At 30.7% G+C, this 144,179-nt stretch overlaps 2 protein-coding genes across 6 annotated transcripts in view; one reads left to right on the top strand and one right to left on the bottom strand.

Moving 5' to 3' along the window:
• The window catches only part of LOC143920192 (calmodulin-binding transcription activator 2-like), a 328,881-nt gene extending 314,550 nt beyond the window's left edge, over positions 1–14,331 (top strand). For 3 of the 4 annotated variants that reach the window (XM_077442928.1, XM_077442927.1, XM_077442929.1), the window contains exon 25: positions 13,110–14,331. Coding sequence is in view for 1 of the 4 variants with exons in the window: in XM_077442930.1 (XP_077299056.1) it covers positions 13,110–13,167 (58 nt within the window). In the remaining 3 variants the exon portion in view is untranslated. The remainder of the gene's footprint in view (positions 1–13,109) is intronic. The other variant, XM_077442930.1, reaches the window with a different exon arrangement.
• Positions 14,332–32,456: 18,125 nt separating this feature from the next.
• Positions 32,457–140,859, bottom strand: tn (tripartite motif containing protein thin). 2 transcript variants are annotated; one of them, XM_077442926.1, is made up of 13 exons: positions 140,613–140,859; positions 137,745–137,826; positions 128,652–128,749; positions 89,202–89,307; positions 46,432–46,594; positions 41,501–42,997; positions 41,046–41,241; positions 39,940–40,974; positions 39,801–39,865; positions 39,477–39,725; positions 37,415–37,555; positions 35,449–35,666; positions 32,457–33,474 (listed from the first exon to the last, which is right to left on the bottom strand). In XM_077442926.1, the coding sequence occupies exons 5-13, from the start codon at positions 46,564–46,566 to the stop codon at positions 33,261–33,263; spliced, it is 3,750 nt and encodes a 1,249-aa protein (XP_077299052.1). In that variant the 5' UTR covers positions 46,567–46,594; positions 89,202–89,307; positions 128,652–128,749; positions 137,745–137,826; positions 140,613–140,859; the 3' UTR covers positions 32,457–33,260. The 2 variants fall into 2 exon arrangements, with proteins under 2 accessions (XP_077299052.1, XP_077299051.1); XM_077442925.1 differs by lacking the exons at positions 89,202–89,307; positions 128,652–128,749; positions 137,745–137,826; positions 140,613–140,859 and adding an exon at positions 62,761–63,137.
• Between the last annotated feature and the right edge of the window lie 3,320 nt (positions 140,860–144,179).

Raw genomic sequence — 144,179 nt, 5'->3', positions numbered from 1 at the left:
TTAACACATTATAAATATAATACAACTAGTGTTGTGCCCGTTGATTTCAACGGGTGGCTTCGGAAAGGAATTGATATATATAAATATAGTATAATATAATTTATAGGCGCACGCGTGTATTTGAACGCTCCCCGTTCGCTCACGTCGAAATGAGTAATTAATGTGTGTTTCTTCGTGGACGTGGACGTGTAAGCATCTGACGCTGACGCCACCCGTTCCAAGTCGGGTGCGCTCAATATCAGGAGCACATGTCCACACCCCCCCCACCACCCAATTACCCCGTTTTCCCTCGACACGATCGGTCGTCATGCCATATCTCTACGCATAACGTATACCCCTGGTATTCTAAAATTTGTTTTCTAATACCACAAACATACGTCGTGTCTATTTTCATATATGTACTAATGTTCTGCCCGTTTATTGATTCAACGGGGGGTTTCGGAAACGAATTGATACACATTGTTACAATTAATATAAAGTTATAATATAAATATTCAGTAAGGTAATTTATAGGCATGCGGGCGCACGTAATATTCCGTGCCCACCGATTCAACCCGTTAGAAATGATGAAAGAAGTGTATTTGTGTATGTGTCACCCATCGCTTGGCCCAACGTCTCACATGCCTGTCCTCAAATGACGCTCCACAACCCCCTTTCCCCGCTACCACGCTTCCCCACGTCCCGAATACTTCTCTCTGATTGGCTGTATGTCCAGGCTCTGCCACAAACATACCCACATACATACATATACACATCTCGTCCGTTTTATAACAAGCCAGCAGCATAGCTCGATCATTACGCTTCTGCTTAGCGTCGTGAGGTGCCGGGTTCGATCCCATGAGTTGACCTCGAGTGAAAATGATTTTTTCAGAGTATGCTGCTGGTTAGACCTGGATTTGTGCTCCAGGTTGATCGTTTCCTATTAGAGTTTGCCAATTTTCTCTGATTTCATTGTTGAACCACCCGGTAAATATCGGCTTAAAAATCCTCCCTATATATAATATGTCATATCAATATTTTTGTTTGATTAATGTGCAATAAATAAGTTTGTGTATAATTTCATAGATGTCTCATTGATTTGCGAGTTTTTCAGTGACTTATATAATGAATAAAAAATGCTGCAATATTTGTAATTGGTCAAGAAGGTGCATTGGGGTTGCTTGTAAGGCCTTCATGGTATGTGCGTAGAAAAAAAAATATTATTCTACATTATCATTAGCCAGCAGTATGGCTCAATGGTAGCGTGTATGTTTAGCACCATGTGATCACTGTGTTTGATCCGCTATACTGCTGGTTAGATTTGGGGGTATTTGTGGACTCAAAATCGATCGTTTCTTATCAGAGTTGTCCAATTTTATCTGATCGTTGTTGAAACGGTTCCTCAAAATTGAATCAAAAAATCATCTTTCCTGTTGTCACAAATCTTCTGTTTTTTTTTGTATATTCAATTTGTAAAAATAATGTAGAAATCTAAAATCCATAGATGTCTCAATGGATTAATTATTTAATTAATTAATTAATTAATTTTTATTTCGGATTCTTCAGCTTCTGGAAATACAGTGATTAATGTTATAATAAAATGCTGCATTGTTTGTAATTAATTGTCCAAGAAGGTCCAAGGTGCATTGGGGTCTGCCTGTAAGGCCTTCCTGGTATAAAATAAAAATAAAATATTATTATCCTTTGCTCGAAACAGAAGAATTCACCTAAATTACATATTTTTACTTACAAGCGTGATCGGACTGTTGCAAAAACGCATCATAACTCTATGTATATGGATGTATTTGTATACCACGTAAATTACCTTGAAAGGAAAAACCTGAATTATTCTAGCATCTTCAAACTTAAAATTCGGCATAAATTTAAAAATGGACATACAATATCTGTGTACTGAGGTATCGAAATGTATGTATGTTTGTTGCACGTTGTGTTGTCTGTGTCAAGCTTAAGATCTATCCGGCGTATGCGGTTGTTTTTCCGCTTCCGGGACCGGCTTTTCCGAAACGTCGACGCTTCGATTAATTGAAATGAAAAAACTTTCGGCTTTGTTCCGCGAGAGAGCGAAGGCTACGGCTCGAATAGGTGTGAGAGAGTGAGAAGGGGAAGTGAGTGAGGACCAGTTTTTCACGAGACCCGCTTTTCCGACCGGCCGGAAACTAAGTTTTTTCATTTCGATTAATTGATACGGATCGTCGTACGATCATCGAGCGAGTAGTTTTTCCCCGTCGCGCCTTCGTTTCAATTACGCGCACCTTGTGAAATTATAATGTGTAATTTTCTGGCGAAAAATTTTCCGCTGCGGCGAAATTTTAATGAAACGGCCGCCCCCGAAAGAGAGTCGAGCGTAATAATAAGCAGAGGCGGCAGTTTGTTTGCGCCGCACTTTTAATAGAAATATTCACGAAACGTTCGCGCGCCGCCCCTGCTTTTTTTGCGCGTCCCCGTCCCTGCACCTTCCCTCTCACTTCTTATTATTACCGACGGGAGAAACTTTGAATAAGAAATATAATAACGGGTCGAGGCCCCCGGATGCCTCGCCTAACGAGGCGAGGGACGCCCCTGAATAAGAATGCAGCCGTTATTTATTATTAAATCGTATTATTTGCATTCGACACCAGTGACGTCCACTTGCCACATCAATTGCACATATACACTAATGATAAGCTCATCAAATATCATCGGGGTCATTATTAAAATTTTATTTTTTAATAATATATAGAAACTACATAGTGTTGTACCCGATGACATCTCCTCTAATGTTTATGAAGTAAATGATCAAGTCAAGATATGGAAATAAAAATTGTGGAAAAAGTATAACAATATAAGGTAAAAGTAATACAATTTTTAATGCAAGAGATAAAATTCAATTTTGCTTGATACGTCACGGTGACATGTACTGCTGTATAGTATGAATAGATTTTGTCGGCTACTTTTACTTGTTGTTACGTCTCCGTCACGTTACATATAAATGTGTCCATATAAAATGTACCAAAGAATACTTTTTGTACTGTTGGTTACGTGCAACTGCCAGTACGCGCTATTATATATAAATATAAATATATATATATATATATATATATATATATATATATATATATATATATATATATATATATATATATATATATATATATATAGCTCGGACGTTAAGCTTCTGCTTACCGTCAAGAAGGTGCCGGGTTCTATCCCTGAATGAAAATAAATTTTTCAGAGTATGCTGTTGGTCAGACCTGGATTTGTGACTCCAGGTTGATCATTTCCTATCAGAGTTTGCCAATTTTCTCTGATTTCATTGTTGAAACGGTTCCCGGAAAAAAAATTGGCTAAAAATCCTTCCTACCTACTATGTCACCACTATTTGAAATTTGATGGATGTACAATAAAAAATTTATGTACAATTCATAGATGTCTCGTTAATTTGCGAGTTTTTTCAGTGTCTCGCAATTCAACGACTTATAATAAAAAAAATGCTGTATTTGTATTTGTAATTAGCCAGGAAGGCGCATTGGGATTTACCTGTAAGGCCTTCCTGGTATATATGTAAAATAAAAATAAAATAAAATAAAATATATATATTTATAAATCGTGATACAAAATAAGAATAGAATAAATCGTGATGTAAAATAAGCCTTCAGTATAAATGTGGACATGCGGTAGGACGAAAACTCTACATTATATTATTATTTTCGTTTATATTAGAAGCGTGTCCAGTCTGATTTCATTTTGTAGAGATCTTTTACTATGTGTATTTTTTTCCTTTTCTTGGAAGCACGTGATATATGTATGTATGTAAATATAGTTAATGGGTTTCAAATAACCGCAAATACGATTGATCAAATTAAATATTATTTTACGAGTGAGGAAATCGACCGTAAAATCAAGTAATGGAGTTCTCGACAATATAATGTATACATACGTATAGTAATATACCCTTCAGATCGGTTTAATCGAGTGGGCAAGGGGAGGGGGATGTTTTCGGAAAAGCGTCAACCCCCAGAGCGATTTGAAACGGAAACGAGATCGTTTGTAGTAATTCGATTCGACGTTATTTCTATGTATGAGAAGTTTTCAGATGTGTTACTCGGATGTAGATTCGTCGCCCGCTTTTCCGACAAATTCCGCTTTTCACCGGTCCGTTTTTACCGGTTTTCAACCGGATGTCCTCTCCCCACTCTCGTTCCTACATTTCGCTCCCCCTCGCCCTCTTTCCAATGCCGGATTTCGAAACAGTACAAGAAAAAGTCTAATTGAATTCGCAATGGAATGGAGTGGGAGAGCGGTCGAAAAAAAATTGCTTTGATTTCGTTCGGCTTCGGTGTCACTTTAACTTTTCAATTTCATCGGCCGTAAGTTTTTATTTTATTTCACTTCTGAAATAAAAAAAATATATATACATACATACATATAGTAGAATTATTGGAAACGCTCCATTTAAAGATTCCTGTGTGTTTGCAGACAAATGATGTAAAATTGGAATGCATAATAAATAAATACCGCTCGAATAAAACAAAAACGGCTATTTGACGTTTAAAATTCGCTAGATAATTAATTTTAAGTATTTCAAAGCAATAAAAAATCGCAACCAATAAAAAAATATTTGACTATTGTTTACAATACTCACTTTTGGCACAGAAATACTAGATTTTGAATTATTAGCCGAAAATCTGTGTGAGCCGCATTTTTTAACGCTCATATTTCTTTAACGAGAGCAAGCCAAAAAAAAAATCATTGTGATATTCGAATTCAGTGAGGCAAATTTAGTGAAGATTGATTTCCTTCCGGTCCGGTAATTTCTTTTTGTTCCTCAGTGTAATTATTTAGTACAATTGCTTTCATATATAATACCCCGACAAAACCGCGCGGGACAAATTCTCGAGACAAAACCATGCGGCGACAAAATTGCGCAATGTTTATATAAAAAAATATAAGCAAAAAAATAAATAGGTCTAATAAAAGTCTAAAAAATAAAGGTATAAACAGGTCTAATATATAAGAAAAATCCGATAGAACACAGTAATGATAAAACAAAAATCGTTTATTGATTTTAAAAGTGTACTTTTGAATTTGTCATGATCCTTCGATATTATTTTAAATTTTGGAAATCTGTATGTCTATTATTGTTATTCAAGTTTCAATAAAGTGTGAATAAATTAAAAAGTACACTTTCAAAATAAATAATCGATTCCTATTTTATCATTAATGTGTTATATCGATTTTTTCTTTTATATAAGACATTTTAATTTTATAACTATATATAAGACAATTTAATTTATATTACTTGTTTGTATATTTATTTTCTTGCTTATATTTGCGTTGCGTGATTGTGTCGCTGCGTGGTTTCGTCCGAGCGATTTTATCCCCGCGACTTTGTCCCGCGCGGTTTTGTCGGGACACCATAATTGTACATACATTAATTTCGATGCTAATTTTGTCGCGTTTTTCAGTAAAATTTTATTGTAATCGAACGATTACACAACAAACAGTTGTAATTATATCATTTTTAATCATCTTTTTCACAGTTTCTTGGCTAGATGTGTAATTTACGAACAGAGCATAGACTAATTACAAAAATGTATTTAACGTCGATCCTGTCTTGTTAGTCAATTTCAATATTATTATTATATAAGACTGGATTTTGTTCGTAATATATACATTGATGCAATTTTTTTTATATATATACATACATACATATATAGGTATACATATGTATTGCGAGCTAATCACATAACAATTACGCTACCTGTTTAACAGTATATTTACATATGTTGTGCATATGATCATGATTTGATTAATGTATTCTACGACCTAATTACATATTGCAATTACGCTTTCTTATTAAACAACATGTAATATGCATTTAATGCTTTGATTAATAGCATACATATGTAAATAAATTGTTTATGACAAATTGTAGTTATATTGAATTAAAAGGCCACAATTAGTTTCATTTAATTCAAATAAAAATGCATCGATAGGATATTTTTATTCGAATTATTACATCTCGTGCAGTTTTTACATCGGCATGAAACTTCGATATGTCCCGTCCGGGAGTATTAAGTATGACTTTCGAGGATAATCCGCTTCGGCACATATAAACCCTTTTAGTTTGAAATGCGATACGAAACCGACCGTTAAAAGTATTCCCTCTCATTCCGAAGATCCCCACAAAGCTTCCCAAATGTTAAAAGTCGCGTTTTAACCTTTTGATGTGGCTCTTATGTTCAATATTCCCAAGAATGCGTACTGTCATTGTGCGCCAGGTACAGTTTTTCATGAAAGGTCAAACATTTCACTTATTCGAAAGACAAGCACATTGTGCTATAGTTATACAATAGCGTCAGGGGAAAATCTCGGAAAATTCTCGAATATTCAAAACATTATTTAGCCAGCAGCATGACTCGGTCGTTGCGTTGATACTAAGTACCGAGAGTTCGCTGATCTCGATTGAAATTAATTTATTCCGAGTATAATTCTCAATGCTGTTGGTCGGAATTGGATATCTGTGACTCCAACTCGATCGTTTCCTATCACAGTTTTCTAATTTATCTGATTTCATTGTTGAAGCTGTTCCTCTATCAAATTTGTATAAACCACCTTACCCACTATGTCACCTATGCAAACCAATTCATCTGAAACCAGCAGCACTACAGACTACAATACAACAAGTCTGACCAGCAGCCCTACAGAAATACTTCCCAATAAATTATTTTCAATCGAGGTCAACCTAGGACATAAACCCGGGAACTTCTCGGTGGTCAGCATTAACGCAACAACCGAGCTAAGCTGCTGGCTTGATAATGTACTACCTTTATTATAAGGTTTTCTTAGTTTCATTTGTACATTGATAAGTGTTCCGTTCCTAAAACTCTTCCAATCGCTTTGGAACTTTGCCATTTTGCGACGTTTGGCCCCCGATAGAGATTTCAATTGTACCCACTTAGTCGATAATGAAATGTAATCTACACTGATGATGAAATATAATCGGTGTTTAAAAATTGGAAAATTTTGGAGACGGTGACAGCTCTAGACTACGTTCGAGTTTGCTTTTGCTTTTTAAATGCTTTTTATTATTACGAAATTATGTTCACAATACATCTTATATCTATTTTAATAGCTACTGATCTACTGATCATTTTCTATTTCACAATTTAATTTAATTTGGTTAGTAATCATAGTATTATATTATTCTAATGTTAATCTACAGCATAATAGGAAAAAGAGCTCAAAAACCTATTTATAATCCTTATAAATGTTCATAATACATCTAATACATAATATTAATTAAAGACTCTCTTAAGTCGATGACCTAAAGCAGATTGTGTTTAGGTAATCTGTGTGTTATACCTGAAGGGTATAGACATTTTGTTGTAATCACCGAGACTCTTCACAAGTGTGTTAGTATGGTTATTAGTGATTCTGTCATAGAATCTACTGGTTAATTTGTTAGTAATTTCTGTAACAAACGGATTATTATATATGGCATGCAGTTTTTTCAAGTTAGTGTATGTATATATGGGTGTATTATAAATAATTTTTAGGGATTAATTTTGTATTACTTGGAGCTTGGAAAGATTAGTATTCGAGGCGTTATTCCATACAGGTGAAGCATAGGTTAATAATGGTAATATGAGCGCGCGATAAAGAACTATGGCGATTAAATATTGGATATATTGAGGATATACCCCGCATCGCCTTGCATTTTGCTGCCTTAATGTGTGGTACCCATCTCATTCTTTTATCAAACGTTACTCCTAAATATTTTATTACTGACTGCCATTTCACATTATGCCATTTCACTTATGCTTTCTAACACTTAAGAATATGGCGTCTGTTTTGGTTTGATTAATTTGAATTTTCCACTTAGTGAAGTGTTCAGTCATTGTTTTATTTGCAAATTCAAGATTTTTAAGAATAGTGTCTGGTTTTTTGCTACTTGTGAAGCAAGCGGTATCATCTGCATATAGGGCTATGTGACAGTTTTTTGGAATAGGTATGTCATTTATATATATGGAGAACAAGAGTGGGCCAAGCACCCGAGCGAGTGATTGCCCATGCATGTTTGACTTTCCGCCCCCCACTAGTTTTGTCAGATTTTAATTGCTTTATAGGATCAAATTAAAATTGGAATTATAGGATCTCATTATCTCTCATGTATATTTTCACTTCATTAATAAATTATATTATGAATGATAAAAAAGTTTATATAAAATAAAATGGCCAATACCAATCCATCCTACGGCCAATGCGTTCGCCGCGCTAATTTTTGATCACGGAAGGATGATATGATATAAAGGCGACCCAAGGTTTTATGTAAAATATTTAATTACATATTATATCTTTATATGAAGTGAATATTATATAAGATTTTCATCATTATTAAATTTGATTCATATGAAGATATTCCTCTTAAATTGTTATTTAAACCGGCACTTTAATTTTTATATTGTAGTACTTCTTATATATTATATTTAATATTTTATTATTATATTTGTTACACCGAATCCGTGAAATTGTCTATTACACGCATTCGGCAAGAGAATTGCCGAATGCGTGAAAAATGCAAACATGTTGCCCAGTTCACGGATTTGGCAAATTTTTTGGCGAATGCGTGTATTCGGCAAGAATTTGCCGAATTTGAGTCTGCTCAAAGCATGGAGTCGGCAAATAGACAGCAGCGCTCCGGTGTTGTTTTTTAGAACTGGACAGCGTGGACAAGTGTCAAAGTGACAGCTGAATGAGGATGTTTAATTTAATTTAATTTACATATTATAATGTATAATATGACTACATACATATGTTTCGATCATCTCATATGACTTATACATAAATGAATGCCATTTTTATACATTTTGATCAATATTTTAACAGTGAAACGTATGTATGTAGTCATATTATACATAATAATATGTAAATTAAACTAAATTAAACATCCTTATTCAGCTGTCACTTTGACACTTGGTTATAATATAACACGCTGTCCAGTTCACGCATTCGGCAAAGAATTTACGGAATCCGTGAACTGGGCAACGTGCTTGCATTTTTCACGCATTCGGCAATTCTCTTGCCGAATGCTTGTAATAGACAATTTCATGGATTCGGTGTAACATATATATATATATATATATATATATATATATATATATATATATATATATATATATATATATATATATATATATATATATATATATATATATATATATATATATATATATATATATATATATATATATATATATATATATATATATATATATATATATATATATATATATATATATATATATATATATATATATATATATATATATATATATATATATATATATATATATATATATATATATATATATATATATATATATATATATATATATATATATATATATATATATATATATATATATATATATATATATAAATAAATAAAATATATATATATATATATATGTACATACATATATATAATTTTTTTTGTATATTGTTATATTTATAGAATGTTATTTTTTCACTTCATTTATATACGCAATCTGCTATTTTATATAATCTTTTTTTTAAATCAGAAGAATAGATGCTCCTTTTTATGTAAAGAACATATGTAATATTCGAAATTTTCGCGACCGGTTTTATCCGATCACCGCTTTTCACATATATTTTCCACCATTTTGACCATGACAGTTATCCTTGTTATCGTTTCATTTATTCGCGGCGCTATTATCCTGCGGATTTTCCATTTCAATTTCGGAGACAGCTTTTCCGCTTCAATTTCAACCTCCCCCGCCCACCTTATTTTTCCACCACTCAATTTCGAGCGTCGTTTGCTCCATCGTCTGGCGTCGGAAGTGGAAATTTAGAAAGCCACACACTTTTCACTCCCCTACCCCCCCCCCCCCCACCCCCTCTCCCTCCTTCCACCTTTTGTATTATTATTTGCCAGTGGCGACATCTGCGCTCGAATATTGTACTCATTGATGATGGACATTTCGCCGCAAAATGCATTTCGGCCACTACCTTCGATAGCGCCGCATTGGAAAAGTGCATCCGGAGACTTTCCTTTATTGCATTCCCATCCCGAATGCACCGTATGGATAAATTCAATGATATTCGGTCGGGCGAGGCTCTGTTGGATTTTAAAATGAACTAAATAAACCAAGGAAAACTTTATATTTTTATTATTATTTGATTTTCTCGATGACCAAATATATCACGACCTGATGGCAACTATCGACATACATACATACATACATAGAAAATACATTTTATTTTACTATTTTTTACGCGCAGTAGTATTATTCGGCATTTTCTAGCATATTTTTATAGTAGTTTCTAAATAGTTAGATATGCGACGGTTGATGCTCGAATATTTCACCTTTCTTCACTCTACATATTTTCCTCCGTACATATTCAAACATAATCATCTACATATATGTATGCACCCTTTGTATATTAACCAGCAGCATAGCTCAGTCGTTAAGCTTCTGCTTAATACGGAGAGGCGCCGGGTTCCATCCCATGAGCTGACCTCGATTGAAAATAATTTTTCAGAGTATATCTGTAGTACTGCTGGTCAAACTTGGATATTTGTGACTCCAGGTCGATCGTTTCCCATCAGAGTTTACCAATTTTCTCTGATATCATTGTTGAAACGGTTCCCGGTTGAAATTGGCTAAAAACCTTCCTACCTTTTATGTCACCACTATTTGAGGATGATTAATGTACAATAAAATTTTATGTACAATTCATAGATGTCTCGTTAACTTGCGAGTTTTTAGTGTCTTGTAATTCAGCGACTTGTGTTATAAAAAATTATGTATTGTTTGTAATTAGCCAGAAAGGCGCATTGGGTTTACCTGGTATATATGTAAAAATAAATAAAGTGTATTGAGACATATACATGCGGCAAAGAGCTTAAGTTCGTTGTAAATATAACCAATTTTGCAAAATGGAACCAGTTCATTTGTTTCATATTATTGTATATTGCTTAAGTGTATTATATAGAAACAACGATGTTGATAGTATTACTGAAAGTATGTATGTAGACTGGATCGTTTTTGCAAAACAACAAGTCTAGTTAAATATTATCTGCTCGACGATGCCCGTTATGTGTTTGTTGTTGTTTTTTTTTTTGTAAACATGTTATTATTTGGTGCGCACGAACGAGTCCGGATACATTACCGGATATTGTTTCCGGTTTGACCCGACTTTTCGTCCGACTTCTCTCGCACACGAATCAAACTAATTTTCTCGTGCTCTCCCGAAAGTTTTCCCGGAACTTTTCACCGAGAGATAGTCGAAAGGTGAACGCGATAATTGGGTTGTATATCTAGGTAACCCTTTTCCAAATGATTCGGAGTTCTTTATTTTTACAAGCTTTTTATTTGGTATTCATTCGCTCGATCTCAACCTGTCTTCATTACGCACATGTGTAGCATACAAAACCAGCAGCCTGGACTAATGGTTAGCATATTATTTTTCCATCAGTCTCGGGTTCGAGTCCCATTCGAGTCCCGCTGTTGGCCAGACCTCGGTTTGTGATTCCAGGTCGATCGTTTCCTTTCAGGGTTTGCCAATTTTTATGATTTTCATTAAAACGGTTCCTGTAAACTGGCATTTACTTTCCAATCTCTCTTGCAAATCTCAAGTTATTCATCGTCTTGAGGTTTGCCAATTTCTATAATAAAATGCTGCAAAAATGTATCCATAGATGTCACTGTGGATTATTATTGTATTGTATCTGTATTAGTACACTCGTTGCTTTGGAGCGATCTGTAAATGGTGAGTGCACATTTTAGATTGATAAAGAAATAAAAATACAGTATATACTAAGAAATAAGAATGTATACGTATGTAGGTGTATATAAATTTTAAATTCATGCTCGTTTTGTCTCGGCAATTTTTTAACATAATGCTTGGAGCACAAAATTGGAGTACTCTCATAGAAAAACGACCAAGCAATGCCACAGTCACTTTTACTATTAAAACAATATCTTCATTATAAATATGTACGTATTTTTTGAATAATTGACATTGAAATGTGGAGTACACATGCATAATTATTTTTCGGTTTTATATAAATATAAAATTTACATGGAATATTTATATATATGTATGTATATGTAAATAATATATTATTTATTTTTCGCAACTTCCAAGTGGATCAAGTAAAATGTCTTTTGATATGTAATTACGCAAACTCGAGTTGAAATTTCATCGCAAATGTGAATTTGCTCTGTGAAAAAAGTACGATTTTCTCTTTGCGAAAACTTTTTATTTAACCTTCAAAAGATTAGGTAAGAGTTTTATCCGCTTTATTTACTCCCGGGAGATTTTTCCCGAATTTTTTCCCGCATGCCAAAAAGAAGCCTCCATCATAAAATACCATGTTTTCTTCTCAGTATTGTCTAGTATTATTCTCTTCTTAGTATTATATTGTAATAAGACAGAGCTTTGCTCTGTGAATATGTAGGTAATTAAGGAAAATATGATTTATTTGTAACATACACAATATATATGTATAATGTTTGGATCAGACCACTAAAGTGGATTTTCATGGTCTTGGGATCAACAAGGCTGTTGTACTAGCATGGGCTTGGCTTGTATCTTGTTTTTCTAAGGTCAACACCCATATACATAATTGGAATTACAAACCTCCTTTACGTTTCACTTACGATTACAATTCAGGAAAAAATTTTCCTCTTATCCGATCGTTTTCATACTTTGCCATATTGCTCATTTTGGTCATCAATATAAGTAAATAAATCCTCCGCCATTACGATAGGGATAAAATATTGTTTAAGAGGCGTTTCAAGTTTGCAAATTTGAAACCTGGGTGACGTCTATGTAGTCTTTAGTTTTATACATAGATGGCGGTAGTAAAATAAAATTATTGGTATTTTTATTCAAAATAATAATTTATATATTTTAATATTATGTATATACAAAACTTAAAAAGGAGGTTTGTTTTTAAAAAACTTTTTTTTTATATATGTATATATTTTTTTTAGACTCCAATTAGGTGAAATAAAAAGTTTCTGCAAATTTTTGACAAATTGAAAATTGATGTTATTTATTTTTGTTAATCAAATATAATATTATTTTTTTTGTTTCAGGGACGAACGGGACTTCGCACAGGAGGCGACTGAATTCGAAGATCTATCCCGGCTCTAAGGATCAAAATCACACATAAATAAAAATTAATCGCTTATTAAAATAAAAATAAAGATAAAAACTGTTTATTGAATCGATCGACGCTACTGCCTAGTGACGATCTTTACATAAAAATATAAATAAATAAAAATATATATGATCTCTCACAGCGTTGTGCTACATTTAAATTAAATTATACATATAGGTATATACATATATATACAATACATTTAAGTGATCTTTTGTACTTAAAAAAATCAGGGCCAAACTGTAAAGTGTATTGTCCCCCCCATACCCCCCCGCCCCCCGATTAATAAAATCAACAAACAAAAGGCAAATTAAAAAATACTGTCGATGGTATTTGATGCGTGATTGTTTTTAAAAAGTATTTTTGGTATTTATACATACATTTGTGGTGGGTGTGAAACTCTTTAATTTCGATTTTGGTGTCATTTGCGTTCTTTGGATGTTTTTTCGATCTTCAATTCCCATTTTATGGAGACACTGTGTAGTACAAAAATAATAAATAAAACCTCTCCGGTTGTTAGCCAGTATTCGTAGACTTCGATCCAAGGCACAGCGAACTTCGGATTGCTGAATCAACTTACATACATATGTATGTATGTAGAATGTAATTTATTTAATTTTAATAATTGTTCTGGAACGGTGCTTCTCAAACTTTTTGTGTTTGTTGCTTATTTTTCTTCTATAGAATAGAATAGAATGGAAAGTAATACATATGTACATATATAGATAGAGTGCCATCACTAAATCACTTTTTTTTTATTTTTTGTTAAATTTATTCGACAGTGGATTTTTGTTGTATTTTCAAAGGGTATTGAAACAAAAAGAAAATGTTTTTTTTTTTTTAATTAATGAAATAGTAGTTATTTCAAAATATAATACATACATACTAAATTTTGACCCAAATTAGACATTGAACATTTAAATACATATTTTAATTAAAAAAAAAAAATGAAATAACCTTTATTTTTAATCAAAATTTTGGCTGAATTTGAAAAAAGTTAAATATTTGATTAATTATTTTTACAATGCATTGTGCATTTTACATTTTAAAAGCAATTACAATGCATTAATTATTTTTGTTTTATTTTTTATTATCATATGTATTAACAGGAGTGACAAAAAAATAATTAAAAAACAAACACAGATACATATTCAATCATAATAAAATAAAATAATAAAAACAAACAATGGAAATACAAAAAGTCAAGAAAAAAAGGTTATAAATTAATTTTTCAATTTTAAAAAAGGATAAAGACGTAAATTTGAGTTGCCAAAACGTTGAGAAATTAAAGTCAATACAATACAAAATTAATTTTATTAATAAAATAATACTGTTGATAGGTTTTGTAAAGGGAATAGAATGCAATTTTAATCATTTTTTTAAATCTACATATTAATTACATGCATAATTATGTTCTTTCATTAAAGAAAACAGCATACAATAATATCATAGATCGATACCAATCAAAATTTCGAAATCAATATCAATAATTCGTATATATGTGTAACATATATTATGTATTTGCAAATAGCTTTTTTTTTAAATGGGTCAAAAAGATAGTAGTAGTTGTTTTATCATTAAATTTAAAACAAAATTTAAATTCTAATAATTATTTTCACTGTCCGAATTCAACAAGCAGTTTTTTTCCAACTGAATATTTACCAAGCGGTAATGATTATTGTATAAAATATAATATTTATTTCAAAACACACACATACATTTGTACATTGCATACGTATTTTTGCGTCCTAAGTTTAACAATCACTGCCATGTACATATAATATGAAAAAATAAGTAAGTTTTGAGAGGCACTGATCCGGATAATCCAAACGTATCGTTTCAATGCTCGGTCCCTTTGACTGGCATACAAAGGCATTTATCAATTACGGATTGTAAATACATACATTTATTATGTAGTGTTTTTTTTTAAATACGATTCTGTAAATGCTTTTGTAATGATACGTCTCGTTAAAAAAATGTTATATACATATATTGTAGATAATATGATAACAATACTCATTTTACTTTTGCGACAGATGTGTTCGAATAGCAATCGTTCCTGAATGCAAAATGATTATGTACCGTTTCTAAGAACACGTTTAATTCGCATTTGACTCAAATGCGATTTAATTCGCATTTGAGTCCTCATCGTTTGCGTTTAATTCGCGCAGATTTGAATGTGAAAAAAGCGAAGAATGTATTACATATACATATGTATATACAAAGAAAATAAAAGAAACGGTAGGCGGGAAGGATTTCCTTTTTGGAAATGAAAAAAGGAACGGACATTTTAGAGGAAGGAAAGAGTAGGTCTTTTTTTTTAAGACCACCAGTGGAAATCTTGTGGCCCATCTCATACATATTTATGTCCTTGCCGCACATCCTGTTTTAAAAGCAAAGAAACAAACGTTCATTTCGCGTGAATTCCTAGTTTTGTGAAATATTCCTGTTTTGTTTTGTTTTTTTTTTTGTTGTTGTTGTTGTTGATGAATTTATGCGGTGCAAAATGTTATATTTGAATAAAGTTGTGATTTTCTTTTGGAAACGATTGAACAATTTCAACGAAATCGCTTTAGAACAGTATAATATATACATACATGTAGATATATGTATATTACGCTTGCTAATACGTGCCGTCAAACGCGAAGGCTTCGATTAATCCGTGAGCTTCGAAGCTTCGAAGTTGAGTCGAAAGTGCTAAAGTTTGTCTGGACATACGTGTGTAAGTCTAATGTTTCCATTTTATAATAATATAAACTAACGAAAGTGTCAAACTTTAGATTAGTATAAATGTATAATATGATATAACAACGAATTCATACGGACAAATATTTAAATAAATTAAAATTGCAACGAAAGGATTGAGCGGACTTTTCGCCCATTTTCAGATCAGATTTTATGGAAAATTTCTATTTGATTACTTCAATATATTCATTATTACTTCATTCTTGCATTTTTTATATTAAATTTTAGTTCAATGATAAATGTTTCTTTTAAAACTGCCACCAGTTATGATTTTTTTGTCGCCTTTACGTTTGACGGCATATTATTTAATGCGTTGTTTTTTTGTCTTATATTTTTTTTTCATTCCTTATCTAGTCTGTAGACCGAGGTTGAAAAGAAATCATAAATAATAAAATAATATGTATTATAAAAATTCGATTATTTTATTATTATTAATAGTAAATTAATATAGCGAAAATGGTTTTTGTATTGAGCCAGCTGTACTGGCTGAGACACTAAGAGAGTGGGCCGTGTTCCGATGTATAATTATATATTAAAAAAAAAATGAAATAATAATATAATTATAATTATTATTATTGAAAAAAGAAAACAAAGTGAGATTTAAAACTAGTATAGCGATTTTAGTATTTGAATAATAATAATAATTAAAAAAAAAAAACATTAAAATTAAACACTTGGTACTTAAATTAGTTAGCTAGATGATTTTTCTCCTTGAATTTTTTAGTATTGTAATGACGCTAATTATTAATTAATAAAAATTATAAAATACGCCTCAAACCTTCTTCGAAATAATACAAAAATGACTCTGTAACGTTTAGAGTATTTAAACCTACATTATTATTATGATTACTATTATTATTATTATTATTATTATTATTATTATACATTTCAATCTCTTCTCAAATGCGATACTTTCATATCTAGTAATGAATACACACATAATAATATTAGCTTTGACTTCTTCATATAAAAAAATACATTATATAGAAAAAAAAACCTCTTTAGCTTACATACTACATAATACACACACACATATGTATGTAAAAATACATATTAATAAAAAACGACACATACACACTATTAATATAATATTATACTTATCAAATTAAATTAAATAAAAAAAAAATGCTAGCAAACGCAACACCAAGATTTATAAACGAAAAATATATTTCGCATATTTAGTATTGTAATTTTTAAATAAATAATATAATGATCAGATTATAAAATATATATACATATAAATAAAGATTTATTTTTAGATTAAGAAGAGTACCTTGATAAATAAAATGAAAAAAATTATTACACGTGTGTATATTATTAATATATTGCATTTGGGCGTGTAATAATAATACACTTATTCATACCTATATTATATAGCTTTAAATTTAAATTAAATGAAAAAAAAAATAGTGAAACTATTTTCTATTACGTATATATTATATATATTTTTAATTGAGAAAAAAAAAAGAAATCTTATATACATTATATACATAATTATAGCATTAAAAAAAGTAAAATTACTACAATGAAAACATCCCGTATCATTTGATATCGTCGCGGATGTGAATTTTTTGTGTTTTTTTTTTTTGTCTTGTAAATATTTAAATTTTTAATTATCATATTATATTAATATTGTTTAAACTTTCCCCTGTTCATAATATATATAGTGTAGGAAAAGTAAATAAAAAAAAATGAAAGCACTTTATAAACTATTTAGTATTTATAAACTTTAGAACGCTTCAAATACACACTGTTTTCCATCTACTTAATAAACTTATGTAAAATTTAAGGCATGTTCTCCACTATTTTGTTTCTTTATATATAATAAATATATATATAAAGCACGTGCTAAATGACGTATTGTATCGATATATCGATGACGTACCCAAATTTTATTTATTTATTCCGAATCTAAGCCGTCGCGATGACTCACGATTATGAAGTGACGAAAGCCGAAACGAAGAAATAAGAGGCGGTTTGGATTTTTTTCACAGCTAGCGTTTAGAGAACGCCTTAGGACCGCCCACGGTGCTATGTAGGAAGTGAAGGTCATCGTGACGGTTAATGAAAAAGTATTCGAAAGCAGAAGCACTTATTATTAATTGGTTTAGATGCTACAAAAGAATTGTGTAAACGTTGTAGTTGTCGACTGTTCAGAAGTTAAAAATTAAAAAAAAAATAATAATGATCGTTCAATCAAACTCAATTATAGGTTTACAGGGTCATTCTTCTTATTGATATATAAAAAAATGTTTAGGGAATTTTCCCGTTTGGTTGTTTAGGTGTGTGTTTATTAGTCTGAATTTTGTCAACTTCTTCGAGTCCGTCAACTTTTCTTGCCCCCCCCCCCCCCCTCTCTATATCTATGACTATTAAACGACACTTGTGATAATATAATCATGTTGAAAACAATCAAGTTTTGCGAAAGTAGGCGTGAAATAATCCATTTTTTATTCGAATCTTTTCTCCACTATCCCTATTTAAATTATAATCCTATGATAAAGCGAACTTATACAAAAAAAAAAACATAGTTATTCTTTATATTTAACTTATTCTGAATCATTATTTAATAATTTATATATTGTATGTATATCGACAGCAAAATAATAAAAACAAAAAAAACAACAACAACATATTGTATTATATTATAATAAAATTAATTCAACAGTAAATATATACATACATATATGAATATATATAACAGTAAATATATATATATATATATATATATATATATATATATATATATATATATATATATATATATATATATATATATATATATATATATATATATATATATATATTCCATATATATATATATATATATATATATATATATATATATATATATATATATATATATATATATAAATATATATATATATATATATATATATATATATATATATATATATATATATATATATATATATATATATATATATATATATATATATATATTTCATATAATAACATTCCAGTAAAATTTTAGAAGTAACGCTTTTAATTGACTTATTATTAATGATGAATATTTTTTAAAATAAACTGTATGTATTTATATATAATAGTTAGACGATCTTTGAAATGATGAATAGAATCTTTAATTAATATCATTTTACTTTGGATGACTTTCTACTTTTAAATATATTTATTACTATATAGTTTTTATACATCTCTGCGAATAGCGACTTAAATTAAACTAACATACTTGAAAGGCAATGTTTATTTTAAATTTATTTATTTATTACATGTTTAAATGTGTTCGAAATTGAACATTGAAGCAATTTATTGTTTGAATGGTCGATTCTTTATATGAAATGTTATTTAATTATATGTTGTGATTATTTATTAATATTATTATTCTTATAATTGTAAAACAGGTTTGCCTTTCTTAAAATTTGAATAAAAATGTATTAATTGTTTCTCAAGGACTGCCCTTGCGTCGAAGGGTTGGTCGATGGCTGATATTAAAATAGTTATATAAGCGAAAAAAAACTAGGATCACTTATATTTTTTCGGTTTTTTTTTTTTTAATATTTTGAATCACATTCATACATGAAAATATTAAAACGGTCAATCAACATTGTTCTTATGAATCAAATGTTAATTAAAAAAAAACCTCTGTAAATAGTATTACATACATATATTTAACAAACATTAATAAGTAACTGTAGAAGAAAAACTCCGAAGGAATATAAGTGAAATGTAGAGTAGTTAAAAAAATATCTGACTTGACAAAATACGTCCTTAAAGTAATCAGTGCATTTGAACCACCCTTCGGAGGCTTGAAATGTAATGTACCTTATATTGCTAAAAGAAAATAGTTTGAAGCTAGGCTTGATACTTAAGTAGAATGAAAATTATATTAAAAAAAAAATGATAGCAAAAGATTGCAATTTTTTAAATACGCCTAATTAAAATAAATAAAAAAGATTGAGTACCTACATATATTCGCTTACTTCAAAAAAAAAAAAAACAATTATTAATTATCATACATACTAATTATATTAACTTCCACGCGAAGGGTAGAGAGGTGAAATTTTATACTCGTAGTTAAAAAATACCTTGAAGTAAAACAAAATGTATTCAATCAATCATGAGACTTAAATTGTTAAGTGAAAAAAAACATGTATGATATTTATTATTAAATGAAAATATTATACATACTATTTATAATATATAATCCGGCACTGTTCATTGCATGTTTAAACTTTTCCAAACATGTAATGTGCTAAATTTCTGCATTAGTTCAGCGTAAGCTATGAATTTCTATAATATTTATTTTTTAATAGAAAACAATTTTTAATTTAAATATTTTTTTGACAAAAAAATAAATAAGAGAAATATTAAAAGTAAAATCAACAACAAATTTTCGACATTTTATATAATTTTTAACATTATTTATCTAGCACTTAGTTCAAAAACCGATATATTTGCGTTTAATTTATTACAAAAAAAAATTGCAATTTTTTTAAATAAATTTTTATTGGTTTTTGAAACCAAAAACTTCATCTGCTGATTATTTCAAAAAAATAATTAAAACAAATTGCGTATCAATTATTAAATATTTTAATTTATGAAAACAATTTTTTTTGCCTAAAGAGCCGCATACGACTTCGGAGCCTCAGGTTTAATGTTTTTTAAATTTAATATAATTTTGGAAAATCTAATTTTATATTTGATCTGCATCTTAAGCTTAGTTTTTATAATATTTTATGTTAATTTAATGATTTTGTTACTAAAGCCATTTTAATGGACAGTGAAGTCAACCTAAAAAGCCCTCAACATGAGGCCGGTTATTCTTTTATTATTAAATTTTATTTTAAAGAACTGAAACCTTAAACTGATAGAATTTTTCCTTCATAGCGAGCGCTGCACTAGTGTGTTTTCCCGGGTGCGGTTTTCCGAGTGAGGGAAAGTCGACCGTCGTTTTCCCTCGTCTATCACAAGCGCGCGCGCCCAAAACAGACGGCCGCACTCTGCGGGTTATCTCGCCAGATGGTCGACGAGATTAAAAAGCGATTTGTGTGTCTCTCACTCACTCTCTCACCGACTTCATTTCGGATGATTAATGCTTGTTTGTGATATCTTCCTATTGTTCATCCCGTCGTAGTTTTTCCGAAACTCCCTCCTCTTCACCTCTCGAGGGGGTGCGGACTAAAATTTTCCCCCTTCTTTATATATATATATATATATATATATATATATATATATATATATATATATATATTATTAATATTTATCGTATTATTCCCGATGAGAAAATCATTACAGAAAAAAACCACAAAAAAAAGTGTTATTCCCCCAAACTATAATATAATATGTACTGTTGCGGAAAGTGGGGGAAAAATATATAAATTGTACAATCGTTATACACACATATATATTTTGTGACGCAATTATTTTTATAGTGTAAGTGAAGCAGTATTATCACATTATTATTATTATCATTTCAAACAATCAATATTAAAAAAATGCACGTTGACATATTTTAAACATTTATTTTGTATATAAATTCATATACATAGATATAACATTTCGCCCCTTCTTCTAAGCATAGAGCAAGATATCAAAAAAATTCCAATAATACAATAATTCTAATAAGCATTCGACGAATTCGATCAAAATTATATATTATTTCTAAAACTAGTTATTATTCGAAATTTGGCGATTCTATGTCGAATTTTCGAGCAGACTTGCCTGGCGTTGACCGGCGTTTTTTTTTTTTTGTATGAGAGCCCTCTGATCCTAGGCTCCGAGCGCTACTTTAAGTAAGTGCGCCATGAAATAGTACAACAAAAACTGTGGATTTTTATAGTATACAATCAAACATATGTATATATATATGTATGTTCATATGTATATCTATATAAAAAGGGGCTTTCAACTATTTTTTTATGTATTTTCGATCGAATTTTTCGAATATTTTTAGTATTATCGTACAAGCACGCGCTGTTCAAACTTTTCCAACGCGGAATCCCTTATATTATATATATATAAACATATATAATAAAAATATATAAAAAAAAAATGAAGAAAGTCGCGCGTAATTTTTTTCTCATTTTGAATACTTAATATTCAAATGTATTTTTCATTGAATAACTTAATTCTAAGTCACGCTTAGACGCTAACTGATTAAAAAAATGTGATTATTATATAAAATAATATATAAATTATTATATACAATTGAAAAAAAAAACATAAAAAAAAATTATTTATATATAGTTTACAGTTTGTTTGTTCCCAAAAATAAAAAAAATTTAAAATTAATCATACACGTATAATATTATTTTTGTAAAATCAAAATCGTTGATTATTTTTTTGAACACTGTTCAAATGACCGCTCGTTTTTAACCATTTTTATTAGAACTTTTTAAAAATATATTTTTTTTTTTGAGGTTTTTGGGCTATTGTCTATCGTAATGGTAATCGCCTGCCTGTGTAATAAAACGACTTGCATATCAATTCAGTTGATTATTTATAAGAGTACGTAGACTCGTAAAAATATTATGTGAACTCGTCGGAACAGACTTTCGATTCAGTTCCGTTCCACACGTTCTCAAACGGTGGCGGTGCGAAATTTTAAAAATCGACTAGTCCCTTCCGACGCGTGTTTGTTTTGTCTCTTCAGCTTCCTGAGACTCAAAAAAAAAATCTTGTTACACGTTGTTCAAAATGATTCACTTTATAAATATCCTCTTTAAAAACTACCTTTTGAAGTTTTTTGTTATATAGATTTATGAATCGTAAAAGTGCGCGCACGCGCAAGCGTGTGCGCGTGTGTGTGTGTGCGCGAAAGTATCGATCGTTTACTTTTTATCTTTAAAAATAATCCTATTTGCAATTGTAATATAATAAAAAAAATTTCCAGTTATTTTTAATAAGAACAATTGTATTAAATTTACACGATTGTTATTTTTAACATGCATTGTAATTCATTAAAAATTTTCATTCAATATCTCGTGTCATATTTATTTATTTCTACACAGTATTTCAAAACAACAAGAAAAATTTAAAATACATACATATATGAGATAAATCATAGGTAAGTATTAAAATAAAATTATGATTAAAAAAGTTTTTTAAAAACATACCTCTTCTATAATTTGCATATAAAATTATTATTTTGATTAAAAATACTAATAATTTTATTTAACAAACGCCATCTATGTTTAAAACTAAAAACTGGATAAACGTCAGGCACTTTTCAGAAATTCAAATTTCAAACGCGTCTAAAACGATATTTGTTCTCCATCTGAATGGCGGAGGATACATTTACTTATATTGATAACCAAAATGAGCAATATGGCAAAGTATGAAAACGATCGGATAAGAGGCAAATTTTTTCCTGAATTTAAATGGTAAGTAAGTATAAAAGTGGTATGTAAAAATGTCGCAGTTTAAGATAGTGTGGTTTCAGAGTCTGACCAACTAGAGAATTTGCCCTGAATGATGATGACAGGTGTCATCATGTCGATCTGACAGATGTTTCCAACGTATTTTTAATGATTAAATTCATTAAAAATATATGTTAAAATAAAAATATAATTAAATGTTAAAATAACTTTTAACATTTAATTATTTTGAAATTGAAGTGGTTCTAAATCAATAAATGAATGATGCTAATAAAAATCGAGTGCCTCTGATTTCAATAATGCAAATATTTAATTACTAACATGTTAAAATGCTTGCAGAGTGACCCAAGGTGTGCATATATGTGAAGCAGTGTTTCAATATTTAAATTTATCTCATGTTTAAATCAAATTAAGGAGAGAGCCGATGTTAGACAAATCCATCGATGCGAATTTATTTATTCCAATTTTATTGGAATAAAAAAATACTCCAGGGCGTCATCAGGGCTAATAAAAAAATACAATAATGTTGCGAAGAAGTGGGTTCAGTATCAAAATTAAAGACCAAAGCGCTTCATAGCATTTATTCAACGATTCAGTAGGTCCACACGAGATCACCGCTCGCTCCAGAATACTTAATCTACTGTGTGTACAGGACAAGTTGCCAAGCATAGCATCCCCGTTATATAGGATAAAGGACCAGTTATAAAGGACACGTTGCCCAGCATAGCATCCCCGATTTGTTGGCGTGTCTATTGACATGTAGGTCTACCCTGGCAAGTCACCCGGTTCTGAGAACTCTAGCGTATCCTTTGTTCGGGCACTTACTGAGTTACCTACCGTTAGTTACTTACCGTTGGCCTTATGCGGGGTTTCTATTGTTCACCCACGAATGCATTTAGACAGTGCATACTCTCTCTCATAACAAAAATAATACATCTACGATCCCAAATTAAAAAAAAATCCCTCAACTAAGTCAGCATATTTTAGACTTCCAAATCAATTGCAATCTGCTTGAGTAGCTTTATGTCCCTTGCAACAGATGATAAAGCCATCAAATTAGTACGTGCCACAGGATAAGAGAACAAACTGCGGCATCTAATCCACCTGAGTTGGCTGGGAATATTAAAACTCAATTCTGCAAGAATTTGAGGATTGCTCATTAAAACAACCAGCACTTAGTAGAAAGTCTAACCCAAATATACTAGAGAATAACCCAGTGCTTTCAGTAAGTACGCACTAAGATAGGGCCATGGATGGTGACCGTAAACTGTCATATTATTTATTTTATTTTTACATATACATATACATATACCAGGAAGGCCTAACAGATATGCCCCAAGTATCTATGAGACATCTATGGGTTTAGACATGTACATAAAGTTTTACATATTGTACATAAACCAAATTCAGATATTTGTGACAAAGCGGGTAGGATGTTTTCTGCCATTTTGATGAAGGAACCGTTTCAACAATGAAATCAGGTAAGTTGGCAAACTCTGATAGGAAACGAACGACCTGGAGTCACAAATATACAAGTGTGACCAGCAGCATTAAAGATTAGCACGGGATACAACCCGGTAACCTCTTGGTGCTAAACATAAACGCAACCACCAAGCCATACTGCTGGCTAAGTATATTGTTATTTATTTTTATTGTTACAAATCAATATACACTCGTCATTACAGATCGCTCCAATGCGACGGGTGAACGTTAACGAAATACAGAATATATAAACAGTAATACATATACAATCAGAATATATAGCATATAACAATTAATCAGAAATAATAATCATAGAGACATCTATGGATTATTTTTAGATTTTTTTGTGTACAATTTTTATACATATAATAAATACGAAAATGTCTATAGAGATATCTATAGATTTCAGATAACTGTGCATAATTATTACAAATTATACACAGGCAGATTTTTTGTGACAACAGGAATAGATCTAATACCAATTTTCAGGAACCGTTTCAGCAATGATCAGATAAAATTGGCAAACTCTGATAGAGAAACGATCGATTTGGAGTCACAAAACCCCCCAAATCTAACCAGCAGATTTGGCGAGGACTCGAACCTTTGACCTCAGTGGTGCTAAATATATACGCTACCATTAAGCCAAACTGCTGGCTATGTACCTTGTTATGTACCTTGCTTATCAATGCAAGCAGCACCATTGTGTCTGTGGCATACCTAATTTAATAGGTAACACAATTGATTTATAGCACACCTTAAACACTGACTAACCAAAGCTGTACGACACGTGTCTTCAACACTTCGTTGTTTGAAAGAAGAGTATATAAATTCATTACTGTTAGAATTTAAGTTAGTCATCACTGTCGAGACTCCGAGAGTGGTAGTCTATACCGTCGAGACTCCGAGAGTAGCAGTCAACACATCAGCAACAGAACCTAGTTAAAGTGAAACAGTTCTACGTATCTCATTTAAATTCTCCGTTCTTTAATTAAATCTGTCGTTTTTCGAGTATATCTACCAATAAGATAAATGTAACGTTTTAATAATAATAAAAAAATCTTGGTTAGTTAACCAAGTATTTTAAAAAAGAAAAATTATTTAATCTTTCATTAGAACGTGACAATATATGTAAGTGTATCTGAGAAACCTCCTCTGCACTCATGCAAGGTTTTCATCTACTCGTATGTCGTACATATGTAATAACAACTACTCAAACCACATTCAAAGACAATTCTCACGTAATTTAAATCTTTTGGATTCCTACTCCTCTCAACAAAACCCTTTAATGATCCTTATTTACTTAAATTACTTTATTCTTCCTTTGTAAGGTCTCACCTTGAATTTGCCTCAATTATCTGGTCACCTTTTTATTTATCCCATATTATGTAATCGTATTGCAAAAGTCCAACTTAAATTTGTTAAATCCTTACACTACCTTTTTCTTATCTACATCCATACTACTGTTCCCAATATTTTAAAAATCTTATCTTCCAACAATCTTTCTGTCAGGCGACGACTCACTGATGCTATATTCTTCTTTAAGAGGGCTGGACACCAGCGCCTTGTCCATACAAACGTATTATACTTCTCCCTTCCTCAATTATGGCACTAGAGAAATTATTATTTAATATGCTATAGATATCTACCATTGGGATGCATCTATCGTTTTTTTTTTTTTTTTATTAGTTATTTTTTATAGGAGCTAAGAGCCTCTTGTTTACACCCACGAAAAGAGTCCAGCGTGCTTATTTAACGGTCGATTAAAAATAAAATACGCGCATAGTTGCACAGAAAATATCTTTCTCATACCGATGATGATTTTTTTTTTTTAAATTGGTCCAGTTTTGGAGGAGAAAATAGGAGAATACGAAACCTCGATTTTGTCGATTTAAAATACGTATTATCTGGTCGAAGCGAAACTGTCTTATTCACTCAATATATATATATTGATATATATATATTGTCGCATTCACTCAATATATACATTTACTCAATATATGTATATATAGAAGAAAGGAACGGCAACAAAATTAAGGTTTCGGGTGTACAGCCCTCTTAAGCTCCTAAATGGTTTCCTTGATTGTTCTGATTTACTGATTGAGGTTGGTTTCAGAATCCCAGTCAAATATTCTAGACACGTTGCACTCTTTTCACTTAATCCTTTCAAAACCAATTCCCTAAAATATTCTTATCTACAGCGTGTTTATCGTATGTTTAACGGCGAGCTGAATGAGGTTGATCTATTCGGTATTTCCTTACATCAACTCAGGATCAGGAGAGCCTTGACTGATTGATCCATTTATATTTCTATTTCTATTATACATATATTCTTTATCCAATTATACTATATCACTTTATGTTCAACTATGCATTGTCCTATTTAGTTATATTTTAGTTTTTATTATTTTCTTTATAATTTGTTTGTCTATATGTACATATGTACTAGATATATTATGTATTTTGTAAAAATATATAATTGGGCTCGGATGTTATTTTGTTATATTTATTCTTTGTTTTTCTGAATTTCTACATCTGAGACCTTTGATTCTTATCTACAACGTGTTTATCGTATATTTAACGGGGAGCTGAATGATTTTGATCTGTTTGGTAGTTCCTTACATCAATTCAAGACTACCATCAGGAGAATCTTGACAGACTGATCTATTTCTTCTTCTATTATATAACCTTTATCCAATATTTTAACATTTTAAGTATAGTTATGCAATGTTCTCTTTAGCCATGTTTTAGTTTTTATTCTTTTCTTTATCTCTATGCACCATTTTATGTAATTTGTAAAAATCTGTAATTGGACTCCAATGCTATTTTGTTATATTTACTCTTTATTTTTACTTACCTCTTATACAGTTCACATGGTTTTCGTGTTAGTGGTCATTTTTTATATCTCTTATTTCTTATCTGATCGTTTTCATACTTTGCCATATTGCTCATTTTGGTCATCAATATACGTTAATATATCGTCTGCCATTACGTTCGAGATAAAATATCGTATACAATGCGTATCAAATATCCAGAATCTCGGGTACGGTGACGTCTATGATGGTGACGGCAAGCTACCATAATCTATCTTCAACCTTTTCGCCTTGATATGGCCATGTCAGATTTTAATTGTTTAAACGCCTATAATTCACTCTATATTTTATAAAATTTGCTCTATAGGTTCTCGTTATCTCTAATATTTAAATATTTATAGTTTTAACTCTCATATGTATGTATATATAAATTTCAAATTTGGCGTCTAGCTTCATGTAATGTAATACACGATATATATTGATTTTTGGCCAAATATGTCAGATCTGACATTTCACGGCTAAAATTATATCTCTTCAAGGAGTTTTATCTGCGAGATAAGTATTCAATAAGAAGTTATGTTGTATCTAATTGTTCATATGATTTACAATAAGCTTACATTCATTTAGTTTTTTACAATAAGCTTACATACATACATCACATACAATTATTTTTAGTTTTCAGCTGATTTATTATGCATTTCTACATCATATTGTCTGTAATAAAATAAAATAAAATAAAAGTAATCTTCCATAAGATTTTTCAAATCAACAGTATGCAAGAGTTCATTCATTGTAATGATAAACCACATCTGATTACATAACATAAGTGATTGAGGTTGAAGGAATCTACCCTACATGTGTGTGTGTACGTATAAATCGAACACACTCCATTCGATAATTACATCGAATCACATTCAATACGTACTTGTTGGCTCCGGAAGGCAAAGTTCGATAAACTTATTGGTCGACCCTCCCCACACCTAGGTCGTCCTTCTCAGGACCACATCCCTCCCTCTCATGGTATTCGTACAATACAGCCCGAGGCCGTTTCCAAACACTGTCTGCTTTGAATCTAAAATCTATCCAGCCAACCCTCATCACCCAACTCACGGGCAGGATGTCATTTTCCTCGTCGACTCTTCCCACCCATCCCACCCCTTCGGGCTATGACCAACTAAGTCCGTTCGAGCTTGATCAAAACTGTTATTAACCCCACACATTCCCAATGTGTTTGCCTTTTCTATCTTGATATGCACAAAGTGACTTAAAAGCGCAGAGATCATACTATTGCATTCGGAACAATACAAACTATTTTATTTAAGCATTAGTATGGAGCATTGTGACATTAGCCAGCAGCATAGCTCGGTCGTTAAGCTTCTGCTTAACACCGAAAGGCGCTGGGTTCGATCCCATGAGCTGACCTCGATTGAAAATAACTTTTCAGAGTACATCTGTAGTGCTGCTGGTCAAACTTGGATATTTGTGACTCCAGGTCGATCGTTTCCTATCAGAGTTTGCCAATTTTCTCTGATTTCATTGTTGAAACGGTTCCCGTTTAAAATTGGCTAAAAATCCTTCCTACCTACTATGTCACCACTATTTCAGTATGATTAATGTCTAATTCATAGATGTCTCATTAATTTGCGAGCTTTCAGTGTCTCGTAATTCAGTGACTTGTGTTATAAAAAAATGCTGCATTGTTTGTAATTGGCCAGGAAGGCGCATTGGGGTTTACCTGTAAGGCCTTCCTGGTATGCAAAAAATAAATAAAAAAAGAAAATAAATAAAATACAGGAAGAACCTAGTGCGCCACAATGACCTATGTACATAAGAAAACAAGATATAAAAAAAATAATTCATAGAATAAAAATAAATAAAAGGCAAAATCTGAATAATACGATTAAAAACAAAAGAAAAAATGTACATAAAAAACCGCACTGTCCAAAAAGACCATCGTATTTGATGATATGTAATTCAGTATAACTAATTATATGTAAACCTGTATGAAGTAACCTGATTAGGATCTGTCATTTCGGCGAATCTGTCTGCACGCGCGTAGAAATCTAATATGCATATAATTTCGAAAGAGACTTTGTATGTATGTATGTAATCCGCGCCCGGATATTCGAGAGTATACTGTGTTTATATGTAACAAAGCATGAACATGTAATATGGCAAGTATTACAAACAGTATTTTTCAGTGCATTTTTGCGTGAATTTTCATAATAGATTAAGTGTCAGGGGGTGGGGGTGAAATAATCAAGTGAAAGATGAGCGTGGCCGCAAGAACTCATCGACCGATGCGGCCAAATTGCGGCCCGGTTTTTACTTTAACATTTAGGTGACGTAATTTTTTTCATCCGGTAGATTTACAACGTTATCGATTAAATGGTGACAACAAATATACTACAGGCAGAGAAATGTTATAATAATAACATTTCTCTGATCGTTGACTAAACAAATAATTTGCCCCCCTTCGGTTTATACATACGAGTATATTGTACTCAATCGCTATCTTGTTTATTTTATATATTTAGCTAGTTACTGTGCGATTTTTTCCGATAACTGAATGATCCTTTCGGTGGATAATATATTTTGAAAAAATTTTTATGATTCAATTTTTTAATGATTAGATAAAAAAATAGGTGCGCCCAACCCGTGACTTTATGTTATATATAATTTCGAAAGAGACTTTGTAAGTTTGTTTATTTTTGGTTTCCCAACCAAAAACAAAGTTCATTCGTTCAAATTCATAAACAAAACAAAGTTTCTATGACGATAATTCAATTGGTTGAATATTATATTTTTTTCAATTAAATTAAATGTAATAAAAAAACAAATAAATATTTACTATTAGATTTGCCATATTTACGCTGTTTATATTAACAACACTGAGTGAAGCCGGGTAAAACAACTAGTGAGATATAAACGTCATTCGACTTTTGGCCGAAACACAACGCTACTCGACTTAACATCATGCTATTTAATATTCATTTTAACAATCATTATATAACCCACGAGTGAAGTAAAAATATATAAGAGAGATAAAAAGAGCCTAACATATAATGCAAATCTTATAAAATATAGAACTCTATAAAGAAATAGGAAAAGAAAAATATATAGGCGTTTAAACAATTAAAATCTGACACAGCGAGAGGGAAAAGGGGAAAAAACGATCGAAAGAGTGTGAATAAAACGGCAACTTTCTAATAGATGTCACCGAGAACGATAATGGAGTATTTTAAAACGTGTCTATTACGATTATTTTTCACCATCGTAATGACGGATTTGATTTACACATATATTGATGACCAAACTGAGCAATATGGCAAAGTATGAAAACGATCGGATAAGAGGCAAACTTTTTCCTGAATTGTAATCGTAAGTGAAACGTAAAGGAGGTATGTAAAAAATAAGGATGCGGTGCATCCGCTCTAAAATCGCCAGACAAATTGAACGACAGATTAACGGACGGCTGCTTTAAATGCAATTCTCATCTTCTCGAATGATAGATTGCACATCAGATGACGGGTAACCTTTCGATGTGCACAGATGCAACTATTAAAATGGCAATTATTAAAATTGAGTTGAATCTTTCAGGTGAGTTTAATAAGGCAAGATTCGATAAGTTCCGAATCTTGTCTTATTAAACTCGCCAGAAAGATCCAACTCAATTTTAATAATTGCATCTGTGCACATCTAAAGGTTACTCGTCATCTGATGTGCAATCTATCATTCGAGAAAACGAGAATTACGTTTAAAGATGCCGTTCTGTTAATCTGGCGATTTTAGAGCGGATGCACCAAACCCAAAAATTAACATAAGGAAAAAAAGAATAAAATAAAATTTATAATATATGACGAAACATCCCTGCGAGGCCCAAATGGAATCATTTCATACTTTTGTCTCGGCTTTTGCCATTTTAAACTTGCCAGAAAGATCCAACTCAATTTTAAGAATTGCCAATCATCAATGTACATCGAAATGTCATCTGCGCAACCCCATCAATATCTTGTCTCTCGAACATGCTGAAATTTAAACAGTCAAAATTCAATCGAAATGAGCATGCAGCCCCGTGGTTTGCAACCATTTGTAGCAAACCCCTGTTTGTTTGTTCGTGACAGTCAATCTAATAAAAATACAAATGAATATTCAAATAAATTTATATAAAATAAAATGTTTACTATTAGATTAGTCATGTTTAAGCGGTTTATATTACAAATACCGAGCGAAGCCGGGTAAAACCACTAGTGTATAATAATGCAAGTATTCTCAATCGTTTGTTTCATCTTCCTGAGTTAATTTTTATATGACAGGAGTTATAGCAACGTTAAACGCAGTTTCCACAGGATTTCCCATTGAAAATACTTGGTGTTTTGACATATCAAAAGTAAATTGACAGCTAAAGGATTCATGCGAAACATGGTGGTAGTCTATTTGAAGAAAGCTGTTGACTGTTAGCACTTACTAAAACCAATAGTTCATGTATGAACAAACTAACATGTTCATGAACGAACTGGGGTGAGCATTTGGACTGTTACTTTGTATATGTATGTATGTTTAGTCTTAGATATGATTTTTTTCAACGATTTTTTGTGTTTAAATAAAGATAAATATACGCAAAGAAGTTCTCCATAACATTTTTAATCAAAATATTGATGAAAACATGAAAAAAATATGGTTTCACGATAAAAAGTCGCATTGAAACTAAGTGCTTGCGTGTAGTTTTACGTTTCCTGGTACTTGTGCCAAAGAAAAAACAACAGTGTGTTTGAAAACAGTATTGAAAATTAAAAATTACATAATAAATATGCTTCGTAAAATATTTTGTCAATTTAATAAAGTTTTCAAGAGTACAAAGCGTAAAGTTTGAAATAAATAAAAAAAAACACTCATACATATTGTGCTGTTTATTTTTTATTTTTTGCAATAATACAAAAAAAAACATTTTTTAATATCAGAAAAATCAACAAACAAGTTAATAAATGAATATACACATATACACAGAGATATACAATATTTTTTATTTATTTTTGGTTTAATTTATTTAAAAAAAAGTGTGAACTGATTTATTTATACACAGTAAGTGTGAATTGTATCCACAGTCAAATGCAATTTTTCTGTTGGTAATTTCAATCAAATTAATATAAAAAAAAATATTACGAAAAAGAGAGTATATAAGAATACTGTCTTTGAATGTTTAAAATATATATAAAAGAGCAGAAAATGTATAAAATTTATATAAGAAGGTTTTTTAAGACGAAGAGGAGAGAGAGAGAGAGAGAGAGAAAGAGAGTCGGAAAGAAAAGGCTCAGTTAGGCGATTTTCTTATATATGTATAAAAAAAACGGTACCTCCCTGAAAATCTAATGCAATTTATATTTTTTCCGCGAAAAACCTTTCATTATAATTTCGAGTAATGTAATTTGTACCTATACACATATATAAAGGCAGAGATTCTTCTATATTGTACATAATTTAATAAAATACTTTTTTGCTGCGCAAGGAATAAAAATATACATTTTTTTTTGTTGAGCAAGACTAGTTTTAATTGACTAGAAGATTTCGTTATTCGATCCAAAAGTGGCCACCTTTTCTTTATACATTGGACTTATTTATTTAAGAGTTATTGAATTTTGTACAGAATAAAGGTATATATTTAAAACTATTTTCGTTTTATTAAAAAAAAGACTAGAACACTTGAACACGATGATTCTCCCTATCGCAAACGATGATGTTTCCATTGCTCATGACGGCAATTCCTTCGAGGCCTTTGAACTCAGCATCTCCAGAGCCCCAGGAGCCGAAAGCCCTCAGGAATGTACCGTCAGGATGGAAGATTTGGATCCTGTTGTTGCCAGAATCTGCCACACAAATGTATCCTTGGTCGTCTACTGCCACACCCCTGTACAGAAAAAATATAGATAAATATACATATGTATATTCGATCGTTAATTCAGGTTCGAGGGATTTTATGGGACTTTTCATGTGAGGTATGGACCATCGTTTACCATTAATTAGACACGGGACAGATGGGACAATAATCGTAAATTCAAATTTGTCCGAAAGGTTTGATTCAAATCGTGCGGTTAGTTTATGATTTTCCGATGTTTTTCCGTACCGGGTAGAGTTATTACGAATGATTTTGTACGGTGATATCTTCACTGTAATTTTCAGGAAGAAAATGAAAATGAAATGTATTTATAGTTCAGCGGTGGCGAGCATATGGCATGCGTACCAGACGTGGCAAGCGATAGGATAATATGTCGATTTAAAAAATAAAAGCAGAGAATTTCGCAAAAAATGAAAAAAAAAAACAAGTAAATGAGAGAAGTGAAAATTTGAAATTGAAAATGAAATGCGACAGAGGGGCACATTTTCGATGAATAATTTACATAGAAATCTTCACTTTTAGGCAACATGATAAATTTTATGGTTATAACATTGCGGTTTTAAAAGTATATGTAATATTCGTATGCTTTTGAACATTTTCGATTGTTAAAATAATAAAAAAATATTAATATACATATGTATATATTAAACTCTAAAATGACAAGAATTCGAAGATTTTTCAAAACTTTTAAGTTCAATTCGACTTAGAAAAAAAAATTATTTGAAAACTATTGTGTAAGATGGACGTGTCTTATTCTCAAATTTTTCTATGGGCCATTGATTTAGTTAAAAGAGACAGAGAAACCATTGATTTATCTAGCTTTAAAAGCTTGTTTTACCCGGCACACAGCATCTTTTTATTTTGATTTTATTTAAAAATTACACCAGGACTCTCTAACAAGCAAACCAAATTATTATAATATAATACTTATAATAAAATGATACAGGTTTTTCATTTCAAATTGACCCTTTTCTTCATTTCAAATTGAAAAAAAATGTGCATGAAAAGTGAAACTAAGAGTCATCAAGAGGTTGCCTGTATGACGCAGTAAAAATATCTATTTAAATTGAAAACATAGATTTTTGTCACTTGGGCTAAAAAAAGGTACGCTACCGCTGCCATAGATGCCAAAAATTCTGTAAATTTTTAATTTAAAGCTGAAATTTAGGATCAAATATATACATATGTATATATACGTTTGTTACAGACATTACTAACAACCTAACCAGTAGATTCTATGACAGAATCACTAATAACCATACTAACACACTTGTGAAGAGTCTCGGTGATTACAACAAAATGTCTATACCCTTCAGGTATAACACACAGATTACCTAAACACAATCTGCTTTAGGTCATCGACTTAAGAGAGTCTTTAATTAATTTTATGAATTAGATGTATTATGAGCATTTACATATAAGAATTGTAAATAGGTTTTTGAGCTCTTTTTCCTATTATGCTGTACATTAACATTAGAATAATATAATACTATGATTACTAATAAAATAAAATTAAAGTTGTAAAATAGAAAATGATCAGTAGATCAGTAGCAATTAAAATAGATATAAGATTTATTTTGTGAACATGATTTCTTTATAATAAAAATCATTTAAAAATCAAAAGCCATCGCTAGTATAATTCAATAGCAAAGAAAATCGATGCTGGCGAAAAGGCGCAATGATGTTTTTCTTGTAAATTTTTCGGCTTTTAACGAGCGCCGTGATGCCAAATTGCAATTCGAAATATAAATATTTGAAAAGCAGTGGATCAAACACCATAAAGAAGGCCGACGAAATAGAGCTGGCAGGGGACCAAAAATGTGATCCGACGCTTAAATACCTCTTGGGGAACGGCTGGGGCAGAAATAGCTGGCTGCTTGAGATGAAGAAGAGGTGAAGAAACGCAAAGTGTCATCCGATATCATTGTCAGATGCTTCAATTAATGGCTCGCATTGTATGTATGTACGTATTTCAAACATACAAACCTTGGGAATTTGAATTGTCCTTCTTCGGATCCTTCGCTGCCGAAGGACGAAAGGACCCTGCCGTTGACGTCGAATATTTGCACGCGATGATTGTTGCTATCTGAAACGATGACTCTGTTCGTGCTACTAACGGCTATGTAATGAGGATGTTCCAATTGCCCCGCTTTGTGACCGAAAGATCCGAACTTGCCGACGAATGTTCCGTCCGATTGGAAAACCTGAAAGTGATGTCAAAAATTTAAATTAATTTATACCGAATTATATAATATAACACACGTTATGTGAAATTAGCTGGTAGTGCAGGTTTTCATGAAGCAAACAACATGTGATGGCATTAAAGTCTCTAATTTGATTTTTTTTTAGGTAAAGTTTGAATAGACTATCAAATTTTTTATCATAATATGTAATGACAGTGTATAATTAGCCAGCAGTGCTGGTTATTAATGAAGCGACGAACATGTATGTGATTAAGTATGTATTTGGAATTTAATAAAAGGAAAAGTTTGAATATATTAATTAAAATTAATATCGTATTATATAATATAATAACAGTGTTTAATAAGTTCGTAATACGGGTTTGAATGAAGCAAAGAACATGTGATGGGATTACAGTATGAAATTTGGATTTCATTTCAAAGGTAAAATTCGAATGTACTGTCAAAATCTTTATCGTATTATATAATGACAGTGTTTAATAAGTTCTTAATACGGGTGTGTATGAAGTAAAGAACATATGATGGGATTACACTATGTAATTTGGTTTTCATTTCAAAGGAAAAGTTCGAACGTACTGTCAAAATTTATATCGTATTATATAATTAGTGTTTAATAAGTTCGTAATACGGGTTTGTATGAAGCGTTGAACATGTTTTGAGATTACAGTGTGTAATTTGGCTTTTATTTCAAAGGAAAAGGTCAACGAATGTACTGTCAAAATCTTTATCGTATTATATAATTACAGTGTGAAATTAACTTATAATGCAGGTTTGTATGAAGCAAAGAACATGTGATGAGATTACAATATGTAATTTGGATTTTATTTCAAAGGTTAAGTTTGAATATACGATCAAAACTTTTATCGTATTTTATCATTTTAGAGTGTAATTATGTAGATACTAATGCCGGTTTGTTTGAAGCAATGAATATATGAGGTGATTACATTGTGTAATTTTGCTTTTATTTCAAAGAAAATTTCGAACGTACTGTCAAAAATTTTTATCGTATTATATAATTATAGTGTAATTAATGCAAGTTTGTATGAAGCGGCGAACATTTTTTGAGATTACAGTGTGTAATTTGGCTTTTATTTCAAAGGAAAAGTTCGAATATACTGTCAAAATTGTTATCATATTATATAATTAGCTTGTATGTAGGTTTTATGAAGCAAAGAACATGCGATGGGATTACAGTATGTAATTTGGATTTTATTTCAAAAGTAACGTTCAAAAGTATTGTAAATTTAAAAGGTTAAAGGGTTAAGTTTGCAATGTGTTGTTATTTTTAGAGTATTGTTATCGTATTGTAAAAACATTGTATAATTTCAACGTATAATTACATATGTATATACGAATATGTAAATATTAAAAGATAATGTCAAGCTGCGAGCGTCAAGCGTAATTAGAATATGTTGCTTAGACTTAGAAATTCAAATTGCAAATGCGTTTATAGAATTGAATCAATATTCCTACTATACGATTAATTTTAATTATATTTTCAGAATAATGTGGTAACTACACACATGTTTTAATTAGATTGTAATGCACTTTAATTAGATTGTAATGCACTTTATGGCACAAGCATGGAGTGTAATAACAGTGTTAATTAGCTGATGTCTTATTGTTTTATATTTTTTTTATAATTATTTAATATTTGAATCAATCTTATTTATATTTTTAGTCTTTAGTTATTTTTTTATTAAAATAAAGGCTTTAAAATCTTTATATTTATATATTAAAAAAAATAATACCTGAACTCTGTGATTTTCCTTGTCGCACACATAGATGAAACCTAAAGCGTCTGTTGTGATACCCCAGGGGTAGTTGAAACGACCATCAGCTGTTCCTTGACTGCCAAAAGCTCTCAAGAAACGACCAGATGGATCCAATACCTGAAAAGTCAATAAAAATATTCATGAAATTCAAAAAAAAATAATAAAACAATATCTCACTTCAATACGAGTCTACGCTTTCGACTAATTGCATATTTGCATATTACAGCGGTATGTTTCATTATTTATAACATTTTATAATCAAGATTTATAATGTAAAAGTATGGATGATTAATTTAAAATTAATAAGCAATTTGTATGCGACGCGATTGAAGATTATAACAAAGTGTAATCTGCAGACAATATAAATGATAAAGATGGATGAAAAATTACCATGTCTAAAAGAGAGATTTACGTAGCAGATTGAAGTTGAATTTCGCATTTCTCCCCGTATTATATAAAATATTAATTAATTACGCCACTTGACAATGTATTGCGAAATTTACGCTTATTAATTAGTATTGTTGATTAATAAATAATTCTATATACTTATATAATTCTGTATTTATACATATATATATTGTAAGGGGGATCGCGTCGATATTTCATTATATTATAGAACATTCGAAAACTAAAACTATACGCTAAAATTGTATTCTAAGAATAAACAGTGAAACGATCCCAGTTGAATGTATGTAAGTGGGCCGTTATAAATCACTGTATTTTAAGATAGTCTAATTTCTTTCAGCGACAGTATTTGTTTTAAATTTTGTATTCATTCGATAAGAACAGGACTAAGTTTATATTAAAAAGCTTAAGTTTGTTGAAAGTTGTGAAAAATACAATTTTAATAGTAGTAATTTAAAATAAAAGTTGATAAATATACGTTTACATATTTTAGTTGCAACTTTTTGATAATTTATAAAATATAATGTTGACGAAATCGAGAGGAGAAGGCTTCTGAAAGGTGTAAATCAATTTTTTCCGTGATATTTTTATTTAATTTTTTTAATTTCAATGGAATATATGTACATATGTATACACTCGCCTTTTCAGATCGCTCCAAAGCTAATGCGGATAGAATACGATCAATACAAGCATTTATAAAATGCGAATTCATACAAAAATCATCCACAGTAACATCTATGGAGAAATTTTTGCAGCATTTTTTATTATACAAATTGGCGAGCCTCAAGACGCTGAATAATTTGAAATTTACAAGAGATTTGAAACTAGATGCCAATTTACGGGAACTGTTTCAATGAAAATCAGAAAAATTGCCAAGCTCTGATAGAAGACGATCGAAAACGGTCTGCCCAGCAGAATACTAGTGGGAATGGAACCGTGACTACTCTGCTTGGAAGCATATTAAGCTAACCACTAGTCCACGCTTCTGGTTAAATATAAATTGTAAAAGGGCTTAGATAGGGAAGTTCCCTAGCTTTTTGAGTGCTGACGACTTTTCTTTTGAAAGCCCGCCACGTTGAAAATTTCCAACCAGAATTATCTAGAAATCCAATAGAAAACAGGTATAAAAATTGTAGCTAATCTAAACAAACCTTAGATCACTACCTTTCGAGAGAATTCAAGTTTTGTAAATTTGTGTTTAAACTCTCTCATATATCTTGCAACAATATAAAATAAACAAACGAAGTTTATCAATGAATGTATTTTTCCAAAACTAGTTCCATCTTCTTCATTGTTTTTAAAATGTCATACTCACCATTTAAATGCCAAGCCACAATCTAAAATACTCATCAGTTAGAGATTTCCATTGAGAAATTCTGCTATGGTTATAAATTCAGAAATTCCGGTGTAAACCAGTCTTTATAAACATTGACTCATGTTTAATGCATTTTTTTTCAATGCTACCTGGAAAGGCTTAGCGGGTAGTATTCTTGTTTATTTTTTACATACTCAAAATACAACGCCCATCGGCGTATTTCAGGCCCATGGCCATGTTGGCAAAACGCTGACCGGCGATGTTCAGCATTCAAAGGGCTAGTCATGGGTTGTTAGTATGATTTTATATGAATTTTACCTGTATGCGATGATTGTACCGATCGGCAATGATATACTGTCCGATGCGGTTGACGGCTACGCCAGCTAAACAGTCGAACTCTCCTTCTCCACTCCCATATGAGCCAAATTCTTTCATGAACACTCCATTGCTGTCGAAGACTTGTACGCGGTGGTTCGACGAGTCTGCGACAACCATGGTGTTGTCAGGGCCCACGGCTATGCCGCGAGGCCAGGTGAATGTACCGGGTTCGCTCCCCCGGCTCCCCACCTGTTCAAAATCAAACTATGAGACAGACCCAAGAGATACTCCAGTGAGCAGTGAGTGCTAGATGTGTGTACTTACTTTGAACAGCTGCCTTCGTTTCTGCAGATACTGGCTCCTAGGGGAGGAACCTGCTGCTGCGAAACCTGTTATAAAATTAGACAAACGGTTACACACTTCTCATGGAAGCTTTATTTGGATCTTAGTGAATGGTTGTTACCTGCTGCCACCGCTGTAGCTGCTGTAGGGGAGATGGGGGAGCCTGCCGCGTTTTTTTGATCGTCATCAGAGCTTGTGAGTTCGTTTGCCGATCTCAAGGGCAGGCCCAATGACAGGCGACGGGCTGCCGAAGAAGAAGATGGTGATAATCCACCACTTGCTCCACTGTCTCTTTCTGCTTTTGCTGCTCTGTTTCCATACTTGCTCTTTAAATAGCGAGCCCATGAACTGAGAGCAGCACCATCTTTCTCGCCACCAGCTGCACTTGTCCTTTCAGGAGAATTTTCCCTAGACTTTAGAGCATGCGATGAGCGACTTCTAGCTAAATCGCTACCACTAGACGTGCCGTACCTAGACGCCAGATAAGCAGAAGGAGATGCTGTCGTTGGAGAAACAGGTTCGTCCAAATCATCATCATCATTTCCACCAAATCCAGTGTGACTACTTCTACTGCGCGCCAATCGATTACGACGCTCTTTCATAGCTAAATACCGAGATCTACTCGTTGGATATTTATCAGCGTCTTCTTCAGCTTTTGAAGAATACTTGTTTTCTTCTTCTTCAGCTGATGCTGCAGTACCTTTCCCTCGGTTTAAAAAACGGCTTGTGTATCCACTGCCAGATGAGCCGTATCTTGACGGAGTTGGCTCTTCTTCTGCTGGGACTGGTCTGGTTCTATATTTGATGGGAGCTGGTTCTTCAGGTTTTACATATGGAGTGCGACTGGTGTATGATGGAGAACCGTCTTTGGTGGCTTTGTTTTCTTGAGCTGTTTCTCTGGCGTTCGAGCTACGAGCTAGAAGTGGACCTATGTCGCTTTTTGCCATGACTTGATTTTCAGTCTGGCGCGTTGTAGTGTCTGCTTCCTCGCTTTCTTCGGAAGAATCTGTGTCTTCTTCTGAGCTCGTGTCTGATTCTTCTGCTTTGACGGGCTCTACAGGTGCTGGAGTGGGTTTGTTGGCTCCTAAAAATCTGCTTTGGAAACGTTGACCTCCAGCGGCTGGTGAAGTGGTACCACTTTCCTTCTTGTCAGCTTCTGCGAAAGATACACATTGATTTGGGACATTCCTTTCGATTGTTGGACAGTATCATGGTTAGTGTCTGCACCTGTATTTTTAGCAGTTGGAGCACTCTCCGAGGAAGTGCTGGATTCCGAACTGTCAGACCTGGTGGTTTTAGCATGTGACGATGGAGATTCAGCTCCAGAAGCTCGTCTAGGAGTAGTTGTAGTCGTCGTCGTCGTAACAGGCGTCTTTCGCTGATGCGATCCAGCAGACTCGTCTGATTCTGCCTCGCTCGATGCCTGAGAAATTGAGCATTCAAATATTCCAGTGTTTTCTCGTGTTTTGTGTTAGTTTTTATTTTTTTGTAGAATGTATTTTGTGTATATAATTTAGATAAAACAGTTGAGCTTTGCGTGTAACATAATTTAAGCATTGTAACATTTCTATATACTATATATATCGTTTCGATCGTTGAGCAAAGCAATTGTGAATAGAACATTTATTTACTTTAAATCTAAAAAAAAGTACTGTAATTTGTCAGTCTTCTTCCACACTCACCTCCCTCGTGGGACGTCTCCTCTCTTCTTCTTCAGGTCGCTGTTTCAGAGCCGCAACTCTTTCAGCAGCTGGTCTTTCTTCAGCTGCTGAAGACGAGGCACCTTTATTTTGCCTCTTGATCTTTGAAATCTCATCATCCTCGCTCATTTGTCTAGCAGCTGGGGGTGGAGCGGATACAGGCGGCTTCTTCAAAGCCGGTTTGGCAGGAGGTGGTGCCAGAACTGGTGGAGCTTCTTTAACTACCTTCTTCTTTCCAAAATCGCACTCCTGTAAGCGTTTCATTACCCGAGGAGAGTCTGACAAGCGGAATATTCCACTCAAAGGACCTCGAGCTACGTCTTCAGTATCAAAGACACGCTCCTTATCCTTTTGAAGTTGGTCGAACTTGACGGCTTTGCTAGTTTGTTCGTTGTCTGAATCATCTCCTTGTTGGCTGCGTACGAATCTGGATCTGAATCTACGCGGCCTGGAACTTTCATTATCATAGCTATAATCCTCTCCGTAATCTGTACCTCCTCTTCCATACCTATCACTGTATCTATCTGTGTTTTGTTTTGGACGCGGATCTCCAAACTTTCTACCTCCCAACAAAGGCTCGTCTGGATCTTTATCTCCATAGCTTCTCAACTCCTCTTGCTGTCGGAACTGTGACGCCAATCTGTGATCACTCTTGGACCGCATAAGTCCAGGTCCTCCAGACACTTGGAGCAAATTATTACCTCCGGAAACACTAGTAGTGAATCCAGTATTAGCTGTATTAATATTTAACTCTCCGTAGCCGGCAACGTGTAATACTAATTGGTTGGGGTCGTGAGCCATTACGAATCTGACCCTTCTCCCGTAATCGCTCGCTTCGTATTCGAAATTCCTAATGAATTCGACAGTCTTCAAAAAGATTTCCTTCGCATCCATCAACTCCATATCGTCCCATTCTACGTCCTCGTTTATATGCTTATCGGCCAAGTCGCAATTGCTCGAAATGTTACCGATCTCGAGCTCTAGGTTGTCTTTGAGCTGAGTTAAATTCCTAAGTTCAGTTCCGAGATATCTGTCGATCTCGCATCGCAAAAACTCCGTGCGATCCTTTAGAGCTTTACCCAAACGTCTATATATTTCATCGACTTCTTCGGAAACCGAAGAGCAGTTTGTTTGTAAGCTCAAAGAGTTCTTTTCGACGACTGCTAGTATGTCTTGTAAGCGATGTATTCCTCTCCTAACTTGATTGTTGATCCTGGCTATTTCCCTTCGTAAGATGTCCATGTGGGCTCCTTTGCAGTCGTTGCAAACTTTTTTGTCACAGTGGCCACAATTTCCACAGTATGCTTTTTCCGAGCAGACATTGCATCGCTCCATTACTTGATTGGCCGTTGGATCTGGAAGCTCTCCTGAAATTTCTATATGCAACTCCAGGAAACGTTGTAGGGTGACATTGGTTGGAAAGCCCTGAACGCCCTGGTAAGGAATCCTGTGTTCTGCTCGACATTCTGGACATTTGACCTAAAGAAATAAAACAAGCATTAGAATAAATTAAACACAAAAACTCTGCGAGTATAAAATTATAAAATATAGAGTGAAAAAAGAAAAAGTTAGAGGTGATTAAACAATTAAAATCTGATATGGCGAGATGGTGGCGAAAAGGGAAAAAACGATCAGACAAATGCGACAATGTGGAAGATAGACACCGTGTAAGATATTGCAGTATTTTCAAACGTGTCTATTACGATTATTTTTCACCATGGTAATGGTGGACTTGATTTACACGTATATTAATGACCAATCCGAGCAAAATGGAAAAGTTTGAAAATGATCGGAAGAATGTGGAAAAGAACCCAAATTAATTCTTCTGACTACAATCTTAAGTGAAAATAAGAAGAGGCTTGTATGTAGTGAGCCATTAACCGAGAGATTCCCACTGCAGTTTCCCAGATACTAGTCAATTTTCTGGTAACAGATATGGACTTTATTTATAACGAGACAATTTGTTATATAGAAGTCTGTTATAGCCAAAAATCCTACTAGAGACTTGCCTGTAGACAAATATGTACGTACATAGGTGGGCCGAAACTATTCACCTTATTTAAATAAACTTTAATTTCTTTCAATTGAACATCAAAATTTTTTTTCTTATATAAATTTAAAATAGGCAAATGGGAAATTTTAAATATGATTAAATCAAAGCTCTTTAAACGTTGCGTCTATTCAATTTTGGCCACTTTCAGCGCGCATATTTCACGCCGGAGTGGCACAAGATAGGAGCGCTCGCCCGTAAATCAACCATCGCACCGTGTGATATATCGAAACCCCTTTTTTCCCCATATTCCTGTAAATTTAAGGTGATATTTTGAATCGAGCGTTTGGTTTGCTTAAGCGAAGCAAGAAAACTCCAACCCGGCTTCTGGCAAATACAAATTAAATGTCATGTCGCGTAACGGAAGCGATTTATTTATTTCAATATCGATAACTTACACCGAGATATTGTATAGATAGCGCCAATGTAGAGAACAAATTTTCAATTCAATAAAATATCTCCCATGGTACGTATTCAACGACTTTTGCGTAAGAAAATATCAGATTTGTGGCGAAAAGTTGACAGTACATATACTGTGAAAGTGTGAATTTTTATATGGGATGTAGAGTTTTCATTTTGAAACAGTCCCTTTATTGACAGATTGATATTAAAATTTATATATATTTGATGTGATATTTTAAGTACATAATAAGAATATAAGAACCGTAATATTTGAAAGTGGCGGAAGTCCAATTTTCAGTTCCAAAAACACTATTTCTGTTTGAATTGATTCACAAATTGTTATCTTTTCATTTAATTCGATAGGTCCAGAATCTCGGAAAAGCAGAATAATTGTATTACAGACTACTCGTATTTTTAAATATTGTTAATTCTATAAGAAATATTTCTCAATAATTAATTAATTTATTAATCCCAATTTCAAATATTATAACGACTCGTTTAATAAGTGTATTGACTCTTCAATTTTAAAACAACTATTTCAAGAAAAGAATATGATATATTATATTTGTATGTACATTTAATCAGCTAAACAAAAATACATATAATTAGATCAGGTTTGTAAAATTTAGAAAAAAGCTTGTTTTTAATTTTTTTTTTACCATATTGATCTTATGTTATGCTTTTAAATAAATAAAGTTTTTTGTGTTTTGTCACTTAATTAAGAATAGTCTAATTATTCAATGCGCAGTCAATTGAGTAATTTAACTCTGCTTATGTCACCGTAGGCTTGCCAATACAATTCAATATGAGAAAGTTTAAAAGCTTCTTATATTCAGTTTTTATGATATGAGAGTAACTGAGAGTTAAAAAAAGTAGCTTCAATAAGTTGTAAAGAAGTGGTAGAAAGTGGCGTATGGAAATCGAGCTGTTATTGCTCCGATCTGACCCAAGATTCCATGTGAATTTTAATGAGATCGTTAATGATTAAACTCCCTCTAGTTTCATGTCAGAGACATTAGCTTACTTCAAAATTAGCTAATCCCAGTATGTCGGTAATATATTAAAGCGATCTAAAGAGTGGAAGTGGTTCAAAATCAGATCACAATTTTTCGACGGACAGGAATGACCGAAATAATAGAGTGAAGCTAGTAATAAAAAGCTTGTAATAAATCAGCTGATAACTAAAAATAAAACTATCACTGTTTGATCTGTGTACATGTGTAGCTTGTATTGGTTAGAAAGTTTGTTATGAAGGAATAAACAATGAAATTTGAGGTTATGAGTTGCTGCCGGCAATATATATACTCACTTATGCCGGGAACGTTACAGTTTAGAATAGCTTATTAATACTAAGATTGCTTTAATGGTAAAATTGAAGTTGTAATCATATTAACAATGAAATCGCAATGTAATCCATACAGTTAAGAATAGTTTATCAATGTATGATTGTCCATAAATGAGTTTATGTATTTACAGAAATGAAATTTTCAATCATCAGATAAATTAAATCAGCTGATAAGTAAAAATAAAACTATCACTGTTTGATTTGTGTACATGTGTAGCTTGTATTGGTTAGAAAGTTTGTTTTGGAGAAATAAACGATGCAATTTGAGTAATTGTATGTATGTAAGCTTATTGTAAAAAACTAAATGTATGTAAGCTTATTGTAAATCATATTAACAATTAGATACAACATAACTTCTTATTGAATACTTATCTCGCAGATAAAACTCCGTGAAGAGATATACTTTTAGCCGTGAAATCTCAGATTTGACATCTTTGGCCATAAATCAATATATATATATATCGTGTATTACCCTACAAGAAGCTACACGCCAAATTTGAAATTTATATATACATATGAGAGTTAAAACTATAAATATTTATATATAAGAGATAACGAGAACCAATAGAGCAAATTTCATAAAATATAGAGTGAATTATAGGCGTTTAAACAATTAAAATCTTATATCGCCATATCAAGGCGAACAGGTTGGAAGATACGGGACGAACGCTTATTAAACGTCAGGGAGATTTACTTTCCGCGTGTTTAAAACGCGTTGTATACGATATTTTATCTCCAACGTAATGGCAGACGATACATTAACGTGTATTGATGACCAAAATGAGCAATTTCCTATACAGTGTCCAAAAGTATGAAATCGATCGGATAAGAGATAAAAATGACCACTGACACGAAAGCCATGTGAAACGTAAAGGAGGTATGTAAAAAAACAGAAATCGGAACATTCTAGATAAGAATTTAGTGGTTCTCAATTAACAGTAAGTTTGCATTACAAACAAATATTCAACTTTATATATTTTCACAGTAAGAAGATACGATCCATCAGATTGTATTGAATCGACTTTTTCGGCAACCGATCTTCGTCGGACGATTTCTCCCGGACTTGGCCCATTTTTTCGATCAAAAGTAGAGCACACAGGTAGCAGATAGACTCACCTGTCTTTTGACGTAGTCGATCAAGCCATCCATGCAGGGTTCCATGCAAAAGCTGTGCTGGCATGGCAGGAGCTTGGGATTCCTGTACCTATCCAAGCAGACGCAGCACGTCAACAGCTGCTCGAACTGCTCCATTTTCCGCTTTTCTTTCGGCGACTACCTTCTGCAAAGAGCGGAAAAATCGGATAAAATTTCAAGACCTCACACATTTAAACAGTTATTGCGAAAACTTTTCGCCGAGCTGGCATTATTACAAGGGTATCGGGATCTCGCCATTGAAAATCGATTACGTGCACATTAAGACCAGCCGCTGCGGGATTTCTCGACCCCACTGTGCGAAATCACCAGGGGGTGGGTTGGGTGGACTCAATATAACGCACAGACTTAAATTGCGAAGTTTTGCAACCTACGATTATTGTTTTGAGTAAAGTGGGCTATTAAGAAGTATATAATTGTGTCGCGCATAGGAGCGGAACCTTTCATTGTTATTATTAACGCGAGTTTTGGCTCGCTGGATTATTAACATTCGATATGTATGTACGTATATACATATGTATGTATTCTAGTGATCACATACTGGAGTTTCTCAAAGTGTAAACTAAGTGTATATAAGTGGTATAAATACTTAAGAACGTCATTCATAACGTTAGCTATACGTATATGCATACGGTTTTAAAGTCGAGACATTTTTTAATCGATAATGTCTATGTAATTCATCCAAAAACAAAATGTCTTTTAAGTGGAAAAAACACCAAAGACATCATAATAAAAATCTGGAAAATACAAAAAATCTATTTATTGATGTAAAATGTAATAAAAAATGCTCGAATGCTGCTCGCATTTTTATCTTGACAACTTTTAGTACGAAAATATATTATTCCGAATTTGTAAAAATAAATCGATGTAAAATATTAAATAAAAATGAAAATATAAAGATTAGATAAAGCATAAGACTGGGGTGTTTTTATCAGATAATTCGTATGTTGACGAAAATTTGCGATTTGAAGTCAACAAAATTTTGTAACATTTATAATATACCTACATATATAATAAATATTCTGTTATAGTGTTTATTGCCTATTGAAATTTTGTATATGTTTTATAATTTGTGAAGATGTTTATTTCACTATAGATTGTATAAGTTCGTGTCTGATTTTAGGTAGTGATAAATGTATTTTAGTAGTAAACAGGCATGAACTTCTGCAACAGTGTAATATGTATCCAGATAGTAGTCTACTTGTAGTTAAAAATAAAACGATTTGACCTTAAAGATATTATAAATTGATAAAACTAGACTTGCAAGTATGAAAATTCTTATGTAAACATCCATTTCAAATAAACTTATCGATTTATCAATAAAAAACAAACTTGCCTTAATTCCGACTAACTGCCCTTGAACATTGTACATTGAGCAATCGAGCGAAAAATAAAATCATCAAATAATATACTTCATATTATTGAAGGACGAGTTAATCTATAGTAAAAATATCGCTAAACGTACATATGTCATATTGTTGATCGATGAGCTACTTTTATTAAAAAATTAATAAAAACAATCTTAAAGATATTATAAATAGATTAAATTTAACCTGTGGGTGAAAATTCATATGAAAACATCCACTTCAAATGAATTATCAATTAACAACAAGCTTTCCTAAATTCCGATAAACTGCACTCGAACATTGAACATTGAACATTGCAAATTGTACATTGATCAATTGCGCGAAAAATAAAATAATTAAATAATATACTAATCACTTAACGAATAAAGATACCATGAAGCGATTATCATATCTTGATCGACGGGTTACTTTTAATTAAAAAAAACAAAATTTTATCGTAATTACATTATAAATAGATTAAAATTTCCTGTGAGTGAAAATTCATACAAAATAGTCCACTTCAAATTTACTAATCGATTTATTAGTAAACAACAATCTTACCTAAACTGCGATTCATTGCACTCGAACATTGAACATTGAACATTGCACATTGTATATTGAGCGATTGCGTGAAAAATTTAATCATTAAATAATATACTTATCACTTTATGACGAGTTAATCTATCATAAAGATCTGCGAGTTACTTTTAATTAAAAAAAAAAAACGATTTTATCTTAAAGATATTATAAATAGATTATACTTGACATGTGATTGAAAATTCATGTTAAAAAATCCACTTCAAATTAACTAATCGATTAACTGCACTTGAAAATTGCACATTTTATATTGAGCAATTGCGCGAAAAACTTCATATTTACCAATTGATTTATCAATAAACAACAAACTTGTCTAAAATCTCATTAACTGCACTTGAACATTGTATGTACATTGAGCAATTGCGCGAAAAATTAAACCATCAAATAATATACTTATCATATTGTTGAACGACGATTTAATCTATAATAAAGATACCGCGAGACGACTGTCAAAATGTCTGTGTCACAAAATTAATTAACTTTTTCGCCCATCTAATATTATAAGTAGTTTATGTTTAAATTAGCAAGTAGGTCACGTAAGCTATTTCTCGATTTAATTTTGAATCGTTTTCTGGAAAGTCTTACACACAAATTTGAAGTAAGTAATATACATACATACATATGCATTATAACATGAGAGTTGAAGACGAGAAATTCAAATGTGCATATTCTAGTCGAAGCAGAACAACAAATTAGGCGCTATAGGAAGTTCGGAACTGCTAACTAACTTTTAATTGAAATTCTGAACTGAACGCATACAAGAAACTGCATTAAACTGCACTAAGTGGGAGTTAAAGGATTATTTCACACATCAGGAGGCTTTCACCTTTCGACGGGTAAAATTATCCAACTGGCTTTCAATTAAAAAGTACATTTTATGCGGTACGAACAACCTCAATTGCAAATTCAAATGCACATTTAAATTCAATCGAATTTGTATATGAAAAATGCATTGAAAAGCTTCGAATTTTTCAACGAAAGTTTCATTTAACACCTAACCATTGCGTTACAATGAAATGAAAAAAAAACCTTTGATGTAAATAAAAATTAAAAGCAAATGTTTGCTTTCGTATGGTGCGTATATTTAATGCTAAATTTTCCGCATATAGTTATGTTGGTTATTCGTCAAAACATTTTGATTTAATTAAAAATATTTTGAATATTTTAGAGTGCATTTAAATTGAAAGTCGATTACTTATATTTTGTGGTCAGACTCAAAGACATATTTCTAATAAAAAAATAAGCAATTATTATCAAATGTTCTTTGCAATCGACAGCTGTTATATTAAATTTTACATTATAATATTTTTTATTTAAGTCAAAACTTAAGAATGCTTTTTAATACAAACCTAATTTAACCAAATTTCATCGGCGTTTGACTTGAAACACATTTTAAATTAAATTTTCATTTAAATACGAGCCGCTCTATTTAATTACCATTTTGAAAACATTTAAAATAAAAATATGTATGCATAGAATTACATATATGTATAGTGACAGTTAAATCCGCAAAGGGCCTGTTTAATCCCAATTCAAAGGTTTTAAACTTTAATGGGACACAATTATTTTATTAAATTATACAATATAATATGATGAAATTTGGCCATGTCGCTTGCGGATTATCCAGAGACACGAAGCATTTGGACATTTTCAAATTTCAGCATATTTTGTGTACGAATTATGTGTGTCGTTGGTATGAGGAAGGGGGGGGGGTGGTTGGAAAAGTTTAATAATGAACTTTTCGCACACGCCAACCAACCAGTCCGGTCCCTTTTCCGTGGGGGATGCTTTAGCAAACCCTTTTTCAGGGTGGGGGTGTGGAAAACCCACCTCATGTGACATTCAATTATGAATAAATTGTCGCCGTAATTGTATAGTAAGAGCTTGGGCCGCCCCGAGCAAACGATGGCCTCCATCTTAACTCGGAATTCAACATTTATATATATATATATATATATATATATATATATATATATATATATATATATATATATATATATATATATATATATATATATATAAATCGTGATACAAAATAAGAATAGAATAAATCGTGATGTAAAATAAGGCTTCAGTATAAATATATATATATATATATATATATATATATATATATATATATATATATATATATATATATATATATATATATATATATATATATATATATATATATATATATATATATATATATATATATATATATATATATATATATATATATATATATATATATATATATATATATATATATATATATATATATATATATATATATATATATATATATATATATATATATATATATATATATATATATATATATATATATATATATATATATATATATATATATATATATATATATATATATATATATATATATATATATATATATATATATATATATATATATATATATATATATATATATATATATATATATATATATATATATATATATATATATATATATATATATATATATATATATATATTATCACAAGCTTGTATACTTATTTATAATATATACATATTTTATATATATATATATATATACATATATATATATATATATATATATATATATATATATATATATATATATATATATATTATCACAAGCTTGTATACTTATTTATAATATATACATATTTATATATATATATATATATATATATATATATATATATATATATATATATATATATATATATATATATATATATATATATATATATATATATATATATATATATATATATATATATATATATATATATATATATATATATATATATATATATATATATATATATATATATATATATATATATATATATATATATATATATATATATATATATATATATATATATATATATATATATATATATATATATATATATATATATATATATATATATATATAAAATATGTATATATTATAAATAAGTATACAAGCTTGTGATAATTTATCAAAAAATTAAAAAAATTCAGTTAAATGAAGAACATATAAAAATTAAATTATTTTTATGTTTAATTTTGATAACGAGTATGGGCGCTGAATTTTTTATCGTTTTGTAAATAAATAAATAGCACTGAAAAAAAATTCATACTATTTTAAAAAACGGTTATCTTTCAATTTTATAATTCTGCAATAAAGCAGTAATAATAATTGATAATAAATCGTAATCATCTCTCGTTGTACTTAAAATGTCAAATATGATATGCATATATGTATCTAGTTCTTAAAATTGTGTTTTGTTACAAAATAATTAATCAATAGAAATGTGTAAAATGAAAATAAAATAAAGCATGAGTGAATAAGTCAGACTATTTGGGAATAAATTACTTATTCATAATAGTTAATAATATAACTGTTGATTGCATTTCGATTGCGAATTTCAGTAGGTATGATTTTTTTAATAAAAAATGTGTTATAATAATAGTGGAACAATTTCAATGGTATAAATAATAAATTTCATTAATACGTGGATTAATTAATTCAAGGAAACTAAGCCTTTCATAAATGTAACAAATTGGACACTCAAAATGTGTTTTATATTTAGATATAAGTAATACATTAACTATTTAACAAGTGAAAATGATTATAAAATTACAAAAACGCTTTAAAAGCATTGATAAATTTCAATAAAATTTAATTTGCATCTGTGATAAACAACTATTTTCTTATTTTGAAAATTGCGTTTTGTATTATTACAGGTTTTTCACTCCAATTATTGGAATTCAAATTCAATATTTTACAAAACGAATTAAATATTTTACAAAACGAATTAAATATTTTTCATTTAAACTTAAATCTTTTTTAATTTCAAATTGAATATTTTTCATTTCTAATTAAGTATTTCGAAAAATGAATCAAATAATTGGACAGTTTTAAATAAATTTATTTTCATGTTTATTTACATGTTATCATTATTATGAAATTTGGTGACTGGAAAATACATAAAACAGGAAAAAGGACTCATTAAATATTATAACATAACACTTTTATAATACATAATTTGATTTTAAATGAAAAATATATAACTTGAAATGTAAAATATTTAATTTGAAATGAAAAATATTGAATTTGATTTGTAAAATATTGCATTTGGAGTGATAAACCTGTATGTAAAAGCCAAATATTGTATACGTACATGTAGTAGGTACATAGTTGATGCCCACTTTGGTGATTATTTACTGTAATAATATATTTAAATTATATTAAGTTAATTTCTACTTTATCTACATATGCAAGAGTATTGTGAACGTGAGAATAATTGACTTTGTATTTTTCTCAATACAACTTTATACAATTTTCAAGGGCCAATTTGTTAAAAAATTTCAACTGAAATTAATGCATATAAAAATTAGCAACCAACAAACCACATACATACACATTTGATGTTTGAAAACTATAGTTCGCTGTATAATAATCGCATAAATTTACTATCCCCGTGCGGATCGGACTCATTCGAGACTTCCAATGTCCGCACAAAGCGAATTTGTTTTATAATATAATATAATATCAAATAAACTAAGCACGACTTGGCGCATTTAGTCGTCCCCGTTCCTAAATCGTGGGTTTCTCTAAGGAAATGGAGCCATTTATTAACTTTGTTCATAAAAGACAAAAGGGACGAATATCTCCTCGACTCGCCAGTACTATGCGTAGGAGTATATTAATAGGAACAAAGCCGAAACGTAAATTAACCTATTTTTTTCTTCGTATTATACGTACATATATGTACATATATACATATGGTACAACCAATTCGTGAGATTGCATATTTCATGAAATTGTCAAAAAAAAAAAAGCTTAATTCATGAACTGCCCAAGCATGTTGCTTTGTTCTTGAAATGAGCAATTTCACGAATTGAGTATTTTTGAATTTTGCACGTAGCTGTGTGTTTATTTGGAATGAATTAGGGAAATACTTCTGGGTGTTGGAAACGAGGCCACTTTGCGTGTCTAAACATTGAACGGCCTCGTCTTTGCGTTTTGATCTGAATTAATTGGACTTTTTTTGGCTGACATCTGTAACTCGGACGGGTCGTAAAATTTGACTGAAAGTTTCCCCGAGAAAAGTTTCTTTATTGTGATTCGGAATCGGGAGTCGCGAGTCAATTTAAAAATCAATCTTAAAAGTTAATTGAATCTGTCGTACGGAGAAGTTTCGCCGTTCGAATTTCGAATTATAACGACCGATATTTTTTGACGTTGAATTTATTTAAATAAAGCTTCTGGGGGAGGGGGGGGGGAGAGTTCGGCCCGATGTTTAGATTAATTTAATGAAATTTTCAATTTTAATTTCATTAAAAATTTAAACTTCCAATGTCGTACAAAAATTCATTTCACGATTTTTTTCTGGTATGAATTATAATATACATATATAAAAACGGACGCGATGTAATGTGGGCATGTTTGTGGCGAACTCGTGAACAAGAATGGGAATTCAAAATACGCTGCGCGGAAGCATATACACATACACACATCCACGAAGACACACACACACACACACACGATCATTAATCATTTTGAACGGGTGAACGGGTTGGATTGACGAGTGTGTAATGCGCGCACTCAATTCTTTCTATTAATACGTATGTATTTAATTTATTATTTATAATAATAATAAAAATAAAATGACCTGACAGATCGCCCCAAAGCGTCACACCAGTTTTACAAAACAAAAGAAATAAAATAACAAAATAAAAACAATAAAAAATCCAATCATTCATCTCATTCAAATAGTCTCGAAACGCGAGGAAGCGTGGTAGCGGGGAAGTGGGGGGGGGCACGACAGGCATGTGCGACGTTAGGCCGAGCGATGGGTGACACATACACATGTCCACGAACACACACACACACACATTCATTCATCATTTCGAACGAGTGAACGACACATTAATACGCGCGCGTTTCTATAAATTACCTTACATCATATGTATATACATACATATATAACCTATAACTTTATTTTAATTCGTGTATAAATACCTTTCCGAATTCACCCGTTGAAATCAACGGGCACAACACTGGTGTATTATATTATACTATAGTTGAACTTATCTATCATGAGAAAATGTACATATTATTATATTTACGACCCCCCCCCCCTACTCGACCCGCGATGGCCAATTACATTTCGTTTCAGTTTCGCATTGCATTTTGGTCAAGAAATACAACATTGTTCGTATTTCGTATTTTGAAATGTTTTCAGAAATAAAATTTTAATATAAAATACGTAAGTCGTTGATATTATTAATTTATTTATGGTATACGTATATATTTTATACTTATGGAAATTTATATTTTTTAGACGATAAAAGTAATTGTTAACGTCGTGTTATGTTATGGACAGCAAAACTTACAGTAATATTATTAAAGACCTTGCATCGAATCATATTGTAATAAAATTATATATTTAAATAAGAAATTATTACAAAAAAAATAATGTTGTCGTAAATTTCACACTACATCGGATCGAATATTAAAGAATCATCCGTAAATCTCACACTACATACATCGGATCGAATATAAAAGAGTCATCCGTTCGGTTGAAATGGGAAATAATTGATAAATTTGATATTGTATATGAAATGATAATTTATTTGATAATGCTTAAAAAGTATAATATTGTATTGTATTAAATGTTTGGTGTATAATGTAAAATTCGGGCAATTCGCTTTGTGTGTAATCGAGTAAGTTTACTAAGTGGTAGTGGGATGTGTGCGAATCAAAGTCGGTCGTGTCAAGGGACAACGGTTCCCACCCTTATCAAAGGGCCAGTTTCCTGCTATTTCGATGATTAAGTGCTTGCAGATAGTATGGGGATGTTGGAGCATAAATTCGCCTACAATCTGGCTACAGATGATTTGACACAGCGCGATAATTATAAATGTTCGTGGACTGTGCAAAGTGTCAAAGTTCAACCGAACTCGTATTATATTACATACATACTCGTACATGTCATTAAACTGGCTGCATTTAATTCAAGTTCGAATGCTATTCGTTCGCTGTACAGTGGCGGTCATACATTTCTCAATATTGGGGTAAAGTTAATCGAATCATACGATGCATGATTCCAAGTATTTCTATGGTTCTGCTAATCAAAACCACTCGTTTTCTTATCAAAGTTTGCCAAATAATATGGTTTGACTGTCGAAATGTTTAATCGGAAATCAGTAGGGTAGGTTTAAATCTATCCACTATTGTCTGATTAATATTTTAATTTATGATCGTAATTATATATGGTATAAACAAATGTATATATGTATACATACATATATACTTATTCAATTTATAACGTTGATTGTTTAAATTGCACTGATTTTTTGAATACATAGAAGCATATTAATTTTAGTATTTATCAGTTTGACACTTTCAAATACACACTTCATATACATTTGTATATGAAGTGTATAATTAAATTTGCAGTACAATTTTGTAATTTTTACGAGAAATTTAGCGTATGCTGTTCCCATTTCGATAATAGACTTTGTGTACTATATACATAAATAAAAATGAAATAAGTATTTTTCGATATACCTACACATACAATAACTTACTGATCATCTATTTACTGACTAAATCAAATGAAGTTACTATACTAAATAAATATAGGCCTTTTCAAAGCATGAATTCATTCATAATTATTTCATGAGAAAAAATTAAGAAATATATAATTAATAAAGTCTTTTTAGCACTTACGATGTATTACTTCATATCATTTTAATAATTGCATTTTTTATATTAAAAAATATGATTAATTAAAAAAAATAAAAATGAATGATGTTTTTTTAATGACAATTAATCGAAGAAATACCTATTTATTGATACAATAATTAAGATGAGTAAGAAATACATCTGTTTAATAAGAAATTTACAGAAATTTATTTAATTTATAGCTTGCATAATCTCAATGGAAACTTTTTAGTCATATTCGTTTTATAAGTGGATTAGAATTATAAATAGTTTTGAATTGAATTGTAATTTAATTTAATTGAATTGTTATAAGTGAACTGTAAATAGGTTTTTGAGCTCTTTTTCCTATTATGCTGTACATTAACATTATAATAATATAATGATAATGATTCCTAACAAAATTAAATTAAAATTGTAAAATAGAAAATGATCAGTAGATCAGTAGCTATAAAAAAAATATATATATATATATATATATATATATATATATATATATATATATATATATATATAAGATGTATTGTGAATATAATTTACAATACATCTTATATATTATATATTTTTATATATTTTATATATTTTTTAATTTAAAAAAAATCTTTTACTTATATATTTTTTAATTTTAAAAAAATCAAAAAAAATAATATATGTATGTATATATTATATTTTGAAGTGTTGAAGTTTTAATTACACCGTTAACTATTTAAACGGTTTGAATTTTTAAAATTCAGTCGTCTTTCATGTATTAAACTAAAGAAAACAAATGAAATTCATTAGAAAAAACCTACCTTTTTTTACATAGAATTACTCATTGACATTAAAAATAATGAAAGAATACATTTTTATATCATATTCGAAATCAGCAGAAATGAATTAATATATCTTTAAGTAAGACCGCTATTTTCTTGTGTAATTATAGTTATTTCAACGGCTTAGGTTTTCGAGATCCGGTCGTCTTCAGAGGGTTTAAAAAAAATTAACAAACGACCGCCAATTTTCGGGTTTGCTTTTAGAACATCGTTACAAATCATCCGAAATAGCAATTCCCAAGCATCGTATCGTCGTATAGGCACTATAAATAAATCCGGATTATCCGGACTTAATGACGCGCTAAATATTTATCGCCACCGGAATAAATTCGCGCGAATTATAAATCCCCGGATTATTATTTAAAAGTGCGAAGACGCGGAAGCAATCACATAAACGCTTAATTTAAACAAAAAAAAATCATAAGAATAAGCATTTCGGTTAATTGGGTTATAATTCGAAAAAGGGCTTTTAATTTCATACCGATACGAGAGATCCGACCCTATAAAGTTGAATTATAGTAATGTTTTCGCGTTTATTACCAGATTTGCCTCGTTATTGTTTTAATAATTTAGCCCGTTGTGTCGTTTTAATTGCAAAACTCAACCCCCTCCCCTTCTGGAAACTTTTAATATCAAAACATTACACGCAAGCTTCGTAATAAGCCATCGGGGAGTAATATTACGCAAGGTACTGGAGTAATGATACGCAAAACTAACCGAGTGGACATACAACTATAATATATAATACTCTTCAATTTCATTCAAATTTCCATTATCATACCATTTATTTATATCAAATTGTACATTTATTTATATCAAATTGAAGTTCCTCTGTAATAAGATGAGTTAAATACAAAATAATATATGTATGTAAATATATCAGACAGCTATTTTTAAATGCATTTTAAAAAATTCAGATGTGACCAAACCACGACTTTAAGTATTTGAGAATAGAATTTGAATTTAAGTATTTGAGGAAAATAAGGTTACAAAAAAAAATCGCTAAGTAAACATATGTACATACACGTTAACACATACCGACTATGAATGCACTTTCGATACAAATTGTGCGCAAATGTAGGGAAACTTACACAAGACAAAAGTTCTACTTCTGGTTGTCGGATTTAGTTCAAATTTTTTTTATTACTTAAAATCACTATAAATATTATACACAATAAATATCAAGAAGATAAAAATATTTTAAAAGGTCGAAATAAAATAATGAAATTGTTTTAAAAAACATTACTACTTCCGGTTTACGAATTCTAACCGAAACCTTGTCAACTCTAAGTTAGTACATAAAGAATACAAATATAAATTTTCAGCTTGATACGTTCAGGGATGTGAAAAAAATCATGTGTTCACAACATTTTTGACTTTTCAAAGAGGAAAAAAATCCAAATTCCGGTTTATTAAATTTAGTGATTTTTATTTTCATCACATTGATACAAGAATTATATTTGAATATTCTCGGGAAGAGCACACATGCTTTAAGGGTCGAAATAAATAGTGGAAGAAAAATTGAACACGAGTTAACTGCCACTTCCGGTTGACGGATGCTTACCAAATTTTATATATAATTTGGTATTAAGCGTAAACTTCTAGATATGAAATTCCAGTTGAATGAACCAAACGGTTTCTGAGAAAAACATAAAAAACCTCGATTCTCTAGAATAAAAGCACTACTTCCGGTTCAGATAAAAATATTAAAAAAATATAAGGTTATAACAATTATTATTACTATTACATGTACAAAAAATTCAGTCCGATTTATTCAGCGGTTTGGGAGATAATTGAATTCAAAAACTTAAAGAAAAGAAGACACCTATAAGGGGAGGTACCATTTCCGGTCAACTTAAAAATTTACGTCGTATCGATAAGAATTTCATTAACCGATAGATACTAAGTTTCAGTTTGATAGGACTAACGGTGTTTAAAAAATCCCCAAAATTCACAGACACATACACATTTTTCTAGATCATGAAAATGTGAATCAGAGTTCGAATCAGTCAAAATCTCGAGTTTGAATTTTCGCATGATTACAAAACTTAATCTATTGTTACTACGTACATAGATAAAGTAAGAAGCTTGAAATGCGTTTGTATATACCTACATGTATAAGGGATAATAATAATTTAATATACCTACATAAATGAGGGATAATATAGATCATGAAAGTGTACGTACATATGTATGTCCGTATAAATTTATATATACAGATAAATTAATTATATATTGGATCCATCGAGCATCATCGATAAGAAAAAATCAGATTGCCCAATCATATTTATTTATAAAATAAATATATACCAACATTTTAAATTTCGAATCGACGTCACAAGCACATCAACGAGAAACGCCTACTACGTAAACACTGATGTTCTCGCATTTTCGCATGATTTTCGCGAACGTATTTATTTTTCGCCACGGAAACGATCACGTAGGCGGGGAAAACGTTTACGACGGAAACACATCGACATGTCTGACTCAAAACCGCATAATAAATTTATAAATACTTGAAGTGTTCGAGAGTCAAATGAAAAAAAATCATCGGTAAAACGTATACAATATCGATGATAACTGAAAGTCCAATCATTCTTTGTTGCAAATAAATCATATGTATTTTTAATCACTTCCTATATTTGATCTTCTCGATATTATTAAATTATTGTCGCGATACATCATTTATATACGCCGTATAATAATATATAATATTTTAAAGTCAAGGGGTTTGGGATGACTATTGCAAAATGCGAGCTCGCTCGCCGGAAAAACGAACAGCATCAGCAGCATAAATAAATTTCCGAATTAGGGGATGTTTTCCTTCGCAGAAAATCCCGAACGAGAACACACGCAAAAAATAAAAATAAGGGATTTCTTAGAGACGGACTAACGGCCTATGAAAATTAAAGCTATGTGGAAAAATGCGGAAAATGGCCGACAGCAATTTCCATAATTCGCTTATAACCGCTCGGCTTCGGCCGAATTGCCTTCAAAGCATATTGTTTTCGCCACCTATCTCTATGACCGTTATATTTTGAAAGTTTCAGAAAATATATTGCAATTTTTTGTACGAAGAATAAATTTGAAAATGATTTTCTAATACATTTTAACATACATATGTAAATATATCTAGTTATAAAAATTGCTTCACGAGTTGTATCAAACCAAACACTTAAATTAAAATTGATCAATATAAAACAGAAGAGATCTTCCTAAGTATAAGAAAACATAAACATAAAAAGCTCAGATCTAAAATTCCTATTTGAAGAAAGTCTGAAATGGCAATTAAAATATTAAAAAATAACGTTTGATAAGAGAAGCTTCTTCATATATTTTTAATCGTCATACTTCGTTATCATTACAAAATAAAAAAAGTATGAAAACAAATTACTTTCAAACACTATTTGCTTTTGATAGTCAACTTAAACGACTCTTTGGTTATTTATTTATATAAAATGTATTACGAACGTCGATAAGAATTGTAGATAGGTCTTAAGTTATTTTCCGATTATGCGGTATTCACTAACATTGAAATAATATTATATTATAAACACTAACAAGTTAAATAATATGTAAAATATATGATCATTGCATCAAAAGCTATTATAATAGACTAAAGATATATTGTTAACATAATATATGAATAATATTTAAAAACTTAAAGCATTTGTATGAAAAATTTAAACTCATACCAAATCCTTATAAAATTGATATAAAATTATTTTTCAAACGAATTGATTGACAGAATTGGCAGGTAAGGTAAAAAGTACATACATGACACATATGTATCATATGTACACGTGTATTGTAAAATGGAAGTTTTTTTTAATCACAAATTAATAAAAATAAGTTTGTCCACATTATTAGAAATATCAGAGCAAATCGGCTATTTTTATGAAAATTTTAGTGCATATACAAGAGATTCATAATGTAGTAAACCATATTTCAATGCTTTGAAAGGGAAAAACATATGTACGATAGATCAAAATTGATTTGAATGAGTTTTCTCACAATTTACATAATGATTTATCAATTTTATATGTAGAAATTTCATCTATAAACCCTTTGGAATTAAATTATGGACTTTGTATAATCTCCGACAAGAAGAATACGACGGAGTGAGAGCAACACGTGCTGTTTATCTGCGGAATAGTTCCAACACGTTCACCGGAAATTCTCCTTAGAGCGCGTTTCTAAGAATAAATCGCCATTTTGGATTCACGCTTATAAATAAATAATTTTATACGTTTCACGCTCCCTTCCTGTATCTTTTAGTAAAAATTCATCGAACACTTCTAATACTGCCCCGGTATATACATATGTAATGTTCAACAGGTGATTGACGTCACTATACACACCTAACCAAATCTATAGAACGATCAACGTTTCGCCCAATCATATAATATCAGCGAATGATATATTTCAGACATTTATGTATTCATGTATATGAAAACAACCTTGAAATATTGTGCTTAAAATCATTTTTTGGTGTCATGGATGATGCTTTTGCAAAGTGGATCAAAGCGGCGCAAAAGAAACATCGGTCAAGGTTAAAATGTGCGCATTATAATGACTGTGCTAATTTATACAAACTAAAATAGTCAATGGGTATTTTAAACAACATTATATTATTATAAATAAATGCTATATATGCACATGTATTACATATATATTGGAAATAAAATTTTACTTTTATATATGTATGTATTTAGTCGAACTTTGTTTTTATTCCATTGTATCGTTGTTATACATGAAGGTTGATTTTTAAGGAATTCAATAAAATTGATTGAAGTCAAATTAATATTCAAATATAATAATCAACGCTGGTTTATTAATGCCAATTTTTTTTTTAAATGAATTTTTTTTCCATATAATGTAATGCAAAATTTTGCATTTTTTTTTGGAATTTTATTCATCTTATATGTAACTTTTATAATAGTGACTATACTTTCCGAATTAAATTTAAAAAAACATACACAACTTGTATGAATGAAGTGTACATATGTACATATATTAATTAGTGCTGAAAATTTGTACTCATTTACTGGAAAATTATACGTTTTTTTACATACATACATATATACCTTAATATAGATTCAATCGATGCGGAAATTTTTGTAAATATCCATAGAATAATATAAAAAGTGGAATTGTATTAAAACATTCCAAAAATTGACATATCAATCAAAGATTTTATCTCATAAAGGCGTATTCTATATCAGAATTCACACTGGAAAATGGGGCGTATTTTCATACCCATGAAAAAATCTACATCTCTCAACAGATTACCTAAACACAATCTGCTTTAGACAGTCTTAAATTAATATTATGTATTAGCTGTATTATGAGCATGTATAAGAATTGTAAATAGGTTTTTGAGCTCTTTTTCCTATTATGCTGTACATTAACATTAGAATAATATAATACTATGATTACTAAAAAAATTAAATTAAAATTGTAAAATAGAAAATGATCAGTAGCGATTCAAATATATATAAATTGTATTGTAAACAGAATTTAGTAATAATCAAAAGCATTTAAAATTCAAACATCTCTCAACATGTATATACATATGTATGTATAATACAGTTTTCATTTCTTTATACATTTGAAACCTGCCCAACGGAATTGATGAAACACGCCTTTGCGAGATAAAAGCACAGCAGCACAGAATCACCAAATAGCATTGAGCCTCGATACACGTAAATCGAATTTCAACAAATCCGCACTGAACAAACACCGAAAATAGACCCGAAAGTGCACACACACACACACATTGTACACGTGGAAGTCAAAACAATCACTCGATATATAGAACGCGCACCTCAGTTGTGGCATCAGAGTGGAATTCGAACGGGATGAAAGGGAGAGAGTGGAGTTGCACGTCTCTCAGGTGGTCCAGAGGGGAAACTTCTGGAGCTGAGCTGGAGACGTCTCGGAGCGTGCGGCGTCACAGCGTAACATACGCAGAGTATTTCTGTACCCGGCTAAAGGTGGGTCCCTCCATACTCCCCCTGGTCACGTGTGGTACAGAAATATCTGGACGCGGTCGACGATACCAGTAGGTCTAGAAGCAAGCCCAGGAAGAGGACGAGACGCTATCTGGAGCAAGGGGACGCATTTAGAAGATGCACTCCGTACGTGGCATACGGCGTACCTTACGCAGTTACGCAATGGAGCTTCTTCAGGCAGGCACTGCATATCAGTTGGACGAAATATCATTTGATATATAATTTCGAAAGAGACTTTGTAAGATTTGGATGGTAGAATCAGTGACGTTAAATGTAATAAAAAAACAAATGAATATTCAAATAAATTTAAATAAAATAAAACTATTTAAATAAATGTTAACTATTTGATGAGCCATGTTTAAGTGGTTGATATTATAAATACCGAGCGAAGCCGGGTTAAACTACTAGTCTAATATATAATTTCGAAAGAGATTTTGCATATATGTACCTAAATATATATATATATATATATATATATATATATATATATATATATATATATATATATATATATATATATATATATATATATATATATATATATCATCATCATTATCATCATTTACAGCCATTCGCCATCCACTGCTGGATGAAGGCCTCTCCAACACGCTTCCACTCGTCTCTGTTTTGCGCAACACTCATCCATCTCATTCCGCACATTTTTCTAATTTCGTTCACCCGTCTTCCTTGCGGTCTTCCTTTTACTCTTTTGCCTTCTCTCGGGTACCATTCAAGCACTTCTTTTGTCCACCTTTCGTCCATCCTCCTAGCTACGTGACCCGCCCATTGACATTTCAATCTCTTCACTCTATCCACTATGTCCACTACCCTTGTCATATTTCTCACCCACGTGTTCCGCTTCCTGTCTTTCCTCGTTATGCCAAGCATACAGCGTTCCATACTTCTTTGAGTGCATTGGATTTTATTTAGCATCTTGGCGTTCAGTGTCCAAGTTTCACATCCATACGTCATCACTGGCAAAACGCATTGATCAAAGATCCTTTTCTTCAGGCAGAGTGGCATTTTTGATTTAAAAACAGCATTCATCCGTCCAAATGCACTGCATCCTAATTTCATACGTCTCTTTATCTCTTCATCTTTACTACCAGACATGTCAATTATTTGACCTAAATATAATATATATATATATATATATATATATATATATATATATATATATATATATATATATATATATATATATATATATATATATATATATATATATATATATATATGTAACCTTGGTTAGATGGTTCCTAAGCAATACATTCGATTTATTTATTTTTTTTCGTTTCAAAGGATTCGAAAGCCCCGGGGGCAAAGTCGCCAGGGGCGCAGGCGCCAGATTCTGGTATACATATAATTTCGAAAGAGACTTATTATATATGTTAGTTTGTTCGTGACAGTTAATTTAATAAATAAATATTTAAATAAATTTATATAAAATAAAGCTATTCAAATAAATTTAATAAAATGTTTACTATTAGATTAGCCATGTTTAAGTTGTAATTTTGTAAGAAAAATGGTCTATTTATAATTTATATGTATGTACCTGTACAGGCTAAGGTGAATTAGGTTTTAGTTTGAGAAGATTTTATAATAATGTACGATTTGATAACGAAAAAGTCCATTCATATGTGTTCAGTTCAAACCATAAAACTTAAGATTTAGAACCATTTAAATATCATAATCACTTTATACACGTTGGGGTTTGGCTTCCAATCAGGGTTGCCAGACGTCCCTATTTGAGCGGGACTGTCCCGGGTTCAACAGACAAATCCCGAGTCCCGCATTCCGAGTCCCGACTTTACTAAATTTGTATACATATGTATAAAAATGTACATATGTTATTTTTATAGAGGTTCGGACTCTTATATTATTAATGAATAATATTTGAAACTGTCAGCGTCGGCTGAAACTGTTCGAATCAGATGAATCCAATTGAATCTGACATTATTTAATATTACTTGCTATATTGACCTTCTATACGAAGTTGTCTGTGTATATTAAACTATTTTTATAGAATATGAACGAAGCAAACGAGAAAAAAAAATAGGTGAGAAATGGATAATATTATATTTTTTGAAAATCATTCCGCTTGCAATAATTTGCATGAAATTGTGGCCCACATACTAATGCAATTTGATAAAGAGAATTTAGTCTAATGAATACAGCCTGGAGAAAGTAGATAAACAGTGTAAACAATTATTAAAAACCGAAGAAGCTGAATATATGATTAGTCAAAATTTTGATTACAATTGTAATGATTTTAGTAAATTTTAATCGAGCAATAAACATACTTTTTAACAAGGTAAAAGGTCGGAAATTAACTTTTAATAAAACTGTTATGATTGCATATTTTTCTTCATTTAAACCAAAATTTAATTCCCGTGATTGTAAATATATATTGTATTGTATTTTAATAACTGTGATTCCTGCGGATTATTATGCGACTATTTTTTATATGTTCTCTTCTATACAAATGTATTATATGTAAATACATACTTGTTTACATATATTATAATTGAAATAAAATTACATATTTTTCTTAATTTCTTCCTTAATTCTTTTACTTTTTTTTCATCGTTCGAAATAGTGAATGTCTCGATCTGTGATATTAGAAATCAAACAACCCTGTTGCAAATCGACAACTTCCGTGCATAATTTCAAACAAAGCAAACCTTGATAATATTGTATGAGTAGTTAAATTCATGACTCGCATTTAATATAAATATTGCAAGCAGAACGTTGAATGTAATACATATCAACACTTTATAATGAAATCTAAACACAAAGTCGAACGAATCAACTATAAATATTGTACAAATTATCCATACAATTTAAAAATTATATGATCTGTTAAATAGTTTGGTTGTATTGATAAATTTTGAAGACAAATATGTATAGTACATATGAACATTATAAGAAATATGTAGTGCTAATGTAAATTTGTACAATTGTACACAAAAAATTTATACACAATTTGTATAAAGCTTTTTGAGAGATAGAAAAAGTTTTGATATTATGCTCAATTTTATTAATATACATGTGTATAATGTTAGTATTAATAATGGAGTGTAAATAGGTTTTTGAGCTCTCTTTACATTGACATTATGTAGAATAATATAATACTATGATTAAAAACAAAAATTAAATTAAAATTGTAAAATAGAAAATGATCATTAGATCAGTAGCTATTAAAAGAGATAAAAAGTTAACTGTATTGTGAACATAATTTAGTAATAATAAAAAGCTTCTTAAAAATCAAAAAAAAAAAAAATAATGTTATTAGATTGATATGGGATTTTTAAAAGTTTTTTTATAAGAAAAAATGCAGGATTCTGTAGTTTGTTCTCTGCTCCTGTTACACGCATCAACTTGTTGGTCTTGTGACTTGTTGCTAAGATTTTTAATGGCACAGATTTGTTTGTTTTTTATGATATATGCATTTATGCTGATCTGTAATAGTAGTACCGTAATAATAGAAGTATCATTTAATTGTTATTAAATGTTATCATTTTAGTGTTTATTTCTCGAGAAATAAGAAACACTTTAATGCACATATATACATACATAAATAAGTATGTATGCGTCTGGAGGAAAACTCTTGTACTGAAGCAAGTACGAACATATATGTAAGTTGAAGCTGCTGAAAAATGCCAGAAGTGTTGAAAAGCAGTAGTTGATAATTAAAAATGAATGGAAATGCCAAATTTAGATAAATTTCCTATAAGGTGGGAAAAGCCCTCATGGGTTGGATCACCTAAGTAAAGGTTTAAAATGAAAAATCGAAAGTTTTTCATCGTGTTTTAATTGGCGAGTGTTCTGCTTATCTATCGACATCTTCTTTTCTCTCCCGTTCTTGAATTATTCGAAGCAAGGTCGGCTATTTTTTCATTTTATTTTTATTTGTAGAATTTTCCACAACACAACATTCGCGACACCTTGACCCTAATGCGTGGTCCAATTTATGCGGCGAGACTATTTTTAAAATAATCAGTCAAAATTTTAAACGTTCCAGATGAAGCACTTTCGGATTTCAAGTGCGCTTTTCATCTTAATTAACCTTAAATAAAATTAACATTATATCATACTAAAAGGTCATGTACATAAATATATAGATTCTAAAGTTTTATTGATCTCAAAATTTTCATTACGTACATGTCAGTGAAAATATATTTTCCCTGCTGTTACAATTTCACTGTGATATATACATACATATAGTTGGAAAATTCTTGTCAACTCAAAATTTTCATTGGTTTAAACAAATGTCTTTAGAATACGGAATCTTTAAATATATCAAACTGATGTTAGAAATATACACATATTTCAATTTCGTTGAAATGAAAATATATTTGATTACACTAAAATCAATATTTTAATATCACATAGATTTGACAGAAAAACAGTGAAATCGTTAAACACATGACGTAAAAGGACTATATATGTAAACCATTTTTAGCATCAATTTTCACCAGCTTAGTGTTAATATAGCAGTTTGATAGATGAACTTTTACAAAAAGTGACAGTTGATTGTTGAAAATACATTAGAACTGCCTGCTCTTATATTGCAATTATCAACATAAGAATTTTACGGATCAAATTTTTCAGCTCGCAATTTTACCGATTTAAAATTCAGCACACTTCCAATTAACCCTTTTAAACGAAAATAAACATGTTTCAATAGAAAATACTCAATATTAAATAGTATTAAGAGTGGGGAAAAAATCCCAAGTGAAAATACGTACTTTTGACTTTTGATTTGAACTAGACGACTACTTAGAGAGATTTGAAAGCTGAAAAGTACTAAAAATGAAAGATAAAATACCCGACTATAGATTCCAATATTTATTTGGAACAGAAAATTGACAGATTTTTAGACATCGACCACCAAGATATAGAAACACCAAGATATAGAAAAATTGCACGATTTTAAAAACACATATATCTCCGAATCTCGAGCCAATCAACATTTTTTAATACCAGATTTGTGTTCACTGGGCATAGATCTATAAGAAAAGTCATATCTCGTCTCTGAAACAAAAAAAAGTCGTAATTTGTCGAACAGTGTAATTAACAAATAACTTGGCCAACTTCAATTTATCTATATATGTTTATAAACATATGCTTTATAAAATTATCAATTGGTGCATTCATTAAACCATTTTTTTTATTTTTTAGAACATTCCAAAATGATTTTTCGTTTACATTTGTCTGTCATCAGAAAAACAAATAAACTAAAGCAACTACTTCATTAAGTAACCAAGATCTATACACACGACTATTTGAGTTGTTCAATATATTATAATTGTTTAAATCGCCCCCTTACAGCCAATACTTACAAATATCCCATCGACTAAAAGTTCACGCAACTTCAGACAAACGTACTTATTTATTTTACAATTCTTTTATAAATACTACATATACAACATGTAATCAGTCCACAATCGTTCAAAGTCTATCTTCACAGAGTCCCGAGCACGCCGGGTAAATGACGCTAGTATAATATAAATTGTATTGTGTGTATAATATTTAATATATATTTTAAATGCACCGAATTATATTTAATGGCACTGTCACTGTGCGATTTTTTCCGATAAGTGAATGAAAAACACTTGAAATTGATCCTACCGGTAGATATATCGTATTAAATTTATTTATGACTGTACTAATAATGATTATATAAAAATGGGTGCGCCTAATACGTGACTTGATCTACATATTTGAGGAGCTTTATCTATTAAGTGATTATTTTCGATGTATGTACATATGTATATGTATTCGAATACAAAATAATTTGATTTAATGAAGACTACAATTAGTGTGAAATTCTAATTTTATATTATAATAATAAATTTTTGAAAATACGAGCTTAAGAAATGGATTTTACCTACTATTAATAAGTAGAGGAGGCCGGCTCTGTTTGGTACATTTTCAAATTTATGAGTTTTCTTAAGGTTATTAATAAAAAATTTATCGTGGCAAATTGAAGGTGTATAAATATCAACTGATTATAACCATCCAAAATTATAATTAAAAAAATACACTTATCACGTTTTACAAATAAACTGAAACAGTTCTAATATGAATGATTACCATAAGTATGTAGAACGTGTGAGTTGGGCCTATTTAAATATTATATATCACTCAAATAAATAATTTTTGACTCTAGAACATTTATAGAAGTATAAATATTTAAACATTTCTATGCTAAAGGCAAAACTAGTTTTATTGAAACATTATTCTTTTAATTACGACTTTTAAGATAATTCAAAGAATTATATGTAAGTCTTGCATTCATTCCTTATTTGGTTTACTAATCAATCATATCCATATTTAATTTAATATTTCGATCAAAAAATGACAAAACTATAATCTTCTTCAATAAGCAGAAAACACAATGTATTAACATTGTTATAGCTTATCAACATTTTGCCGTTTTGAGAATCAGATAATGTTGTACATTTATTAAAAGGTATGTAAACAATGTGACAACTAAATTCGCTCTCCTCTACATGTAGCATTCCACAATGGATTAAAATCCGATTTTGAACATAAATTCATATTATATATGTATGTGACATTTGTACTTATTTTTACTATCGATTTATAACCACTTCAAAAGATAAGATACGACTAACCTATAAAATGAGCAAATCCATTGATTCGTCAGTCATTCATCCTTGTGTGGGATTCGAAAGAGTGGTAAAAATTCAGTGGAATGGAGCCTTTACAATATTCAGGTTCTTTAGATTGTTCAACTGAAGAAGCGTGTCCAGCGGAAAGGTTTTTATAAATACATAAAAATATTTAAAAAAGTATGAGATGACCGATTTAATTTATTTATAACTTAATTAAACTAATATCCTAATATGTATGATATTTTAAAAAAAATTTAAACCGCTAACGGATTGTAATTTTTTTCTCGAAGCTGATGCTCTTAATATATGTATTTTGTTAGATTTAAAAAAAATAAATATAAGATATTGTTTCCAAAATATCTTATTTTGTAAGTAATTCGATTCTTTCTTATCCTGAAAATATGATTTTTATTTATGAATATAATTTTTCGAAACTTTTTCATTAAAAACTTTTTATATTTATTAACTGCTTTTTCTCGTCGTACTCTGGAACGTTAATGATAATAAGTTTTAACTAATTCAAACTGTGTGTGTGTGTTAAGTTAGTAATTGTGTAGATATTTAGAATACCGTTAGTCCTATTGAGAAACTTGGTATCGGTTATTAAAATGCTTATCGATACGACGTATATTTTTTCAAATTTTTAAGTTGAACGGAAATAGTACATATCTTCCTTTATCGGTATCCTCTTTTTTTAAGTTTTTGAATTTAATTATCGCCCAAACCGCTCAACATTTTGAAATTTTTCTTACATGTTATAGAAATTAATAATTTCGAACAAAAATATTTATTAAATATTTTTACCTCAACCGGAAATGGTACTTTTACTCTAGAGAATTGAGATTTTTTATGTTTTTCTCGGAAAAATTTTAGTATATTGAACTGAAATTTCACTACACTAAAAGTTTTCTAGAAGTTTAAAAATATAGATGGTTAAGCTTTCTTAATTGGTCAAGTTATATATAAAATTTGATTAACACCCGTCAACAGTCAAAGTTGCATTGTAGGTACTATTGTTTAATTTTTTTTCCACTATTTTTTTTGACCCTTCAAATGTGTGCTCTTCACGAGAGAATTCAAGTATTATCCTTGTATCAATGTGAAGAAAATAAAAAAAAACTCATCAAATTTAATAAACCGGAAGTGGGATATTTTCCTCCTATAAAAGTCAAAAATGTTGTGACTACATGACATTTTCCATACCACTGAACGTAGCAGGCTGAAAATTTGTATTTTTAGTCTTCTCTAGCATTTTTACACGGCTTCGCTCGGTATTTGTAATATAAACCGCTGAAACATGGCCAATCTAATAGTAAACATTTTATTAAATTTATTTGAATATTCATTTGCTTTTTTATACAAAGTCTCTTTCGAAATCATATATTAGATGTATTAACTTAGATTTGATATGGTTTCAGATAGATTTGTAAACCAGAAGTAATAATTTTTTTTAAATTACAAAATTTCATTATTTTATTCTGAGCCTTTCATTTATTTCTATTGTATTAATTTTTTACTAGTGCTAATTTTAAATTTAAATGGTCACGAAAGAATTTACATTGCCATAAAAAACTATACAGAGTTTTTTATTTTTAATAGTAACTTTATACTATATTTTGCGCCATGCTTTAAATCTACGAATTAATATGAATTAAAAGCTTCTAATTAAAAATATATACTTTATACTCTCCATGATGTTAATTATTTGAATTATAAGTGTATCTGCAGTTTTAACGATAACACGAATCCATGTGTCGCTTTCCACATTAAACATTCTCATTTTCATACCTTTTGTATTCTTTCGATATCACGTATAACTATTAATAAAACATCTTAGATAAAGACCATATTATCTATCTAATTTTTTTAAAATAAAAAAAAATAATCGGAAAATTTTATTTTCAAATAAAAATCATATGTAGATATGTATTACATGTATGTAGTAAATGGAAATATACATTTTTGCAATACGTATATATTAGATCCATACCACAAAAACACATAACCTCCACTATTTTTTACCTACCGATCACGATAAATTATAAATCATGATATTTATTATTTGATGAGATTATTGAGAGTGAAAATTAAAAAAATACATCAGTTAATTATTTGTTCATATTTCAAAAAGGTGACCAAATAGAAAAAACGTAGGGAAACTTACACAAGACAAAAGTTCTACTGCCAGTTGTCGCATGTTGTTCAAAATACTATTATTATTACTTTTACTATAATCACTATAAATATCATAAAAATAAAATATCAATAAGATTGAAACAATTTAAAACGTCAAATAAAAAAATAATGAATAATAGTTTTAAAAAAATATTACTTTGGGCTAACGAATTCTAGCCAAAAAATTGTCAAATCTAAGTTTGTACGTGAAAAATACAAAAATTTCAGCTTGATATGTTCAGTGGTGTGGTAAAAAATATTAAAAATAATTGACGACGTATTGATAAGTTTCTGTTTCATAGAACTAACGGTGTTCCAAAAATCTTCTGAATACAGTGTCATCCACACACACCCAAACTATTAAGGAATTAGACAATTTTTTAAAAACATTAAATATTTTATATTAAGTAAAAAAAATATATGAACAAAAAACCAACGAAAGGACTTGAACCTTTGTCTTGTGTGAGTTTCCCTACATCAGTGATAAAACCTTGTATCGAAAATGTTCTTATAGGCGGTATGCGTGAATGTATTTATAGTCATTGTTGAATGTTCTATTTTAAACATCTTATATTCTTCAAATACATAGATAAAGTCATGGGTTAGTTACATCAGAATTTTTTTGAAACAAATGTTTTAACTTAATTTACAATAAAATTAAGTGGTTAATGTATCAGCCGACTGTAAATATAACATGTTTAATCTTAATTCCAATATAGAACATCAGTGACTACGAGAGAAAATGCGGGAGAAAAACCTACAAACAAAAGTAAGCATTACACAAAAATTAAATTTGAATATAAGAAGTTATGAATAGATTGTCACGATTATATAACTTTAATTTCCAGAAGCACCGGCCAGGCAAATTCAAGAAGGTCGTAATTATGAGGGCTACATTGCCATGTTATTTATCATGAGGGCCGTTTTCAACGAATTCAGATTCAAAATCGGCGTCGAGATCGAAGCAGCAAGAAAGTTCGACGACCTAGTCTTTTTGCGAAAAGTAGGAGAAAGGCAAACCAGTCGCTGTTTGCAGGCAAAGCATAATGCGACTGGGAAGAAGAAGATCGACTCGATGAGTTTACTAACTGGTGACGACAGCGATTTTAGTATCGTCAAATACTTTTTCGCTTACAAAGATATGGTAGGAGACGATTACTTTAAGGGGATAGCACAGGAAGATCTCATCGTATACACCAATATCCCGTTAGATATGGATAGCAGTATAGGTTCCAAAATGATTTTGACCGACCAGTTGATGTCATTCGATCCAATTGACGTTAATTCTAAACCCAAAAAGCTCATAGATTTATTTGAACGCGTAACTGATCACGATAGTATTCTCGACGTAACAAAGGAAGAATCTTGTCGTTATAAATTTAACGATAAACTAATACATATTTTGTCATGTAAAGCCAACGAATATAATGTTACAAGACTTGCACAAGCACTAAAGGATTGGATTACGGGACAAAAGAGTTTACAACAGGTAGAGGACGTCATAAGACCATATTGGAAGTTTTTGACTGAAGAAATCATTGACGTCGATCAAAGAAAATTCTACGGCGACTTTTTAAAAATGAATAAGAAGGTCGCGACAAAGGAAGCTCAGTTGTTTCACAAGAAAATGACGGAGGAAATTGATCGTAAAAAAAAACAAAACAAAAAGAAAATATTTAAGACTGATGATATTAGTCTAGAATATTTAAATCAACGATTGGAGAAAATAGAGCAGTATCCCATTTGGGATTTACCACTTGAAGACGTCAAGATAAATAGCGTCATTAAAGTGGAAGAGATACAAGCATTTCTGGGACTATTTGTTTTTGCAGTAAACCAACCGAATCAATCTGAATTAAAGGAAATTATTAAACAAGATATATTACAGGAACACAAAAGAAAATATGGCGATGATGACTTCCACAAAGAAGACATTGACCGATATGCGGAAGACATATTGCAGTATTTTCACTCTGAAGTGTTCAATTGGACGGGAGAGGAAGTAGATAGGAAAAAGAAGAAAGGAAAAGAAATAAAATACAAGACCTTCGAAAACAGTCGCCAATTATTAGAATGGAAGACGGTTAAATTTAACGTCCAAAATCCTGTGAAATCGTTCATGGGCCGGGACAAAGAAATCGAAGATTTAAGCAGCAAAATTCGGATGGGAAAAATAGAGAACGAGCACACGAATGTGATTTGTGGACTTCCAGGAATGGGAAAGTCAGAACTGGTTCGTGGATATATTCTAAAACATTATAGCCAGCATGAAAATATAATTATTTGGATCGACGCAAGATCCCATGAATCCATGGAGGACTCCTTTCGAAGATTGGCCGAGACATTGGACCAAACCAAGAAGCATTCGGATGAAACATTAGAAAACATCGACAAAGTTGTTGTGGACGTCTACCGAGAGTTCTATCCGAAAAAGTGCCTCTTCGTCTTTGACGATGCTTGCAATAGGGAGAGTGTCGATCCATTTATGCCCAAGGAGAGTGATTTTGGAAAAAAGTTGCCATTTGTCATTATAACTTCGTCGACCTCAGATTGGAAATTCAAAACGGAGCTGACTGTATTGAGTCCTGAAAGCGCAAAGAAACTAGTGGAAAATCAAATCAGTGCTAAAGATAAACTGGATACAGATCACGTAAGCCGACTTGTTCAAATCTTGGAATTTTTCCCATTAGCGATTCAACAAGTGGCAGTGTATATTGAAAAAGAATTAGAAGAAAATAGCGGGTATACAGTTTCCCAATGTATTGACGAGTTTAATAAAAGTTCGGAGGTTATAATGAAAATGGAATTACCGGAAGAAATAAGTTCTTACAAGAAAACTACATTTACAAATTTCAGAAATATTCTTCAAACCATTTCGAAATATAAAAATATTGGTGAAAAGGCCATTGAGATTATCAACGTTATTTCTTTCTTGGCTACGAAAGACATTAAAACAAAATGGCTGGAAAGCTTTTTTAACGAAAAATTAGATGAAGAATTTGGGATTTTAAATGAGTATTCGATCATTAAGATTGACTCTGGAAATATTACTATTCACAGTTTGGTGCAGTTAGTGACGAGGCTGATGATGAAGGAGCAAAATTTGGAAGAAACCTTTATAGAAAAAACGTTACAGTTTATGGAACACGTTCATCCAAAAGAATATTCTATGAGTGACTTTAATACAAAACGCGAATTAACTTTTCATTTGGAGGATTTTATATTGAGTGTCGACGAAATTTATGCATCTGGGTCTAATGATAAACACACGTTCTATATTGAAAAAATATTATGGACTTTGGGAGATTGCTATTTCGTCACAAAAAACCATAAAAAGGGAAAGGAAGTTTATGAGCGATTGGAATCAATTATGAGGCATAAATACGGCAAAAACGATGCGAATACGCTCAATGCTCGGATGAATTTGGCTAACGCAGAAAGCGATTTAGGAAATTACGCTATCGCAAAATCTCATTACGATGAGGTTTTTGCCGCCCGGAAGGAAATTTACGGCGAAGATCATGTGGCCACGGTCACAGCTCGGATGAATTTGGCGACCGTAGAAAGAGATTTAGGAAATTACGCTATCGCAAAATCTCATTACGATGAGGTTTTTGCCGCCCGGAAGGAAATTTACGGCGAAGATCATGTGGAAACGGTCACAGCTCGGATGAATTTGGCGACCGTAGAAAGAGATTTAGGAAATTACGCTATCGCAAAATCTCATTTCGACGAGGTTATTGCCGCTTTCAAGAAAATTTACGGCGAAGATCATGTGGAAACGGTCACAGCTCGGATGAATTTGGCGACCGTAGAAAGAGATTTAGGAAATTACGCTATCGCTAAATCTCATTACGACGAGGTTTTTGCCGCTTTCAAGAAAATTTACGGCGAAGATCATGTGGAAACGGTCACAGCTCGGATGAATTTGGCGACCGTAGAAAGAGATTTAGGAAATTACGCTATCGCAAAATCACATTGTGATGAGGTTTTTGCCGCCCGGAAGGAAATTTACGGCGAAGATCATGTGGCCACGGTCACAGCTCGGATGAATTTGGCGACCGTAGAAAGAGATTTAGGAAATTACGCTATCGCAAAATCTCATTACGATGAGGTTTTTGCCGCCCGGAAGGAAATTTACGGCGAAGATCATGTGGCCACGGTCACAGCTCGGATGAATTTGGCGACCGTAGAAAGAGATTTAGGAAATTACGCTATCGCAAAATCACATTCTGATGAGGTTTTTGCCGCCCGGAAGGAAATTTACGGCGAAGATCATGTGGCCACGGTCACAGCTCGGATGAATTTGGCGACCGTAGAAAGAGATTTAGGAAATTACGCTATCGCAAAATCTCATTACGATGAGGTTTTTGCCGCCCGGAAGGAAATTTACGGCGAAGATCATGTGGAAACGGTCACAGCTCGGATGAATTTGGCGACCGTAGAAAGAGATTTAGGAAATTACGCTATCGCAAAATCTCATTTCGACGAGGTTATTGCCGCTTTCAAGAAAATTTACGGCGAAGATCATGTGGAAACGGTCACAGTTCGGATGAATTTGGCGACCGTAGAAAGAGATTTAGGAAATTACGCTATCGCTAAATCTCATTACGACGAGGTTTTTGCCGCTTTCAAGAAAATTTACGGCGAAGATCATGTGGAAACGGTCACAGCTCGGATGAATTTGGCGACCGTAGAAAGAGATTTAGGAAATTACGCTATCGCAAAATCACATTGTGATGAGGTTTTTGCCGCCCGGAAGGAAATTTACGGCGAAGATCATGTGGCCACGGTCACAGCTCGGATGAATTTGGCGACCGTAGAAAGAGATTTAGGAAATTACGCTATCGCAAAATCTCATTACGATGAGGTTTTTGCCGCCCGGAAGGAAATTTACGGCGAAGATCATGTGGAAACGGTCACAGCTCGGATGAATTTGGCGACCGTAGAAAGAGATTTAGGAAATTACGCTATCGCAAAATCTCATTTCGACGAGGTTATTGCCGCTTTCAAGAAAATTTACGGCGAAGATCATGTGGAAACGGTCACAGTTCGGATGAATTTGGCGACCGTAGAAAGAGATTTAGGAAATTACGCTATCGCTAAATCTCATTACGACGAGGTTTTTGCCGCTTTCAAGAAAATTTACGGCGAAGATCATGTGGAAACGGTCACAGCTCGGATGAATTTGGCGACCGTAGAAAGAGATTTAGGAAATTACGCTATCGCAAAATCTCATTACGATGAGGTTTTTGCCGCCCGGAAGGAAATTTACGGCGAAGATCATGTGGAAACGGTCACAGCTCGGATGAATTTGGCGACCGTAGAAAGAGATTTAGGAAATTACGCTATCGCAAAATCTCATTTCGACGAGGTTATTGCCGCTTTCAAGAAAATTTACGGCGAAGATCATGTGGAAACGGTCACAGTTCGGATGAATTTGGCGACCGTAGAAAGAGATTTAGGAAATTACGCTATCGCTAAATCTCATTACGACGAGGTTTTTGCCGCTTTCAAGAAAATTTACGGCGAAGATCATGTGGAAACGGTCACAGCTCGGATGAATTTGGCGACCGTAGAAAGAGATTTAGGAAATTACGCTATCGCAAAATCACATTGTGATGAGGTTTTTGCCGCCCGGAAGGAAATTTACGGCGAAGATCATGTGGCCACGGTCACAGCTCGGATGAATTTGGCGACCGTAGAAAGAGATTTAGGAAATTACGCTATCGCAAAATCTCATTACGATGAGGTTTTTGCCGCCCGGAAGGAAATTTACGGCGAAGATCATGTGGCCACGGTCACAGCTCGGATGAATTTGGCGACCGTAGAAAGAGATTTAGGAAATTACGCTATCGCAAAATCTCATTTCGACGAGGTTTTTGCCGCTTTCAAGAAAATTTACGGCGAAGATCATGTGAAAACGGTCACAGCTCGGATGAATTTGGCGACCGTAGAAAGAGATTTAGGAAATTACGCTATCGCAAAATCTCATTACGATGAGGTTTTTGCCGCCCGGAAGGAAATTTACGGCGAAGATCATGTGGCCACGGTCACAGCTCGGATGAATTTGGCGACCGTAGAAATATATTTAGGAAATTACGCTATCGCAAAATCTCATTTCGACGAGGTTATTGCCGCTTCAAGAAAATTTACGGCGAAGATCTTGTGAAAACGGTCACAGCTCGGATGAATTTGGCGACCGTAGAAAGAGATTTAGGAAATTACGCTATCGCAAAATCTCATTACGATGAGGTTTTTGCCGCCCGGAAGGAAATTTACGGCGAAGATCATGTGGCCACGGTCACAGCTCGGATGAATTTGGCGACCGTAGAAAGAGATTTAGGAAATTACGCTATCGCAAAATCTCATTTCGACGAGGTTATTGCCGCTTTCAAGAAAATTTACGGCGAAGATCTTGTGAAAACGGTCACAGCTCGGATGAATTTGGCGACCGTAGAAAGAGATTTAGGAAATTACGCTATCGCAAAATCTCATTACGATGAGGTTTTTGCCGCCCGGAAGGAAATTTACGGCGAAGATCATGTGGAAACGGTCACAATTCGGATGAATTTGGCTAACGCAGAAAGCGATTTAGGAAATTACGCTATCGCAAAATCTCATTGCGACGAGGTTTTTGCCGCCCGGAAGAAAATTTACGGCGAAGATCATGTGAAAACGGTCGATGCCCGGATGAATTTGGCGACCGTAGAAAGAGATTTGGGAAATTACGCTATCGCAAAATCTCATTACGATGAGGTTTTTGCCGCCCGGAAGGAAATTTACGGCGAAGATCATGTGGAAACGGTCACAGCTCGGATGAATTTGGCTAACGCAGAAAGCGACTTAGGAAATTACGCTATCGCAAAATCTCATTACGACGAGGTTTTTGCCGCCCTGAAGAAAATTTACGGCGAAGATCATGTGGAAACGGCAACAGTTATTTATAATATGGGATTTTTGGAATATAGTTTGAAAAATTACACGGCAGCTAAAATGCACTACGAAAAGGCTTTAAAAGTTTTTGTCGCATTTTATGGTGAACAAAATGAGTCGACAGCTAATATTCATAAAAAGTTACACATTTTGAAGGATACCCAAAGTGATAATCATGAGAACTCATGATTCCCTAAGTGATTCCCAAAGTGATGATTCCTAAATTGATGATTCCCAAAGTGACGATTCCCAAAGTGATGTTTGTGGACTAGCAGAAATCAAATCGACGTGCCATCGTTGTTGCACTATAATATAGAAGTATGCGTATGTATGTACAAATTGACTTATCTTACTTTAACGACCTATCATACTTTGCTTACGTTTACTACAGATTCTACGTAGAAACGAAAAGTAATAAAAATAAATAACAATACTTTATTTGTACAACACTTTTTTGGATTATATGGCATTCAATTTTTCACTTAAATTATATAATTAGTCCATTAAATTTATATTTTATCTTTACATGCAATATTTTTTCGATGTATGTATCTAATTGTGAATTTACTATTGCATGTACATACTGTACCCATTTTATTATATGAATTTCCCAGATATACTGACACTGATTTATTTATACAAATGTATATATACATATATTGTGTCGTCAAACAAAATTATATTTTACTAAAGTGGTATAAATTAAAACAAAATATCAATCAATATATGCACGTTTCAATTAATTAAAAGTTTTGATAATCTTAAATTTGATGTCAAACGAGATGTAATAATTTCTCATGCTTCATTTGTAGTCTTTTGTCGTCATGGTGGACCACATTTTCCAGCCATTAAATATATGATAAATGCAAAGAACCTTTCCAGTAAACTTGGTTTAATCATATTAACACTGGTTTGTTTGAATGAGATTTATGAATGTATTTTACATAATTTTTTTATTGTATAATTTTATTTTCTACAATTTTATTACCGTTGTGACGCATTGGGGTAACCTGTCAGGTCACAGCGGTCTTTAGTTATTGTTATTGTTGTTATTGTAATAATAATAAATAAATAAATATGTACTTAAATTTTTCGAAATGCATGGCAAATGAATATCATCCATACAAATTTGTGGTATAAAATCAGTTAACCAAAATTATGTTTTCCACATCTAAATAGCTGTCTTATATTATCTAAATAACTATTGTAATATAGTATTACATTTTTTAATAATTATTGTGATTATATTTTCCAAATGCATGCAAAATATTTTTTTTTGTTTATTTATTTTATTTCATTCTAGTCTCGTCATGTATCTGCCGAGGATTTATCAATATTACATACTAGAATTTTTCCTGTGTTCAAAAATATTTGTCTATATGTGTTTAATTTTAAGATAATTTATTTCTCTTCCTAATATCATAATAATGTACTTGAACTAATCGAAATATTTTATCATCAAATTCTTATATTTTTTATGCACATGCAAATTTAAAATGTATTTTTAAATAATCAACCAATTTTATTCGTTAATTATCTCACTTATAAATGTTAGTTTAAATATTTTTTATCATTTGAAATATATCGCGTAGTTCATTTTTTTTATATATGAAACCTATTTTTATTTGTATCATTGACTTATGTTGTTTTATGTTTTACAATGATTAACAGAATTTTCAATGCAATCTGTGAATTGCACAATAAAAACAAATTTTAGTATTCTTAATCCAAGAAAAGCCATGTTTTAACTGTAAATTTTTATATGTATACTTAAATATTTTACTTATTCTACAATCCTCTCTTTATCCGGTATTTTTAAAGGTATCCTGTTTAAATTGTTGTACGTACTTATCAATTTCTTTTCTTTTATTTGTGTGAATATTTATACTATCCATTTTTTATTATACCCATTTTCTTATAATTTAATTTGTTGTATTCAAAATTAAATACTTTTGCATCTTATAATATAGCATTAATATTGTAAACTACCTTTTGCATGTTTATAAAAACAGGAATAGTGCTTAATTTGATTCCTAAGGTACGTACATACATCCTATTCGACATTCAAATCATCTGAATATGAATCATTTAAAATAACCAATTTTCGATAAAAGATTCCCATTTAAGGCATGTTTCAGATTGAAATTATATATTTTTAATTACATTCTTTTAGAAAAGAAATATTATAACGATTTACTATTTTTGATTAATTCTATTTCTAAAATTTTTGCATGTGCAAAAATATATGAATGTGTATATATGTGCATATGTGTTTGTGTATATGTAAATGTGTTTTTTTCTTATTTATTCAATGATTAGTACTTTTATTTACTTACCTGTTAGGCTTCCTGGTATAAATATATGAATAAAATAAAAATGTACATACAGACATTGTATGTAGATCAAATATTTTTTTATTTAGCCATAGCAACCCGTACCCGACCTGAACCCATCGGGAATATTGGACCATTAATCGATGAGTTTTAAGATCTCGGTTTTTCAAAAACTTGGAGACTTGGAATTTTGAAGTTTTATTTCACATATACATACATACATATGTAGATAACATACGTTGAATTGTTAAGATTCATTATATTGTATACATATGTGTTTATATTAAGCAAAACATGAAAATTTAATATGGCAAGTATCACAAACAATATTTTCAGTCCATTTCTGCGTGAATTTTCACAATACATAGATTTAGTGTGAGCGGGTGGGGGTGGGTGGTGAAAATTCGAGGTGAAAGATGAGTGTGGCCGCAAGAGATCATCGACTGATGCGGACAAATTCCGGTAAGTGATCCTTTTGTTAGATAATATATTATTAATATTTATTTATGACTCAAGTTTTTAATGATTACATAAAAAAGGCGCGCCCAAACCGTGACTTGATATATTTGAAGAGCGATATCTTTAAGTGATAAGTAATTTTATTTCACATTCAATCGAGTATTATTCGATAGAAAGTTTTACATTTAAAAGGAGATCAAATTGCATGCAAAAATTAAAATTCCATACTTTGAAAATACATTTTTTTGTAAATTCGTGCTTACAAAAAGAGATATATGAGCCTTTATAATAATTGAAAGTGGCTTCATTCCATAAAATAAATGGGTTTTTGTAGTTCTTCATTTATTTTATAACTAAAATTATCTTTGGTATTTTCTCTTTTTTGTTTTATTTTCGCCAGTTTTGATTGGTTAATATTTTTTTTGTATTTGGTTTCCTTATTTAATATTTGTATTTATGTACAAATATTAAATATGATATGTATATATGAAAAAATTTAAATATCATTTAAATGTAGGTATAATATCGCTATTATGTGTGTCTGTGTAAGATAACGCTCGTCGTATTTTATAAGAAGTTTCGATTCGACATGTATACGTCACATTGACAAAACACTGCCAACAAAACGTACGAACGTAATTACTAGTCACCGGAGCCTGAGGGGGCCGTGTATTGTTCAAAGGTTTGCCGAACAATGGATAGCACTGTGACTATCCTACCTCTAGTAATTACAGATCAACAAAAAATTTCTATATATACTGTTTGCTACCAATGTTTCCTCTAGACAAATCTGTCTCTGAGATTTTAGCGCCATCTATTGAAGATTTACTTAATAAATTTTTCTATTGGTGTTTTATATTGTTTATATGTAGGTAGATTTAACAATTTTTTTTTCATACAAAACAATTAAATATAAATATTAAATTTAATATATTTTAATGGTATTTGGAAATTAGTAATTATATAATATTAAGATGTATAAATTATTATTTTGAATAAAAATACCAATAATTTTATTTTACTACCGCCATCTATGTATAAAATTAAAGACTACGTAGAGGTCAAGAAGATTAAAAATTTTCGAACTTAAGACGCGTCTTAAACGATATTTTATCTCTACCGTAATGGCGGAAGATCCATTAGCTTATATTGTATATAAGTTAATGGATTAACTTATATATTGTAGGCCATTGTGGCGCATTAGGTTCTTCCTGTAATGCCACAATGGTCCAGAACTATTAATAAATCCTTCTTAAATAAATTGTTCTTAAATATTGATGACCAAAATGAGCAATATGGCAAAGTATGAAAACGATCGGATAAGAGGTAAATTGTCCTCTGAATTGTAATCGTAAGTGAAACGTAACGTAGGTTTGTAAAAATATGACCACGTGCGGATCGAACACAGATCCGACACATTTCTTTTAATTTTTTTTATTTAATAACATAATATGCCATAACCCATGCGATGATATTTCATCGGGTATAACACTAGTAATGGAATAAGATGCTTGATTACACTTTATTTATTTTTATAATAATCAACAAAATAAAAATAATATAATATAAATTTTCCTGAGATCTATCGCGCTTTTCCCGATCGCGCGCGCCGGTCGTCCGGATAAAGTTGCAAATTTCGCGCCCGTTTTATTCCACGAAGGGGGGGGTGGCTTTTGCGTGTAATTTTGACAAAAAGGTTTTTCCAGAGAAAATAAGGCGTAGCAAAACTAATTTAGACCTTTGCCGCCGTAAAAGCCCAATACTTAAACTCACTTTAAATAGTTGCCGCAGAGAAAAGTTTAGCGGCTGACCGACCGCAACGGCACCCGAATACAAATAAGGTTTGTCCCTGGCTAAATATTACAATATTCACAGACACACACACACACGTGTAAAATATACAATTTATACATTCGTGCACTCGGGGCAGGACATTGGGAGGGTTTTCATAGAAATATACGCTTATAGTTGAGCTCCGGAAAAAAATTCGTTGCATGAGACTTGTTACATGCAAAGTTCCACATCCATATATGTACATAAAGGTGAAGTTCTTTCCAAGAAATTCTTATAAAATTCAATGGTATTCTAATGTGGGAACATTAGTGAGAGTATCAATTGTCTAAATGCTTTCGTGGGTGAATAATAGACACCGTAGATTATTTTAATGGGACTCAGTAAGTGCCCGAACAAAGGATACGCCGGAGTCCTCAAGGACCCGGGCGAGTACATGCGACTCGCTAGGTTAGATATGTCTAGACAATAGACACATTAATGGATCGGGGAAGCTATGTTGTGCAACTTGTCCTTTATAAGGAGGTACACCCGGTAGATCAGATTATTCTGGAATGAGCGTTGTCTACGTGTGGACCTCTTGACTCGTTGAATAAATGCTATGAAGCGATTTTGGCCTTTCATTTCGATCCTGAACCCACTCCTACGTAACATTTTTAATAGTTGATTATAATACAAGATCTAAAAAGTTAAAAGTATTGTCTAAATTGGATTCTGTATAGAATACGTACGTACATACATATACCTGAACGTATGCGTAATATAAGAAAGCTTATTTACGTCTATTTATAAAGATAACATTTATTGAATAAATTGCATGATGTTTATATACGTGAACAGTACAAATTTGTTTTGTACCTGAAAATTTGATATATGACAATTTTGTTTATGCAGACATACAGTAAGACGATTTATAGCCAATCATCTGAATTTTAAGTTTTTGATAACATTTAGAAATAAATTTGAATCTATGGCAGATCGTCTTTCAGGCACTATAGTATTTTTGAATCATTTTTATATAGAATTTACTTTTAAAACAATTCAAAGTGAGTTAAATTGCATGATGTCCTGGAAGTCAATTGATATCACTGTTTCTGAAAATTACACGATCATTGATTTTTGTGAAATGAGACTTTTGTTAAATTTAAATTATGAAGTTGATTGATTGATAATTTCTCAGACAATCTAGTTTATTTAAATTATTATATACGAACATAACTATCGGAATTACAAATATTTGAAGAGGTAAAACGATGTTGGATTAGACAATTACTGCATCATTATATTTGTTTGTGATTTTAAAATGATTGTGTATTTCATAGTAATAAAAAAATCTACATAGTTGATGATTTTTACGTACGATTTCAAAGAGCAGATAAGGTTCTTGAGGTAATTCATAAGCTTCCAAAGCATTATTAACATGCCATTTTATAATGCAATTCATTTTATCAAACGTTATAAAGTTTTGCTTTAAAAATATAAATGAAAAACTCAATTAAAATTATTGCATTTTATTATACAACTAAAGGTTTCACATATTTTTCTACTATATAATATTTCTCTAATTAGTGCAAGCTTACCATGCATGAATGTATGTATTTATACTTTAATATTTCATAATTGCGTCAGTACTTATATCAAATATACAACTGAATGTATAGCAGTCCTTTATAGCATGGAATGAATATAAATGGCTCGCGCTTCATATAATAAATATTAAATTTTGAAACGTTCAAAATTTGATTTTCTTATGAAATTGAATAGATTTTTACTTTTGGCTAAAATTATCCGAAATAAATTTTCGGCGAAGTGGGCTTTCACTCGGAATTAAAGAGCGAATACAATTTTGCGAATTCTACTCGTCCGGACTTGATGATTGATCGTAACTTGATTAAATTTATCTGCACAATTAAATATTTTCCATTTCGGGACGATAATTTGTACGAATTTTTACACAAATACACGAACGAACAAATGTTTATATGTAGGTACATAAATAATATAAAGAGCGTTACATTCCAAAGGGCGCGGGAAAATTCACAATTTTCCAATAACGAACAAAATTTTACCGACTTTTACAAAATATAAAAATAAGCGAAGATTGCATGTGTAATTTCATGTTAGAAATTAAATCGAAAAAAGCATTTCGCCGAACAAACTTACTTAAAATATAATCTCGTTAAAGCGAAAGCATTTGAATTAGCGTAAACGAATTATTATAATTTGTCGTTCAATTTTAAACAGCAACCACAACGTAGCGTTTATTATGAAAGTTTTCTTCCACATTAAAAGCAAATTTAAATTATGCCCCAAAAGTATAAAGTAACACCGTTCAAATTGGAATTGTTAAATTAAATTGAATTTTTTTTTAGATTAAATGTGTGACGTGTGGTGGTTCGTTTTGTGTGGTTGAACAGTTTCCAACAAAGAAAATTATATAATTAATTTTATTATATTTTATAAAACACGCACCAATTTACAGAGAGATTCATATTTAACTTTGAGGATTGAAAAATCAAACTTTAAAGCTGTTTAAATTGAATTCAGACAATGATTGTATTGATTTGTTCATATTGGAATATCAAAACTAATCCAACACATTTTAAATACGTACACGTATATTAAAAATATAGATTTATATTTCAATATCCGAACAATATACCTATTTTTATTATATTTAAATAAAAACTAGTAATTTTTTTAATATTTTATTTTTACAAAATCAAACATAATAGATGAGCAAAATACGAATTTGTAAGGATTGGAATCGAATTTACCTACTTAATTTATTTTAACGTATTTTTACTGATTATAAATTATATACGTATGTTTATGGCTAAAAAGAACTAAAAAAAGGATAAGCTAATAATCTAGACAGTATTATACACATATGTACATATGCAATGTATTTCAAAGGTCTAAGAAGAATATTAAATGTTCCTGTAAAACGTGTGGGAAATCTACACAGCACTATATACATACCTATACATATTTAGGTATATTTTCCATACATTTTACAGGTCGCTAAAATCACAGATATCTCCACCAACATGTATACATATATAAGGATCAATAATTTTCTGCTCAATTAAATCTAACAACGTTGTACACAATCGGTTTAGGGGATTCAGGTACAAATTGGCGCTTACAAGGGCCTATTGAGTGGCATGTGATCGACATTTACCTTTGCTTACATACTATTATATCTTTCCCCGTTATATTTATGAATTAATATAATATTTTCGTGTATAATGTGACTTATTTTAGAAAACAGTAAAGTTGTGCCTTTTTTTAAGACTATTATACTTATTCTCTTTTAACAGTTTCCTGATACACCACTATGATCAGGCAAATATTTGTGTCGTACAATTTGCAATACTATACAATCTCTAATCACGATTTTAGCATACAATATAATCTTTGCTCATAATCAATACATAAAATAAATTTGGCAAACTATAGAAATCGAAAATAGAAATAGAAAATCGAAAAAGTTCATGAACTCTCTATTCGTAAACAGTCATAATATGATGTAATACTATTTAATGTATAATTACCATACACGTTTAAGTATTTATAATTATTAATTTAGTTCCTCACATACATGTGTGTATGCAATATTTGAAATTGTTTCTGATTTACATGATTTTTAAGTATTTGAAAATATTTATTTGTTTCAAAACCCTAATTTCGTAATGCAGTAATTTCTTTGGACAAATATCGATACAAGTAAAAGATATTGTTTGAAGGTTAATTTACTTGTTATATTGGATGTAATTTTGATTAATTATTTGATTATATATTAATATTTGATTATTACCTACTGCCCGCAGTTATTTATTGGATGGTTTCAATTCTAAGAGCTAATCGATTTCTTAGTGAAATCGTTGTTGCCGTGCTTGAATATTATTTTAGCTTATTTTGTATGGTAGCCTGCGCTTATCAAAATTTTCATAATATATTCATCATATTTTGTGGAGTTTCGGTCTTATTTTTTCCATTTGGACCTCGTGGGAATGATTTTTACTTACAGCTGGTTCTTATATGTACATATATAAATGCTGTCTGTAGATCTAAGATATTTTCCACTATGTATTCTGTTTATTTGATATTTTTAATTTATCTGCTATTATAATAATGCCATTGTTGTTTTAATGGTAATGCAAAGTTTATATTGTATGTTTTTCTCTTCGTTATATTTTCGACCATACCATCATGGTCCAAACTTAAATTAATATAATAATATACGAGATAAATCAATCGGTTGAAGACACGGGACATTGTTTAAAATCGATGTTGTATTCATTTAACGTTATCTTGATACGATGCAAGTTTTCCACCAGGCAATAAAGGCCAAAGCGAAAGATGCGAATTTTAAATTTAAATTTAAAAATGACAATCTTGAATAAATCAAATTACGTTAAGAGGGCTGGACACCAGCTCATTGTCCATACAAAGGTATTACACTTCTCCCTTCCTTAATTATGGCACTAGAGAAATTATTTTTTAATATACAATGGATATCTACTATCGGCATGTTTCTATATTTTATTTTTTTGATTAGTTATTTTTTATAGGAACTAGGAGCCGCCAAACATCTATAAAATCGCCTCCTTTTTACTCCCACAAAAAGCGTCCAGCGTGCTTATTTAACGGTTGATTTTTAAAAAAATACGACCACAAAAACATATAAAATATCTTCCTAATACCGATAATGAAACTTTTTTAAAAATTGGTTTAGTTTCGGAGGAGAAAACTGGAGAATACGAAACCTCGATTTTGTCGATTTAAAATATGTATTATCTGGTCGAAGCGCATTCACTCAATATATATATTGATATATATATATATATATATATATATATATATATATATATATATATATATATATATATATATATATATATATATATTGTTGCATTCATTCAATATATACATTCAGTCAATATTTATTTACTTATTTATTTTTACATACATATTTTTTTTACATATGTACATATATACAAATATACCAGGAAGGCTTAACAGGTAAACCCCAAATGCGCCTTCCTGCTCCACATAATTATTACATAGATACATGTAAATCTAAACAATATCTGACATCTATCATCAGATATTACAAATATCTTATTAATACGATAAATAACGATGAATAACTTTCATGTAACAATACGAATTTTATATTCGATAAACAACCACAGAGACATCTATGGTGAGCAATATGGCGAAACCTAAGATATAACAATAACTAAAGGTTCGCAACAGAAAATTGGGAAGGAAACGCCAATTTTACAGGAATCGTTTCAATGAAAATCATAAAAATTGGCAAATTCTGATAAGAAACGATCGACCTTGACAAATCAAGGTCTGGTCAATAGCGAGACTTAGCGGGAATCGAACTCGTAACATCAAGTACGAGATAATTCAACATTCACTACTAGACCACGCTACTGGTTAATATATATAAATTGAAGAAAGGAACGGCAACAAAATTAAGGTTTTGGGTATCTAGCCCTCTTAAAGATTGAATCAAGGCAATGTTAAATTTAAAAAAATCATTTAACATTGCCTTGGGTGTTCGACCCAAAATGTCATGTAGAAATAGGCTATTTTGTTCTGCTTCTATTTCATAAAATTTATATGTTTTTTCGAGATTTTTTGTGTTTCAAATAAAGATAGATATTCGAAAAGACTTTCCGACAACATTTATTTTCAAAGTAACCATGAAAAGCATTAAAAAAAGATGATTTTCTGAAAAGACCGCTTCCGACATACAAATGACCATTAAACAGTCAAAATTGGCAAGAAGATAGAAAAGGTAGTATATACATACAAAGGTAATATAATAATTGTATTATTTGAATTGTTTTTACAATTGAATTATGTGTGTGTGTGTGTGATAAATGTTGGACTTGCCTGTTTTGGTGATGCTGCGTGGAGGCTTCGATGGGGGCGCTACGCCCCCGAGAGCCCCGGGGCCCCGCCGGGCCCCCTCCCAGGCGACCTTTCAGGCCTCGGTCTTCTGAAACACGTACAGTGATATAATTAAATTATGCCGTACAACGCACAGGTTGTGTTTGCGGCTTGGAAACCAAACGCAATAAACACGGTTATATTGAGTGCGAAGAAATATGAAAATAATTACACCGGCACGTACACATGCCGAATACCGTGCAAACGCGCAAAGGATCGCTTTAAAGCTCTGCGAAGCTTTCCGTGAAAATATATTTACAAAACATACATACATATGTATAATAAACCTATATATTTGTACGTTGAGATTTGCATTATAAGTTGCAAAGCATGACTCGGACTACGATTTTTAAAATGTTGAAAATGTAAATAAATCTCTTCCATGCAACACATTTTTCCCTTCAAATCAACGTTTTTTTAACGGTAAACGCAGGACCGGCCCTAAGTTTTCTAAGTAAAATTTTATTTAATTCTCATATAAAGACAATTTAATATATTATCCCTATTAATTCAATCCAGATTCGTGTAAATACGAGTAAATACTAGTACGAGCTTTTAGCTCGAAATTTTCCCGATTTAAAATTCAGCACACTTCCAATTAAAACTTTTAAACAAAAAAAAATAGTCTGGACAGAACACTATCTCAATAAAAAATTTTCAATAGAAAATACTCGATTCAAAATAGTATTAACAGTGGGAAAAAATTCCAAGTGAAAATACGTACTTTTGACTTTTGATTTGAACTGGACGACTACTTAGAGAGATTTTAAAGCTGAAAAGTACTACAAATGAAAGATGAAATACCTGAATATAGATCCCAATATTCATTTTGAACAGAAAATTGACAGATTTTGAGACATCGACCGAACAACACTAAGATATAGAAAAATCGCGCGATTTAAGAAAACACACATATCTCCGAATCTCGAGCTAATCAACATTTTTTATTACCAGATTAGTGTTTACTGGGCATAGATCTATAAGAAAAGTCATATTTTGTTTCTGAACCATTTTTCGTGTCGAACAGTGTTAGTATTATGATTTTTATTTTTCTCTCTTATTTTCTTATGGAGGCCTTTGTGTCGCATTTGCTTCTTCCTGTATTGCCACAATGGTCCAAACTTATGTTTACATAAATATTATACACACTTTATATTCAATGTGAAACTAAGAATAGGATTTGAGGTTTTTATTTATTCTTTTAATTGATTTTTTTCACCTTATCTTCATTTTTATGTATTATTTTTCTTTTGTATTTTCTATGTTTTTCTGCTTTTGTGTTCTCCTGTTTTTCAAATGTACATAGGCCATTGTGGCGCATTAGCTTATTCCTGTAATGCCACAATGATCCAAAACTATAAATGAATAAAAAAAATGGCAAAGTTTGAAAACGATAGGATAAGAACCCAAATTTCATCACACAACAAAATTGAAAGCGAAGAAGAAGCTTGTAAATTATATTTTGAAAATTTTAGATAATACCCGCGCTTCCAACGGTCACAGAAATATACGTGTGTAGATATACATATGGATGCACATTTTCCAATTCTGGATGTATGTATATAATTTGCACTCTCGATTCCATGAAACAAGCGTCAAGACCACTTTTATACAATTTTGCACAATATCCATACCTTGATTTTCGCTTCGTGACCACTGTCGCAACTAGACATGCAATCGTGAGAGCAGATCAATTACGACTGAGGTATCGAACTAATTTATTTGCGTGTGCGCGGGTGACTTATCCACTGGAGGGATTCACGCAATCGGGTACGTGCTGTTGTTTTGTCTTGATTTCAAAGTAAACTAAGGTCGGAACAAAAGCATGTTTATTAATATTATATTAATATCTACTGTATACGCATTACTAGAAGATCGTTTAGTGTAAATTTTAAGCTGTCATTTCGGTAAAATGCTCATTATTTCACATTTTTAGCAATGTTTTCGAATTTTTTTGGATTATTTAGGTTATTGGCGCCCCTCCCGAAGTTGGCGCCCCAGGCGCTTGCCTTTATAGCCTGCTCCTCGGGCCGGCCCTGGATATACGGGCATGTATAATTACATATATTCGTATGTATAATTACATATTTTTGATATAAACACATACCCCTACTGAATGTATACTTTATGAAGCACCTGAACGTTCATTTGCACACGCAAAATAATAATATCAAGTTCGCATAATATAATATAAGCTTAATTAAGATAACGACCAAGCGGAGGCTTCACTTTTCGCGAATATTAAATTTTATTAAGCATATATAATTTCGAACCGGTTGAAATTATAGCATCGTGATCACCGTGGATGCGTAAGCCCTTTAATGTCCCATACCCTATCCCATGCAAAGATATAAGTAACCTAATAACATTATATACGATCTCTAAGAGTACATATATTAGTACGTATTCCTTTGCGGATATTCAAGAGTAATATAACGAACGTATGAATTTATTCTCCCTTGGTGTAAATCTGGTGATTTCTTTTTTGCAGCGGTCCATCGGTGTGGTCGCGGAGTCGGAAAATGTTATTTTTTGCCCTGTCTTTCGATTGGCTCTATTTAATAGAGTTGGGCAGCATCTGTTATTCGCGTTCGTCGTCGCCGAAAACCGAGAGAAAATCTAATTTTTTTCCACCCCGCGTCGAAATGTCGGGGTGATTTTCTCGGATTTTCCTCAGCGTAATGGAGATTTTCCGGGCGCGAGTTATGTCCCCGGTGTGACGAACTATCTATCTACTTTTTCAAGCTGTGGGGTCCGAGGAAACTTTTTACAAGAAAATCTTTGTACGAATGATTGAAACACGCACGATAACTTTGCGGTTTGTAAGAGTGGACCAATTCATATATTGAATACCTTATAAGTTCAATTGAATACATACATACATATATTTTAATATAATAAAGTGTCAACTGTATTAAAATTAGGTATATATGGAATATTTACTAAGACATGTCAAAGTGTTCATGTTCATAAACTTGTAATATATGATTTATGAATATATGCACATTATATACACATGCACGAATACAGCAGAAAACACTAGTGGCCAGCATATAATGCTTTGAACAAATCGGTCACGGGTTCAAATCCCACTGGTTTCTGCTGGCCAGACCTTGGTTTGTGACTCCAGGTCGATCGTTTCCTATCAGAGTTTGTCAATTTATCTGATTCTCATTGAAAAGGTTCCAACAAATTGGCAACCTAACCCATTCCGTCACAAATCTCGTATTTTCAGCAATCTTGAATTTCGCTGAATTGTATAAAATACTACAAATTTACAAATTTGACCATAGATGTCTCTGTGGATATTAATTTATATGTATTTACTGAATTGTTTAAAAATGCTACAAATTTACAAATTTGACCATAGATGTCTCTATGGGTGCTAATTTATATGTATTTACTTTTTATAATACTAATAATACTTCTATCAAATGCACAGTGTTTCTGGCCAGAAAGGAGTATTGGGGTTACCTGTTAAGCCTTCCTGGTATTAATTAAAAATAAAAATAGAGCCAAGGGCGAAGCCTTCTGGGGCGAAGCCCTACCCAATTTCTCTTCGGATTCTGGTATACATATAATTTCGAAATAGTATATATGTCTGTTTGTTCGTGAGATTCAATTTAATAAAAAAACAAATGAGTATTCAAATAAAACTATTGAAATAAATTTAATAAAATGTTTTCTATTAGATTAGTCATGTCTAAGCGGTTTATATTACAAATGCCGAGTACAACCACTAGTATAATATATAATTTGGAAAGAGACTTTGTATATATATATATATATACACATATGTATATAAGTATTGTTCGTTGGGAGTCGAAAGCATATAAGTTTCGATTCTAATAAATTCGCCCCGGGAGGGCGCAGGAGGCGCAAAACAAATTTACTATTTAAACAAATTTACTATTAGATTCGTCATGTTTAAGCTGTTTATATTACAAATACTGAGCGGAGCCCGGTAAAACAACTAGTATATAATATTTTCATATTTATGTTGATGTTGTTGTAGTTAAGAACGTTTCTTTATATGTAGCTTTAATATATAATATTTACATATGTAGCTTTAGTATATAATATTTACATATGTAGTTGATAAATATTTATGCATTGCATACTTTGCAGGAGTTTTGATTGAATTTTTTTGTTTATCTAATAAACATGTATCTGTGTTAACGTTACATAATCTATTTTTGTTTTCCTTTTAAAGGGTGTAGTGAATAAATAGTTCTTTAATCAAATTTAAGAAGTGCGGAATTTTTGATGTCCGCAAATTTCTTTCGTGATTGTAAAAGTTTCGGAAGTCGGCAATGAAAATTATTACAAATACACGTTTAAATTATGTTAGAAATGTGTGTATTATTCATGAATTATCTTTTAATAAAAGACTCGGAAAGTTTTGTGCCACGATATTTATTTAAAAAAATAAAACAATTATTCGTATTTTATTTTTAAAAACGCAAATGAGACTGAACTAAATTGATTTCACAGCTAATTGATTTAAATAAAATATTTAAAGTAACGTCGAAATTCATATCAACTTTGTTCCAACAAGGATACTTATATACAATTTTGAAAGAAAAATTCAATCTTTTTTTTCGCAAAGATTGTTTTTACTTTCATTTCATTTTATATATTTTTTTACTTAATTTTTTTGTTTCACCGCACTTTGTCTTTTTAAGTTCTTTAAATTTTGCGGCAAAGTGACGTGTCACAGTGAGAGCAAACTTTATTATGCTCACATTTTTGCGCCTTTCTGGGAGGGGTGAGGGGGTGGAGAAGGGGAGGCTAAGGGTGAAGGGTGGATAAAGTGGACGGAGAGGAGAGAAGGGAGCAACCGCAATCATAAAAGTTTGACATTTTTTTTGTGTTAATTCAAAATATATATTCAGTTCGCGATTCGGGCATATTGAATGTAATATAATAATAAATTCGCGACACGCGGACATTTCGCGCCCTCTTTCCCTACGAACAAATTTAAAAAAAATATATGTTACTATACTATATATTCAAAGTCAGGATTTATTTCTTGGAAAGACATTTGACAGAATAAAAAAAAACGTATACCGATACCTAACGATCTATTTGACAAGTGTCATTTCGGAAATACCTTTGCTCTATTTGACAAGTGTCGTTTTTTATCGGGAAAATTTCAAGGAACCAAATCACGCTTTGTCATATTATTTTCATCGGGAACGTGTTTTGGAATTAATTATGTTTTATCTTACTCTACGTAGATATATCAATTTACAAATTAGTGTCAACCAAAATCATTTCAATATTCAATGTATAAAATATATTTTGCAGTCAAACAAACACACTGTATCAATTAAGTAAATTATACATAGAACCTACAAGGTTATATCCACATAAACCGAACGTTTAATTTTGAACGTATATATTTATAAAATCATTCTTGCGATATTTCAAGTCATTTATATTACAAAAACTCAAAAATAAGTCCACATTTATCTATAATTATTAGAATGTCTCGTTGATAACAACAATATGTCTTTACCTTTCACGTATAAATACAGATTACGAAAGTTCAATTCACTTTGATTCGTCGACTCTAAGAATCTGAAAAAATACCTAAAATTTAAATTGTAAAAAGTTTTTATATAGCTTTTTCTATCCCTAAAAAATATTTATAATACACTCATATATGTATACTAACTTGAAAAAACTGCATGCCATATATAATATTCTGTTTGTTACATACATTATTAACAAACTAACCAGTAGATTCTATGACAAAATCACTAATAATCATACTAACACACTTGTGAACAGTTTCGGTGATTACAACAAAATGTCTATACCCTTCAGGTATAAACACAGATTACCTAAACACAATCTGTTTTAAGTCATCGACTTTGGAGTCTTTAATTAATATTATGTATTAGATTATTATGAGCATTTATACGAATTGTAAATAGGTTTTTGGTCTCTTTTTCCTATTATTCTGTACATTAACATTAGAAGAGTAAAATACTAAGATCACTAACAAAATTAAATTAAAATTGTAAAACAAAAAATTATCAGTAGATCAGTAGCTATTAAAATAGATATAACATGTATAGTGAACATAATTTACTAATAATAAAAATCGATTAAAAATCAAAAATCATATAGCTTTTTCTCCTATTACAAATTATTTTATTTTTATTTTTAATTAATACCAGGAAGGCTTAACAGGTAACCCCAATACGACTATCTGGCTAGAAACATTGTGCATTTGATAGAAGTATTATTAGTATTATACAAAGTAAATAGATATCAATTAACACCCATAGATACATCTATGGTGAAATTTGTAAATTTGCAGTATTTTTAAACAATTCAGTAAATACATATCAATTAACATCCACAGAGACAACTATGGTCAAATTTGTAAATTTGCAGCATTTTATACAATTCAGCGAAATTCAAGAATGCTGAAATCACGAGATTTGTGAGAAAATGGGTAAGCTTGCCAATTTGTTGGAACTGTTTCAATGAAAATCAGATAAATTGGAAAAATCTGATAGGAAACAACTGACCTGGAGTCACAAACCAAAGTCTGGCCAGCAGAAACTAGTGAGATTTTAGCCCATGACCACTTTGTTCAAAGCATTATATGCTAGCCATTAGTCTATTCTGCTGGTTAAATTATACTCTCAAACACTACCATTTAAATAAATTAAGTTTTGTAAATATTAGAAAAAATAATAAATAATAATAAAAATGCTCATGATATTCATAAAATGTTCACTGAACCGGTAGTTATTATAATAGACATAAGACGTTTTGTAAACATATCACATGAACAACAGCAATTGAAATTCCAACATTAACAAACAAACAATAACATGTATTATCTAATATAGGGGAGAGTGGTGTACTTGTGGACAATTTTCGCTTTTTCACTCATACCTCAGTAACTTTATTGTTTTATGCAAACTTTTTAATGTCATTAGATAGGTTGAATATTCAAGATTAAAATTAAAATAGAAAAATTAATGATAGCATAACAGTTTTTTATTTTTTGCAAAAATAATAAAGACAAAAAAATAGTCCAAAGGTTCAACAATATGTTGAACCTATGGACAGTGTATGTTATACCTTTGGACAGATATGATAATTTTTACAAAGTAAACTATTTCATCCAATGTTGAAATTCTCAAGGTCTACATTAAATTCCAACTGTGATTTGAGTCTCCCAGACTGGCCTACCACTCGAGGAGGACGCAATTTCCCAGAAATTTCCTCTTGACAAATATTATAAATTTTGTCTTCGACCACAAGAAATCTGTTTGTCGATATTTTCTTGTAATACTTAATTTCAATATCATTTTCGATTAGATTATTCATAACTTCAGCAACATAATACTTGAAAGTCTTTTTGGTTGTTAATTTCACAAGAACGCGTCCAGAGGTACAACCAAATAAATGTCCAAAGGTACAACAAAACGAAATATTCAACTAATATTAAAATACACTTCATTGTGGTTACGTTTTAACACAGATATCGTCGTTACCAAATAGTTAAATAACCACTATACAAAACTAAATGCATATCTTGTATGAATAGTTATTTTAATAAATATGAAAAAACAAACAGTTCGTTGGTAAATTATTTACTTTTGGGTCCCAAATAACGAAATTCTCGAAAAAACTCGAATCTGGCACCAAAAGGTGGGTTGAATGTTACCAATATTCGATGTTCATAATTCTATAGAACATTGTGTAGCAAAAATATTTTCCCCGACCGAAATAAAGTCATTGTCCACAGGTACATTCGTCCATAGGTACACCACTCTCCCCTATATGTATAATTTCGTGACGTCATCGAACAAATGAATATTCAAATAAATTTAAATAAAATAAATTTAATTTTATGTTTACTATCAGACTAGCAATGTTTAAGCGTTTGATATTACAAATACCGAGCGAAGCCCGGTAAAACCACTAGTATAATATGTATGTATACACATACATATATAACGACAAATTTAATTAAAAAAAAATACGAGTCGATTATTTAACGACCTCAGTTTGCAGTGGAAAATTTCAATTAACCGTTTAAATTACGACCAAGATGTTTTTAAAAAATAATTGATGAAATTATCAAACTGACAATAGTTCACAGAGATGCGCTTTAAATGCATAGGGTGTGTGAAAACATACTAGATAAAAATACGATCAAAATTACAGTAAAACGACTGCTAAATGACGCCGTCGCGCTTAAAACACTTTACGGTCCTTTGGGGTCCCGCACTTTTGTCCGTAATTAACGATAAACTGAAAACGGAACGAGGACAAGAGGAGGAGAAGAGATGGGAGGCGAAAGGACTAAGACTTTTAAAAGCTTTCGTTCGAGGAGTTTTTTTCTAGACAGAGCTTTTTGCGGACGCCACTGTACAAAGGGAGAGGATGTTCGCGATACTTGGACATTGAATGTGCTAAATAAAACCTACTTTTTTCATCAAAGCGTTAAAAACTATAATATCTTATTTAAGTATGAATATATGTACATATATAAAGATATTAAAAAATTATTATTTGAATAAAAACACCAATAATTTTTTTTTCTACCGCCATCTATGTTTAAAACTAATAAACAAACGTCAACGGTAAACGTCACCGACTATCTCGCCGGGCAGATTTGAAAAACTTCTTAAACGATATTTTATCTCTATCGTAATGGCGGAGGATCCATTTACTTATATTGATGACCAAAATGAGCAATATGGCAAAGTATGAAAACGATCGGATAAGAGGAAAACTTTTTCCTGAATTGTAATCGTAATTGAAACGTAAAGGAGGTATGTAAAAACTGCCGATGCTGATTCATCCTACTAAAAAGGCTAATAAAAATATATAATTTTATAATACAAAGCAAAGATTGTGTAATAGTTGGTATGTTCATCAAAGCACAAGAGACTGTTAATAATAATTGGATTCTACATTATTCGAGTTCTTGTCCACTGGCTTAGTCAGCTGCATGGCTCAGTAGTTGCGTTGATACTAAGCACCGAGAGGTTGTCGGGTTCGATCCCGTGAGCTGACCGTGATTGAAAGGCATTTTTCTTGGGTATAATCTTAAATGCTGCTGGTCAGACTTATATATATAGATATTTGTGACTCTAAGTCGATCGTTTCCCACCAGAGTTTGTCAATTTATCTGATTTCATTTTTGAAGCGGTTCCTCTATAAAATTGGCAAAAATCATCCTACCAACTATGTCACCACTATTTGAATTTGATTTCAAAAATTTATTATCTAAAACATAGATGTCTCGCTAATTTTCTTATATATAGTATTTGTATAATGCTTATACGTCTTGTCACAGTGATGCGTTAGAGTATTCTTAATTGTCAATATAACTAATATGTAAATAAATAAAACGATTCTGGAGACCAATCTATAACTATTGATAGTACAACTATTGGGTATAAAAATTAAATTCAAGTATGTATGTATGTTGGTGTTTTAAGAATGTACAATTTTTATGTACAAAATATTTGAAAAATTAAATTTAAACCTATTAAATTTTTATTTTTATTTTCTTCGTAATTTTTTTTACTTTTTGGGTAGCATTTTTATATATTTTATATAAATTGTGTGCTATTTATGGATTATTTGGCCACAGAGTCATATTGGGGTAACCTGTATTAGACACTGTGGTATATGTTTATTAAAATAAAAATAAAATAAAATATAATATTTGAAGTTCAAGCTGACTTTTTTTTGTAGATATTTAATTTGTACAATCAATAAATTGAATACTTACATATTTTCCAAAAAAATATTCTCGGTTTCTTTAAATTATGTGCTATGTAATATAATATAATATTTTATTTTACAATTTTTTAAAAATTATAATTATGAAAATAATAGCACAAAGCGTTGTTTTTTTCTTTTTTTTAGAAACATGTTAAACGAATTAAGAAACAAAATAATTAAATATGTATCTTAAAATGAATTTATTGTATATTAATATAATAATATTTGTTGTTGGGAAAAAAAATATGAAATTCTTAAATAATAAAATTCTTCTGTGCATCGGTGGACGGACAAAACGGGATAATTTAAATCGTTTTAAGAAAACGACGGGACATTAGCAAAGCACGTAAAAATGGGACTGTCCCGGCCAAAACGGGACCTAGTTATAATAAAAGTAATTAAATTGGCATTGACGTTTTAGTAAAATTTGGCATGCTTTTACGTTCAATTTTTAACGAAAATATTTGCTCAAAGTGGTTTCAAGTTTTAAGCTAGAGCATTGAAAAATACCTTTAAAAATTATATGAAAAAATTTCAAGCGCCAGCTTTTCATTACAATGTATTATTTTTTACATTTATGGTAAGACTGCAAGAACTGAAAAAGTTTTCAATGAAAATTCAAACACATACTTACAAAATGCTATGTAAATTTTATTTTTAGTTTTTAATGCCTCAAATCAAAAATTTAAGTACATAATTTACCGGTCACATTTGACCAATCTACCCGATACGAATGAAATGTCTTATATTATACTTAAGTAGAACATTTAAAATATTACGTGCTCTCATTTTTCAGCACTATATATGTAGTAAGGCTTCCAATCCCGGGATCCCGGTGTTTTCTGGTACCGTGAATCCCGGTGCTGAAACTAGTCTGAATACCGGGATTACGGTGCTGACAGAAATTTCTTTAAATATATTGTTTTTAGAAAAATAATATGGAAAAAAACATAAAACAACATTATATAATGAACAATGGTGGGATGAGCAATGAATGTCATAGTCCATTTTTTTGCCACCCGTTTCGACGCCAGGTTGCCGTTTCCACGAAATGGTATGAACGGCCTGTATTGTGTCGCAGATATTATGCTCAACCGCAATGATATTTGAAGCATATTTTAACTGATTCGAACTCAGAATCGACCAGTGATCTAGAAAAAATGTGTGTGTGTCAGTGTTTCTGTGTGAGTGTCTGTATGTTTATTGTGAGTCAGTGTATTTTGAAAATTTCTTACATGTAATAAAAATTATTAATATTATTTTTCAAAAATCTAAATTAGTACTTTTAATTTAGAGAGTCAAGGTTTTTTGTGTGTTTCTAAGAAATCCTTTAATTTATTGAACTGAAATTTTATCAAGTTATGTATAAAAGATGGTACACATCCGTCAACCATGTAGATTGTAGCCAAACTCTCAAAAATAGTACATCGGGAGAGTTCAAAATGCAATTGAATGTTTTTGAAATATGAAAATATGCAATTGAACTTCTATTTGTTATACATTTGAAATCCCGGTGCTAGCACCGGGATCCCGGGATCGGAAATTCCCAGCACCGCAATCCCGGTGCTGAAGAAACCTTCCGGGATTGGAAGCACTAATATGTAGATACATATATATGTATATAAATATATACATATTATATATTAATAGTACGAGTGAACTTCCAGAGCGAATGTTAGAAAGACATTTATTATATATTTAATACTATTTCCAACGATTTATGCGATAGTATTAAAAAGTAATAGTTTAAAAATACAATATTTTATTGTGATTTACTTTATTATTTTATTGGGAAAAGCGACAACCCTAATTCGTCTATTTAACCACAAAATTGGAGACAAATGTACATATATGAATATATAAGCAGCAGAATAAACTAGTGATTAGCATATAATGCTTAGAATAACATGGTTATGGGTTCAAATCTCACTGGTTTCTGCTCTTTAGATCTTGGATTTGTGACTCCAGGTCGATCTTTTCCTGTAAGAGTTTCTCAATTTATCTGATATTTATTGAAAACGTACCAATAAATTGGCAACCTTACCCCTTTTTTCACAAATTTTGAGTTTTCAGCAATCTCAAATTTCGCTGAATTGTATACAATGCTGCAAATTTACAAATTTGACCATAAATGTCTCTGTGGATGTTAATTGATGTGTATTAACTGAATTTCGCTGAATTATTTAAAAATGCTGTTTATAAATGACCGTAGATGTGCTTTACCATAGATGTCTGTCGGTGGACATTAATTGATATTTGTTTACTTTGTATAATATGTACTCATAATACTTGTATCACATGTACAATGTTTCTGACCAGGAAGGCGCATTGGCGAAGGGTTAAAAATAAAAATAAAAATATGAAGATACGTATATGTGTTCATGTTCATATATACAATCACACAGAATCATCTCCAAATACAATATAATTAAGAACGTTTCTTTATATGTAGCTTTAAGATATTATATTTACATATGTAGTTGATAAATATTTAAGCATTGCATATTTTGCAGGAATTTTGATTGAAATTTTTTGATTATCTTGTAAATATGTCTCTGTATTAACGTTTCATCTTATATGTTTGTTTAACTTTTAAAGGGTGTAGTAAATAAATAGTTATTTGATAAAACCTCAGTTTGCAGTCGAAAATATCAATTAATGTTTTTCACAAATATTTGATAAAATTATCGAATTTCACCGAATTTTTTAAAAATGCTGATTAAATACACTGTTCGACAAATGACGACTTTTAAATATATATATATATATATATATATATATATATATATATATATATATATATATATATATATATATATATATATATATATATATATATATATATATATATATGCTTAGATATATATATATATTTTAAATTAGATATATGTATGCTTACCCCGATAAAATAAACGAATTTTTGTTATTAATCCACAAGAATAGTCGAAATATGATTTTTCTAAGTGGAATTTTATTTAATTCTCATATAAAGATAATTTAATATATTATCCCTATTAATTCAATTCAGATTCGTGTCAATACGAGTAAACACTAGTACGAGCTCTTTGCTCGCAATTTTACTGATTTAAAATTCAGCACACTTCCAGTTAACCATTTTAAACGAAATCAAAAAATAGTGTGGCCAGAACACTATCCTAATAAACATGTTTCAATAGAAAATACTCAATATAATATAGTATTAACAGTGGGAAAAAGTCCCAAGTGAAAATACGTAATTTTGACTTTTGATTTGAACTGGACGACTACTTAGAGAGATTTGAAAGCTGAAAAGTACTACAAATGAAAGATAAAATACCCGACTGTAGATTCCAATATTTATTTTGAACAGAAAATTAGCAGATTTTGAGAAATCGACAGAACAACACCAAGATATAGAAATATCGCGCGATTTAAAAAAACACATATATCGCCGAATCTCGAGCCAATCAACACTTTTTATTACCAGATTCGTGTTTACTGGGCATAGATCTATAAGAAAAGTCATATCTCGTCTCTGAAACATTTTTCGTGTCGAACAGTGTTATTATCATAAATTTGACCATAAATATCTCTTTGGATGTTAATTGATATCAGTGTATTTACTGAATTATTTACAAATGCTATTTACAAATTTGACCATAGACGTCTCTGTGGATCTTAATTGATATGTGTTTACTTTGTATAATTCTAACACTTGTATCAAAATGTACAATATTTCTGGCCAGGAAGGCGTATTTGGGGTCACCTATTAGGCCTTCCCGGTGTAAATTAAAATCGCGCATTGGGGTTACAAAATAAGCATATGATCTACATAAATTGTACAAAAACCTGCCCCTCTAATAGGTCTATTTTGGAACCCGCGAGGTTTCAATTGTAAGCAGATCGCCCCTACCAGGACTGTGGCAAATTTTCATTTAAAATATATGTATATAATTTTAATCGTGTAATTCGACCGGGAAACTTTCACAGAGTCGTCTCTCGAATCGGGCCGTTTATTAACGGAAAAAAAGCCTTCATCTGCGAGCTTTCGCAGATAAAGCTCGTTCGTTGCGCTCGCGTTCTGTCCGTAAGAGGATTAGGCGCAGCCTCCGGCAGGACGAGCTTAATCGTTCGACCAACCCTCCCCTTTTCCCACCCCTCGATTCTACGAATGCGACAAAGCGATGGCCCCAGGGCGCCACCGATGATAACTGCTCTGATTGAATCTATATCATTAAACTGCCACCACAGATAAGCAGTCAAAGCTTTTATCGAGGTGAATTTTCCGCGATCGGAAAGAACGCAACCGATCGGAAGTTTTTCCAGGAAATTTTCCACTTAGTAGTACATTCTCGTATAAACATACATACGAACATTGACCTGATTCAATCGTAAAATGTTTAATTCGTAATTTAACCTTTAAATAAACATTTTTACATACATGTATCGTTGTTACATGTAAACGTTGCCTGGCATTGCTCGGGTGTTTGATAATTGAAAAAAGCCTAAAAAAATACCTCCCCTCTATAAATAAATATGTTTATACCATCATATTGGTATCGCATCCTAAATTAGTCACCTGTAGATAAGTTTTAAAGGAGGAAAGCTATTTTTTAGGCTTTTTTCAATTCTCAACCACCCGAGTTTAAACATAAAAAACACATCCATGTAGAAATAGTGTATATTTAATGCGTTCTATCCGGGAAGTTTTTCCAGGAAATTTTCCAATTAATAGTAAATTCTCGTATAAACATACATAAATAAATTGACCTGATTCAATCGTTAAATGTTAAATTAGTAATTTAACCATTAAATATACATTATTTTTATAAACGTTTCCTGGCATTGAAAAAAGTCTAAAAAATACATCCCCTCTATAAATAAATATATTTATACCATCATATTGGTATCGTATCCTAAATTAGTCATCTGTAGATAAGTTTAAGGGGGGGGGAAAGCTATTTTTTAGGCTTTTTTCAATTCTCAACCACCCGAGTAGTGCCAGGCAACGTTTATACATAAAAAAAAACATCCATTTAGAAATAGTGTATATTACATGCGTTCTATCCGGGAAGTTTTTCCAGGAAATTTTCCAATTAATAGTACATTCTCGTATAAACATACATAAATACATTGACCTGATTCAAACGTAAAATGTTAAATTTGTAATTAAGCCTTTACATATACACTATTTTGAAATACATGTGTATTTTTATGTATAAACGTTGCTTGTCGTTGCTCGGGTGGTTGAGAAATGAAAAAAGCCCGGAAATTTTCCACTTAGTGGTACATTCTCGTATATACATATATATATATATATATATATATATATATATATATATATATATATATATTTATATATATATATATATATATATATATATATATATATTTATATATATTTATATATATATATATATATATATATATATATATATATATATATATATATATATATATATATATATATATATATATATATATATATATATATATATATATATATATATATATATATATATATATATATATATATATATATATATATATATATATATATATATATATATATATATATATATATATATATATATATATATATATATATATATATATACATTGGCCTGATTCAATCGCCTAAAAAATACTTCTCCTCTATAAATATATATGTATATAAAACGTTGCTTGGCGTTTCTCGGGTGGTTGAGAATTGAAAAAAGCCGGGAAATTTTCCATTTAGTGGTACATTCTCTTATATACATATACATATATATACATTGACCTGATTCAATCGTTAAATGTTAAATTCGTAATTTAACCATTAAATATATGTACATTATTTTTATAAACGTTTCCTGGCATTCAAAAAAGCCTAAAAAAATACCTCCCCTCCATAAATTATGACAAAAATTATGTAAGCCAACAAATAATTAATTATTATTTAATATAAAAAAAATATTTTAATAATTTGTATAGAAATACAAATTTATCAGATATTCAATTTTTTAGGCACAAAAAAAAATAAAATTATAAATTTAAAAATTCATTCATAAAAAAGAAACGTATAAATATTGTTTTCTCACAATCATGTAAAATTATAGATAAATCAAAATTTCATTTAAAATACAGTCTCAATTTTATAACTACGTATGTCTGTATGTACATACATATATACATACATATGTAATACAACAGTCTAATTGTACCATTAAATACATATATACCCGTAGACAGATGAAATGTGCCTGTTTATTTATTTGGCCAGCATGTACATGGATGATCAGTATTATACATATGTATGTACATATATTATCGGACATTGACTGCTTGGACTATTTTCTGCTTGTCAAACAGTATTTAAATCAAAGAATAAAAGGCTAACTTATTAAAATACATACATATGTAAACCGTAATCAAATTTTTTGTAAAAGTGATTGACCATTTAATTCGTACCGATTTTCCATATTGTACCGGTCTAATTTAATTTTTCCGAGCTAAGTGCCTGCCTTAACGACAATTTATAAAGGTCATTTGAATCAACATTAAACTCAAACGTCCATAAATTGTGCACGGACCATCCAATCTCGCTGCGGAAAATGGATTTCCTATGCAAAAGCGATTTCAAAGGTAATCCGTTGAAACTGATTATAAAGCGATGACTCTTGTATAATTTAACTCGATCCGTCCCAAGCCATCTCTTTTGCACTTTAGAGCACCATTCGAGACGATAGTTAATATTTTGACCGATTTGAGGCCAGACAGAGATAGAGAGGGATGTTATCAAGGATTATTGCGAATGAAGATTTAACGACTGCGCTTTTTACTATGGAAGAAAGTTCTGGGTCGTAAATTTTTTTATTTTACTATTCGGCGCAAAGGAGAGGCCAAGTTCGTCGTTCTATAACGTATAGGGTGAGACGTAATAAACTGGCGTATGAAATACTGTATTTAAACCGGCTTTAGCTTTGATGATTATAAATTTGCGGTTTTATTTCGTATATAATAAAAAAAATATATATTTTACACCTTCAAAGAAAATGAGTATATTTCCAGTTTTGAACGCATTGAGTGACTTATTTTGGCGCGATGTTTTTGATATTAAATTGGATTCAATGAACATATGTATGTATGTATATTTGAACTAACATGAAATTAACACATATTATGCAAGTCTTTTTTTTATTTTTTAATGCTTTTTATTATTACTAAATAATGTTAATAATCCATCTATTTTGATAGCTACTGATCTACTGATCATTTTCTATTTTACAATTTTAATTAAATTTTGTTAGTAATCATAGTATTATATTATTATAATGTTAATGTCATGATAAGAAAAAGATCTCAAAAACCTATTTATAATTCTTATAAATGCTCATAATACATCTAATACACAATATTAATTAAATACTCTCTAAAGTCGACGATCTAAAGCAGATTGTATTTAGGTAATCTATTGCAAGTCTAATTAAGTTGTATTCCAATAAAAAGTATTAAATTTGATTCAAACATTCATTATGGTATCGCATTCTACAAAAAAATAATCTTCTGTTTTGATCTATCGTAAATTATACCAGAATACGTAAACTTTTTAACATACAATCCATCGACCGGAACGATCATAAAATTCCCCCTTTTCTGATAATATTTAAGTTTTCAAATAAAAAAGTAACGATGATCACGCGCCCCACACATAAAAACCTTTCATTATAAGATCGTCGATAAAAATTCATTGTTTGGCAGTCGATATGTATGAAAAAAATCGATAAAAGCCCAAATTGATTTATTTTTAATTTCGGATACAGCAAACTTGTGCTGGGGATTAGAAAATTAGAGCCGACCGACGTTCGGAAGCTTTTCGGATGATAATTTTGGCGTCGTTTTCGCGACAGCTGCCTTTGAGCACTTTGAGCAGAGATGAGAATAGCTTTTACAGTTTATCAAAAGACATCCATTTCCCAGGTAGCGACGGTGTTTTCCGAGGAAAAGTGTTTTCCATCCCCATCCCAGTCGCTCGCTTGCGGGCATCTCTCGTAGATTGTAGTATGCCGAGCATTTGTTTTAATGTAATTTACTGTCTAACAACAATTTCCTTAGCTCGTGCGTCTGCTTAACACACACACAACAGAGCGTGCCATATACAGGATGGCTCAGAAATTAATTCAAAACAGCAATGACCTAATTGTCATCATAAAAATTAAAATCAGTGAAAAAAAAAGATTTTAATGGTATATATGTATAATATATAGATATACTGGTAACGAGTTAAAAAAATACAAATGGAGGATAAAGTTCGTGAAATAGAGGACGATGGAGAACTTTAAATGAAAAAAATATCTTATTACTAACCCTTTTAGCTCGTATGTCGAACTGGTCTTGACGCGACCTTACACGCACTGCACTCGTATGTCGAGCTCAGCTCGACACAAACTTCGACTATTTTTTTTATTTGTTTGAAAATTCATTTTTTTGCTATTTAACGTTTAAAAAAATCCAGTGAATCTTTGGGAAGTTTTTCATGTATGTTTTATATTTTTTGCGAAGCCAGTGTTTCTCGAACTTGCAGTTTTGTAAAGCAATACTTGTTTTGTTTTCAAAAAGTATTGTCATATAAAATATTTATAAATCACCAAAAATTTAATTTTCCGAGCCGTCTTTTAGATGCATGTTCGTTAATATTTTTTTTTGCACTGGGGATTCTATAACATTTTTTTATTAACATTTTTTATTAAGGACCAAAAATGAAAATGTATTAAATTCGATATAAATACATATAATGTGTAATTTTTTTTATTTTTAATTAATTGATTCTTGTACCCTTCTAAAACTTATTTTAGTAAAAGTGGAAATAAAATATATTTCAAAATAAAAAAATTTATATAAAAAGAAATTAAAACTAATTTCATGTCATATCTTAAAGATTCAATTTAGTTAGTGTTATTCCATTTCTATATTCAATTATCTACAATATGATTTCAATAATTGTCTGAATAGTATTTGTACATCTTCATGTTTGTTTATACGTTTTGCAAAATCCACAGTTTTTAGTTTAGGATAACCAATTTTTTTACAGTAATATACTTCAGTATATTAGTCCCTGTATTAGAGCCTAGGTGAGTTTTGGAAGGACTCGAATCGTGGGATCGTAGGACTTCCATACAAAACCACCTGGTTACTTTGGAAAAGTACGTTTGTTCGCCATAAAATTATACAGTTGTTAAATATAGAATCGTTTAGTGTGAAATAATATCTAGTTGGTACTCCAACTAAGACCATAGTTGGGTTTGAAATTGTACGCAATTATTTTTCATGTTTCGCATTGGACCAACTTTAAATGAAGTACAACAGAGGGTTAAAAAGATAAACATGTTCCCTTTTGGGCATTATATAACAGGCCTAGATATGTAGCACACCAATGGGTTTAATTCTAATCAGTTCTTTGAAAGTTCAATTTAAGTTTTTCCTCGGTAGGCCTTTTTTTCGTATGTGTGTGTGAATAAATTTGAATTTTCTTTAACGGTACATTAATTGTGTGCGCGTATGCAGGAGCATAAGCAAGTAGCGCATAAACATGATTTAAGGTTATAAAAATATACAACCGAGGGCTCAAAACTCTGGGCCGTATTTTTCTTTTATTGCATGTATAAAAGAAATTGTACCTTAGATGAAATAAACACGTGTAAGAGTTTTCCCGAGAGATGAACTTTTTCCTTCGCTGGCGCTACTATCGTTAAAAAATTAATGAATGAAAAAGAAAATCTTCGCTAAGTATAGGATGTCTTGTAGTTCAATATAAAATTAAGCCAGGCTTAAGTTTGATTCAATAAACTCAATGAAAAATAAATAAAGCTAACAGAAACGTTCACATCCAAACATGAAAGGAACTTGAATAACAACTAAAATTTATTTTAATCTTTGGCACAGAAAAATTTGACCTTGAAAATGTACTTTTTTTCCCCAATTTTAAAACATACTTTCATACAAAATATCCAAGACACTGAGAGATGACTTTCATTTTTTTTGCTAATAAAAGGCGAATACTATAAAGTGGACAAATATTATGAACACTTGTTAACTCAAACGCTCTTTAAATAACCTATGCAATTTTTTAATTCATCATTTATACATATTTCAATTTGTTGATGTTTTTTTGTTAAATCCTAATAAATACAAATTAATGTCTTTTTTCATTCGCTATAATAGTTTTTAATTTTGAACCACGAAATTTGGTATACATATTAATTATCTCACGATATTTAAATAGACTGTAAAATTTAATAGAAAAGTTCCATTTTATCTTTTCTCATTTTAACTTTTACTCAACCAAGTTGACTATAGTCAAGAAGTTTAGTTTAAAGTCAATGAGGAGGAGGAGAATAATTATAAATAGTAAATAGTATATGTGCATACAAATCTCATTCTAAAATTTGTTATTTTAAAAATCCTACGTAAAAATTTCGACTATTAAATTTGGAGCAATATTTAATGGCGCATGCCAAGAATATTTTCCGCACATTAAATACGGAATCATCACTGAGAAACCACCTTTTTAAAAGAGCATTCTAAAAATAATGAAACAGTTAGTCACATGTATTATTTTCCGACTCTCCATTTGGAGTGGGCGAGAATTTAACGTTCGGAAAAATTCATCAACAACTTTTCTCGGACGGGTCATCGTAATTTGTACAGTCGTGACGGTGAAATTTTTGAAACGTGTCGCATTTTTCTAAAAAATACACATAATCCTCACCAATATTCAAAACCACACAACGACATATATAAAATAATATTTAAAATAACACTGGGCAAAATAAGAAAGGCGACCGTCGAAAATGAAACGAATCTGAGAATGAATTTTAGATAAGCAGCTTAACTCGACTTACTATTACGTGTGTGTCTGAATTAATAATATTAATATTATTATTCACCGATGCTTAATCCAGCGCCGGAATTAAAAACGAATTGGATTAATTCTTAAACGAAATAATATAATAATAATAACTAACTGGGATTATAATATACCTTTCTCCTTTGTGTCTATCGGGCCGCTTTGTGTGTTTTGTGTGTGATGAGTTTCAAAACACACAAACGTTTGAAAATTTCAAACCTGGAATATTAACGATTGTAGTTGGAAGTATAACAAGTCCACGTCTTTACATTGTGAAAAATTTACCTTTGCCAAAATAAAAAAAATAAATATGTAACGTGTAGAAGCGGCAGACTACAAATTTGCAACGCACTCTTCGCGTAGGTAGTGAGAATATTTATTAATATTATATATACTAATATACGACGGAAAAAAGCGATATAAAGTGAATTTATTTAGAGTTTCACAGACGCCTAAGTTATTTCTGGCGTTTAAACAGTCGCTGAAAAATTTATTTATAACATATATAATACATAGTTCGTGTGAAAATATTCCTACAATTTCAATATTGCTTTTTAATATGTCTATATTTGTCATTCGGAAACAAATGCTGCAAAAATAATGATTGTCAAGTCGAATAAGGTACCTGTAGAGAGAGATATGCAAATCTGTAACAGTTTTATATTTAAAAACCGTACAATTTTCCATACTATCTAATTTAGACTGTAGACTACAATATTTTCTTAAAAATTATTACATTTATTAATTTCACACACCCGAGCCGTTTAATTCAGTGTAGATCCACCAAAATTAAAAAAAATGATGAAATGGAACAAGAATAATATATTACATACATGTTTTAGATATTTAATTAAATTATATATTATAATTTGTTTAAAAAATTTAATTTTTTTAAATAAAGTTTGTGTCTTATTCACTTATGTAGATCAATATTTTCTTTAATTTTTTTAAATTCTGTTCATTGAATATTAATATAAAATACAAAATGAATCAATTGCCACCCTTTATCAAGCGAATTATAAATTAGAAAAAATAAATATTAAAATTACTAAGCTATAAGTTAAAGTCCCGACTTAAGTGATAATCTTAGAGAAATTAATTTAAATAAATCAAAAATAATATGTATACTAGATGATTAACGTGAAGGATTAATGTAATTAAATATATTACTTCATACAAAGTTATAATATATATGTATATACTAGAGGGTTAATGTAATTATATATAAAATTACTTAAAACCTTGGGTCGCCTTTATATCATATCTTCCTTCCGTGACCCAAGGTTTTAAGTGAATCTTTAAACATGTTGATTACGACTATATTTCACCATCGACTTAGCAGACACAATTGGAATCAGAGACCAAACCTTGGAAAATGGAAAAGTTTTAAAGCGATCGGAAGAATTTTAGGAAGGGAACACTTATCGTTATAAACTAAGAAAAACCTTGTAAAAATCAAATCTTTTCAGAAAATTTTACTGTCTACATATAGTCAAAGATAGTATGCATCAGTTTGATAGTTCGAATTGAAAACTGTAGATTTGCTACAGAGGCAAAACATATTACACGATTGCATACAAGTTTATACCCGATTTTCATATACATATGGTGGTGAACGTTTTTAAGCAGCAAACTGTACGAAATTTTGCAATCTTAATTTATAAACAAATAAAAAATTCATCTCGAAATGAGGTTATTAATGTATCATTAAAAATAAATATACGTGAAAGGTATAATTCGCAATACTTAATACAATTTAGTAAACATTCAAAGCGCGTTTGAGGTATTCTGCTATCGTTTTTTCAACACACGAAACATTTTCGTACGCGATGGTATTTAATTCAACGCTTTCTGCGGAATGTTAATTACACGCTATATTCCGCTAAGATACATTCTAAGAAAACATTTTAAAGTGAGATATTACCATAGCCATGTATTGTATGTATACATATGTACAAACAAGTCAACATCGAGAGTGAGCCAAGTTAGGTAGAAAGATATTCAAAAAAATATATACATACATACATATAAATCTTAGTAATTTAATCCGGTCCAATTTTTACTAACCTCTTATACGTTTCACATGGTTTTCGTGTAAGCGGTCATTTTTTATATCCCTTATCTCTTATCCGATCGTTTTCATACTTTGCCATATTGCTCATTTTGGTCATCAATATAAGCTAAGGTATCATCCGCAATTACGATGGTGAAAAAATATCATATTAGACACGTTTGAAAATACTGCATCGTATTACACGGTGACGTTTATCTGTCACATTCATCATTCACATCGGTAGTTTCATTACTTTTCGCCCTGCCATCTCGCTGTCAAATTTTAATTATTTAAACGCCTATAACTTTTTCTTTTTTCACTCTATATTTTATAAAATTTGCTTTATAGATTCTCGTTATATCTAATATATAAATATTTATAGTTTTGTGGAGGCTTGCTGAGCCAACGGTCTTGGGTGTTGCCACATCGGCCTTTATGCAGGGTGGCAACACTGTTCGGTGAATCTGACAGAATGACGTTTAACCCATAACCTCAAATCAAAACAAAACAAAAAAAATTCTAACCAATACAAGCTTAATATATGTACACAGATCAAACAGTGATAGTTTTATTTTTAGATATTAGTTATCAGCTGATTTAAAAGTTCTACTCCGGTTATATAACTAGTAAACTAAAAATTTTAAAATAAAAACCCCGGTAAAAAAAACTTTTTTAAATACTAACCTTTTAGTTTTGTATATAATATTAAGATATATAAAATTATAAAATAAAAAAAAGCTGTAGAAAAAATCAATGTATTTAATAAAACTGTAGTAATGAAATAATGTACTAAAATATAAATAAAATAAAAAGGCAATTTAAACAATATTTCAACAACAAATGTACAAATATGTGGGATTTCATGATTACTATTTCAATCAAAAAGTTTTCAATGAATGGGGTTTCAATCAAAATTATGATGCCGGCTTAAACTAATGTAATTAAATATATTACTAAGAGGTTTGGGCCGATTTAAAATCATCACATACGTACATATATCATCATATGCGACCCAAACCTCTTAGTAATATATTTAATTACATTAGTTTAAGCCGGGATCATAATTTTGATTGAAACCCCAATCATTGAAATCTCTTTGATTGAAATATTGATCATGAAGTCCCACATATTTGTACATTTGTTGTTGAAATATTGTTTAAATTGCCTTTTTATTTTATTTATATTTTAGTACATTATTTTATTACTACAGTTTTATTAAATACATTTATTTTTTACTACAGTTTTTTTTTACTTGAGTTTTTTTTATTTTATAATTTTATATATCTTAATATTATATACAAAACTAAAAGGTTATTACACAGCCTTCCCCTTACACATCGAGTGAAACATTTAATTTTATTAAATAAGACGAATGCCTCTCGGGGGTGGAAAGGGGTAACAGGGGGCGCTAGTGTAGCCTTAATTGTGCCTCGTGCCCGCTTTGATTAATATCCTCATAATTCTCGCGAAGAATAAACGCTAATGCCGCCTGCATACTCATTCTGTCGTTATGTGATGATAACAAATCTCCATCTAGGATAATAATTGCGACACCCATACAATTTAGACATTTGCGAAAAATATATACACACTTCCGGATTGTATAGACGATCACTTCCGGGTTGATTTTTATCTCGCCTCGGTAGATTCATCGTCATCGTACTAAACTAGCGAACGAGATTTCCTTGTGTATCTATTAACTATATGCTATAGTGAAATCGTTAGTGTCTGTGAAACTTTAATTTCCCTACATCAATTAATAGTAAGTATGAATCAAAGAAAATAAAGTGCGCTAAAATTTCAAATTGAAATTATGTCTTTTTGACAAGCTTTATATTATTATATTATATCTTTTTCTTTTTCGAATGGCTCCTATGCCAAGAGCTATTCGACTTCTTAATAAAAATCTTTGCTGCCTAGTCTGAATGTGATATTTTCCACTTTAGTGAGCGTAAATTGTCGGATATTATTCTAACCTATTTGTCTGGTAGTCTGCGCTCATCATTGCTTTCATGATTGATTGTGATTTATGAGTGGAATTTTTATTTACTCTCTTCCATTTGGGCCTCACAGAGATGTTTTGTATTTGCAGTTGGTTTTTATTTATTGGAACAGGCTGTAGGTGCAAGACATTCCTTATGTTTTATTTTATATTTTATATTTTTACGTTATCCGCTATTATTAATTGCTATTGTTTTTTATGATTAAGTATAAATGCATTTTTATCTGTGTATATTTATGTATTTTTTTCTTTTATAAGACGTTCCCTTCTTTGTTGTTTTTTATAATTTATAATTTTTATTATTTTTATACGCTATTACATACATATATAGCTTAGTAGTTTTATGATCGTGTTAAATGTGTTGTTTGTGTATACATATATGCTTTGTTTTTGTTATTTCTAATTTATTTAGTTATAATTTTGTTTATTTTCTACAATGGTCCAAACTTTAAATAAATATATAAATTATTGGGTTGTTAGAATACAAAATTTATAAGAATTTAAAGTTGACAGTCATCAAATGAAATCAGAGGCTTAACTTAACCGAAATAAAATCAATTCACAGCATCATTCTTTGAAATATTTTCAAAAATATATCATCTAAAATTGTTTAAACTCAAACAAACAAAAAGATACTTCGATTATTTTATTTTTTGAACGAATTTTCACGTTTTATTTAATAGTGATCCAGATATTTAAGAAACACCGATGATCATTTTATCTTTATTTCGTTCAATTCGAGGTATTTGATAGTAAATGAATTCAAAATTGACAACTATCAAATAAAATTAGAGGCTTAAATTAAACCTAGATAAAATCAGTTCACAGCATAATTCTTTGAAATAATAATTCATCAAAAATATATCATCTAAAATTGTTAAAATTTTTCTATAAAAAAGTTAATTCAATTAATTTATTGTTTGAATGAAATTTCACTCCTTTGCGAGCAAAGCTCAGTTTATCCAATATTACTGATATATTAAAGAACGACTTAAAAAGTGTTCTATAAATATTTGAACGTCAATTAACGGCGTTATAATAACCCTAGAAGTTGTTAACGCGACGTTACCAATTAGGCGGAAGCATTTGTCTTTTTCCTTTTAAAAACGGAAAGAAAAGGAAACGAGGAGAGCTTTTCCTTTCGACACCTTAAGCGAAAAAAATGTCGAAATTAGCGGCTTTTCTTGTTTTGACACTCACATTAGTAGCAACGCGGGAAAAATATGGGTGACCGTTTATATATTTTTTTTAAATAATATCAACAAAAAATACATAAATATCACACCATTCTAAAGTTTTTAATTATAAAAAGTTTAAATAAGATATCATTACTAAACTATAAACCGTAAATTTTACGATAATTCATACGGTAAAAAATACGACGCAACAGTAAAATTTTACATACAATTCATTCCAAGCCCAAATATTATATTATGCATAAATTTTTCATACAAATTGATGTAATGGTACTTATTTAAATTAATAATTGTATTAATTATGTTTATAAAATATAATATGTATTTAATTTTTCAATTGATAAGCATTCAAACGGTCAGTATTTCATATTTAACGATCATTTTTTCAATTAAATGATCAGTTTATTTTGACAAATCACTTTGCAATATGATATATAAATTTATATTAAAAACAAAAACACATCTTAATAAATAAATAAAACACAAAATGATTTTCTGTTCTCATAGAATGGACATTTTAACGTTCGAATATTATATGTATTTTATATGTACATATTTGGCCACTGATTAGTTAACCGCAAGTTATACATATGTAATTAACCAAAAGACCGAAGATTTGTTGCTGAATTTTACTTAAAGTTGTGAAATAAACTTATTTGAATACTTAATTTATTATAAAGATCATTATGAAAATTTCGCTTATATGTTAGTAGACGTTGAGATTTATAATTTAATTATGTTAATTATTATTCTCATAATTAGATTAATTAAAAAAGTTAACGAGATTTGAAAATCGCCTGTTTTTTTGCCACGCCCAGTCTAATTCACTTGGCGGATATTTATCGCTTATTCAAACATACGATTGACCTAAAATTTTGCCATGTTTTTATTAAAAGTCCGCCAACAACCGCACAGTTTGAAAATCGCAACGAATGCGCACATTTGGCGAAATCGAAAACGAAAGAATGAAATCAAAGTCTCAAATTGTATGTATGTCTCATATCAAAAACGAATTTATCTTATCTCGCAAGCATCCAGGAAAATGCAATATCTACAAACATATATACATACATACCAAGGTTGTATCAATTTAATCAAGTAAAAAAAGGATACAATCTCGTTTTGTTGCGAAACCCTAATAACAATTCAGATAAATATACTATGGAGATAAATCTAAAAAAAATATTTGTAAGCAAGTAATCCGCCGATTTAAGATATAATTTTTAAATATATAAAATCGGGATACTTAATTTTTATATAATTATAAGATTGTATTATATTATAAGATTGATGATTTCTCAAATTATATACTTAATGATTTCATTCCAAACTGAAATTATATTATTATTCATTACAAATTTAAGCCGTGAGAAAGTAGCTCTATCATCATATTATACTACTATAATGAAATATGTATTTTTTTTTAAATTAAACATTAAAATTTTATAAGAATTATATTTTGAAAGTTAATTGATTATTTACATATATATGATTGTACTAAATTTATTTTAATATCGTAACTTGTAAAATTATTTCTAAATACGATTCAACAAATTTAAATAACTTTAACTTGCTCTGAAATTATTAATAATATAATATAGAACTGTATATTTTTTTAATAAATTAGAGCGTCGAAAATAAAAAAACAAATCATGAAATTACATTTTGAAATATATTATATAAGCTTCAAATTAATTAACAAAATTTTTAAAATGGATTTTTTTTAAATTACAGCATTTAAAATTGGTAAATGAATAAATCCGACACAATATACATTTTTTTCTACAGATAATTTATGTCTAAAACGAACGATTTAAAATACATAAAAAAATTCATAGAATAATATAATAATTTAACATTTAACTATACGCAATGCTTATATTATTTCGCATTACGAAAAAAATAAGTAACCACTTTTGGTCGAGTTCAAAATTTACAACGCAACGATTAGCTTTTTAATAACCCAAACAGCTAAGCATATGTACAATAGAAATTATGGAGATGTTTATCATATCATATATATATGTATATTTATAATGTCGCTATTCTGTCTGTGTGTCTGTCTGTCTGAAATAACGCTCGCCGTACTATAATAGTCGTTTCGATTCGACCTACATACATATATACGTTATAGCTAAACCACTGTCAAAACGTATGTACATTTATACGAATACAATAATAAAAGAAAAAAAACTTCTATATATAATAATTGCTACCAATTTTTCCGCTTGGCAGAGAATTTTCCACCATCTATTGAAAATTTATTTGATTAATTAATTTTTCTATCATTTTTTTGGTAGGTAGGTAGTTTTTACCATAGTAAACAATTAAATATAAATATATTTAAAAGTTATTTGAAAAAAAATCAAACACGTGGGGGATCAAACACATGACCGACGACACATTTATTTTAATTTTTTTTATTTAATAACTTAATATGCCAACACCCATGCGATGATATGTCATCGGGTACAACACTACTAAAATATAATATTAAAAAAAACACCAATAAAACATTATCAGCAACCGATAATGATAATATAACCGATAATGATAATGATAACGAAAATTAGTCAAAATGGCGAACTTGAATTTCCTCACAATTCCAATACTTCATCTATTGCCAACATATGTACATATGTAGTATACGTATAGAAAAACGTCCTTTTGAACAATTTCGAACGAACAATTTACTCCTACGATTTTCATCGCATCCAAAAATTTTCCTAACAATGAAAAAATTCATTCACACACTTGCTTACCTTCAATTTTAACGAAGTTGATAGACTCTAAATGCGATTATGGAGTGCATTTCGAAAGCGTTCAGGTGCAATTAGCAAAGGCTACCAGTAAATCTATTCCTGCTAGAGAATCGTTGGCTCGTTCGTCGGTAATTAAAATAGATTTTGGCAAACGGGACCAGTGCACATTATAACGGTCCAAGATCCAGCAAATATTGCCCTTCGACAGGTCGCGCTTTCGTCCTTTAAAAACAGCACAGCAAAACGATATTTCATCGCCAAAAGTAAACTACTATCCACACACACATAGGTTGTATAGGTATACAGAACGTATGGGGGTTTGTCTTTGGCAACAAATTACACGGCTCTCGGCGGTTATTAAGCACACATTCAGTGCAAAGTTACACAAAGCGTACATTAATTGGACAATATCAAACAGGGGTGGGTGGATAACAGTAATTTTCGAGGACCGAGTCCAGGTTTGGGCCTGTTCAAACACGCTAAATTTCGCGCAGAACTTGCCAACGTGCAAGGACAAAATCAAAGGATAAATAGGCCTCACTCAAATTACGCAAACCGAGACGTGCCGAATTATATCAAAATCGTAAGCTCGTGTGTTATATATGTACATAATGTAAATGAAGCTGGTCTTAAATCAATATTGATCGAGCTATTTTTTTTTAGAATTTTGGTGCGTAGCTCGAGCGATAAAGTTTCACATCTAAAAGTTACTGAAAGTGAATTCGTCTTTGTTTGGAATTTCTCGCCGAATTTAATACGTACATATAAGAGATCTGCTATTTTTCTATAATTCATTTTTTTATTTGCTTCATTGGTGAAGACAATAGTTTCGTTCATTATGCACATTTACAGAACTTATATATTTGATAAAATACTGCGTACTCACTTAAATATTAAGACCACCAATTACACTGAGCAACAAAAAAAAAATACCAGAGCGAAGACTTACCAATTTTTATTAAGTTTGACCCATTAAACTCGAATATGATAATGATTTTTGTTGGTTAGTGATCGTTTGCGAGATATGGGCGTTTAAAAAACTGCGCGATTTTTACAGTTTTTTGGCTTTTGCGGTCTTTAACTCAAAATCTAGTATTGTTGTGCTCAAAGTGAGTATTGGAATCAATAATCAGATGTTTTTTCTATTGATTGCGATTTTTATTGTTTTAAAATACTTATAATTAATTGTCTAGCGAATTTTAAAAGTCAAAAATATATTTTTTTTACGGATTTTTTCTCCGTGTTATGTTGCGATTATTTAGCCAGTTTTTTATTTCACCACATTTATAAGGATTGGTTTTCTATATCAATATTTTTTATCTAAACATACTAACTCGAGCGGTAAATTTAGTAAAAGATTGGTTAGTCTCCGCTCTGGTAACTCAAAAATGTGATTTTTTGTTGCTCAGTGTTATTATTATTCTAAACCTTTATTGCACTATTGCTTATATTTTAAACGATTTTATATTATTACCAGATGCCAGAATTAATGTAACATTTTTGGCTACTTTAAAGTATGGCTTGGTGCACAGATATTGTATGTCCATTGTTGAAATTGCATCGAATAATTAATAGTTAGTAGATGCTGTAATATTTCGGTTTTTCCTTTGTAAGGAAATTTATGTGGTATATGTATATAAATTACTTTGAAAGGAAAAACCTGCATTATTCCAGCATCTACAGACTTAAAATTCGATACGAATTCAAAAATGGACATACAATATCTGCTCATCAAATCATCGATGTGTACGTAATATGTATGTATATAATACAAACACATAAAACAATTTTTTTATTTCCATAAAATTGCGAACTTAATATAAATACTGAGGAAAATTTATTATTATTTTAAAATTAAATGTTATATACATATAATGCGTAAGGCAGACGCTATAATTTAAAATAGCATAAGTCCACCTTTCTTCATTTCGAGAAATATCTCGCGAAACATTATATTTAATGTTTCGGGTTTAACAATATTTAAAAATACTGGTGGCCTGTAATACGTTTCTTCTGCTTTTCCAAGATTAAGGACGTATTGAATTGAAAGAAGTGATAACAATTTGTGAATTATGTCAAATAGAAAGTGATTTTGGAACTGAAAATTGGAATTTCGCCACTTTCAAATATAACGGCTCATATAATGATTTTTAAGGCAACCTATTTTCGTCATATACTATTTGAAATATTTATTATATACATACATTTGTACATGTACAGTTTTTAAGTAACTGGGCTAATAATCCATATATTAATATTTAAAAACTTATCATAATTTTTGTTTTTAAGAATGTAATTATGTTTGTAATAATATATATGTATACATAGATATATAATATAAAGAAATTTGTAGCCATTTCAAAAGCGAACCATTTTCATGAAATAAAACTTCACACATTTTTTTGTATAAATTTAACGCAATATAACTGACAAACTATAAGTCGCCAGGCCAAATAATTATTATCACTTAAAAGTGTCATTTCTGTTCTTTTCTAGGATATTAAAATTATTCTGATTAAATAAATAATTTCAGATTTAAGGTGATTTTAAAATCAAACCATCTTCATTATACAAAATTTCACATTTTTTTGCAATACTTTACCGTAAAATAACGAACAAACTGTAAATCACCGGGCCAAATAATTATGATAACTTCAAATAATCAAATAATCAATTCAACAATAGAAATATTATTTTGATCTAATTATTAATTTTGCATTTATTATGATCTTAAAAGCGAATCATTTTCATTTTGTAAAAATTCGACGCAACACTGCAGACAAATTGCAAGTCACCAGGTCTATTAATTATCGTATAATTTTGATCATTTTAAAATTGAATTATATTATTTAATATGTTTAAGATTGATAATCTTGAATTTTTAACGATTTCAAAGGCCACATATTTTATATTGTGGCCACCATTATGTGCCCTCCCGAATAGAAGTAGTATTAAATCAAATTCTTTAATTATAACAATTTATCTATACATGTTATGTAAACGAAACTAAGTTAAAAATAAAAAAAAGTGGATATTTCGGTCGTGGTTTTTGGACAAACAAACAAACTGGAAGCGAAAGCGAACGTTTCTTTTGCGATTTGGCCGCGATAACACAAACGACCGTACACTATGCCAAAATATATAAGGATTTACCACGGAAAATTATCTAAACAAAGCGAAAACGTATTCGTCAGCAACAAGACGAAAAAATCGCAAAACAAAGAAAGCTAATTCAATACGGTGCGTAATTAAAATAATAATAATGAAAAAAAAAACAACACGTAACCGCCGAATGGAAAAAGATCGTGATATTTTTAGCGATCGTTGCTTTTGTACGCTTTTCCCCGTTGAAAATTTTTCTGTTTCATTTCTGAACGGTCGTACCAATAGTAGGGTATGGATAAGGGCCTCTTGAAACGTTCGACCGTCGGCTTAAGACCCTTTTGAGCCGAGAACAGCTCAGAGGCGTGAAGATTAGGTGTGTTCGAGTGCGCATTTGGCGACATCGACGAATACACATCGCCTATGCAAGTGTTGTTTGCGCTCACAGTCGCTTTCCCTCCATAATCGATTTGGAAAAACCGGCGTTTCGAAACCTTGAGACATGCTTGCACCCCTTTTAAAGACAAAAATTATTATTATTTATTCAATTAATCGTATACACTCATCTTTACAGATCGCTACATTGCGACGAGAGTACTATACAGATCAAGAAACACACCAAATTATATACTAATACATAATTATTATATACTAGTTGAACCCGGCATGCGTTGCAATGCCACTATAACGCATACAGTTCCCGTTCCCGTTCCCGTTTTCGTTCCGGTTCCTGTTTCCATTTGTCGGAAAAACGCAGGCAGCGAACACGTTGGTTGCGACGCGAAAACATTTGAAATTATAGCGTTGCAATGACACCCATTCCCGTTTCCGTTTTTTCCCGTTTTTTTTTCACAGTAATCTTCCCGGACATGCATACAACAAATCCTGAAAGTTCCATCGTAATCGGTTCAGTGGTTTAGGAACTTATTTTTTTTTTTTTATTTTTTTTTTTTTTTTTTATTTTTTTTTTATTTATTTCATACCAGGAAGGCATTACAGGTAAACCCCAATGCGCCTTCCTGGCCAAATTACAAACAATACAGCATTTTTTTATTATATAAGTCGCTAAATTACGAGACACTGACTTAAACTCGACAATTAACGAGACATCTATGAATTGTACATACATTTTTATTGTAATATTTACATTAATCATACTCTAATAGTGGTGACATAGTGGGTAGGAAGGATTTTTAGCCAATTTTTAATCGGGAATCGTTTCAACAATGAAATCAGAGAAAATTGGCAAACTCTGATAGGAAACGATCAACCAGGAGTCACAAATCCTGGTCTGACCAGCAGCATTACAGATATACTCAGAAAAATTCTTTTCAATCGAGGTCAGCTCAAGGGATCGAACTCGGCGCCTCTCAGTATTAAGCAGAAGCTTAACGACCGAGCCACGCTGCTGGCTAAATAATTAAAGGCACACACACAGACATTCATTTTTATATGTGTATAGACTAGTTTTTTTACCCGGCTTCGTTCAGTATGTGTAATATAAACAGCTTAAAAATGGCGAATCTAATAGTATTTAAATTCATTTTTTTTTATAAAATTTATTTGAATCAAAAAAAATATAATATTCAACCGATTGAATTGTCGTCATAGAAACTTTATTTTGTTTTCAAAGTTCCCAACCAAAAATACTTACATACATACATATGTACATACAAACTAACATACAAAGTCTTTTTCGAAATTATATATAATATTAGATATTTACATTATACATGACATCTATGGTCAAACTAAATAATCAATTAAATTACAATTAAAATAATCGATTAAATTACAATTTCTCAAGCATACATACATACATATATGTTTTAATATTAATAATTTTTGTCTATTGAATAAGATTGTGTTTAGACTTTAAAATTTGGCATACCATAGTTTGGGAAACGATGGATTTCCATATTGGAAAATGAAAAAGTTTATGAAATTTATTCGGATTTTGAAACTTTATTCCGATCAAAATAATCAATGCCAATTATTTAAATAATTTCATCTACAGGGTATGTTTTTAAAATCAAACAAAATTTTAAACAGTCGACAGTTTAAAATTTTAAATAATCCTGAATATATAGATATAATTCACTTTCAATCAAAATTTCAATCACATATCATCCCAAAATGTTCTCAAACTTAATCAAGACGTTTGTTTGAATTGTACAACACCAAATTCTTAGAACTGACATACGTCCTTTTATAACGAAAATCCTCCAGTGTTGCCACAGTGTCCGGATAATACTTAAATAACACTTAGCGGCATACCACTTGACCGTTTTAGTCAGTTTCGAGCTTAATATCTGACCCAGAATAGCAGATAACTTATAAGCACACTTCACAAAAAGCTACTCAAACCTCCAACAATAATTACGAGCAAAAATATTTCCACGGTGCGATAATTTTCCGAATATTTATTTATTATATTTTTAACATATTGATACGATCGAGTGGGAAAATATTCACATTCGAACGAATGTTTGTGGAGACGCGATGTCTCGCCGGAAAATATATACAAATAAGTAACTATACATATGTATATATACATATATTTCAATACACATAATATTTTATAAGTATGATCTAGACGATTTTTTATATTGTATGATTGCCTAAATTCATGCCCGATTTTCACACATGGCGCCAAACGTTTTTTAACGATAAAAGGGCACAAACATATGCGAACAACTAATGTTAACGATTTTCCGACGTTTCAAAATTATAAAATAAGCTCAACAAAGTTATAATTAAATTATAATTGAGGACGAAGAACTGTTGGGGAATCGCTGGCTTAAACGACTGATGAAACTATGGAAAGAATGTCAATTTAGATTAAATTTATGCGATCAGCGTAAGCGAAACTTAAGCCGTTAAGTATGTTGTTTATTAAGCTGTTTTTATAATGGTCTGTATTTTATATAACTTTGTTACAAAATTAAATAATTGTCAGTTTGTATATTAAATAAAAATAAAACTGTATTTATTTCTTAAAGCAAATTTTTAATATTACTTCAAAACTAAAAAAAGGATTTTATTTATTATTACACAAGCACTATTATAGAATAATTCTATTTTTACATACCTCTTATACAGTTCACATAGTTTTCGTGTTATTAAACATATATAATGCAATAATAACCCGTATAATTTAATTCTCATTTCCAGGAAATGTTTTAAAAATCAACGCGTCTGAATCCCATACAAAATCGTTATATATCACAAAATAAATATATATTCATTCATATATACGTATTAGAAAATATGTACATATGCAACGTTTTCAAAAAAAGACCTAATTTATAAAAATAAATAGTTATGTTTAAAAATAAAGCGTTTGCTGAATATATACATAACATATATGTATACATACATAAATACCTTCATTCAATAAAATCATACACTTACTATAAATTTAAAAATTATATCAAAGCGTACAAATTTTAATCACTTAAAGCGATACCTATGTAGGTACATATATATATATATATATATATATATATATATATATATATATATATATATATATATATATATATATATATATACATATATATATATATATATATATATATATATATATATTTTCTGAAAAAAATATCAAATAAACAACTTCTTCATTCAAAATTTATTTCGAAGCAAGAAATGGATTAGTTGATAGTCTTTTCACGAATAAGTTATCCGTGTCGTTTACGTGTAAAATCTGAAAAAAATATCAACGGGAACATGCTGGTTTTTTTTGGTTTATATGCACCCTTCACATTTTACTTTTCATGTTTTTACACTTGTTTCAAACAGCGTATATATAAAGGTGTGTTGGCTTCGGTCCACACTCTCGCTAGTGACCGTTTCGGCGCGTCGCATACCGATGAATCATTAGCGACGCGCAATCCAAGAGAGATGCGCGGCTCGTCGCAACGCTCAAACGTTCCGGAAACACATTCAAATCAGACACCTTAATTATAAATTTGTGCGATATAATTTAATGGACAATTCACATAGACAAACATGTGTACAAGAAACGTTTAAAAATATCATAGAAAAGATAGAAAATTAATTCATTAGGCTAAAATCATGTTTGTTATATTAAGGCTTAAACATTTTTTCTAAACCTTAAAGCTCTTATGATATAAATCAATTCAATCCAATGCACTACGAAGCGTTTCATTTCCGATGAAAGCTTTTTAAAATCTCTAATACTGATTCTACTAGATATGAATAAACTCTAAGATACATATAGTGTTATTTGGTTTAAAATTTCCACTTTAATGCAGAATCTAGACGTCATTAACATTTATAATACTTCAGAAACTAAACTTGACCGTCTACATTGCGACAGTCAACTTTGATTTTCTCTCAAACCTATTAAGAACGATTAAATCAACCATTCATAAAGAGTTTTTTTCTTTATTGAATTGTATCTATGTACATATAAAAAATTGTGAAGGCCTTAAATAATACAATGCATATAAAAATTGCAATAATATTTAATAGTAAATCCATAAATCTATAATGAATTTTTAAACGTACGACGTGCTAAACATATACATTTATAAATTGTATGTATATCTCGATATTTTATTTAATTTTTTAATAATATAATACAAAAATTTTATTGCATTGTAGTTTTATTATATTTATTAATTTTATTTTATACGACATCTACATATGTATGGTCAAAAATTGTATATTTGTATGGTCTTATTGTAAGTTTTATTCAAGGCCAATTACAAACATCGATTAACAATCATTGAGACATATATCGACAAATTTGCAGCACTTTAAAAATCAGCGAATTTAAGATGCTGTAAACGTAAATTTTATGAGAAATAGGACAGGTTTAAAATCAATTTTTTTTAAACCTGTGTAATAGCATTCAGAATTTAATATCATCAATATCTTATGTTCCAAAAATCTTACTCTCAAATTGATTGATTATAAACAAAGCATTCTGTTTACAAATAATAACCACTTTCCGGGAACGTTTTGTACGCCCTACGCATTTTACGCACACCCAACTTCCGAGTTGGATAAAAGTACCGGGCGTCGCTCGGATGCGAAAATTTATTTCTACAAAAATAATTGGAAATAGTTTCAAAAGCGATATCGCTGAAAATTTCCAACAGATACGTATTATTTTTGATCTCACAGGGTATGAAACACTTGTTCGGCAAAGTATCCAGAGACGTCGACCAAGTTGCGACCCACTCACTCCTTGTAAGAAAGTGCAAGAGAAGAAAAGTTCAAATAAAATTTAAACGTGCTACGTCCCCTTCCTCCCTCCCTCCTCTCTCCTTTTCCATCTTTTCCTTTGATGTGGCGAGTTTTCCGCGCATTGTTTCCGCGGAAAAGCTGCAAACACTTCTTCTCTTTATTGTCTCCCATTTTTATCTATATAATAGACGTGTGTGAGTTTTATACGAGCTTCCTCGAACAGACGGACATACAGACACATCGGTGCAGAGAACATAAAGGGGATCGGAAATGGATCGACTTCTACATGTTTGCTGAAAACAATGAAAAGCGTACTGTGGCGCATTTTCGCCTCTGAAACCCCGCATATTGTATTATATTTCGGAAATGAAAGCGATCCTTTAAAGTTGACTCGGTTTTCATACTGAATATACATCAAATATTATAAAATCGAAACAATGTATAACAGTTTAAACACAAAGAAAATATAATAAAAATAAAATAGAAAGCAATATCAAAGCGTTCAATCAAGCAAGTTGATAGACTGTGAAATCGACCATAATAAACCTACATAACCCATCGAGAGTGAGACAGAGAAGGAAAATTTAACCTGGATAAACAATAGATGTTTCCTTTATGAAACTAAACTTGATTTTACGACTTTAATAGAAGACAAACAATACAAACGAATTCAAATATATAATACGTATAGTATGTAACATATGTACATATGTATATACATATGTACGTAGAGCCCTATTGAGTTTGAATTGGTCGGAATTCTCAATTGAAATCACACGCTTAAACGAGATGTTAAAATTATATGAAGCATTAAATTATACGACACGGAACTAACCTTGGGCTAAATTTGCATGATCATTCAATGATCCAGTATTATTAGATTGTAGAATTGCAATCGAAAATACGTACATATGTATACAGATTGATTCATATCTCGTGTCATCTAACTGGCATTGGAAATCGTACGAGTATTAATAAATCTTAAATCATTTGCTTACAGCTGATATTTTATGTAACTATTTATAAAAAATGTAACTTTACAAAAACTCATTTGTAAATTTCGGTAAAATAAAATTTCAACCAAAAATAATACCGACTTTTAATAGAAAACATCAATTTCTTTTTCTTTATTTTTGCAACAATTTGATTATGAGTTTGATTTTATATTTTTAGTAGTGTTGTGCCCGATGTAATATCATCGTATGGGTTATGCCATATTGAGCTATTAATTAAAAAATAAATAAAATAAATGTGTCGGCCCTACAGCATATACTTATTATGTATATGTATAAACAATATAAAACACCAAAGGAAAAAAAATGAATTTATTAAATAAATTTTAATTAGATGGCGCTAAATGCTCAGAGAATTATTAGCCTAGAGGAAAAATTGGTAGCAAACAGTATATATATATAGAAGTTTTATGTTAATCTGTTATTATGTTCGTATTATATTCATACGTTTTAGCTGTCAGGTACATATGTCGAATCGAAACGACTATTATAGTACGGCGAGCGTTATCGCACACAAACACACACACATAATAGCGCTATTCTTTATACATATATGATATGATGTTATTTATAAAAATAAAAATAAAAGTATTTTTAAAGTAAATTAAAGTAACTGATCATGATGATTATGATTAACGAAAAGAACGTCGTAAAATATCAAAAAAATTTCGATAAAAATGTGTCAATTATAATACACCTTGTATTTATCTACATACATACATATATCCATGTATAGTACTTGTGAAAACACCCGTATATAATTCCAAAATCAATTACAAACAAAAATTGGAAAAATTATCGATTTGTGGCAACCTGCGAGTGGTAAAAAAGAATAATAATATAATATACTAGTGTTTTTACCCGGCTTCGCTCGGTATTTGTAGTATAAACCGCTTGAACATGGCCAATCTAATAGTGAACATTTTATTAATATTCATTAGTTTGATGACGTCACGGATTTACGAACCAACAATGCTTACATACATACAAAGTCTCTTTCAAAATTATATATTAGATTATATTAATATATAATTAATAATATATATTTTTTCCAATAAAAGGTTGCACCCTAAAAGAGATCAACACCAACGAAACAAAAAGACCATACATAGATGCATACATATACCAAATTACATAAAACATTTGAAAGCCCTCGTTTGACTTAAGTGAATTACGTCCGAAGGAGTTGAACTTGTACCCAATTCAAAGCTAAACGAATTAATTTCAAACGAAAACCGGTAATACGATACTGCCTCCCGATGAGAGAGGAAGGGTATTCCCAGCATCCCCATCCCCCCTCTTTCACTTCCGGTCTTCTTATTCTCTGACCGACATTTTTGCGTCAAGATTCCACCCCACCCCATTGTCCGTTTCCCTTCTTTTTTATTTCGTATTTGTTCGCCTTACCTTTGAGTACAGGCCGGTTGAAAAGTGTTGTGCGTCTGGGAAACGTCGGCAGCCCTGGGCCGCCCCGTGTTTTCAGACTGCTGAATCCCCCGCGGATGCTGAAACAAATCGTGAATATTTTAATATACAACCTTATCTATATATGTACATACACAGGGCTTTATTTCGGAATCTTCGAGTGTGTCGGTATTTTCCCACCAAGATATAGAGTTAGAGACTCTCTTTATCAATGGGAACTTATTGCTCAGCGTTCAAATCGTAAATGAAATTTTATGAGTATTTTCGATAAGGGTCTTGATAACTGATAACTGGCTTACCTCGATAAAATAAACGAATTTTTGTTATTAATCTATTCTATTCTACGTGGAATTTTATTTAATTCTCATATAAAGACAATTTAATATATTATCCCTATTAATTCAATTCAGATTCGTGTAAATACGAGTAAATACTAGTACGCAATTTCACCGATTTAAAATTCAGCACACTTCCAATTAACCCTTTTAAACGAAAACAAAAAATAGTGTGGCCAGAATGCTATTCCAATAAACATGTTTCAATAGGAAATATTCAATATAAAATACTTTTAACAGTGGGAAAAAATCCCAAGTGAAAATACGTACTTTTGACTTTTAATTTAAACTGAACTACTTAGAGAGATTTGAAAGCTGAAAAGTACTACAAATGAAAGATAAAATACCCGACTATAGATTCCAATATTCATTTTTAACGGGAAATTGACAGATTTTGAGACATCGATCGGACAACACCAAGATATAGAAAAATCGTGCGATTTAAAAAACACATATATCTCCTAATCTCGAGCTAATCAACATTTTTTATTACCAGACTCGTGTTCACTGGGCATAATTCTATAAGAAAAGTCATATCTCGTCTCTGAACCAAAAAAAAAGTCGTCATTTGTCGAACAGTGTTATTATAATTATCAATAAGTTGAATTTCGGCTGCCATTTTATATTAAACATATTTAGAAGACCATATAATGTTTTACATATTAATTTTTGTATCAACACGCATACATACATAAATACAATTATCATTTAATTTATTAGTGCAACCTAATGATAATTGATTCTAATAACTAAAATTCGATCAAATTCAACGTTCAACACAAAGCTAACGAACTATTCTAATTATTGAATAAAAGCTGAACAAGCTTCAGAGTGAGTTGATACGAAAAATAATGCTATTAAATCAAACAACACACTTTTAAGCTTGAAAAATCATATTTTAGCATACAAAAAAAAATTCGAATAAATAAATAGGGTTGCGAAATTGGATTGATGACAAGTTTATTTGACTGTCGACAAATTCACCTATCAAATGATTAAGTGTAGACATACGAAAACATGAAATATATTTAATATATATGTACCTATATATACTCCTATATATATAGAGTCAATAAAATAAACGGAAAAACACACTCGCACATTGCCAAATTTGTTTTTCGACTGATTGCGTATTGACAAATTTACGTATCGGTTCTAAAAGATCCAAAGTCAAATATACATACACTCAACATCTATCGACTAATATCATTTTTTTTTTCTAGATTATTCAACAATTAAAGAAGCTTCATATTCTTTCTGAAAAACTGTTGAAGAGTAATCCATATATTCATTTTCCTTATAATTGTATAGTATCTCAATTGATCAACATTCAAAATGCAAAATCCGCAGCTGGACAAACACACATATTATTTAAGTATATATTATACGTATATAATTATTGCATAAGTTCATGCCCGTTTACGTTTACAGCTATTTATCAAAATCGTGCATACATTTATGTATTTATCTCATATATTACATATGAACAATATTCGTGAACTACATATTTCGACCGTTGAAAAAGCTACAAATGCTTAAGAATATTACGGATTTTTCCATATTAATTTTATCTTAATTAATCTGTTAACTATATGTATTTGTAATCTGAAGTTACATATAGGTATATAATTCGAGCAAAAAATCATCTTTTACATACATTTTATGTATATATACGTACATACGTACACTTTTTCTAATCCTTTTAAAGAATTCCAAAAGCTACAGATTATTTGTGAATAACTACTGAAGGGTTTTATCAAAAATCTATGTATATATGTACATATGTAGACATACAAACGTATAAATATATAAACATATTAAGTATCAATAAAAAATAAGTGTTGCAAATATGAAAAAATTCAATTGTCGATCACTAACTTTTTAGGTCCATCGTAAATGCTACCTTTCATTATAGGCTCCACCTTTCAGCTTAAATTTTTTTATCTCTCAAACTACTCAATGAATTGAGCTGAATTTTTTTCACATATAATATGTGTATGTATAAATTTCAGACAATTATATTTATGTCATCTGTTAGTAATAATTTTACTACTCAGTGTATCAAACTGAAATTCCAGTTGTATAAAAGTTTCAGCTATTGATTTAATCTCAATTAAATCAACATTCAGAATGCAAACTTCACAAATTATCTGAACTGTACAAGAAGAACATTTAACACACAACAAAAGTGGAGTGTTGGCCTCCGAATTTGCTCTAAATAATTCCGCCATGTTTACAACACCGTGATGCGTGCGAAAATTGGCGTATCAGTTCCAGCGTGAAATTTCCCAACATCGTAATACAACAAAACACACACACACACACACACGCACGATACATGTATTACAATATATAATATACTTAGTTTGTATATATTATATCCAGGTTTTGTCTCGTCGCATTTCCACCGTATAAACGGTCCGATCATCGGCGAAATTTCCGTGCAAAACTCCCAGACGGTTCGAGTTAAATTTCTCGAAAGTTTTTCCTTTACCCTTATCATACACGTACGAGAGCAACATGTAGATAAAGTAGCGAGAGCGTAAATAATCCGAATATTTTTCTCAGACAATGTGAAAACAAGTACGGGGAGATGTAGATCCTCACTCCAGGGACGTGCCGGGGCTTCGGGGTAGTTGTGTGAAACTTTCCCCTCGCTTCTTCTCATTCGAGCCTGTCTTAAGAGGGTTGGATAGCAGCGTCACTTTTGAATATCGCTTTATAAAAAATGTTGTTTTTGTTTCTGTCTTCGAGCTACAGCCCGAACTACCACGAAAGTGAGTGAGAGTGTGTGTGTGCGCGCGCGTTTTGCATCGAGCACAAATTCCCAAACATCGAATATTATTGATGTATTATTGATGCGAGCGGGAAATATTTGTACTTGCAACGTTTGGGAACATGCATCTTTCGTAATATGCTGTTTCGGTCGCTCGCGCTTATGAATGTATTTACGCGTCCCGCTTCTTTGAATTCTCCTTTCCGTCGTGTCATATGCATATCGTTCAGCGTTTGTTTGTACGAAAGTCTAAGAACTGAGTACTTACAATGGATGGAAGAAAAGGGAAGAAATAACGTATGTTCCAGTCGACTAAAAGACAAAAACGATATTTTAAACGAAATATCCATCTTACAACACATTCGACCACCAGGTAATAATGCTTTCTTGTGACTTAGTAACTATTATTTATTATGCAAAATGTAGTGATGTGAGCATAGCATAGGAAAAGGAGTAAGACAAGGAGATACAATCTCGCCCAAGTTATTCAATGCGGTGCTTGAGGGAGTTTTCAGGAAATTGGATTGGGATACAGCCGGAGTAAGCATCAATGGTCGCTTTTTGAGTCACCTTCGGTTCGCAGACGATATAGTTCTAGTAGCTCGTGATTCAGCTGACCTACTTATCAGACTAACACAGCTGGACAGGGAAAGTAGAAAAGTAGGATTAAAAATTAACGTAGATAAGACTAAACTAATGTTCAATAGTTATTGCATGCCCTTAGATGATAAACCAGTAGAAGTAGTAAATAATTATTTATATTTAGGTCAAATAATTGACATGTCTGGTAGTAAAAATGAAGAGATAAAGAGACGTATGAAATTAGGGTGGAGTGCATTTGGACGGATGAATGCTGTTTTTAAATCAAAAATGCCACTCTGCCTGAAGAAAAGGATCTTTGATCAATGCGTTTTGCCAGTGATGACGTATGGATGTGAAACTTGGACACTGAACGCCAAGATGCAAAATAAAATCCAATGCACTCAAAGAAGTATGGAACGCTGTATGCTTGGCATAACGAGGAAAGACAGGAAGCGGAACACGTGGGTGAGAAATATGACAAGGGTAGTGGACATAGTGGATAGAGTGAAGAGATTTAAATGGCAATGGGCGGGTCACGTAGCTAGGAGGATGGACGAAAGGTGGACAAAAGAAGTGCTTGAATGGTACCCGAGAGAAGGCAAAAGAGTAAAAGGAAGACCGCAAGGAAGATGGGTGAACGAAATTAGGAAAATGTGCGGAATGAGATGGATGAGTGTTGCGCAAAACATAGACGAGTGGAAGCGTGTTGGAGAGGCCTTCATCCAGCAGTGGATGGCGAATGGCTGTAAATGATGATGATGATATATATATATATATATATATATATATATATATATATATATATATATATATATATATATATATATATATATATATATATATATATATTTATAAATATATATATATTTATACATATACACATACATACATACACACACAAATACATACATTCATATACATATACATACATACATACATACACATATACATATGTATTCGACTTACGACCGACGGTCAGGAACGTATCTCCGTCGTAAGTCGAGGAATTCCTGTTTACTTTATAGTATTCTCGATTTACAGTGACATCGATGTCGCCAATGCTGCTGCTGTTGGAAACTTAGCTGTAGCCTCCACAAGTTCTGGACCGACATCTTTGTATACAGTTCCGCGAGATTTATTCGATCAAAATTTATCAGAAACAGCTAGTTCAACGTCATCAACGAGGCTTGATGATTTAGTTATAGAAGCAGAAGCAGACAATCCCAACGAAACAGATATTCATGAACAATTAGAAGGGCGCAGAATAGTAGATATTAAATATTTATTTTCAGCGCTTTCAAAAATTTAGCATGAACACACTAATTGTACATTATCTGACTTAAATTTTGTGAAAGAAATAAGAAAAGGTTTTCTCAGCGAATATGTTTTTCGGTGTAGAATGTGCTTAGCAAAGGAAACTGTATACTCCGAAGATCCGAAACTGCAAGTTTCCGCAAATACTGCTTTCGTAGAAGGAATTATTTGTACAGGTAATGGCTATTCACAATTAAATGAAATTTGAGTCGTGGAACTTACACAAGCATAGAACAACATTTAGCGCCAACAATCGAAGAATGTGCCTTTGATGAAATGATTGTCGTTGGTGAAGAAGAAAAAAGGCTCGCCATTTTAAATGGTGACATAGACGAGGAAGGATATCCCTTACTGACAGTCATTGCAGACGGTTCTTGGGCAAAGAGATCATATAAAAGTGGGTTTAACTCCTTGTCTGGTGCAGCGTGCATAGTAGGGCTCCGAACTAAAAAAGTTTTATATCTCGGAGTACGAAACTCTTTTTTCAGACTAGCGTTTTATACGCGCGTATAATCTCGTTTTTTGAAGTGCATGTAGGCACGTATAGGCGCTTCGTTTTCCATACGCGCAACTCGTACGAGCGTAGACGCGCTTATAAGCTCGTATTATCCATGTTGATACTAAATCACCACTACCGGTTCGAGCGAAAACGCCGAAATAAGCCCGTGTACGCGCGTTCGGTTTTTTGAAGCGCAAAAAGTAGCGCGCGTGTAAGCGCGTATGGCGAAATGACCGTATACGCGCAGAAATAAAACGCTAGTCTGAAACCGCCCTTACTGCTGCATATGTGCCAGAGCTACAAAATTAAATATAGATGCAACTGAGCACAAGTGTTTTAAAAATTGGCGTGACAGCGCTAATGTCATGGAAGCTGATAAGTCTATTTAAATATATCTATATTTTATTTAATAATGTGTGTTTTATTTTCATTTATTATTTTATGTTCAGTATATTTGTTATCTGTAAATGCATTTTCATTTTTCAAAACTGCACCAAGGAAAGATCCCTGGAAAATATACTTCCCACTTTTATTACTAATTGTTTTAATAAAAAATATATTTGCCTTCTGTTTGTACCTGTGAACAATATTCAAGAAGAAAAAAATCGTATATATCAATTTAAAATAATTTGCCCGTGAAAGGGTTTAATTACTATAATCTTTTCCTGTATTTTAAAAAATGTGAATATTTCACTAATATATATGTAGAAAATAGATTTTAGTATTTTATTTTCATTTTCTCCGCAAACAAAATGAAAAAATATTTTGAATAAATTCAATAATTACTTTACATAACACATTGTTTTATTTTAGAAGTTCGTATAAAAGTGTCACGTACATACATAGACACACCAATCTGGAGAAATAAAAAGAAATCGACAAGTGAGAAGTTGCAATTTGGTGTGCGCGAATATAGTACTTGCGCGCGAATATGTAATACGTACATATTGTGTAGTTACGATTCGAGAGAATTGTATATCGTATGTATGAACTTGTTATGTGAACAGTGGAGTCGTATGTGAGTGCGAGTGTGTGTGTATAGTGTACGTGTACGTGTACTAGCCTCGGACCCCCCCCGACCCCCGCACATATATTGAGTAAAAGGGACAGATGCGCGTCCAACAGATTCTACCTCTTTTAAATTTACAAAATCCAGCTTTCCTAATCAACTATTTTCTCCTCCAAAACTGAACCAATTTTAAAAAAAATTTCATCATCGGTATGAGAAAGATATTTTCTGTGCATCTATCAGCGTATTTTTTTTAAAATCGACCGTTAAATAAGCACGCTGGACTCTTTTCGTGGGTGTAAAAAAGAGGCGATTTTATAGATGTTTGGCGGCTCCTAGCTCCTACAAAAAATAATAAATCAAAAAAATAAAACGATAGATGCACCCCAATGGTGGATATCCATAGCATATTAAAAAATAATTTCTCTAGTGCCATAATTGAGGAAGGGAGAAGTTTAGTAAGTTTGTATGGACAAGGCGCTGCTGTCCAGCCCTCTTAATCGCAAGATAAAAATATCCCTCTTTTGCTTGAATTTTTTTTTGTTATCTCCGTCTTTGGTATGACGCTTGGATAAAATCTAATTGGGTCGTTAGGTTTGGGAGTGGGTAATTTTCAAATGAGCCAATCGGTAGATTGGTCGGAGATGGCTTTGGATCGTTTCAGATGGATAGATTACTTTCGACGAAATTTTCGAACGGTTAAGTTCTAATGTAAAAGTATTAGCTAGCTATTGACAAAATTTGTGTATATTTTTAATCTTATAATAATCGAAGCTAAAAGGAGGTTTGTAAAAAAATTTTCGTATATGAAGAGCCGAACTTGATTTTTATTTTTTACAACATTAAAAAAAATTCAGATGTGACCGAAATATGGACTTCTGTCTATGTATTTGAGGAATATAAAAAGGTCAAAAAATAAATTTCGATAATTAGACATACATACACGTTCACACATACTGGTTATGGGAGAATTTTCGATACAAATTGACCGAAAATGTATGGAAACTTACACAAAACAAAAGTTCTACTTCCGGTTTTTAGATTTTGTTCAAAATTTTTAATAACTTAACATTACTATATATATTATAAAAATAAATCATCAAGAGGATAGAAATAATTAAAAAGATCAAAATAAAATAATGAAATATTGTTTAAAAATAAATTACCACTTCCGGTTTACGAATTCTAAACAAAACCTTATCAACTCTAAGTCAGTACATAGAGAATACAAATATAAATTTTCAGCTTGATACATTTAGTGGTGTGGAAAAAATCGTGTGGTCACAAAATTTTTGACTTTTCTAAGATTAAAAAATCGCACTTCCGGTTTATTGAATTTAGTGATTTTTTTTATTTTTATCACATTGAAACAATAATTATACTTCAATAATTTTCTCGGGAAGAGCACAAATATTTAAAGGGTCGAAAAAAATAGTGGAAGAAAAATCGAACAAGAGTAAACTGCCACTTCTGGTTGGGTCTTTCCTTGATTCTATATACAACTTGGTATTAAACTTAAACTTCTACATATAAAATTTTTGTTCAATGCACTCAAAGATTTCTGAGAACTACTTAAAAAACCTCGATTATCTACAGTAAAAGTACAACTTCCGGTTGTGGTAAATATAATTAAAGAATATTATTATATAAAATTTATGATTTCTATTACATGTTAAAAATTTTCAGTCGAATCCGTTGAACGGTTTGGGATATAATTGAATCCAAAAACTTATAAAAGAGAGGACATCTATGTACGTATAACCCAAGTACCATTTCCGGTCAACATAAAAATTTCAAAAAAATTCACACCATATCGATTAGAATTTCAAAAACGGATACTAAGTTTCAGTTTGTTAGGACTAACGGTCTTTCAAAAATCTTCAAAATTCACAAACACACATACTAACACACGATCGATTCTGAGTTCGAATCAGTCAAAATCTCGAGTTCAAATTTCCGCATGTTCACAAAATTTCATCTATTGCTACCACTTACATACATAGATAAAGTAACAATTCAAATATATATTTCATAAATTTTGATACACCTGTATAAAAAAGATTTCAATTAATACTAAAGCATAGTATTGATTTAAAATAAACACAAATTTTTGACTTTTACACGAAACGTTCTATAGAATTGACAAACAATTTAAATTTATTCGTGAATTAGAACATATCTTCTGAGAAGGTCCATTTTTTATGAACCAACTGTCAAGTTATAATAGAATTTATTAACAAAATACATTGAATTTTCACAATTACATATATGAGGTAGACTATTTCTTCGTTAGAGCCAAGATCTCACTACAGCTGTGTTCGTTTTAAATATTAAACAAATTAAACTGAATACGTCTGATTTAAATCAACTGTAAGCACTTCACTAGAATTAATATCACAATTCAAATCACATTACATAACTAAATTTCTAAACATACACTGTTTATAAATGTGCATACATTAGAAATTCCTTGGCATGATAAACCGACACTAAAACTCACACATTGCGTATATAAATCCATGAATTTAATAATTTCAAACACAATTAAAATAATACTCACTGCTTGAATTGCGTCAGCAATGAATGAATTAAATATTCACTTCAAATACGTATGTTTATAAAATAGCAGAACGAACACGTCCCTGAAACAATACAAAATTACATTTTTTAATTCAAGCACAATTTCATACTAAAAGGTGGTTTATTTTTAACGCAAACATATAACTGAAGATGTCGGGTTCAATTTCAAAAAATATTATTCAAATCTAAACATGAAAATGACCTCTTGTGACCGGTCAAAGTTGGCACGGTGCGGATAAACTTATTTACGAAATCACACAATATTGAATTCGAAATGGATTTTCGCAAAAATGCTCGCTGAAAATGCACTTTGGATCGGTTTCAGTTACGACCGTTCAAACTTTCAGCGTCTGAAAGAAAGTCGCTCGACCGAAAAATCGTTATATGTATATTTAAGCCGAAACTTTTCCCATGAGGTTTTCACGACTGAAAAAGGAGAAAACAACAACCATTGATTGATCAATTATATTTTGCGCTATCTTGACTGAAACACGACTGAATTTTTTTTTCAACCTCAAAACAGAACGTTCGTTTACGTTGATAAATAACCAGCTATAAACACGTGTGGCCATTTTTCAGAAATGAACTATGTACTAGTAACGAAACGGTCATGCAATTTGCTAAGATTATTTTGATATTATTATTCAACGACAAAACGTCCAAACATCAACCGTTGACATCTGTCACTATAGACGAGAATGATTATACTGTTAGTATTAAAAAATAAATACAAACACAGTAGCGTGCTTCGGAAATTTTAATACAATTACAAATTAAGCGTTCATTAAAATGAGGCAATGTAACAAACGTAGCCGGATTAGCGTCCAACGAATTAATTACACGCCCATTGTACGGGAGATTTTATGACTTTTGCACACGAAACCGAAAAAAATAAATATATATTACACACATATATATCAAACTGCGTTCCAAATTTAAAAAAAAGGTACACATGTGTGTGTGAGAATCGAGAGATTAGTATGCGTATTTCGGTATGCTGAACACGTCGACGGTCTAACATTCGTTCGGATTGTAATCGGAGACGTGAAAAGCCCTCGATATGTCACTGTGATATGTCATATGTTGCAAAATAATGAGAGGATTTGAAAATCTACCATTTCGACTCCTCCCCGTTCAATTACATCGAAAAATTTTGACAATCCAAAGGAAAACCTATTGAAATAATTCAATTGCATATTCGTTGTTTCATTAGTTCAAATCTGGAAATTCAAGTCAAATTTAATTTGAATATCTATTTCTTTATATATTTATTTGGGGGTATTTTTATTAAATTTAATATAAATTATAGACAGAACTAATAAAGTGGCTAATTTTCATTATACATCTACATACACAATATGTACATATGTATGAATTTATAAAATTGAAGAAAGCGATAGAAATTCGCCAAAGAAAATCCATTCAAGAATTCTATCACATAAACTCATTATATGAGCCACTATAATTGAAAGTGGCGTTTCACTATAAGTGAAAGTCCAGTTTTCTTCATTTCGAGGAATAATAAATGTAATATTTTGCATTTTACAGTATTTAAAAATACTGGCGACCTGTAATAAATTTATTCTTCTTTAAAAAATTTGTGAATTAATTCAAACTGAAATGATGTTTTTGGAACTGAAAATAGGACTTCTGCTACTTTCAAATATGTATAACATATTTGAAATGCTCATATAGTCAATATTTAATGCAAATTTGATTAATGAAATAAGCCTATTCTAATAAATATTTTTTTTTCGCATATTGTTGTATCAAAGAGAAGATTCTACAAAAGTTTCTCATAGCTGCATATACATGTGTATGTAAATTCAGATAAAATTAATTAATTTACCCAAACGTAATTTGATTTAGATCATTGACTTTAGAGAGTCCCTAGTTAATAATATGTACAACATGTATTATGAGCATTTATAAGAATTGTAAATAGGTTTTTGAGCTCTTTTTCCTATTATGCTGAACTTAATATTAGAGTAATATAATACTATAATTACTAACAAAAAAAAAGTAAAATACAAAACGATCAGTAGATCAATAGCTATGAAAATAGATATAAGGAATATTTTTAACATAATTTAGTAATAATAAAAAACATTAACAAATCAAAAAGATAAAATTAAACGAATAAAAAATGCTTACAATCAACAAAAAAATCATTAAACAACTGTATTATCTACGGCAAAAAAATTTATTATTAATTTCTCCCTTATAATTAGATACAAGGGAGAAATTAAATGAAGCTTATTTTTCAAATCTAATTCTCATCTAACCGAGAAGAAAAAAGCAATTGAGAAAAATGTACGTTTACATTCAATTATACTGAAAAATGAATATCAAAAATAAAATAAAAAACACCGGTAACTACAACATTTGCCTTATCATGATGTTTTTGAAAGGCGAATGTGTCAATTATCTTCATTTTTAAACATTGATAAAAATTGATAAGATAATACTTCGAAGCATCAAAACTTGCACTGTCATCCAAAAAGAACGATTCTATCGCTTGCATCAATTTTAAAAATATGCACATTTATTTCTACAGATCTGTCATCGAGAGTGGAAGTCTCTTAACACTAAATCATCACTAAATTTTTAAAACTTCAACTCCACGATCGACCTCAAGCAAAACCTACTCAAAACTACAGCAACCAACAGATATAATAAATCAGAGACAGATCGACCTCGCCACTGAAACATTTGACCGGAAATGCAATTCTGAGACAACATAAAACGAAAATCCGTACAACGCCAAATTTACCAACGAAATAACCGGAAAACGCGACACACACGACACTCGGAAATTTTCATCTATATATTTTGAATATTTTAAAACCTCGGTTTTTGGTGGTTGTCGATGGTCGACGGCGGCTGTACGTGTCTCCCGTTGGCCACGGACTGATTACATGGTTAAAATGTTACCGAAGACCTTAGCCAAGTGACTAAGATGTATTTTGAGTGTTGGACTCGTGTGTTGGAGTCGGATGTGTATGTAAAGGCTCACTCACACCGACGGCCGAATGTGCTATTTTCAATTCCGATTGTGGAAGTCCACGCTGTGTTTCAGAGAGCTAAAGATGTCTGTCGTCGTTTCTTTGTCGCTCTTTTTATCTGTATCCGTGCCGATTCACATATGCATGTGTACATACATAGGTACATGAGTATATTTGAGAAGTTCATCGCCTCACAATTACTATTTTATATTTAGTCGAGTGTGATTATAATTAGACGGGCGAGTTCGAACGATTGTCTTCCGATGGTTGATCTTGAAAGAATTGACTACCAATCTCGCATTCTCTAGATTAATTCATCTGCCTAAAGTTCACAATATATGTAGAACATAAACGTAGCTCAATGGTTAAGCTAATGTTTACCAATACAAAGATCGCGAGTTCAAATCGAAAAAAAAAATTGGATCTGTACGATCAAGATGGCTCTTAATCCAGATAGACCGTATCCTGTTGGAGTTTAACGAGTAATATTAATTTTTGACTCTTCTAAAATCTAAAATATCTATAAAATTTAATATTTAAATAAAAATAAATAAATGAAGTTCTCCGGAAGAATACCATTCGTTCAATTTAAAACTAGAGAGTTTGAGAATTGAGTTTAAGTTTCTTCATTTTTGAACTAGTCCTCAAATCAAGAATTTAGTCAGAATCTTCTGATTTTCCTTTAGAATAAATTGTAACGTGGGAACATGAGAGAGAGAGTATCCATTGTCTAAGTGCATTCGTAAGTGAGCAATAGACTCCCCGGATCAGGCTAACCGGACTCAGTAGGTAAGTTCCCGAACAAAGGATACGCTGGGGTTCTCAGATCCGGGCGAGTGCGTGCGACTCACCACGGTAGACCTGCACGTGCCTAGACAATAGATACATAAATTGATCGGGGTAGCTATGGTGGGCAACTTGTCCTTTATAATTATTTTGGAGTGAGTGGTGGTTTTGTGTGGACCTCCGGAATCATTGAATAAATACTTTGCAGCGATTTCATTTGGATCCTGAACCCAGGTCTACGCAACAATATTATTTATTTATTTATTTAAAGTTTTGGACCATTGTGGCATTACAGGAGGAACCTAATGCGCCACAATGGCCTACATTTGAAAAAGAGTAATAAAACTGAGTATAAATAAAATAAAAATATATAAATATTCATCTCAATTAGATTAATTTATCTAATAATTGTTCATAATAAATAATTGTTTTAAATAAGTATCAGGAATTTTCTGTAAGTCTATAATAATATTCTTTTATATATAAATTAAATCTCAAATCGATCTTTAAAATTTCATAACTCTGTTCAAAGATCACAATTGGCTTTGCAAAATTTTGTTGTATTTTTTTTCGATTTTCACATATTGTTTTTTTTTCCAGAAAAATGAGTAATTTTTTGGATAAAAATTGATATTTTCCAAACTATGCTATTTCAACTCACATACATATGTATATAATGGGACGAAGCTACCTGAAAAGAGTCTAAAGGAAATAAAACAAAATAAATATTCAAATCAATCAAAGTTAAATGGTTATAAGCAAAATATTAAAATAAATCAAACAATAAATATCATACTAATATAGAAAGCGTGTTTTTACATAAATTCGATGGATAAATACTCGAAAAATTGCACGACTTGAATTATTTTCTGAAAATGAAGAATGCTATATCAAATACAGAAAGATTTGCATACAAAACACGTAGTTTTGCATGACGATGACAAAAAATGCAGATGCGAATTTAAAATATTCCTCCACCTCCTCACATTTTCCCAACAACTACTATTCAAATCTGCGGAGAAAATGTACAGTAAATTTTCAAACATAGGCTTTTTCGCGCCGCAAATAAATTTACATAACGCGCAAAAAATACAGTAATATAAAAATAAACGTACATTTCAACATTTTAATATATTCACTTTCAAGATTAAACTTTATTTTTCAAATTCGACTTCTAATCGACTCAATATGCACAGTTTTCTAAATAAAAAAATTTATTCATTCACAAGAATATATACATATGTATGATGTAAAATATATACTAAAAACTACATAACATAAGACATAATTTTCATGAACTTTTCAACTTAATCTCAACGCATGCATTTAATATGAGAATTTTCTTTAAAAAAAAAACAATCTTACATACAGGTGTATCGGAAGTTGAATTCCCTTTCCGCCGTACATACATATGTATGTATGTATGTATATGAACAAACATAGGTTGATGGCATAGGGGATTTCATTCGACTTAGGAGTGCCTTCAATGCGTAAATCCGTCTCTTATTTTTTTTCTTTTGTTCGCTTCGTTATGTGGTATAGTGCTGTTGAGAATTGAATACAAACTTATTACTGTATGTGAAATACTCGTATGTAAGTACATATGTATAATACATGCACATACTTGAAAGATATATTACAGACTCGAAGCTTTGATTAGTCATCATGTATAGGGGTTAAAAATAAACCGATAAACTTTGAAGTTCAATATTTTTTCAAAATAATGCTGCATCATATGGTTAGTTTAAAAAATACATAGTAAATATTCTTCCCGGACCCAAATGGAAAATAATCAATTGGAATACAACAAATTTTAAAATTCGATTGGAAATGTTATAATTATCATAACAGTCAACATTATATGTGTATTTATCAAATTCTTAGGATAAAAAAAAACCATACCCAGGATAAAAAAAAACATTATATATGTGCGTAGACTTCAAATATAAATTTATTCTAATTGCAAATTCATTAAAATCAACATATGTATTATAAAATAAAATTGGTAATGATTAATCAAAACATTGTCCGGTTTTTATTTTTGGCAACGAAGTTTCCATTTCTACTGTTGAATTATCGCTGTTTACTTAAGACGACAGCAAAAATTCAATTCAAAAGCCAAATGATAAATGTGACCTAAATCTAAACGATGAGCTACATTTTTAATATTAAATAAATAATAAATATTTTTGTTTTGATAATTCAAACAAAATGTTTGCATAAATTATTAATAAAAAAAAAGTCGTAACACAGCATATGTTCTAGACCGGATTATTTTGGAATTTTGTACGCATTTTATATTCAAATTCAAAAATCACTTATTAATAATTAAATAACTTTTCTGAAAAAATATACATACATAGAATTTTAAACTAATAAATGGAAGATGTTCAAAGTAATTTTGCAATTTTGAATGTGAGGAAAAGTAATAATGTTAGAAATATTTTAGATGAATTGAAATGGTTGGATATTAGAAATAATCTTAAATTAAGCACTTTATAATTTGTATATAAGCTAGATAAGAATATATTACCCAAATATTTTAATAATCAAATTGTTAGGAATAGAAATATATGTACATAATTATAAAACTTGAAATAGGAATAAATTAATTATAGGAGGTG

Source organism: Arctopsyche grandis, chromosome 12 (assembly GCF_051622035.1).
Source record: "Arctopsyche grandis isolate Sample6627 chromosome 12, ASM5162203v2, whole genome shotgun sequence".
In the NCBI taxonomy this organism is placed as follows: domain Eukaryota; kingdom Metazoa; phylum Arthropoda; class Insecta; order Trichoptera; family Hydropsychidae; genus Arctopsyche; species Arctopsyche grandis.
This window is presented reverse-complemented; position numbering and strand designations above follow the sequence as displayed.

Excerpts from the sequence above, each read along its gene's own strand:
- tn (XM_077442926.1), bottom strand. The coding sequence starts at position 46,566 with ATGGAGCAGTTCGAGCAGCTGTTGACGTGCTGCGTCTGCTTGGATAGG. Across the intron at positions 41,242-41,500 it reads GGAGACGTCCCACGAGGGAG|GCATCGAGCGAGGCAGAATC; the intron begins GTGAGTGTGGAA and ends TCAATTTCTCAG. Across the intron at positions 37,556-39,476 it reads GGTACAATCATCGCATACAG|GTATTGGATCCATCTGGTCG; the intron begins GTAAAATTCATA and ends TTGACTTTTCAG.